Below are 144,179 nucleotides of genomic sequence, written 5' to 3'. Positions count from 1 at the left end.
TGTGTGTGTGTGTGTGTGTGTGTGTGTGTGTGTGTGTGTGTGTGTGTGTGTGTGTGTGTGTGTGTGTGTGGTGCCATTGCATGGCCCCCTTTATATCCATTCCATGTATAACCCACTATACTCTCCAATAGGAGGTCTATTCTCTTCTCATAGCTGCCTTTTATTAATGACTGATTAAATATTAATTCCCGGTGACTGGTAGACAGGATACTGTAACCAGCCAGGTCACCTGTGATACAAGTCAGTATTTGACGTCCATCCATGTCTGAGGACGTTGGGAAATGATGTGGAAACCGACCGCTAGGGGCAACAATGAGCGTTGTTACCTTCAAGTAGGTTTCAGTTTTGCTAGAGCGTTGTGGGAACATCTGCCTCTAATTCCAAAGGTTGCAAAGTTTGCAGATCCAGTGATATAAAGTTGTTTTTAAGATTTCTGCTTTCAGACAATCCCAAACCTTTACCCTTACCTTAACCATTCTGAGTCAATCCCTAACCTTAAAAAATTCAGAGTTAATGCCTAACCTTACAAAATTCAGAGTTAATGCCTAACCTTACAAAATTTAGAGTTAATGCCTAACCTTAAAAAATTCAGAGTTAATGCCTAACCTTAAAAAATTCAGAGTTAATGCCTAACCTTAAAAAATTTAGAGTTAATGCCTAACCTTAAAAAAATCAACAAGTTGACTTTTGAGAAACATGGATGAACGTCTAATTCTGACAGGAGACCGTGAGAGCTGGTTGACTGTAACACACACACACACACACACACACGCACGCACACACACACACACGCACACACACGCCTACCAGCTGCCTTGCCAGTTTGACTTCCAATGCCTCACTGGAAAGAATAATGGAAACAACAGAATTTGTGTGTGTGTATGTGTATGTGTATGTGTATGTGTGGGGGTGTGTGTGTGTGTGTGTGAGTGAGTGAGTGAGTGAGTGAGTGAGTGAGTGAGTGAGTGAGTGAGTGAGTGAGTGAGTGAGTGAGTGAGAGAGAAGTAGAAATGAGTAACAACGGGTATGTATTTACTCCATTTGTTATTTTCTCCTGATAAAACCTATATTTACAGTGTCTAAATGATAGATTAGTTTATAGGAAGAGCATAACACACCATAGCTATGCTGTACTGGCCTAGTTTACACTCAGTATGTTGGTTTCTGAGAAAACATTTGAAAAAGAATACGCTTCCACCAACATGTTTTAACACCTCCGGACAGAGGAAATGTGAAGCTCTTGATGAATCTGGTTGTTTAAGAATAAAAACAAGGACAGAGGGCAGAGAGAACCCTGACGATGACAAGTTGAGGAGCTGCCACTGCCACCCACACATTTATGTGGCAGGCAGTAGTGGAGCAGGTTGAGAGCTGCCATCCAGGACCTCTATACCACCAGGCGGTGTCAGAGGAAGGCCCTAAAAATGGTCAAGGACTCCAGCCACCTTGGTCATAGACTGTTCTCTCTGCTACCGCACGGCAAGCAGTACCAGAGCACCAATTCTAGGTCCGAGAGGCTTCTCAACAGCTTCTACCCCCAAGCCATACGACTCCTGAACATCTAATCAATTGGATACCCAGACTATTTGTGTTGCCACCCTCTTTTACGCTGCTGCTACTCTCTGTTTATTATCTATGCATAGTCACTTTAATAACTCTACCTGCATGTACATATTACCTCAATTACCTTGACTAATAGCCTCGCTATAGTTATTTTACTGCTGCTCTTCAATTATTTTTTTTCTTATTTTTTTTTCTTTTTAAGTATTTTTCTTAAACTGCATTGTTGGTTGAGGGATTGTAAATAAGCAATACCTGTGGTATTCGGCGCAAGTGACAACTAACATTTAATTTGATGGTATCTCAAAGAAAGAGAGGCATAGAGAGAGAGAGAGAGAAAGAGAGAGAGAGAGAGAGAGAGAGAGAGAGAGAGAGAGAGAGAGAGAGGGAGAGAGAGAGAGAGAGATGGACAATTAGAAGGACATAGCAAAGCCTACATTGCACATTCAGTCTGGATCAAACCGTTGCCTTGCCTAGAAAATGTCTTACTTTATAAAACGTCTCTAGATATAGAAACTCTGCACGTCTCAATCAATGGAGTCAGGAAACTACATTCTAATATTGTGAGTTGATGTTTGGATGCCAGGGGGGAAACCTGTACTGAGAGAGTGTGATATTGTGATGGTTCTCAGATCACTAGTCTCTTCACAATAAGAGAGCACTATTAGCATGGTAGCCTGGCTGTCTGATTGTCTCTGGAGTCAACAACGCTACACTGTTGCTTTACTGAAACAACAAGTTGGTTCAAATAGATACAGACCGGCATCACCCTTGAGGCTGGTAAGATGGAGTTTATGGAGCACCATGCTATGCAGCTGTCTGTTGATTGGGAAGCTACACTAAGCGCTGTTGAGGAGGAATAGTAGACTATTTGCTGACAAGCTATAGGAAGCTATCTGCTGACAAGCTATAGGAAGCTATTCTATAGCAGCTATAAAATCTATATGTTGTCATTGTAGAAACAAAACATTTGTTCAGCCTGTTTGACAAGAATGGCTAAGAATGGCTTGTGGCTAATGGGAGCAGCTAACTCAGCATTCCTATGTAGGACTCCACACACCATCATTGTAACTGTGAAGAACACTCTTTCTCAACTGTCTCGCCAATCGTGTCAGCAAACGCAGCCATACAGTATGCGTAGACACTTCAGGCAGACAATCAGGTCAAAAATAACATGGAACAAAGATAGAGTAGTAAGTCACTCTAGTAGTGTCCTACGTCCGCGATAATTCCCCCAATGCTGAAGCCCGACATGTTCAAAGCACTTGGTTGGAAGTTGAAGAAAGAGGTAACAAAAAGACATTTGATGTAGTGTAGCATACAAGGCAACTGCTTGAGGGTTGTGGTTTGTGACATGTACATGGTTTCCATTCTTCAAGCAACAGAACTGAGGCCCCGGTGTTAAAGGAAGGTAGAAAAGGTGACTTCAATGAATTGCAACACATTATCACGCCCCTCTCTCTTTCACTCTTTTTCTCTCTCTCTCTATGTCTTTCTCTCTCACTTTCTTTTTCTCTCTTTCTCTTTCTTTTTCTCCCTCTCTCTTTCTCTCACCCTTTCTCTTTCTCTCTCATTCCATCTCTCTCTCTCTCCTCCAAGCTTTGACTTGACCTACTTGACCTACCATTGTAAGCAATCAACGTATTGCCTTGTCTTGTAGAGAAGATCTTTTTTTAAATGAAAAACAAGTACTCCAGGATGCATTTCATCGTTACATGGGCTTAAAATATGATATTGCAGAGTAGACTCAAAGAGCATGGGTAAATATCAGTGGAGGTTGCTGAGGGGAGGGTGGCTCATCATAATGGCTGGAATGGAGCAAATGGAATGGCATCAAACACCTGGAAACCATGGAAACCACATGTTAAATTCACTTCAATCGGTGCAGATGAAGGAGAAGAGAATGGTTGTCACACCCTGACCTTAGTATTCTTTGTTTTCTTTGTTATTTTGGTTAGGGCAGGGTTTGACATGGGTGATGTATGTGTTTCTGTCTTGTCTAGGGGTTTTGTATGTTTATGGGGGTGTTTCTCTATTCTAGATGTTTTGTAAGTCTATGGTTGCCTAGATTGGTTATCAATTAGAGGCAGCTGTCTATCGTTGTCTCTGATTGGGAACCATATTTAGGCAGCCATATTCTTTGGGTATTTTGTTGGTGATTGTTCCTGTTCACGTTACGGGACTGTTTCGGGTTTGGGCCGTTTGTTGTTTTTGTTCGGTGTTTAAGTATCCCATTAAATATGGATTATCATCACGCTGCATCTTGGTCCTCCTCTCTTTCACCCGAAGACAATCGTTACAGGTTAAAAAATAATTTTTAAGCCTTGAGACAATTGAGACGGATTGCGTATGTGTGCCATTCAGAGGGTGAATGGGCAAGACAAAATATTTAAGTGCCTTTGAACAGGGTATGGTAGTAAGTGTCAGGCGCACCGGCCGGTTTGATTTGGTCAAGAACTGCAACGCTGCTGGGTTTTTCACGCTCAACAGTTTCCCGTTGTATATTTTAGAACCGTAGATTATTGGATTAGTAGAATCCAATCATGACATTTGACAACATCTGTCAAGTTTTGACTGGCAAATCTGTAAGAAAGAGTGGGTGGGATATCCTGCTGTCTATAGACAAGAAGCAGCTACACAACTGTCCTCTGCAGTACAGCAAAGGGTGCATCCCAAATGATATCCTATCCCTTATAGAGTGCACTACTTTTGACCAGAGAGCTATTATTCCCTATGGTGTCTTACTTTTGGCCAGAGCCTAGGGACTTAAAATAAAGTGAACTATATAGAAAACTATTTATGAAATGGGGTAGTGCTGTGGTCAAAAGTAGTGCACTCTATATAAAGAACAGGATGTCATTTCTGACTTAGCTCCCCTAAATGTGGAGAATGAAATAATTTTTACATAACAAATTGTTGCTATCGTTCATTTTTTTTACATCCATTATTAGACAGAAAATGCTAATAAATTGTTGATTATGAACATGGTCTTTTGCCTGCTAATTCCTGAAATGCAGTGAAGAAAACAATATGACATCAATAACGTCTAATGTAACAGTACAACTGGCCCCAGCTTGGTCCCCCCCAGTTGAAATGGTCTAGAACCACCACTGAAAGGAAGATGATAGGAAATGAATGACTGTTAGGAGAGTCTTCAATTATGTAACAGTAACGGGATTACGATGAAAGATCATTAGATTTACTTTTTTCTTCTTTCTTTCCTGTGTGTGTGTGTGTGTGTGTGTGTGTGTGTGGTGCCATTGCATGGCCCCCTTTATATCCATTCCATGTATAACCCACTATACTATTCAATTGGAAGTCTATTCTCTTCTCATAGCTGCCTTTTATTAATGACTGATTAAATATTAATTCCCGGTGACTGGTAGACAGGATACTGTAACCAGCCAGGTCACCTGTGATACAAGTCAGTATTTGACGTCCATCCATGTCTGAGGACGTTGGGAGATGATGTGGAAACCGACCGCTAGGGGCAACAATGAGCGTTGTTACCTTCAAGTAGGTTTCAGTTTTGCTAGAGCGTTGTGGGAACATCTGCCTCTGATTCCAAAGGTTGCAAAGTTTGCAAATCCAGTGATATAAAGTTGTTTTTAAGATTTCTGCTTTCACTATCCCAAACCTCAACAGCTTCTACCCCAAAGCCATAAGACTCCTGAACATCTAATCAATTGTCTACCCAGACTATTTGTGTTGCCCCCCTCTTTTACGCTGCTGCTACTCTCTGTTTATTATCTATGCACAAGTCACTTTAATATCTCTACCTGCATGTACATATTACCTCAATTACCTTGACTAATAGCCTCGCTATAGTTATTTTACTGCTGCTCGCTCTCTCTCTCGCTATCTCTCGCTCTCTCTCTGCTCCTATGACTTTGGCTGTTTGCCACTGTGTCCTGTTGGTGTGGTCTGACTTTACCCCTTTCACCACTGAGCTGTGACTAATGGAGAAACATCAGACATCTGGCACCCCCAATCTGCTGTTTTTAAATAGCAGTATGTTACATTTATAGTAGCAAATTGACTCATTTTCTTAAAGGAACAGTAGCATCTGTTTGACTCACAACCTCAGAACTTAAAACTCGGGACTTTGAACTCAGAACTAGGAACGTCTAGTGTAGCAGGACTCAGAGGAGTTCTCTTCTGTGACTTTCTGAAATATTGTTTCTGGAAAGAGAACAACTCACCACAGCACAGATAAAGTAAGATGAGCTAGTGGGCTGGAAGTGATATGTTGTGCCTGCCACTGTCTAGTGGTCTGCAGAGTGTGGATAGTGTGGAGACAGGTTGGTAAAGAAATACATTTCATGCTCAAAGGCTTTTGGTTTTTGTGCTTGGCTGGCAGAATTCATAACAAGTGTAATCTCCTCTTGCTTTCACAGCTGTCTGACACGTGTTGAGATATAGAGCTAGGTTAGAGCTACTGCGCTGAGCAATTTGTCTGAGTCTGGGCTCAAATGCTGAATGTACTAGGTTAAAGATCCTTGGTGTTACCTGACGTGTATAGTGCTCGGTGTGGAACCGGGAATTTGTCAGAGGGCTCACAAATTAATTTGACCACATCTTCATTTTTTTGAGTTGAGAATGGAACACATGAACTGAACAATCTTAAATCTGTATCCTCTTTTCTGGATTACTATTGAGATCGTGGAGAAGCCCTATAAATGAACTACAAGTCCAGTTTGGATCCTCAACGATAAACATCTAAACTATACACTATTTTATTTTACAAGTTCACGACCTTGACTTCAAAGAAACTTTCTAAATGTTGTTATCCATAAAAGGCAAGACCAGACAAAATAGTGTTTCTTTATCTAAAATGTTGCGTCTGGTCAACAAGTATTTCTTAGATCAGGAGTGAAAGTCTGAGTGAAAGTGGACTTCAAAAACATGAATTTAGCTGTGGGAAAGTGTTTTCAATTGGTGTTGCGGCAGAAGTTCGGCTCTCGATTGAAAAAGCCAGCGGCAGAGCACCCTGAGGTAGAGGACCGAGGCCAACAACCCCGGTCAGCGAGATCGTCATTTCAGCAGATCAAGCATGGCAACCAATCGAAACCCAGGTACAATTTCCACTCAAACACAAGGCCAACGCACAAAGGTCAGGACCAGACCGATCCGCAGCAGTGAAAATTGTCAGAACTTCAATTTGAACCACATTTTTATCACAGGGAGAAAAACACCAAGCAAAGAATTGGCGAGTGGCCATTTTCAATCTTCTATGGGTTGTGTGCAATCACCAACAACCCCTCCTGGCTCGATTAGACTGACGCTTGGAGTTAGACCTTGGATAGGCCACTCAGGTCAAGTCTGTCTGGGGCTGGCAGACAGAGACACTTTGGAACCCCCCAAGAGAGCACTTTGTAGTTGTAAGTACACTTGAAAGTTACATTTTTTTTTTAAAAGGACATCACTTTAAAACTGATGAAGCAGTGTCCAGGGACTCTTGGCCTATCTCTTGACGTTTTTTAAATCTTCTAAAATGCTTCCATCGCCTCGTTGGATAACGCTTAGGGTGGGATTAAAGTGGTTTCACCTAGTGTTTTACTTTTTTCTCTCTCTCTCTCTCCCCCCCTCTCTACCTCTCTCTCTCTCTCTCGGAGATCAACATCCTTGATGTTTTTCTTCCGTTGTTATTTTGAGATCGAACATTTACTGTTGCATCTCAACCTGCTTCCATTACAATCAACCTAGACCTGAGTCACCCGACACGTTCGATTTGAACTGGGATTAAAAAACAATATGGCCGTCGATAGACATGCTGAGGAACCATAGAGAAACTCCACTTTACTTTACACACAGGTAAGTGAACGCTATAGGTATAGTAGTGTGGGAATGGTGGCCTACAACTAGGGCAGGAAAGCTGCAGATTGACATCTTCTGTAATGGAAATACAGCTATGGAAATGGAGGACGGGGAGGTCATGAATAAGGAACATTACATGGACATCTTGTCCTTGTAAGGTAGGCAGAGAAAGAGAAAGAAAGAGAGACTCTGACACACATGGCGCCCACGTGTCTCAGCGGTGCTCTGCTGCCGTGTGTGACTACACACACAGATGTACACGCACACATAATCCGTTCCTTTCCCTCTCTCCTATGATTTATTACCTAGTCCTCTTCTTATCTGCATATCCCTGACACTCGTCCGGCCCCCCGTTGATGACCTGGCGTCTCCCTCATTAGTAGGGCATCCGTGTTTCCTCTGGACCCCGCCAGCCGCACGCCGTCCTCCCAGGCCCACCTGGGAACCAGTCACCTCCACCGCCGCCCCCATAAATCCACTGAACGGGCACACGGCAGCCTCGCAGCAGTGTTTGAGAGAGTGTGTGTGTGTGTGTGTGTGTGTGTGTGTGTGTGTGTGTGTGTGTGTGTGTGTGTGTGTGTGTGTGTGTGCGAGGCAAGCGGCGGCCTGGCAGCCAGTGACATCGCCATGCTAATTACCGAGACACGTGGCGCGGGGGTGACCCAGACGGACAGAGGAGAAGGAAGGAGGGAGGGAGAGGGGGAGAGAGACAGAGGAGGAGGCGGGAATGAGGGAGGGAGAGGGGGAGAGAGACAAAGGAAGAGGTGGGAATGAGAGAGGGAGAGGGGGAGAGAGACAAAGGAAGAGGAGGGCGACAGTTTATACTGTGTAGAGACAGTGTTTATCTGATATTTCTAGAAAAAAATTGTATTCTGTGTTGTGCTGGTAGAACTGAGGGAGACTAAATGGGATGGGATGTTATTTTAATGGGTGTCTAAGTATAAGATGGATTTGTATCACACCAAGCAAACTAATCACAATTAATGGCATCTGGCCATTTTTTAGTTCAGTGTAAAGTAAGATGGCTGTCAAGGGAGGCACTAGTTAGTCAGTTTCAGCCCTGTTGTTGATTCCGTCATACTGTTTTGGAAGACCGTTGACAGACAGGCAGGACTACCTGTTGGGCTGTGAGTTCCAGACGTGAGTTTGTGTGTGTGTATTTGTATTTGTATGTGGGGTGTTGGTGCGTGTGTGTGCACCTGTATGGGTCTGCTGCATGTGTGCGTAGTCCTTCTGATGAGCAGATTGTGAGTGGGCCAGTGTGAAGTCCTAACAGCCTCGACACAGCGAAGGAGAGAAAGAGACAGGGGGAGAGCCAGCCGAATACAACGGCCAAGAACACCCAAATGACGTAAGAGATATTATTAAGTACAACAGTGCGGGGAAATTAGTCCTACAATTATTTCTTGATTTGATGTTAAAGGGCCAATCTGGGACTCAAATCAGTTACTATATATATTTGATCTTTATTTAACTAGGCAAGTCAGTTAAGAACAAATTCTTATTTTCAATGAGGGTCTACCAGGGAACAGTGGGTTTACTCCTTTGTTCAGGGGCAGAACAACAGATTATTACCTTATCAGCTCAGGATTCGATCTTACAACCTTCCGGGTACAAGTCCAACACTCTAACCACTAGGCTACCTGCTATATATCATTACGTTCAAGTCCATAAACTGTAAGTACCAATCCCAGATTGCCCCTTTAATTGGAATACATTTTGTTGTGTAAACTATGTATCCGGTTGATGTAGATCGTGTTTTGTTTTTTCTTTCTCTCTCTTTTCTTCTTATTTCCGCACTTCCTCCTCTATCCCCTCTTCCATATCACTATGACAGAACTGAATTGCAAATGGACAGGGAGAGAAGCGAGCTCTCAGCAATCACAGGGACACCTTCCACTTTCATCCATCCCTGATCCTGCAGCAATCAGGTCATTGCTCATCCAGACTCATGCCTCATGCCTCTCTACTCTCAACACACAGCTTGTGTGGCAGTCAGGCAGTCAGTCCAGCACAGGCAGACCTGGCTTCAAATACTATTCAAAATCTTTCAAATACTTTCAGCACTTGCTTTAGCCTGCCTGGAAAACCAGGTGGGCGGGGTTTATACTTTTGTAACTTTTCGATTGGCTCCATTGCAAAGGACAAGCTCAATCATCCCATCTAACCCAGGTCTGTAGGTAGGCTACAAGCTACTCCCTCCCCTAGCAGTGATTACATCTAGCCAACATGGCAGAGTCAATACGACCTCCCTCCGTCTCCAGTCCCTTATGGAGTGACACCTCTGCCCTCTGCACGTCAAATGTGTAAAGTACAGTATGTATCTAACGTGTGTGTGTGACTGCACCCGTGTGTGTGCGTCCATGCGTGCGTGTGTATTCAGCTACCAGTCAGCCCTTCAATCCACCAATCAGTGAGAAGCTTGCGGCTCATTATTCTGTGTCCCCTGCCATTACTCAAGGCTCATTTGGGCGCAGTCAAATGAAGATGCCATGTCTGCTCAGCCCACACGCCACTCACAGTCCCCTGCTGATTCAGAATGAGAGAGGGAAGGAGTGAGGGAGATAGGAGGGAGGGAGAGGAGAGAGAGGGAAGGAGAGAAGGGATAGAGGGAGGGGTGCTGACACAGGCTGAATACCAGACAGAGAGAATGAGAGCACACAACTTGAGAGAGAGAGAGGTGGAGAGAGACAGAGAGCGACAGAGACCGAGAGAGCACAGACTGAGGATGTGAGGTTCATGAAGAGAGAAAGACAGATAGAGCAAATGAAGAAGTGCTGGCAGATCCAATGAAGAAGCTATCAGAAGGGAGAGCCTAGAGAATCCACAGATGGCCTTAGAACAGGGATCATCGACTCGATTCAGCAGCAGGCCAATTTGTTATTGAGTGGATAGTCAGGGGGGCGGAACATAATTACAAATAATTTGTTGACTGCAAATTGACCGCAAGAAGCCCAAACAGAACAGATATAATATTTACATGTGTATACAATCTCATATCTCTCTCTATTATGTCTGGGAATACTTTGGATCATATTTCCAAAATGTAAATCACTTGGAGCTGTTTTTACAGCCTTTTATGTCCAACAACATCTTTATATACTGTATATAGAGAGAGATTCTTCAAACCCTTTGCAAATTTGACCCGCGGGCCACCAGTTGGGGAACCCTGCCTTAGAATGACAGAGCCACTGAAGCTCTGTCTAGAATGACAGACAGCAAACCGAAAGAGCCCAAACCAAACCCCTTCCATCCCTTTCCCCATCTCTTTCTCCATTCATCCCTCCATCCCCCCTACTCTGCTCTGCCTATGCATGAGTAATCCCATTAACACACTCCCCCAGCCTCCGTCTGTGTAGAAGTACTGTAGAACCAGGCTTGAGTGGCAGCCAGCTGCCAGCAGCCCCCAGACCTGGAACCTCTCCCTGGGAGAAGTTAGAATTCAGCCCCCTTCCCCTGGTCCTCCCCTCCTCATCCCATCCTCCCTTCTCCTCCGCTATTCCTTCTTCCCATCACATCTCCACTCCCCTACTCTTCTTCCTTCCTCTCCTCTTCCCTTTTTCCTACTCCCTTCTCCTCCTGCCTTCCGTGATGCAAATGGCCTCCTGTTCCGCCCTGTGATGTGGGCATCAAACGGACGGCAGTGGGACTTTTCTTCTCATGGACACAGTCTGGAACACAGTCTGGAACACAGTCAGGGTGTTGGGCATCCGTCCATTCGCCATTCGTCCACCTGCTGTGCTTAATGAATCATCAGTCGCTGAACAGCAACAGTTGAAAATCTATTGAAATGTTCTTTCAGAATGGTCTTTAGTGACTAAGACCCACCTGTGTCTTTGACCAGGCTGGATACTGTGTTTGAGCATACTTAGTACAACATTGGCAACTTTATTCAGGTGGTTCGGTCCTCTTGGCGCAAAGGTTTAGGCGTTGGATTGACAAATAGTTGCACATTTGAGTCTCGCTAAGCCCCGAATTCACTGCACTAGGCTTACGCACTATAGGCTGACAAATGCAGGGTTGAAGGTTCGATTCCCAGTCACTCCCGCTCCGAATTAGCTACACTGTGTTAGGTTAGGACCATGGCTTGGGCCTGAGTACAGCCACAGCTGTAGAATTTGCCACAGCTGTAAGTCTAACCTGTAGGATTTGTAAGGATGAAATGACTCCGCTTTCCATTAGGCATGTTGCACCAAATTGTTTATCGACTCATATGACAGAGAAGACACCTCCTGATTAATGGCGTTATTATGTGTAAAGGAGCATGAGAGAGATGACAGCGGTCTCACCGACTGACTGCACTGTAAAACAGAGTTGCCAGTTTAATACTGTTATTTTGCCTTACAGCAGAGATGGTGTCATTTCTTCTACAGTACTATTTGCCTTACAGTAAAACATATTACATCATCCCTGCTGTATATTTACAGGCATGCTGTAATGTTTTTGTAAGGCAAAATTACAGTATTAAGTGGGGAATGCTGTAAATTTAAAGTGAAATTCTCCCTGAACTCAATGTAAGAAAAACAATACATTTGTACATAAAATACATTGTTATTGGTAACAACATAATTGACAATAGAAGTAACAACAGTTAACACATACTGCAGGTAACCAATTAAGATCATCTTTATTTAATTATTATATTGTGTGCCTGTGTGTGTGGAGAGAGAGAGAGTGTTAAAACTGGCATTGGGTACAATCCTAGATCTATGCTCTGGGGCAGCTCTATTTGAAGTAAGGGAGTTCAGAGCCCGGGGAAACACCCAACAGGACAGGTTAGGCAGGAGAGAGAAGTCAGCGTACCGTAAGTTTTTTTAATATATATATATATGTATATTTTTTTTAACCTTTATTTAACCAGGCAAGTCAGTTAGGAACAAATTCTTATTTTCAATGACGGCCTGGGAACAGTGGGTTAACTGCCTGTTCAGGGGCAGAACGACAGATTTGTACCTTGTCAGCTCGGGGGTTTTGAACTCGCAACCTTCCGGTTACTAGTCCAACGCTCTAACCACTAGGCTACCCTGCCGCCCCAACAATCCTCCTCGGTTCTGATTGAGCTCTCCTCACCCCTAGGACAATCATAGAAAAAGAAAGAATAGAATGAGAGACAGAGTAACAGCCTTGGTGCTCTCCATGTGTAAAAAGACAGGGGACAAGGGACATATCAAGCTGGTGTTGTGTATTTGTGTGTGTGTGTGTGTGTGTGTATATGTGTTGTAGGTCTTCATTCAAATTCAGTGAGCTCATGGAAGAATGGGGCAATGTAGGGGCTGAAAACAGCTGGCTTCCTCTGGTCCACCTTGTCATGCACTTTGTCCCATCTTCAGGGTCCATCGTCTTGGGTTGACTTGAACCAGGAATATGTACAGTTAAATATACAATATACAAATAAGACCGGTACAATATACAAATCAGCCCCTATTTGCTTACCACCCCAATAGGTCCACGACGATGCAATCGCCATCACACTGCCCTATCCCATCTGGACAAGAGGAATACCTATGTAAGAATACTGTTTGTTGACTATAGCTCAGCATTCAACACTATAGTACCCTCCAAGCTCATCATTAAGCTTAAGGTCCTGGGTCTCAACCCCGCCCTGTGCAATTGGGTCCTGGACTTCCTGACGGGCTGCCAAAGGTGGTGAAGGTAGGAAACAACATCTCCACATCGCTGATCCTCAACACTGGAGCCCCACAAGGGTGCGTTCTCAGCCCTCTCCTGTACTCCATGTTCACCCATGACTGCGTAGCCATGCACGCCTCTAACTCAATCATCAAGTTTGCAGACGACACAACAGTAGTGGGATTGATTACCAACAACGACGAGACAGCCTACAGGGAGGAGGTGAGGGCACTCGGAGTGTGGTGTCAGGAAAACAACCTCTCACTCAACATCCACAAACAAAGTAGATGATTGTGGACTTCAGGAAACAGCAGAGGGAGCACCCCCCTATCCACATCGACGGGACAGTAGTGGAGAAGGTGGAAAGTTTGAAGTTCCTCTGCGTACACATCACAAACAAACTGAAATGGTCCACACACACAGACAGTGTGGTGAAGAAGGCGTAATAGCACCTCTTCAACCTCAGGAGGCTGAAGAAATGTGTCTTGTCACCTAAAACCCTCACAAACTTTTACAGATGCACAATTGAGAGCATCCTGTCGGGCTGTATCACCGCCTGGTACGTAAACTGCACCACCCACAACTGCAAGGCTCTCCAGAGGGTTTTGCAGTCTACACAAAGCATCACCGGGGGCAATCTACCTGCCCTCCAGGACACCTACAGCACCCGATGTCACAGGAAGGCCAAAAAGATCATCAAGGACAACAACCACCCGAGCCATTGCCTGTTCACCCCGCTACCATCCAGAGGGCAAGGTCAGTACAGGTGCATCAAAGCTGGGACCAAGAGACTGAAAAACAGCTTCTATCTCAAGGCCATCAGACTGTTAAACAGCCATAACTAACACAGAGGCTGCTGCCTACATACAGACTTGAAATCATTGGCCACTTTAATAAATGGATCACTAGTCACTTTAACAATGCCACTTTAATAATGTTTACATGTCTTGCATTACTCATCTCATATGTATATTGCATCTTGCGTATGCCGCTCTGTCATTGCTCATCCATATATTTATATGTATATATTCTTATTCCATTATTTTACTTTGATTTGTGTGTATTAGGTAGTTATTGTGGAATTGTTAGATTACTGTTAGATGTTAGATATTGCTGCACTGTCAGAACTAGAAGCACAAGCATTTCGCTACACTCGCAATAACATCAGCTAACCATGTGTATGTGACCAATAACATCTGCTAACCATGAGTATGTGACCAATAACATCGGCTAACCATGTGTATGTGACCAATAACATTGGCTAACCATGTGTATGTGACCAATAACATCTGCTAACCATGTGTACGTGACCAATAACATCTGCTAACCATGTGTACGTGACCAATAACATCTGCTAACCATGTGTACGTGACCAATAACATCTGCTAACCATGTGTACGTGACCAATAACATCTGCTAACCATGTGTACGTGACCAATAACATCTGCTAACCATGTGTACGTGACCAATAACATCTGCTAACCATGTGTACGTGACCAATAACATCTGCTAACCATGTGTATGTGACCAATAACATCTGCTAACCATGTGTATGTGACCATAACATCTGCTAACCATGTTTATGTGACCAATAACATCTGCTAACCATGTGTATGTGACCAATAACATTTGATTTGACACATGTACTTCAAACCCAGTAGCTAACTAATAAAACATTACTATTGCCTAAATCGTGTATACACAACAGACTATTTGACCAGACTCACAACATTTTCCTTTCTTTCTATACCACCAATATTGCAACATTATGGGACAAGGTTGTTTAAATTAGTGGAGAGGCTATATGGACACTTCTGGGCTGCAAAACGATTACCTATGTTGCTCAGCTTAGAGAGGTCATGGCTTGAAGGGATCTAGCTTTTGCAAAATGGTCATCAAATGCAGATTGTTCTTTCATTTAAGCTAACCTTAACCCTTTTCCTAACCTTAACCTAATTAATCCTAACCTGCTACATTAATTATCCTGAACTACTGCGTAAGTTCTCCTAACCTGCTCTGAAAAGTCAAACTTGATGTTCATTTGACAAAAGCTAGATCCCTTCTAGCCATGTTTGCCTTGTGAACCAAATGTCACAGGGTTGCGACCGCTATAAGGACAATGTGTCCTGGTGTTGTTGCCATTCATGCTCTCCCCATTGGGTAGACTGTATCATGGTGACATCTAGAAGGTTCCCAATATGAGTTATTTCTTATGTAGACTGCTATCCTACTTGAAATATAATCCTGTGTGAGAAACAAATGGCCAAGTTACTAGCTACTGCCGGCGAGCACTTTAGGTCGGCAGCCACCTCATACAACACTGTACATTGTACACACTGTGCACTGTACATTCTCATCGGCTTTAGCCCACAAAGTGGTTAATTGTGTCAAATGTGGCCTGTCAATCTGAAATGTTGCGCCGGTAATATGGATCATATCTTGTTGAACTGTTAGCTAGAAACAAGCCATTTTCTCTGCAGTAATGGTGAAAATATAACCGTGGTGGTCATGAATCAGCTGTCAGTTCATTCTCTGTATGGCACTCAGAGGCTCCGGTCCAGGCAGCGAAGTCTATCAATTATTATCTGGGTGATTTCTTTCTAGGTCTTGAAGCAAAATATTTACAAGCAAGAGCAGAGCGAAATGGCTTGTGTCAACCACTAAGCTATAAAAAGAGCTGGAGACAGCTTCCAAGATGGCCGACCGTTGTTTTCAATGTAATCTACTCACGGTTGCACATGTCGATTCATGGGGGCTGACATCTTGCTAGGTCCGGTTTCAGAAGTCCATTAGTACATGTGTGCTGGAGCACAGCCTGAGCCCAGCACCTGCAGGAGCAGGGACGTGCATTCCAGCAAAAGCTAGAGCTGGGTTATGGATCTTGATTAGTAGGAGAAGGGAAATCTGCAGGCAAGAAGCACCAGCACACAACCACTAGAAACATGAAGCCAATGTTGTGTATGCCAGTCACTTATTCAGGACTACGAGGACAGTGGTCTAGATTGACAGTATGATATTTTCTGTTTAAAACAAGCCAATCACGACTTGTTGCAGCCATAGCTCGATAACATCAGGTGCACTCTGGGAACTGTAGTCCTCTTAATTCACAAATCACAAAGGTGTTTTTTTGATTGAAATGTTTTACTTGTTGAAGACGGATCAGACCAAATCAAAAAGACAACAGCTCATCAGACTTTGTTTGGGGCTACAGTACGTTCTGACTCGGGGCTCCTTCCCTGTGGCTCAAGTTTGCTTTTTGAAATCACAATATACATGGAAACCACAGCATGTAGAAAATGTATAGTAACAGTGCGTAATGTTGCTGTACCTGGTGTGTGTTCACCATCCCGACCTTCCCCCACTGAGTGGTCTCAGCCTTTTAAGTGCATTGAGTGTCAGTGCATCAGTAGATGCACACGGATGAAATGTTGCTTTTCATTTGCGCTCGGATGGCTTGATATGTTTACTCTACCTTCCAATAAAAGCTCTAAAAGACCAATTGGTTTTTCTGCTCTTTTGTGTGGGGGGGGGGGGGGGACAAGAGAAGCAGAGACAGTTTGGTATGGAAAGTCAATGGTGACTCAGTCTGCCTTGCAAAATGATCTGGATAATTAATGCAAACATAACAGTGTTATTCAAAGGCTGTCACATTCCTAGGATGTCCGGGCAGCAAAGTTAAACAAAGAGTAGTGTTACTTGTTGAGTCAGACGAGCATAATTCTATTTATAATTGTATTCTTACAAATGCATGGATTTATCAGAGCCACCGAAAAGTAGCAATTAGTGGAATTCTCACGAGAAGATAAATTCATTAACAGATATTAATCATGGGATACATACAAAGACATGAAATAATACGTTGTCTTCTCATTCACACAACTGGATCGCTTGCGATTGCCATAGCAACAGAGTTGATTGGAATTAGTTTCAGTACAGCTCATGAAGGCAAAAACAGTAAAAACAGTATCACAAAATAATAAACTAAACATCCATAAAAGCATTCACATTTCATCAATATTCTAGATCTCGAGGGCCACTGAGATCCATTCATTGTTTAGTGTAGATGTCAACTGCTAACCAGGAAAGTATTGTCTTCACTAAAGTGTTTATTAGAGGAAGCTACTAGACTAATCAAATCAAACTTGATTTGTCACATGCACCGAATACAACTGTGAAATGTTTACTTACAAGCCCTTAACCAACAATGCAGTTTTAAGAAAATAGAGTTAAGAAAATATTTACTTTTTATAAATGTTGTTTTATTTAGTAACACAATAAAATAACGAGGCTATATACAGGGGGTACCGGTACCTAGTCAATGTGCGGGGGTACGGGTAAGTCGAGGTAATATGTACATGTACATGTAGTTCAGGGTAAAGGGACTATACGTACATAGATAATAAACAGGTAAGTCGAGGTAATTGAGGTAATATGTACATGTAGGTAGGGGTAAAGGGACTATACGTACATAGATAATAAACAGGTAAGTCGAGGTAATTGAGGTAATATGTACATGTAGGTAGGGGTAAAGGGACTATACGTACATAGATGATAAACAGTGAGTAGCAGCAGTGTAAAAAAGAGGGTGAATGGAAATAGTCAGGGTAGCCATTTGATTGGCTGTTCAGCAGTCTTATGGCTTGGAGGTAAAGGATGTTAATAAGGAGCCTCTTGAACCTGGACTTGGCGCTCCAGTACCGCTTGCTGTGCGGTAGCAGAGAGAACAGTCTATAACCTGGGTGACTGGAGTCTTTGACAATTTTTGGGTCCTTCCGCTGACCGACGCAGCAACAGTGTCTGTCCTCAAGGTGAGGATGTGCGGGAGGTCGAAAAGGGGAGAAGTTCTGGCGGAAGCACGGTTCTCCGTTGTAACAGGAACCCCTAGAAGTCGGCCATCATGGCGTAAAGATCCGAGTGCTGCCGTCACGTGTGTGTGTGTGTAACACACATGCTGTACACACGTCAGGTCATGTTGTAAATGTATGTGTTAGTGGTTTAAGAGTGAGGGACGAGACCAGGGTGAGAGTAGAGGGTAATGGGTAAGTGTAGGGAAAGACTTCATACGTCACCTTCTTGTCCAGGGAATTGGAGTGGATCTGTCCTCCTAACAGACCAGACACCTCTTCTCAAACACTGGCTAATCATCACTCACCTCTGACACACACACCAAAACATGGAAATAGGGGAACACGTCCGACCGTCCGTCCGTCTGTCTGTCTACCTGTATGTAGTTGGGGCGGGACCAGCAAAAGCCTCATGTTGATGAAGAGCCCACCTGTATTCGGCTGGCCAGGATATGGCATCACAAAGGGAGAAAGTGATGGCTGGAGGAGTGGTTCCCTGAATGTAAGTTACATCTGATTGACTGTATAAGTGATGTCTTCTTACTTGTCCTCTTCCTCCTCCACCTGTGTCTCTCGCCTCCCTCCCCCTATCTCCTTCCTCCTCCCTTCTTTCTCTTCCAGCTCTCCATTCCCCTCAGACACAGAAAGTCTTCAAAAACACACTGCAGTGCTGCACCTCCATGGTCCCCACACACACACACTGAGCTATTGAGTGAGTGTGTGTGCTACTTTGATAGCATCTGTCTGTGTGTGCTGGGATGGATGTATCCATACATGGCTGTGAGAGAAAGTGTGACTGCATTGACATTTTAGTCATTTAGCAGACGCTCTTATCCAGAATGACTTACAGGAGCAATTAGGGTTAAGTACCTTGCTTAAGGGCACATCAACAGATTTTTCACCTAGTCGACTCAGAGATTTGAAACCAGCAATGTTTTGATTACTGGTCCAACGCTCTTAACCAAGAGGCTACCTGCCACCCTGCAGGTGTGTGTTTGTTATCATGGACATTTACCCATAGGAACATGTCTTGCTATCACTATATCAAAGCCATTGTTCTGTATTGTATCATCTACATTAAACAATGAATGGATCTCCGACTGCTTACCTCCTCTGCTTAGGTGACCTCTGAGCTGTAGCTGGCTGCCAGCCTGCTTATGGCTTGGGGGTAAAGGATGGCACCTGTCCCATTGACATCTGCTGCAGGCCCCACAGGGTCTTCAGGGGTGCCTGGCTCAGGCTGCGTGGATAGGGGCCTCACCTCACTACACCCACGACGGACGGACGGTTTGGGGCGGGGGGAATAAAAAATAAAAAATGAACTAATCAGCTTCTCATCCAGTGTGTGTGTGTTTGGGATGGAGGGTGTGTGTTTGGGTTTGGGACGGAGGGTGTGTGTGTGTGTGTGTGTGTGTTTGGGTTTGGGACGGAGGGTGTGTGTGCGTGTGTTGGAATGTGGAATCTCACCCAATTTATTTCCAACCTAACAGGCCTCAGTTAATGAGCTGGAGCTAAGTATCATCTCTCTCGTCTCTCCACGGTTTCACTGATGACTCTGTGTGTGTGTGTGTGTGTGTGTGTGTGTGTGTGTGTGTGTGTGTGTGTGTGTGTGTGTGTGTGTGTGTGTGTGTGTGTGTGTGTGTGTGTGTGTGTGTGTGTGTGTGTGTGTGTGTGTGTGTGGACCAATTACTTTCTTGTGCTAACACACACACTCTCTAATTCTCCATTCCTCACACATACTGTGGATACTTGGTAGTGTTTGGTAATTACGGAAAAGTTTGTGGCAGTTTGAGAGCTTCTTGAGGCTTTGGGTAGAAAACCATTACTAAGAGTCATTGGCCCTGCAGAGTATGCCAGTCAAATTAATGGGAAATAGGATGATGTTATCCCTAGTGGCTGATCTAAGGTCAGTTTGACATTTTCCTTCCTAATGATAAAGGTTAGGTTTTAGGGGAGGGTGCCAATTTAGTTAGTAAGTGTGTGTGTGGGTGCACTCTATCACATTTCCCCTCCTAAGGTTAGCTTTTAGGGAACAGTGACAATTTCTACCTGTGGTGGACATTTCGGCTCAATACAACCAATGGCTGAGACCAAATGGCACCATATGGTAAAATGGATGCACTACATAGGGAATAGGGTGCCGTTTGGGATGAACCCAATGACGTCCTCAAATCAAATGTCACACTTGTAGATATCGGCTTCTACATGTGCCCCGATGATGCCTCTGTCATTGTTCTCACTACTCAGGGGGCTCATCCAGCCCACCTCAACAAGGGGGCCAACGCCGTCGCCTGTATAGAAAATACTGAAAGCATGTGTCACATGACGTAACATTGAGAAGAGCTCACTGTGACCTTTAGAGAAACGCCAGTCAAACTTCTGAGCGAAATCCTGCACAGAGATGCACGCGCATACACTCAAAAACACACATGCACACTCACTCACTCACTCACTCACCTGAAACATATTGGACCTAACATTATGGGAGGCTTAGCACAGTCTTTGATGTCAAAAGTGCCATGGTCTGGTTTCTAATGAGAAGTTTGACAGAAGGCAAAACTATAAGAGCTAGGCCCTCAAACATCTCTCTACTTTGTTATATTGCCCCATAGACATCCAGAGGGAAGAGTGGGAGTCGACGGAGAGAGTAGACAGTGATAGAAGAACAATAAAGAAACTTTGACAGATAAGTTCCATAAGTTCCAGATAAGTTCCATTTCATTTCTCATTCTTTTAATACTGGTGGAAACCCACTAAGTCTGTCGTCTCAACTCGTTTCTAATTATCCTCTACAGGATCGGTGGGTCCCCCTCGGGACGGTTGAGCTCACGAAGGCTAATGCAATTAGTAACAAGGACATTTCCCAGGACACAGACATATCTCATATTTTCAGAAATCTTCACTGTCCAATTTACAGTAGATGTTCCAGTGAAAGAATACCATACTATTGTTTGAGGAGCGTGCACAGTTATGAACTTGAAAAGTTATTAATAAACCAGTTATGCACATTTGTGCAGTCTTGATACAAAATGTTGAACAGAAATGCAATGATTCATTGGATCAGTCTAAGACTTTGCACATACACTGCTGCCACCTAGTGGCAAACAAAAATCTAAATTGCGCCTAGACTGGAATAATACATTATGGCCTTTCTCTTGCATTTCAAAGATGATACAAAAAAAATACAAAAACATGTTTGTTTCTTTGTATTATCTTTTATGTGTTATATTCTCCTACATTCATTTCACATTTCCACAAACTTCAAAGTGTTTCCTTTCAAATGGTACCAAGGCTATGCATATCCTTGCTTCAGGTTCTGAGCTACAGGCAGTTAGATTTGGGTATGTCATTTTCGGCAAAAATTGAAAAAAAGAGGCATATACTTAAGAGGAATGATCACATATTATACCATCTCTCAAACTGTAAATTGAATTAGTATTATGCCTCACGGCTATGGTACGATCAACTATAAACCAAGCATTACACTGTACTGGGTGTCCATCCATCCAGACGGCCAGACGGCCAGACGGACGGACAGACAGGCAGAAATGGTAATGTTATGGTTTCAGGATAGACGACCACAGAGGACTGAAGAACTAGGGGTGTTCCTTACTCCCCATCCCTTGTCTCATTATTCACCACTAATTACATTGAAGTGTGAGTGTAGAGTCATGCAGAGACCACTGTACTGTAGTAAGGCTGTGCTCTCTCCTTAAACTAATGGACTGACTGTTCTTAACAGGGTTAACTCAATAAGTGCCTAAACACCCTGATCCTACTAAGAGACCCACTAAATGGTGTCAAGGGGAGCAAGGGAGTAGGGTTTCATTCGTAAATGCAACGAGGGGTTCATTTGCTGACACTGCATCGTGGTTCAACTAGGGTCATGGTACACTTATAGTACCGGGGGGTTAATGTACACTTTCAGGTCTGGTATTCGACTGAGTTAATTATATTGATTGATTCCTCTGCTCTCGGCAAAAATGAACCAGATTAATGTTCAGCAAAAGAGTAAACAACATTTACAGTAAGCCTGTATTTTACCCTGTACTGGAGGAGTTGAATATCTGTAATGTTAAAGCTATTTTACCCTGTACTGGAGGAATTGAATATCTGTAATGTTAAAGCTATTTTACCCTGTACTGGAGGAGTTGAATATCTGTAATGTTAAAGCTATTTTACCCTGTACTGGAGGAGTTGAATATCTGTAATGTTAAAGCTATTTTACCCTGTACTGGAGGAGTTGAATATCTGTAATGTTAAAGCTATTTTACCCTGTACTGGAGGAGTTGAATATCTGTAATGTTAAAGCTATTTTACCCTGTACTGGGGGAGTTGAATATCTGTAATGTTAAAGCTATTTTACCCTGTACTGGAGGAGTTGAATATCTGTAATGTTAAAGCTATTTTACCCTGTACTGGAGGAGTTGAATATCTGTAATGTTAAAGCTATTTTACCCTGTACTGGAGGAGTTGAATATCTGTAATGTTAAAGCTATTTTACCCTGTACTGGAGGAGTTGAATATCTGTAATGTTAAAGCTATTTTACCCTGTACTGGAGGAGTTGAATATCTGTAATGTTAAAGCTATTTTACCCTGTACTGGAGGAGTTGAATATCTGTAATGTTAAAGCTATTTTACCCTGTACTGGAGGAGTTGAATATCTGTAATGTTAAAGCTATTTGACCCTGTACTGGAGGAGTTGAATATCTGTAATGTTAAAGCTATTTTACCCTGTACTGGAGGAGTTGAATATCTGTAATGTTAAAGCTATTTGACCCTGTACTGGAGGAGTTGAATATCTGTAATGTTAAAGCTATTTTACCCTGTACTGGAGGAGTTGAATATCTGTAATGTTAAAGCTATTTGACCCTGTACTGGAGGAGTTGAATATCTGTAATGTTAAAGCTATTTTACCCTGTACTGGAGGAGTTGAATATCTGTAATGTTAAAGCTATTTTACCCTGTACTGGAGGAGTTGAATATCTGTAATGTTAAAGCTATTTGACCCTGTACTGGAGGAGTTGAATATCTGTAATGTTAAAGCTATTTGACCCTGTACTGGAGGAGTTGAATATTTGTAATGTTAAAGCTATTTTACCCTGTACTGGAGGAGTTGAATATCTGTAATGTTAAAGCTATTTGACCCTGTACTGGAGGAGTTGAATATCTGTAATGTTAAAGCTATTTTACCCTGTACTGGAAGAGTTGAATATCTGTAATGTTAAAGCTATTTTACCCTGTACTGGAGGAGTTGAATATCTGTAATGTTAAAGCTATTTGACCCTGTACTGGAGGAGTTGAATATCTGTAATGTTAAAGCTATTTTACCCTGTACTGGAGGAGTTGAATATCTGTAATGTTAAAGCTATTTGACCCTGTACTGGAGGAATGGAATATCTGTAATGTTAAAGCTATTTGACCCTGTACTGGAGGAGTTGAATATCTGTAACTTAATGTTAAAGCTTATACAAGCTATTACATTTGTGCACAACCTTTCAGGTGATTGCATCATTTCAGAGACCCAATTTCTAGCATTCAAACCAACTCAACAAAACAACTCACAACTCTGAAATGACCTACATTTTTTACATTCCAAAAATATGTTCTCCCTTTCTTTAAGAAGACAATGTACTCATATGTTCTTGCTTTAACAAAGAATATTTTCAAGGGATGGAATAAAATTATTCTAGGGTTCTGCACCACAATGGAAATGACAGGAACCTGCTCTTTGACTAGAATTTCACTCCTCTGTCTCATTCCTCCATCTCCCTCACTGCTCATCTGAGGTGTCTGTGTGGTGAGGGAGAGTCACAGTAAAAAGGACAAGAGTTCAGGACTGGAGGAGCTGCCACCAATCACTCCCCAAAGCACTGGGCGGCTGCTGCTTGTCATGTTCCCATGGCAACCGTCTCCCTCATCACCGTAGAAACCACCAGGCCCTCTGGTGCATAGAGGGGAGGATGGAGCAGTGAGGGGGGGGGGGTAGATAGATAGATAAGAGTGAAAGAAAGAAGAATATATATAGAGAGAAGGAGGGATGTAGAGGGAGAGAGGAGTGAAAGAAAGACAGAGGAAGAGCATCCACACCAACTTATTCTAAAAGGTTGAATATTCTCTCTCAGATTCATGCTAAAATCAATGCAGGCAGAACAAGTTTAAGCATAATATGCTATTTGACACTGTACACATCCAGTGTCAATAAGGAAACACTGTTGAATACCTTTCATGTCACAAACACTATCCAATGTGCATAATCAATAAGACGTCCACATCAACAAAAGACAAGGATCACATTGAGTGCCTTCATAGACAAGGATCACATTGAGTGCCTTCATAGACAAGGATCACATTGAGTGCCTTCATAGACAAGGATCACATTGAGTGCCTTCATAGACAAGGATCACATTGAGTGCCTTCATAGATCTTTAGATCATTTGTGTTAATAGGATTCATTATTTTAATCAAAAGAACGAACCTCATTGATTGAATTTTTTAAATATATTTCTTCATCATTCATTCTTCCTTACTTTCTATCCATCCATTGTGCTTCCTTTCTAACTCTTCCTTTCCTTCAATCCAAGCACTTTTTTCCAGGAGAGAGAAAGAGAGAGAGAGAAAGAGAGAGAGAGAGAAAGAGAGAAGGGAGAGAGAGAAATAAAGCCCTTTGAATTGAATTGAGAGAGAGAGCAATGGGAAGATGGAGAGAAAGAGAAGAAATGGTTAACAATTAAAAGCCAAATTGGCTCTAACATAATTCGAACATGTAGTGCCGCAGTCGCTCAGTTAGCCCTAGTAATTAAGTCCTTCAGCCTGTTACCGCTCGGCCATTGCGGTTCTGTAGAAATCAGACCCTCGCTGATCCAAAATGGCCAACGTCTCCTCAGGCAGTCCATCCGTCTGCTATGGGCTTAAATCACCTCCAATCTGTGTGAAAGTGGCGTAGCAGCCGCCACGTCGCTGGGCAGACTTTTAAATCATTCCGGATGACCGTATTAGTGCAACAGTGGTGGTATTTTACGCCCAGGGACCATTAAGATAGGATTTATCAACAGCATTTGAACGTTTATTCATCATTTTAACAAACTACCCACCGGGCACACACCGGTTGAATCACTGTTGTTTCATGTCATTTCAATGAAATTGTTTACTGTAAGTAAAGAACAATAACTAACTCGGTACAATTCAACCCCCCCACACACACTGTGAAGACACAACATCAAGGCATCAGTGCGATCACGTGAGTCTGCTCCCAGCTACCGGTTTGATTTCATCTTCGTGCGGCTTCTTCGATTTCAGGCTTCCAAGAAATATGAGGCTGGGCGGTTTGGGGGGTGGGGGTGGGGGGTAACGCAACGCCGTTTATTACTTCTGGAGGTTGTGGTGCGGGGAGAGAAATCAATAGGCAGCTTTCATGTACCTTCATCTATCATGGATGGTGTGAACTTAATACCCTGCCCTGAGGGAGGGGGGAGACAGGGGGTAGGTGGAGGGATGGATGGAGAGAGAGAGAGAGGGTAGGTGGAGGGATGGATGGAGAGAGAGAGAGAGGGTAGGTGGAGGGATGGATGGACAGAGGGAAAGAGAGAGATGGGTGATTTGGAACTGAAGGAAAACTGCTGGAGAAGTAGGAGCAGACGACAGAGGAAAAGAGAGGTAGGGAAGAGAGAGGTAGGGAAGAGAGAGAAGAAAAGTGGGGACTAAGAAAGATAGAGAGAGAGAGAGAGAGAGAGAGTGGTTTGGAGCTGAAGAAAAACTGCTAATGAAAGAGTAGAAATCGCAGGAGGACGAATGGAAGGAGAAAAATAGGGAGTAGGGTAAAGGAGGGAGGGAGGGAAGAAAAAATGGGAGTGAGAACCAATGAAAGGAGGGGAAGTCTTTTTATTTTTCTCTCAGGGAGTTCAGGTTGGGGTTTGTGTTCTGGTCCATGTTGACACCATAAGACTCCACAGGAGAACAAAAGCAGATCCAGCGGGTAAAGAAGCAGTATGGCCCTACTGACTTTAAGGGTTTAGGCCTAAACATATAAGGGAGGAATTATTTCTATTTTGAGAGGAAGCAACTAAATAATAAGAACAAGGTCAGATGGAGACTATTTATGTGCTCAATGTTGGGGCTTTGTTTAAAGGTTGGGAAAGAAACACCACACAGACGAGACAAGAATGACAGACACGAATGAAAGACTCCTCAGATGCACCTGGGTGGGCCAGCGAGGCACCTGATCAACACTGCCCCCCCCCCCCCCAGAGCCTCATTAAGAGGACAGGGGTTGTCCTCATAGGGCAGAGCAGGATGTCAGAGCACCTCCCTCCTGTCAGGGCCATGGTGGATCTGTCCACGAACTGCCAATCCAACCTGGCATCCCAACCTCCTGCTGTAGCTCCAAGCTGAACAAGCACTGGCGGCCTGGGGTTATTTCAGCTTTTATTTCTTTCATCACATTCTTAGTGGGTCAGAAGCTGACATACAATCAATTAGTATTTGGTAGCATTGCCTTTAAATTGTTTAACTTAGGTCAAACATTTCACGTAGCCTTCCACAAGCTTCCCACAATAAGTTGGGTGAATTTTGTCCTATTCCTGCTGACAGAGCTGGTGTAACTGAGTCAGGTTTGTTGGCCTCCTTGCTCGCACACGCTTTTTCAGTTCTGCCCACGCATTTTCTATAGGATTGAGGTCAGGGCTTTGTGATGGCCAGTCCAATACCTTGACTTCGTTGTTCTTAAACCATTTTGCCACAACTTTGGATGGTTGCTTTGGGTCATTGTCCATTTCCTATTTTGTGAAGTGCACTAGTCCCTCCTGCAGCAAAGCACCCCCGCAACATGATGCTGCCACCCCCATGTTTCACGGTTGGGATGGTGTTCTTCGGCGTGGGTAAAAAGTTATATTTTTGTTTCATTAGACAAGAGGACATTTCTCCAAAAAGTACGATCTTTGTCCCCATGTGCAGTTGCAAACCGTAGTCTGGCTTTTTTATGGCTGTTTTGGAGCAGTGGCTTCTTCCTTGCTGAGCTGCCTTTCAGGTTATGTCGATATAGGACTCGTTGAACCACACTTGTGGAGATCTACAATTTGTTTTAGGAGGTCTTGGCTGATTTCTTTTGATTTTCCCTTGACTTCAAGCAAAGAGGCACGGAGTTTGAAGGTAGGCCTTGAAATACATCCACAGGTACACCTCAAATTGACTGAAATTATGTCAATTAGCCTATCGGAAGCTTCTAAAAGCCATGACATAATTTTCTGGAATTGTCCAAGCTGTTTAAAGGCACAGTCATGTTAGTGTATGTAAACTTCTGACCCACTGGAATTGTGATACAGTGAATTATAAGTGAAATAATCTGTCTGTAAACAGCAAGTCATGTGGGTAGAAATACGCAGAGGAGACAGGTAATGGAGGACTGAAAGAAAGTAATGTGGAGCACCTCAAGATAAAACGTAATATTCAATATCGAGTATTAGCACTACACAATCTGGTGGGTGATAACCTTCAATCTGGATAATAACACAAAACAAATCTTAAGACGAGAGACATTTATCGACAAATATTACGAAAACAAGCAACACCCAAACATGACGGAGAGTAAGACAGGGGAACCGATTCCAAAATGAAAACGTGACTCTTCTACAGACGATTTAATATTTCCACCACCGGGAATGGTAAAGGTCGAAACCAATCTGTTAAAATCAATAAATGACAAACTGGGTATACTTGAATTAGTCAGTAAGGATATAAAAGAGTTGAAGGCCTCGAGATGAGGGATGAAAAAGCTGAGACATTGGAGAAGGAAACACACAAGCTAAAAGTGACAGTCAATAAGATTGAAACCAAAGTGAATGAAATTGAAAAAAGGAGAACACCGTTCTGAGAGAAGCCTTACTGGACATACAAACTAGATCCATGAGAGAGAATCTGGTACTTACAGGTATCCAGGAGATCCCATGCGAAGCTATCGACAAAATCCAACTTGAACGTGTACCACTTCGAACAGAGAGACCAAAGGTATGACTGCCCGATCGTTGCCAAATTTGCTTCATTTAAAGATAAAATAATGGCTAAAAGCCTGGGTAAAAGACTTGCTGGGACCAAAATAGGCATGAATGATCAGTGTCCGAAGGAAATTGCTGAACGGCGGAAAGTGCTGTATCCAATTTTCAAAGAAAATAGATTAAAGGGGAAACGAGTAGCTCTCGTCGTTGATAAACTATATATTGATAACCAGTTGTTCAGAGACACAAAGACTACTCCATGGCTTATTTAAAAATGACAAAGTTCTCATAGATGAAGAAAATAATGAAAATAATGAAACACAATTCTAGCCCGGTTATGGATTGTAACAATACAATAACTAAAAAAATATAGCTTTTGTATATCTTCACATATGACTAATTGACTAATTGGAACACACAAGCACTAATTCAACATGGTGAAGATAACTATGTGAACAGAAGGCAGAGTATGTGTGGATGGTGTGGTGTGTGTTTATTTTTGATTTGTTATGTTTGGAAAGTTGAGTGAGTGAGTAATGAAAGGGTTGCATATCCCAGAACCAATGTATTGCTGTGGGCCGGGGTATGAGCGGGCTGTCAATGTTGTTCCGATGATGGATATACTTTTATAATGAATTATACATCTTATTTATTTATTGTCCTATCATGGTGGAACAGTTTTAAAATAAATTATACATTTGATTTATTTATTGTCCTATCATGGGGAACTACATTTTTAAAATAAATTATATCTAATTATTTATTTATGATCCTAATTTAATGTACGGTCCACGACCCTATACCCTAGACACCCACCTGACTGACCCTGATACTAAGGAGTCCCTAACTGTTTTATGGGCCTGCTGTAAGCGGTCTATATGCAGCCAAAATGTGGTCAGAGACCAAGAGCAGCACTGCCCCCTCAAGATTCTGAGCCTGCTTGGCAGGGTTGGTCCTGCAAAGCCAAAGCCCCCTAAAGGGAGAGCATACTACACAAGGAAATTCTCAAAGCTGCTAATGAGAACCTTGACGACCTTGTACCTAGCCGGTGGGGATTCCAGTGGGGTGCCCCCACCCAGGCAGTGGCAGTGCTGGCAACACTAGCTGCAGTAACCCATGGAGAGGGGGTCACACTCGAACATTCCGAGAGGGGTTATATTATTGTGACCCTGGTGGCACAAATTCCAAAGTCTGACTGCTTGGGAATATGGTCAATACGGGTGACTGTATTGCGGGTGTTTCAGGGAAAAGGTGAACATTTGACCTCCATCATCTAGGATGTGACAATGGTTCATAAAATCTCTAAATTTCTGCCCATTGTTTTGCGCGGTCTTACAGGCCTTCTCATGCAGCTGCAACAGTAAGTGCATTTGTAAATCAGGACCTTTCTTGAGTTGGGCTCTGGGATGGTGCAACTGTTGAGAATGTGAGTTTATGGTTGTGTGGGGGGAAAGGGTTGACTGTGGGTGGGTGTATGTGTGTATCCCACAACTGTTGCGAAGGAGTAAAAGATGTTAGAGACGATAGAGGATGATCCACAGCTATATATAATACAAATCGAGGTGAGGGCGATGGAAATGCATTTGGCAGTTGATCTACTTCAATTCGGTAAATGGCACTGTGTGCTCTTTTCGAAGGATGGATCCCAGTCTGTCCAGGGCTATGGGATGCGGGGGGTCAGAGGTGGTCTGCTGGGCATTGGGATGACGGCCCAGCTCGGGGTGAGGAGGGCTTTTAGCGGGTGGAATGGTGGGGACCAATTGGAGGTTTACTTAGTAGCAATGCAAATATAATGGTACAGCTATATAGACACTCAATCATCATGTTACTTTTTAATGGTACATTTACAAACATGTATTTTGATAAATAGATTTGAAAGTTGTGTCTCATTATGGTAAGTGGTAAAATAAGTATAGCCAGTTACAATTGTAATGACCTAGCAGATAATAAGAAAAGACCATCAGTAATTACCTGGCTAAACGAGAAGGAATATAATATATATTGTTTACAGGAAACCCATTCAACAATTTTAGATGAAGTTTTGTGGAAAAAGAACTGGGGGGGGGAAATATACTTCTCCCAGGGGCAAAGAAATCCAAAAGGGGTGATGGTTTTATTTAACAGTAATTTTGATCCAAATGTGCAAATTGTCCAAACAGATTATCAATGTAGATGGATTATTTTGAATATGTTATTGGACAATAAACAGATATGGCTTATTAACCTATATGGTCAAAATAATGATGATCCAAGCTTCTTTGAAAATATATATATAAGAATTTATCAACTCTACAAGCAACACTAGACTCTATTATTATGGTGGGAGATTTTAATACGGTCTTAAATACCTCTTAAATACCTCTATGGACCGGAAAGGAAATCACACTACAAACTATCACCCTCAGGCACTTAAGGAAATCATGAAAGTCATGGATATATTGGAATTAGTGGATATATGGAGACTTAAATACCCTGACCTAGTGAGATATACATGGCGGAGGCTTAATCAAGCTAGTCGTCTTGACTACTTACTTATGCCGTTCTCTCCGGCACCAAAAGTTTAAAAAGTGTTGATAGGGGACAGAATGCGGTGGGATCATCACATAATTGGCATATATATTACTTTTACGGGAATTTCCACGTGGGCGAGGATATTGGACATTTAATCAAAGCCTACTAGCTGATAAATTGTTTAGATCTAGGACAGAAGAATTTATAACTGACTTTTTCAGACATAACATAGGTACAGCAGATCCCCTTATTGTATGGAACACTTAAGTGTGCCTTTAGAGGCCATGCAATTCAGTACTCATCTAAAAAACAAATGCAATTTAGATCAAAAGAGTCCATATTAACAAAGGAAATTGAAGGACTAACAGTGCAGTTAGATAGCAATAAAAATGATACCATAGAGGCACAGAATAAGTTAGAGGAAAAACAAAAAGAAATGGAGGAACGTATTCAAGAAAGATCCAGTGTAATAGATTATAAAACTAAAGCGAACTGGATTGAATATGGGGAAAAATGCACCAAATTATTTTTCAATCTTCAATATAGAAATGCTACCAAAAAAAAATTATTAAAACTTGTTAAAAATGATGGAGTCACGCATGATTCACCAAATGATATTTTGAAAGAGGAAGTAAAGTACTTTAAGAATATGTTTTCATTTCTGGCTCCTCCATCTCCACTAACTGAAACTAATTGTATGGATTTATTTTCCTAATTATATTGTAAAATTAACATCTGTAATCCAAATTTGAGATTTTTTGTCCCAACCGCTGTGTCTTTGTGAGACGCAGAGTAGGTGAACGAATGATCTCTGCATGTGTGGTTCCCACCATGAAGCATGGAGGAGGAGGTGTGATGGTGTGGGGGTGCTTTGCTGGTGACACTGTCAGTGATTTATTGAGAATTCAAGGCACACTTAACCAGCATTAAGCAGCAATAAGCCATCCCATCTGGTTTGCGCTTAGTGGGACTATCATTTTCGGGAGGACAATGACTCAACACATCTCCAGGCTGAGTAAAGGGTATTTTACCAAGAAGGAGTGTGATAGAGTGCTGCATCAGATGACCTGGCCTCCACAATCACCCGACCTCAACCCATTAGAATTGTTTTGGATTGTGAAGGAAAGTGAAGGAAAATCAACAAGTGCTCAGCATATGTGGGAACCCCTTCAAGACTGTTGGAAAAGCATTCCAGGTGAAGCTGGTTGAGAGAATGTGCAAAGCTGTCATCAAGGCAAAGTGTGGCTACTTTGAACAATCTCAAATATAAAATATATTTTGATGTATTGTATTAACACTATTTTGGTTACTACATGATTCCATATGTGGTATTTCATAGTTTTGATGTCTTCACTAGTTTTCTACAATGTAGAATAGTACAATAGTAAAACAATAAAGTAAAACCCTTCAATGAGTAGGTGTGTCCAAACTTCTAACTGGTACTGTACATCTAGCTACATGTTGAACTTCCATCCTCTCAGGCCGGAGGCACAATGTATGAATGTATGGTTTGGATCAGAATCGTCGTTATAACCACTGGCCAGTACGGAGAAGTAAAACCACAAGTCCAAATCCCTATCTCCATTCATGGCTAATTTAGGAAAGGGATAATTTTAGCTAGCTAGCCACCGGAGGACAACGAGATTCAACAATTACATTTTTTTTCTATCAAATGACATTTGGCTTGATGTGATTTGATTGGTGTGAAGCCAAATCCAAACTGGCTTCCCTTGACACTTTTTTTCTGTGCGCCAGGACATAGCCGCAGGAAGTAAGGGTGCTGCTGCACCCCCTGAAAAATCTGATTTAAAAAAACAAAAGTAATATACGTATATGTTATTTAAAACAAAATATTTGTCACAAAAGTAGTGCACTGGGCCTTTACTAGTCCTGTATTAGTAGACAGATATAGCCTTCTCTTGATATCTTTGAATTTATTTCAAAAGACTATCAGCCTAACAGATAGGAAAGTAAAGGTGCATTTGGATAAAGTTGAGTGAAGTGAACGTTTTTGAGTGGGCTGCAGACAGACACGCACGCACACACACACACATACACTACAATATGGTGGTTGTCAGCATCGACAGGCCTTGACATTGATCAATACCCAGGAGGCCTTGTGATAAATTATTTGAGGAGAACCAATAAGCTGTCAGCTTCTAGGAAGATCAGAGCTGATTGGACAGCTGTCATGAGGCTGTCAAGGACAGGGGAGAGAGCTGTGTGAAGACATTTAGCTCATCTGGAGGAATCCCACAATGCTTTGTATCTACTTTTACCTCCTTTTTACAGAGGAAAATGGCAAGGCACGTTTACAACATGTCTTATTTGAGCATTTGATGATTCACTCATATTCAGCATATTCAGACTACAGACTTCTCGTCTTAATTAGAATTTTCTCTCAAAGTCTTCCATTGACATAAATCATTTGTTGAAGCAAAAGTGTGCTTATCTGAACTCTGAATCGTCTCCGTAGCTGAATAGTATCCAAGATTAATTTTTTTAACTGAAAACATTTCTTTTACAAGGATAACATCTCAGTATATAAGCCAGTATGTTGTTTAGTGTGACCGACAACAACGTTTTCAGGTTGAAAAGAGTGAAAATTGCTTCAGCTGACCTCAACTCCACACTGCCAAATACCTGAGAGCTGCTAAAGTACAACTCAACACCATCAGTCTGGGAACTGGCTCTATCTTCTCCATGACGATGTCCCATTTCCTCTGAGAACCATTTCAAGTTGAATCTTCATATCATGAACACTCCATACGAATTGCACACCACCATCATGTGAAACACAACAAGTCAAAAGGTCAAAGGTTATCCAGAAGAGGTGGCGAGGAGAGGACAAGGTGGGAACAAGTGTATGAAATTAGACTATTTTTCCACTCGCGCTTCATCAGACAAATGACATTTACAGAGGAAGTATATATATGTGTGTAAAATGGTAAAAGGACATTTAGATGATTGTGCCAGACATGTTATAGATGCAAAATATTTTAAACATGTGAGGAAAACAACAGCTGATTCAAAGGTAGTATTGCATTATTTAATAAATCTATGCATTTATTTTAAAAGCCTGTCAACCTCACGGATAGGAGAGTAAATGCCCATTTGGATAAAGTTAAGGGAAGTGAAAGTTTGTCAAGTGTGCACACACACACACACAAACACACTACAATACGGTGGTTGTCCAGATCGACAGGCCTTGACATTGATCAATACCCAGAAGGCCTTTTGATAAATTATTTGAGGAGAACCAATAAGCTGTCAGCTTCTAGGAAGATCAGAGCTGATTGGACAGCTGTCGTGAGGCTGTCAGTGACGGAGGAAAATGGCAAGGCGTGTTTACAACATGTCTTATTTGAGCATTTGATGATCCACTCTTAAAAAAAACAGCAAAAATCCTTAATGCACTTTCAAATACTAATATAAGTATGTTCTAGCTGAATAGAGACAGAAACATACCCTTGATTCATTTTACGTAATACCATCTCAATGTAGGGTCCAGTACATACATTTTCAGGTTGAAAATAGTGAATATTGCCTCACCTGACCTCCACTCCACACTGCCAAATACTCAGTCAGCTATGATTGCATCTCTGCAGCCTGAGAGCTCCTAAAGTACAACCCAACACCATCAGTCTGGGAACTGGCTCTATCTTCTCCATGACGACGTCCCATTTCCTCTGAGAACCATTTCAAGTTGAATCTTCATATCATAAACACTCCCTGTGAATTGCAACGCCATCATGTGAAATTCAACAAGTCATGGAAAGCCAATCTAACATCTCCTCAAGTGTAATAAGCTGTGAAATAATAAGCTATTATTTAACCAAACAAATTGGATTATCATCAGACAACACCTTTCCAATAGAAAAAAACCCTAATATGGTAAACACAACAATAAATTAGGGAATACTTCATCTTGCATCCCCTCAGAAAAAACTAACTTAACAAAACAAGACCTCCCCAAAGGTGAATCACCTCACCACATACGATGTGTCATGTCACCTTTTGTTTATAAAAATCTGAAGGAGAATCTCAATTGGTTTGTCCTCTCCTCTCCTCTCCTCTCCTCTCCTCTCCTCTCCTCTCCTCTCCTCTCCTCTCCTCTCCTCTCCTCTCCTCTCCTCTCCTCTCCTCTCCTTGAAAAAGGTCAAAGATAACAGAGGAGAGGTGGTGAGGAGAAGAAAGGGGGAAACAATTGCGCTTGTATGAAGTGAGACTCCTCCACTTGTACATCATTGGGCAAATTACATTTACAGAGGAGGAATCCCAAAATATATGTGTAAAATTCTAAATGACATCAAGCTGGCTGAGCCAGACATGTGTGCTTTTCTCCTCCAAGAAAACAAAGGCTAATTCAAAAGAGGTGAGGCGGATTTCAAAATGCTTCCGCGTTAGGGAGTCGAGAGGACATTCTTGTCTTCCCTCGGCAGGAGGAGGCTATCGAGGAAGACACTCCTCCATTCACTTATTAACCAATTGGCACACTCCTCGACCACTTATCGGTTTGCGGGTCACGGCGGAGAGGAGGATGACTTTTCCTCCAACGAGAATCTCCCTGAGACAGCATGAATCTCGACAACCTCTTCCCATGTTCTGTACTATGTAACACATACACACACAATCCCCCCACCAGTTGCTGAGAGGGAATAAGAAACAGAAGATCAATCCCCCTGTGGAGCAGTGGCTGGCTGTCGGACCAATTTAACTGCATAATGATGGTAACGCAGGGAGGCCAGCAAGCTGGTACCAATTTAATGCTCATTGCTCTTGTATGCTAATCCCGTCGGTCAGTAGCCACTGTAACCTCTGGTGCTACTACGGCAACGGAGAGCTGACGGTCTGTCTGTCGTTAATGACCTCATGGACACAGGCAATGAGTTTATCAATTAAAACAAGCTTGATATTAAAAAAAGTTGGAAACTGCAATGAAAGAGAGGGAAGGAGGGGGAGAGAGAGCGAGCGAGAAAGAGAGAACGCAGGAGGGGAGAGAGAGCAGGGGTTGGGGGAAAAAAAGAAATGGAGGTGAGGGAGAGAGAAAAGGGGGAGGGGTTAAAGAGAGAGAGAAAGACGGGGATGTGAATAAAAGGGAGACTAATTTAGAAGCTGGAACCAGTGGAGGCTGCTGAGGGGAGGACGGCTCACAATAGTGACTGGAAACCATGTGTTTGATGTATTCAATAACATTCCACTTATTCTGCTCCAGCCGTTACCATGAGCTCGTCCTCCCCAATTAGGGTGCCACTGACCTCCTGTGGCGGGAATTGATTTGGGATGTTTCTGATGAGAGCCGTGGCTGGCTGTTCGCTGAGCTATTGAATTGTGTTTCTGTGGCATTCTATAGGCCTTCTCTATCTGTTCCAGTTAAACGGTCACTAGAACTACTCTCAACTAAATATACAGACACACCACATCCACGGACAGTATTCCTTTTCTAAAGTAGAGACATTTTGGAATCCATCGTGCAGGAATACAAGCTGAATAAGGTGTCCTTTTATTCAGCAGAAGATAAGACGTTATCAAACCGTGCAGGAGAATTCCATACCTCCTACCTACCCGGTGTTCCTGCTTTGAAGGGAAGCCCAAAGTCAAATGAATTATGGAACCAGCTAAAGTAATTGATTCTTGGTTCTGGGATGAAAAAAGTACAAATACACCCCACTCACCAACACACAACAACAGACACATCAACAGACACATCAATCGAGACCAAAACGGCATACTGTATTCTGTCCAGATACACATTTAGAAGAGTGTGTATGTTATGCACCAGTTTCGGTCAGTGCCGTTTATGATGGAGGAGGCCCGTTTTGTTTTCATGAACATGGCCTTATTTCTATTACAGCATATTGGATGACTGTTATTCATATTCTATTCACACAGCTCAATGTAACATCGGTAGGTTTAGGCTACAACATGATACTCTAATTTTCCCTACACCCATCATGAGGTTGCTGCAACCTAGCTTATGAATGAACGCTTACAACGTAGGTGCACACTGGTCGAGAGACAAAATTGACATTCAATGCCGCCTTGCGTGCATCTAGCTGATATAGGGTGTAATCATTACTCCAACAGTTGCAAACGAGAGATTCTATTGGACAAATTCAGGTATGTTTATCCCCATTTTGTTCCATTTGCTTCCGTTTAAGAAACATTTTTCAACAGAATTGGTGGAATGAATACACCACTGATCACATATAAACACAGTTCACTTTCATAGCAGCCACTTTGTATTCCCTGTCACACCTATGCGCTCTCCTCTCACCTATTCCCTTAAGTTGTGGACTTCAATGCACAACACATCAACTGTATGTGACTAGGCGAAAAACCTTTCCAAGCCAAACCACTACACATAGCCTGCATCGTTCTTACCATATTAGCTAAAGGAACATCATAGTCAGCATAGCTAATAGAACTAACTCATTAGTAAACCTGATACAGTCATGTAGCAACATTACAGTGTACAGTCAGTAAGCAGTTACACCGGCGGGCCCTGGTGGGAATACATTTGTAAAACCAAAAGCTTACCTTGACTTGGAAGAGTTCCAGTGTTGTGTTGGATAGTCATAGCCAGCTAGCTAACATAGCATCCCTCTGTTTGAGTCGGGTGTTTGAGTAGACTAAACTAGCTAGCTAAACTAGATAGCTAAATAAGTGAAACTGAAAAAATGACAATCTCTCACTCTCTTGCTTCTCCCAACTTTTGGAAGAAATTAATTTGTTAAGAAATGTACAAAATTTGTCTCCCTCTCTTTCTATGAGTCATCTACTCACCACATTTTATGCACTGCAGTGCTAGCCAGCTGTAGCTTATGCTTTCAGTACTAGATCATTCTCTGATCCTTTGATTGGGTGGACAACATGTCAGTTAATGCTGAAAGAGCTCTGATAGGCTGGAGGACATCCTTCGGAAGTTGTCATAATTACTGTGTAAGTCTATGGAAGGGGGTGAGAACCATGAGCCTCATAGGTTTTGTATTGAAATCAATGTACCCAGAGGAGGACGGAAGCTAGCTGTCCTCCGGCTACACAATGGTTCTACCCTGCAGAGTGCTGTTGAGGCTACTGTAGACCTTCATTGCAAAACAGTGTGTTTTAATCAATTATTTGGTGATGTGATTATATTTAGTATAGTTTTATCTAAAAAGGCTAACTTTTAAAATGATTTTATTCATTTATTTTATTTCACCTTTATTTAACCAGGTAGGCAAGTTGAGAACAAGTTCTCATTTACAATTGCGACCTGGCCAAGATAAAGCAAAGCAGTTCGACACATACAACGACACAGAGTTACACATGGAGTAAAACAAACATACAGTCAATAATACAGTATAAACAGGTCTATATACAATGTGAGCAAATGAGGTGAGATAAGGGAGGTAAAAGGCAAAAAAAGGCCATGGTGGCAAAGTAAATACAATATAGCAAGTAAAACACTGGAATGGTAGATTTGCAATGGAAGAATGTGCAAAGTAGAAATAAAAATAATGGGGTGCAAAGGAGCAAAATAAATAAATAAATTAAATACAGTAGGGAAAGAGGTAGTTGTTTGGGCTAAATTATAGGTGGGCTATGTACAGGTGCAGTAATCTGTGAGCTGCTCTGACAGTTGGTGCTTAAAGCTAGTGAGGGAGATAAGTGTTTCCAGTTTCAGTGCTTTTTGTAGTTCGTTCCAGTCATTGGCAGCAGAGAACTGGAAGGAGAGGTGGCCAAAGAAAGAATTGGTTTTGGGGGTGACTAGAGAGATATACCTGCTGGAGCGTGTGCTACAAGTGGGAGATGCTATGGTGACCAGCGAGCTGAGATAAGGGGGGACTTTACCTAGCAGGGTCTTGTAGATGACATGGAGCCAGTGGGTTTGGCGTGAGGGCCAGCCAACGAGAGCGTACAGGTCGCAATGGTGGGTAGTATATGGGGCTTTGGTGACAAAACGGATTGCACTGTGATAGACAGCATCCAATTTGTTGAGTAGGGTATTGGAGGCTATTTTGTAAATGACATCGCCAAAGTCGAGGATTGGTAGGATGGTCAGTTTTACAAGGGTATGTTTGGCAGCATGGGTGAAGGATGCTTTGTTGAGAAATAGGAAGCCAATTCTAGATTTAACTTTGGATTGGAGATATTTGATATGGGTCAGGAAGGAGAGTTTACAGTCTAACCAGACACCTAAGTATTGGTAGTTGTCCACGTATTCTAAATCAGAGCCATCCAGAGTAGTGATGTTGGACAGGCGGGCAGGTGTGGGTAGCGATCGGTTGAAGAGCATGCATTTAGTTTTACTTGTATTTAAGAGCAATTGGAGGCCACAGAAGGAGAGTTGTATGGCATTGAAGCTTGCCTGGAGGGTTGTTAACACAGTGTCCAAAGAAGGGCCAGAAGTATACAGAATGGTGTCGTCTGCGTAAAGGTGGATCAGAGACTCACCAGCAGCAAGAGCGACCTCATTGATGTATACAGAGAAGAGAGTCGGTCCAAGAATTGAACCCTGTGGCACCCCCATAGAGACTGCCAGAGGTCCGGACAGCAGACCCTCCGATTTGACACACTGAACTCTATCAGAGAAGTAGTTGGTGAACCAGGCGAGGCAATCATTTGAGAAACCAAGGCTTTTAAATGTGTATTTAGCATTTACATCTTTATGAAATTCACTGAGTATGGTCCTACCTTCCTCGTCTGAGGAGCCTCCACTGTTATGCACATATGTCTAGTCAGTATTCCACTCAGCCCCCTACCAGATGCTGCTGAGAGCCCACGGGCCTGGAAGGAGAGGAGCAGGCCAGAGATCACTTCATCCCCCTCGCTCTCTTCATCCCGTTCTCTTTCTTCATCCTGCTCTCTCCATCCCTCACTCTCTCCATCCCTCTCTCTCTCCATCCCTCTCTCTCTCCATCCCTCTCTCTCTCCATCCCTCTCACCATATCTTTCTCCATCTCTCCATCCTTCTCTCTGGTCTCCTGATGTATTATTCACCACCATGAGTCTGGGCCAAGTGATACACTGCTCACTGTGAGAGATGGCATGAAGAGGGAGGTAGGGAGAGAGAGGGGGAGGGGGGATGGAGGGAGAGGGAGAATGAGAGGGACGGATGGATGGGGAGCGAGAGAGGGACAGAGAGCCAGGTGAGAGAGCAAAGCTAGACAGAGGATGTACATTTTAATTAAATAGCTTTATAACTTGTAGCTACTGTATCACACACACACACACACACACACACACACACACACACACACACACACACACACACACACACACACACACAAACACACAAACACCACATGCAAACACACACACAAGCCAATTTTCAACTCAATCCTGGCATTTCCACTCCAACTCTTTTCTACTTTCAGTCATTTGCTTTCCACTGCCCTCCAGTGCACTCACACTCACCCAACCCATCCCCACTATGTCATCTTTATCTCCCCCAGGCTATCAGACAGTGGAGGTTAGTGAGGGCCACACACGGACCAACACTCTCACACACACACATGGATGCATGCACACAGCCATGCATTTTTCCACACACCTACACACACACAAAGACACAAACAGACCATATGAAACACACATCTTTCTTACCCTACCACTCGACTGAATATTCATTTCCCTGTCCTCGCTAATTAATTCAATCAATCAGAAAAGGTATACACATCTAATCATAATCACCACAATGTGTCGCTGCGTCTCACAATATCATCATTACCCATCATACACCCACACTCACTGGGCTGTGAAGGGCGAGTGTGTGTGTGTGTGTGTGTGTGTGTGTGCGCGCGTGTTAGTGTGTGTGTGTGTGTGTGTGTGTGTGTGAGAGAGATAGAGGAGAGAGAGAGCGAGAGAGAGCGAGAGAGAGCGAGAGAGAGCGAGAGAGAGAGCGAGAGAGAGGAGATGAGGCCTAAATGCTTGTCTTTCTAATTTGATTATCTCCAATCACAGTAACATATGACTAGTATTAGGGAATTGTATTATGAAACATGATAGCCTGTTTTGATTATCTGGCGGTAGGCTACTGTTTGAGTGACTTGTGTTCAATGGAATAATGTTATTGTGTTTGACTACATTCAATTCAGTGCAAATTACTGGGGACCCTGAGTGAGTCCTCCTAAATGCAAAATAATGCTAATTTACCTATTCTCCTATTTGTTTAAAATGATATTTCTACTGCTACAAGGGTAAATATAAAAAATAAAGCATATTCCAAATTAAACAAGTTCTCGCCATGCGCCTAGAGAAAGTCATTAACAAGCTCATACATCCTGACCAAACCGTGTTTATTAAGGGTCGTCAAGCACCCGAGAACATGCGCCGCCTGTTTCATGCGGTTGCTGAGGCGACCAATCTGGATACCCCGTGTGCTATGTTATCACTAGATGCAGAGAAAGCCTTTGACCGCTTAGAGTGGGAATATTTATGGCTTGTTCTTGAACGTTTTGGTTTCGGGGCTCGATTCATCCATAGGATCTGTACCATGTATGTGAATCCTTCTTCTATTATGTCAAACAACCAGGATTTTTAACAAGGTTGTCCCTCTAGAACCACTGGCACAAAGCATACATCAAAATCCAGCTTCGTCACATATCAAAATCAAACAAATTGAACAAAGCAATTTCTCTGTATGCAGATCACATACTGCTCTATGTCGCGGACGCTCAGATATCCCTGCACCCAATAATGTCGATTTTATCTGGTTACAAGATCAACTGGTCGAAATCAGCTCCACTACCTCTTAACTCAGCTATGTGAAGCGTGCAACTACCACCCGTGATCCCAGTGTAGAAACAAATCAGCTACTTGGGCATCACCATAACCCCCTCTATTCACACTACCTGCAGGAAGAACTACTTAGAAACCTTTCAAAAGATACAAAAAGACATAAAAAAAAGATGGTCTGCTATGGCCACTTCTTTGCATGCTAGAATTTCAACTATTAAAATAAATGTCCTCCCTCGTATCAATTTTCTGAGTTCCATGTTTCCACTGCCTCCTCCTATAGACTATTGGTCTAAACTTGACTCTGTCATGAAGAAGTTCATTTGGGGGAGAAAGTGACCACAGATGAAATATGCAGCACTACAGAGAACAAAAGCATCAGGTGGACTTGCAGTTCCAAATCTAAAATTGTATCTCCTATCATTCCAAATACATTTCCTGAAGACCTGGTTAGACCCAGAGGATTCTGTTTCTTCGCATGCTATAGAAGAGTCAATAGTTTCTCCAATTAGATTAAAATTAAAATTGTTTTCTGGATTGACTCCTAAAAAATTAGTATTATTGTTTGGACCCCTTATAGCATACTCAGTAAATGTTTGGAAAGCTAAGCTTATGAGATCTAATCTTCAATGGAATTCATACTCTCCAATATGGCGTAATAAAGAATTCATAGTGTGTAAGAAACCATTTATATCAGATTCTTGGTCTAAGAAGGGTATTTATAGTTTCAAAGACATATACAATGTGAATGGACTCCTCTGTTTCCAGGAAATCTGCCTGTGTTTTAATGTCCCAGGTTCATCATTTTGTCTTCACCTTCAACTCCACCTATCCAAGCGAGCCTATGGGGTTCCCTGGGGAGCAGAACTCGGAGTACACCCATTGGTCAAACTTCTAATGGACAGATTCCCCTCAAAAGGAGTAGTTTCTGATATCTATAGTCACATAATTCTAGCAGCACAAACTCTATCCACTATATGGGGAAAATATTTTACACTATTTTACAGACAAATAAATGGGGATACAGTATGGAAAAATGTATTTGGATCAACTAGAAAGCCCAATCACCAATTAATGAATTAAAACATTTCCAATAGAACCTATCTAACATCTCAAAAAAGACATCACATTGGTATTAGTCCATCAGCATTATGTGAGTTCTGCACCACAGGGGACCTTGGGACTTTTCCTCATGTGCTGTGGAAATACCCGGGGGTGGTTGAATTCTGGGGGAAAGTCAACAATGTCATTTCTGTACTTAAAAAATACTGCCATTAGATCCAATAGGGATGTTGCTTGGTGATGACTCTGACTTGCACTTGTCAGAACGCCAACAGAAAGTATGGTGGCTGGAACCACAGCTGCTAAGAAAATTACTGTACTGTACAAAGGTGGACTCCACCTCATCAGTTACCATTGCACCAATGGCTGCTCAAATTTAAAGAAATTGTACTTATGGAGCTCTCCACGGCCAGGATCCACAGGGCCAAGGAGTCCACTCTCCACGGCCAGGATCCACAGGGCCAAGGAGTCCACTCTCCACGGCCAGGATCCACAGGGCCAAGGAGTCCACTCTCCACGGCCAGGATCCACAGGGCCAAGGAGTCCACTCTCCACGGCCAGGATCCACAGGGCCAAGGAGTCCACTCTCCATGGCCAGGATCCACAGGGCCAAGGTGTCCACTCTCCACGGCCAGGATCCACAGGGCCAAGGAGTCCACTCTCCACGGCCAGGATCCACAGGGCCAAGGTGTCCACTCTCCAAGGCTAGGATCCACAGGGCCAAGGTGTCCACTCTCCAAGGCTAGGATCCACAGGGCCAAGGAGTCCACTCTCCACGGCCAGGATCCACAGGGCCAAGGTGTCCACTCTCCACGGCCAGGATCCACAGGGCCAAGGTGTCCACTCTCCAAGGCTAGGATCCACAGGGCCAAGGTGTCCACTCTCCAAGGCTAGGATCCACAGGGCCAAGGAGTCCACTCTCCACGGCCAGGATCCACAGGGCCAAGGTGTCCACTCTCCAAGGCTAGGATCCACAGGGCCAAGGTGTCCACTCTCCAAGGCTAGGATCCACAGGGCCAAGGAGTCCACTCTCCACGGCCAGGATCCACAGGGCCAAGGTGTCCACTCTCCAAGGCTAGGATCCACAGGGCCAAGGTGTCCACTCTCCAAGGCTAGGATCCACAGGGCCAAGGAGTCCACTCTCCACGGCCAGGATCCACAGGGCCAAGGTGTCCACTCTCCAAGGCTAGGATCCACAGGGCCAAGGTGTCCACTCTCCAAGGCTAGGATCCACAGGGCCAAGGAGTCCACTCTCCACGGCCAGGATCCACAGGGCCAAGGTGTCCACTCTCCAAGGCCAGGATCCACAGGTCCAAGGTGTCCACTCTCCAAGGCCAGGATCCACAGGTCCAAGGTGTCCACTCTCCAAGGCTAGGATCCACAGGGCCAAGGAGTCCACTCTCCAAGGCTAGGATCCACAGGGCCAAGGTGTCCACTCTCCAAGGCCAGGATCCACAGGTCCAAGGTGTCCACTCTCCAAGGCTAGGATCCACAGGGCCAAGGTGTCCACTCTCCAAGGCTAGGATCCACAGGGCCAAGGAGTCCACTCTCCACGGCCAGGATCCACAGGGCCAAGGTGTCCACTCTCCAAGGCCAGGATCCACAGGTCCAAGGTGTCCACTCTCCACGGCCAGGATCCACAGGGCCATGTATTGTTCAGTAGATTTACTATGTAATATTAATATATTATATTACCTTACCCTATATGGCTCTATATAATGGTGTGTCTATGTCTGAGTTTACACAGGTAGCACAATTCAGATATTTTGCCAAATTATTGCCAAAAGAGCTGATCTGATTGGTCAAAATACCAAATTAGTGGAAAAAATATCAGAATTAGGCTGCCTGTGTAAACAGCCTCTGAGTTTGGTATTCCAGGCTCATAGACACATCAAGCGTGGGGTCTCGCTGTTTGAGTCCTCTGGGCTCTGCCTGCAGGGCAATGTACTACTGTCCTGACTTTGCTCAAGGACACATCCAACTTGATGTACATAGCCACACACCTCTGTCTCTCTCTCTCTGCTGTTTGACAGGTCCCACCAACTATACAATGACAGCCAGTCAGTCAGCCAGCAAGTTAGCCAGGCCCTGCTGACCATACAGATGACATCCATCCAGCCAGTCATCAAGTGTTCTGGGGAGAGAGAAGCATGAGGCTTAGGCTGTGTGCACAGTGCACGCACACACACACACACACACACACACACACACACACACACACACACACACACACACACACACACACACACACACACACACACACACACACACACACACACACACACACACACACACACACACACACACACACACACACACACACACACACACAGAGAGAGAAAGAAAGAAAAGAAAGAAAGCGGAGACTGAAACCTTATCTGATCCGACCGGGCTGGGCCAGGGAGCGGGGTTTAGTTAGCAGAGCATGATGGGCAGGATGGAGGGTTGGAGGGATGGAGAGAGAGGGAACGCTCACCTGACATGACCGCAGGAACGGTGAGGCGAAGCTCGGATGCTGAGCCGGCGAGGCAGAGAGGTGTGGCCCCCACGGCTGGGTGTGACGGTCGGGGTCAGCCATGCCGGAGGAGAGATAATTGGGGGAGAGTGGGATGAGGAGGAGGAGAGTGGGGTGTGCAGATGGTTCTTTCACCTGACACAGTAGGCTAAGGAACAGCCTGACTCTCTCTCAAACAGAGAGGATGATGGGCCTGCATGGTTTTGTGTGGGCAGGAGGGGAAGAGTGTGGTGGCTCAAATGGATGAGTCGACACGGGGGGGAGACAGCGAGAGAGAGAGAGAGAGAGAGAAGAATCAGTATGAAATGGATGCTGTCTGGCTATATAGGCTCTAGCAGGGGGAATCTGACAGGGATAAGCTTCATTTTAATCCCAGCTAGGCCGCCCATCTGAATTTCCCCACATAAACTGTCAGAGAGCAAAGAAATGATATCCAGACATCACACTGAACAGTGTCCTTCCTCCATTCATCTCCTGTCGCTTAGCTCATATGTACATGCTACATTTACATTTTAGTCACTCAGCAGGCCCTCTTGTCCAGTTAGTGCATTCATCTTAAGACAGCTAGATAAGACTACATCTACAATTACCTTCTGAAACTGATGAAGTCAAACATGGAAAAGGAACTTGTTTTTCCTAAGGATGAGCGATGCACAACAGAAACCACACAGTGTACAGTAACACCAGGAAGCTGTCGGCCACAGCTGGCTGCATCCCAAATGGCACCTTATTCCCTATATAGTGCACTACTTTTGAATAGAGCCCTTATTACAAGTAGTGCACTATATACAGGCAATGTCTGCTACAAGTAATGACATAACCACAACAGTCATGGAAAGAAAGGCTTTGGGTTTCATCTGGGTGACAGGACACATTTCCTACTACCCTTGATCTGGACTGACACTTGGCTCTGTCTCATCAGCACATATACACACACGCACACACATACATATATAGACACACACACATATACACACACTCACACATGCACGTACGCAGGCACACACACACATACTCTCTCTCTCTGCCCTCCGCTGAGTCTAGCATGCCATCCAGTTAGCCTTGCGGTAGATACCAAATCAAATCAAATGTTATTTGTCACATACACATGGTTAAATAGAAATCTAATCAAATACACATGGTTAGCAGATGTTAATGCAAGTGTAGCGAAATGCTTGTGCTTCTAGTTCCGACAGTGCAGTAATATCTAACAAGTTAATGCCAGTGTAGCGAAAAGCTTGTGCTTCTAGTTCCGACAGTGCAGTAATATCTAACAACTAATCTAACAAATTCACAAGAACTACATTATACACACAAATATAAAGGGATGGAATAAGAATATGTACGTATAAATATATAGATGAGCAATGGCCGAGCGGCATAGGCTAGATGCAATAGATGGTATGAAATACAGTATATACATATGAGATGAGTAACGTAGGATATGTAAACATCATTAAAGTGGCATTATTTAAAGTGACTAGTGATCAATTCATTAAAGTGTCCAGTGACTTGGGCCTGTATGTTGGCAACAGCCTCTCTATGTTATGGCTGTTTAGCTGTCTGATGGCCTTGAGATAGAAGGTGTTTTTCAGTCTCTCGGTCCCTGCTTTGATGCACCTATACTGACCTCGCCTTCTGGATGATAGCGGGGTGACAGGCAGTGTCTCAGGTGGTTGATGTCCTTGATGATCTTTTTGGACTTCCTGTGACATCGGATGCTGTAGGTGTCCTGGAAAGCAGGTAGTTTGCCCCGGTAATGTGTTAGGCAGACCACACCACCCTCTGGAGAGCCTTGCAGTTGAGGGCGGTGCAGCTTCTGTACCAGGCGGTGATACAGCCCGACAGGATGCTCTCGATTGTGCATCTTTAAAAGTTTGTGAGGGATTTAGGTGAAAAGCCAAATTTCTTCAGCCTCCTGAGGTTGAAGAGGCGCTGTTGCACCTTCTTCACCACACTGTCTGTGTGGGTGGACCATTTCAGTTTGTCCATGGTGTACGCCGAGGAACTTCAAACTTTCCACTTTCTCCACTACTGTCCCATCGATATGGATAAAGGGGTGGTCCCTCTGCTGTTTCCTGAAGTCCACAATCATCTACTTTGTTTTGTTGATGTTGAGTGAGAGGTTGTTTTCCTGACACCACACTCCGAGTGCCCTCACCTCCTCCCTGTAGGCTGTCTCGTCGTTGTTGGTAATCAAGCCCACTACTGTTGTGTCGCCTGCAAACTTGATGACTGAGTTGGAGGCGTGCATGGCCACACAGTCATGGGTGAACAGGGAGTACAGGAAAGGGCTGAGCATGCACCCTTGTGGGGCCCCAGTGTTGAGGATCAGCGATGTGGAGATGTTGTTTCCTACCTTCACCACTTTTGGCAGCCCGTCAGGAAGTCCAGGACCCAATTGCACAGGGCGTGGTTGATACCCAGGGCCTTAAGCTTAATGATGAGCTTGGAGGGTACTATGGTGTTGAATGCTGAGCTATAGTCAATGAACAGCATTCTTACATAGGTATGCCTCTTGTTCAGATGGGATAGGGCAGTGTGCAATGTGATGGTGATTTCATCGTCTGTGGACCTGTTGGGGCGGAATGCAAACTGAAGTGGGTCTAGGTGGCAGGTAAGGTGGAGGTGATATGATCCTTGACTAGTCTCTCAAAGCACTTCATGATGACAGAAGTGAGTGCTACGGGGTGATAGTCATTTAGTTCAGTTATCAAATCAAATTTTATTTGTCACATACACATGGTTAGCAGATGTTAATGCGAGTGTAGTGAAATGCTTGTGCTTCTAGTTCTGACAATGCAGTAATAACCAATGAGTAATCTAACCTAACAATTCCACAACTACTACCTTATACACACAAGTGTAAAGGGATAAAGAACATGTACATAAAGATATATGAATGAGTGATGGTACAGAACGGCATAGACAAGATGCAGTAGATGGTATGGAGTACAGTATATACATATGAGATGAGTAATATAGGGTATATAAACATAAAGTGGCATAGTTTAAAGTGGCCCTCTCCTGTATTCCCTGTTCCACGACTGCGTGGCCATGCACGCCTCCAACTCAATCATCAAGTTTGCAGACCTGGTACGGCAACTGCTCCGCCCACAACCGTAAGGCTCTCCAGAGGGTAGTGAGGTCTGCACAACGCATCACCGGGGGCAAAAGGACTTGAGTTCCTGTATGTTGTTATGATCACACCACGTCTAGTTAATCATAAGGCATACCCCTCCGCCCCTCTTCTTACCAGAAAGATGCTTGTTTCTGTCGGCGCGATGAATAAAGAATCCAGCTGGCTGCACCGTTTCCGTTAGCCATGTTTCCGTGAAGCCAAAGAACGTTATAGTCTCTGATGTCTCTCTGGAATGCTACCCTTGCTCGGATTTCATCAACCTTGTTGTCAAGAGATTGGACATTGGCGAGTAGTATGCTAGGGAGTGGTGCGCGATGTGCCCGTCTCTGGAGCCTGACCAGAAGACCGCTTTGTTGCCCCTTTTACGGCGTCATGTTTAGGGTCGCCGGCTGGGATCCGATCCATTGTCCTGGGTGGAAGGCAAAACACAGGATCCGCTTTGGGAGAGTCATATTCCGGGTCGTAATGATGGTGAGTTGACGTTGCTCTTATATTCAGTAGTTCCTCCCGACTGTATGTAATGAAATCTAAGATTACATGGGGTACCAATGTTAGAAATAACACGTAAAAAAATGAAATACTGCATAGTTTCCTAGGAACGCTGTCACGACTTCCGCTGAGGTTGGCGGTCCTTTTATGTTCCTGTGTTGGATCATTCACCCGGTGTGTTGGGTTGACCGTCATTTGTACATCGGAGAATAAACTGTCTATTACTGTACCTGCTCTCTGTGCCTGATTCCACTCACCTCAGTACATCGTGACAGAATCCCGCACCAACCATGGAATCAGCAGGAGCAGCTGCGTCCCCTCTCCCATCGATGGAAGAGAGGGTTCTCCATCACACCAGCGTGATTCACAGGATTGGTTCCGCTATGGACCAAATGATGGAGAAGATGGATCGATGGGAGAGGAGTGGCCTTCCCACCTCATCTCCAGCAACCCCTTCTTCAGCACCTCCTGTTCCTGCGACCACATCTGGCTCCGGGACTCTTCGGCTGACGCTCCCACGGGAGTATGACGGAACGGCAGCTGGGTGCCAGGGTTTCCTCCTTCAACTAGAACTATACCTGGCTACCGTGTGTCCTGCTCCCTCCGGAGAGGAGAGCGTGAGCGCCCTCGTCTCCTGCTTGACTGGGCGAGCCCTCGAGTGGGCCAACGCAGTGTGGAATGGTCCGGGCTCGGCGAGGGATAATTACCCAGAGCTCACCCGCCGATTCCGAGCTGTTTTTGACCATCCACCAGAGGGTCGGGCAGTGGGTGAACGGCTGTTCCACCTGCGTCAGGAGACGAGGAGCGTACAGGATTTTGCTCTGGAGTTCAGGACATTGGCTGCAGGAGCAGGATGGAACGACAGGGCCTTGATCGACCATTTCAATTGCAGTCTCAGGGAGGACGTCCGCAGGGAGCTGGCATGTCGGGACACCACATACACACTGGAGGAACTCATTGACTTGGCTATACGTCTCGACAACCTGCTGGCTGCCCGCGGGCGTTTGAATCAGGCCCTGTTGTTTCCATTTCCCAGCCCACCTGCACTTATATGGATTTAGGAGGAGCGGCGTCGAGGGGGACCGGAGGAGGAGTGTCCTCCTGCACCAGTTGTGGTCGACGAGGGCACACGTCTGACCGGTGCTGGAGGAACTCTTCTGGGAGTCGGGAGGACAGGCGGAGCACTTTTCGATCATCCCAGGTGAATAAGCACCAGACTCACCCAGAGCTTCCTGTCGGTCATGTGTATGTGTTGACTTCTTTCCCTGGGTTTTTTCCCTCTCTCCAGCATAAGGCGCTAGTCGATTCAGGCGCAGCTGGGAATTTCATGGATCGTGGGCTTGCGTTAAGGCTAGGGATTCCCTTGGTGTCGTTAGACCGACCTTTCCCCGTGCACTCTTTAGATAGCCGAGCATTAGGGTCAGGAATAATTAGGGAGGCTACGGTGCTACTGGACATGGTAACGCAGGGGGATCATAAGGAGCAGATTAGTCTGTTCCTTATAGATTCACCTGCGTTTCCAGTGGTATTGGGGGTTCCCTGGTTAGCTAAACACAACACAGTGATTTCCTGGTGACAGGGGGCTCTTAGGGGGTGGTCAGAGGAGTGTTCAGGTAGGTGTATAGGAGTTACCGTTGGTGCGACTACGGTGGAGAGGCCAGACCAAGTTTCCACCGTGCGCATTCCCTCCGAATATGCCATTTTGGCTATCGCCTTCAGTAAAAAGAATGCGACCCAATTACCACCCCATCGTAGAGAGGACTGCGTGATTAACCTTCTGGAGAACGCTGCACTTCCTAGGAGTCACGTGTATCCATTGTCCCAGGAGGAGACGGTGGCGATGGATACATACGTTACCGAATCGCTGGGACAGGGGTACATTCGGCCCTCCGCATCACCCGTCTCCTCGAGCTTCTTTTTTGTGAAGAAGAAGGATGGAGGTCTGCGTCCGTGCATTGATTATAGAGGTCTAAATTCCATCACAGTGGGGTTTAGTTACCCACTACCTCTCATCACTACGGCGATGGAATCATTTCACGGGGCGTGCTTCTTCACAAAACTGGACCTGAGGAGCGCGTATAATCTGGTGTGTATCCGGAAAGGAGATGAGTGGAAAACCGCATTTAGTACTACATCTGGTCATTATGAGTACCGTGTCATGCCATATGGGTTGAAGAATGCTCCAGCCGTTGTGTTCCAATCCTTCCTAGATGAGATTCTCCGAGACCTGCTCGGGCAGGGAGTGGTAGTGTATATCGATGACATCTTGATCTATTCTGCTACACGCGCGGAGCATGTGTCTCTGGTGCGTAAGGTACTTGGTCGACTGCTGGAGCATGACCTGTATTGCAAGGCGGAGAAATGTGAGTTTTTCAAACAGTCCGTTTCCTTCCTGGGGTATCGTATTTCCACCTCCGGGGAGGTGATGGAGGATGACCGCGTTACAGCCGTGCGTAATTGGCCGACTCCGACCACGGTGAAAGAGGTGCAGCGGTTTTTAGGGTTTGCCAATTACTACAGGCGGTTTATCCAGGGTTTTGGTCAGGTGGCTGCTCCCATCACCTCACTGCTGAAGGGAGGACCGGTGCGCTTGCGTTGGTCAGCAGAGGCGGGCAGAGCTTTCCGTCGTTTGAAGGATCTGTTCACCAATGCGCCCGTGTTGGCGCATCCGGACCTCTCTTTAGCGTTCATAGTGGAGGTGGATGCGTCCGAGGCTGGGATTGGAGACGTGCTGTCCCAGCGCTCAGGCGTGCCACCCAAGCTCCGTCCGTGTGCCTTCTTTTCGAGCAAGCTCAGCCCAGCGGAGCAAAACTATGATGTGGGGGACCGGGAGTTGCTAGCTGTAGTCAAGGCTCTGAAGGTGTGGAGACATTGGCTTGAGGGGGCTAAACACCCTTTTCTCATCTGGACTGACCATCGTAATCTCGAGTATATCTGGGCAGCTAGGAGACTAAATCCACGTCAGGCTAGATGGGTCATGTTTTTTTACCAGGTTCCGGTTTACCCTCTCATACCGGCCAGGCTCCCAAAACACCAAAGCCGACGCTCTGTCCCGCCTCTATGATACCGAGGAGCGGTCCATTGAGCCTACTCCCATCATTTCACCGTCATGTCTCGTGGCACCGGTGGTATGGGAGGTGGACGCGGAGATAGAGGAGGCCTCACGGTCAGAGCCAGCCCCCCCAAACAGTTCAGTGGGGACTCAGTACGTGCCGAGGGGGATCCGGGACAAGCTGATCCGGTGGGCTCATACTCTCCCCTCCTCGGGTCATCCGGGCATCGAGAGAACAGTGCGGAGTCTGAGAGGGAAATACTGGTGGCCCACACTGGCTAAAGACGTGAGATTTTATGTCTCCTCCTGCTCAGAGCAAGGCTCCTCGGCACCTGCCTAGAGGGAAATTACAACCCCTCCCTGTTCCACAACGGCCGTGGACACACTTATCGGTGGATTTTCTTACCGACCTTCCCCCGTCCCATGGAAGTACTACGATCCTGGTCGTTGTGGATCGGTTTTCTAAGTCCTGTCGTCTCATCCCATTGCCCGGTCTCCCTACGGCCCTGCAGACTGCAGAGGCCTTGTTTACCCATGTCTACCGGCACTATGGGGTGCCTGAGGACATTGTTTCTGATCGGGGTCCCCAATTCACGTCCAGAGTATGGAGGGCGTTTATGGAGAGACTGGGGGTCTCGGTCAGTTTAACCTCAGGTTTTCACCCCGAAAGTAATGGGCAGGTGGAGCGCGTAAACCAGGATGTGGGCAGGTTTCTGCGGTCCTATTGCCGGGACCAGCCTGGTGAGTGGGCAAGGAATGTTCCCTGGGCTGAACTAGCTCAGAACTCCCTACGCCACTCCTCAACTAACTTATCCCCTTTTGAGTGTGTGTTAGGTTACCAGCCGGTCCTGGCCGCATGGCATCAGAGCCAGACCGAGGCTCCTGCGGTAGAAGAATGGGTACAGCGCACCAAGGACACCTGGAAAGCCACTCAGGACTCACTACGGTTAGCGGGAGAACGGCAGAAGAGGAGCGCTGACCAGCACCGCAGTGAGGCCCCCGTGATTGCACCGGGGGACAGGGTCTGGTTCTCGACCCAAAACCTGTCCCTCCGCCTGCACTGTCGGAAGCTGGGGCCGCAGTGTGTGGGGCCGTTCAAAGTCCCGAGGAGAATAAACGAGGTGTGTTATAGATTACAACTTCCTAGGTATTACCGTATTAACCCCTCGTTTCATGTGTCTCTCCTCAGGGGGGGGGTACTGTCACGAGTTCCGCCGAGGTTGGCTCTCCTGCCTGTTCGGGTGGTACTCGGCGGTCGTCGTCACCGTCCTACTAGCCACTAACGATCCCTTTTCGTTTGTCTGTTGGTTTTGTCTGAATGGTTTCACCTGTGTGTAGTTTAGTTAATTAGTGTCTGTATATGTAGTAGGTTGTCCCGCCCTTGTTTTGTGCGGGATTGTTTTGTCTTCATGTCATGTTTGTGGAGTACTTGTGGTTTTTATTCTCCGGTCCTTTTACAGTGCCTTGCGAAAGTATTCGGCCCCCTTGAACTTTGCGACCTTTTGCCACATTTCAGGCTTCAAACATAAAGATATAAAACTGTATTTTTTTGTGAAGAATCAACAACAAGTGGGACACAATCATGAAGTGGAACGACATTTATTGGATATTTCAAACTTTTTTAACAAATCAAAAACTGAAAAATTGGGCGTGGCACTGTATGTTCCTGTGTTGGATCATTCACCCGGTGTGTTGGGTTGACCGTCATTTGTACATCGGAGAATAAACTGTCTATTACTGTACCTGCTCTCTGCGCCTGATTCCACTCACCTCAGTACATCGTGACAAACGCGAAGCGAGGCGGCCATCTCTGTCGGCACCGGAAGTTATCTTTGCCATCTTTGGTACAGGAACAATAGTGGCCATCTTGAAGCATGTGTGGACAGCAGACTGGGTTAGGGAGTGATTGAATATGTCTGTAAACACACCAGCCAGCTGGTCTGTGCATGCTCTAAGGATGCGGCTAGGGATGTCATCTGGGCCAGCAGCCTTGCGAGAGTTAACACGTTTAAATGTCTTACTCACTTCGGCCACAGTTAAGGAGAGGGGGGCCCACAGTCCTTGGTAGCGGGCCACATCGGTGGCAATGTATTATCCTCAAAGCGGGCAAAGGAGGTGTTTAGCTTTTCTGGAAGCAAGACATCGGTGTCCGTGACGTCGCTGGTTTTCTTTTTGTAGACCGCAATTGCCTGTAGCCACATACGTTTCGTGCCTGGGCCATTGAATTGCAACTCCATTTCACATTTTCCAGTCCATGTGATCAAAACAATCTTGAAGTGTGGATTGTTCCGATTGTTCCGACCAGCGTTGAATGGCTCTAGTCACGGGTACATCCTGTTTGAGTTTCTGCCTACAGGACGGTACAAGCAAGATGGAGTCATGGTCGGATTTGCCGAAGGGAGGGCCAGGGAGGGCCTTGTATACATCGCGGAAGTTAGAGTAGCAGTGGTCCAGTGTTTTGCTTGAGCCGGTACAACAGTCAATGTGCTGGTAGAATTTAGGTAGTCTTGTTCTCAAATTAGCTTTGTTGAAATCCCCAGCTACAATACATGCAGTCTCAGGATATATGGTTTCCAGTTTACATAGAGTCCAGTGAAGTTCTTTCAGGGCCGTCGAGGTATCTGCTTGGGGGTATACACAGCTGTGTCTATAATCGAAGAGAATTCTCTTGGGAGATAATGCGGTCGGCATTTGATTGTAAGGAATTCTAGGACAGGTGAACAAAAGGACTTCAGTTCCTGTATGTTGTTATTGTTACACCATGAGCCGTTAATCATGAGGCATACACCCCGCCCTTCATGCATTTTGCATGAAGAAACCCGGTGGCTGTACCGACTCTGACAACCTATCTTGATTGAGCCGTGTTTCCGTGAAACAGAGAATGTTACAATCTCTGATGTCCCCCTGGAAGGCAACTCGTGCCCTAATTTTGTCCACCTTGTTGACAAGAGACTGGACATTGGCAACTAACATGCTCGGAAAAGGTGGGTGGTGTGCTCGCCTTCTAAGTCTAACCAGGAGGCCGCTCCATCTGCCTCTCCTGCGGCGACGACATTGTTTTGGGTCGGCCTCTGGGATTATATCCAATGTCCAGGGTGGAGGTCCGAACAAAGGATCCGCTTCGGGAAAGAAATATTCCTGGTCGTAATGTTGGTAAATTGATGTCGCTCTTATATCCAATAGTTCTTCCCAGCTGTGTGTAATAACACTTAAGATTTTCTGGGCTAACAATGTAAGAAATAATACATTAAAAAACAAATTACTGCATAGTTTCCTAAGGACTTGAAGCGAGGCGGCCATCTCTGTCGGCGCCATCTCGATATCAGAGGCAGCTGGTGATAACCATTACCCTTCCTTCCCAGATCAACCCCTCTACAAGTCATGTCTGTCTGTCATCATCCTTCTATGAATATTTAATATTCATTCCAAATGGCACCCTATTCCCTATATAGGCAACTACTTCTGACCAGAGCCCGTAGTGCTATTGTAGGGAACAGGGTGCCATTTGGGATGCTACTAATGTCTCCACTTCACTCCACTCAGTTCTCCATGGCTCTCTCGTCAAGTGTCTGGTTTGGTATTAATGTGTCACTGTGTTTTGTGTCCCCCTCCCATTCCTTGCGATGACTTGTGTCTGGGTGAACGTGTTGTGACTGACTGGGACTGAGTGAGTCAGTGAGAGAGAGAGGCAGCTGGTGACTGGGTTTTGGATGGCAGTAGGTGTGTGTGTGTGTGTGTGTGTGTGTGTGTGTGCGTGCGTGCGTGCGTGCGTGTAGGAGGGTGTGAGGCAGAGTGTGACGGAGCACCGAATGCTGGCTGGCAGTGGGTATAGCGGTCGTCTGAGGCAAACAGGGCTGGTTTCTGTGTGTGTGTGTGCGTGCGTGTGTGAGTAGGGGTTGTCTGAGGCATGCATGTCATGTAGCACTTTGGCAAAAATAACGATGTAATGGGAGAGACAGATGTTCAAAATGGCACAGTGCAATTTGAAAAGTGTCACCATCATGCAATTCTATAAATAGATGAAGAGCAAATGGTGATAAATGCTACTCTTCGTTAATACGCAGTGTCGTTATCCACCCAGACTATTTGATAGCTTAATCAGAGTAATAAAACCACACTGTGCAGAACAGAACTGGACTTACATGGCACGATGACATCATCGGATCCCATCTCTCCCACCAACATGCTTCCTCTCAGCACTATAAATGCATGAAAATGAAATAGGTAAACAGATACAACATGCAATTTTTCATCAAGGATATTTGATAGTTAATTAAAGTAACAAAAACCATAGCAGAATTGAAACAGTGTTTAGCTCGTGTCCTACTCTGGGCTGCTGCAGACTTACATGGCACGATGACATCACCAGATCCCACCGCTCCCACCAGCATGCTTCCTCTCAGCACAAACCCAGGGATGGTTTGTATCTCCTCTCCTGCTCTGACACAGACAGAGTCTGCAACCCAAAAAGCAGCCTATACCTATTTAGTGCACTACTTTTAACCAGAGCTCTATGGCCCTGGGTCAAAAGTAGTGTACTATAAAGGGAATATGATGTCAGTTGAGACACAGAGGGACAGAGAGGGAGTGGAGTTGCCCACGGTGACTAATAGGCTGTATTTCAGAGGGGAATTACAGTAGTCCAGAGAGGAGAGCAGTTTAATCCACCAAACCATTACAGCCCTGCAGACTGGAGTTACATCCCAAATGGAACCCTGTTCCCTACATATTGCACTATTTTGACCAGTGCCCTATGGGCAAGCCTATGGGTTCTGATCAAAGTAGTGTACTATATCGGGAATAAGATGCTATTTGTAATGTAGACTGGGACGTAGGGTAGGAATGAGAGAGCTCTCAGACACCAGCCATCATTTTCACAGGCTGAGGACCATCAGACAGACCTGGGTCCAAATAGTATTCAAAATATTTGATGTACGTTGACTTAGCATTTGCTCCAGCCTGCCTGGAATGACAGATGGGCAGGGTTTGGGTTTGCACTTCTGGGGCTATTCCATTGTTTCCATTGGGCCGGGCAAGCTTTGACAGCATTTGAAACATTTTGGATGCTATTTGAAGCCAGGTCTGGCTGAGAGCTATCAGCTCTACCCTCAGTGGGAAAGCTGTAAGCTTGAGGGAGAGGTCAGCAGTGCAGGGGCCAGGGATAAGGCTGATCATGGTGGGGATGGAACGAACACATGCTGTACCTGTTCTTTTCACTCTGTCATTTAGGTTAGTATTGTAGAGTAACTTCAATGTTGTTGATCCATCCTCAGTTTTCTCCTATCACAGCCATTTAACTGTAACTGGTTTAAAATCACCATTGGCCTCTTGGTGAAATCTCTGAGCGGTTTCCTTCCTCTCTGTCAACTGAGTTAGGAAGGACGCCTGTATCTTTGTAGTGACTGGGTGTATTGATTAAATCAAATTTGATTTGTCACATGCGCTGAATGCAACAGCCTTACCGTGCAATGCTTATTTATAATACAAGCACTTAACCAAGAGAGAAGACTAAGAAAATATTTGCTAAATAAACTAAAGTAAAAAAAAAATATATAATAACGAGGCTATATACAAGGGGTATCGGCACCGAGTCAACGTGAGTTGGTACGGGTTAGTCGAGGCAATTGAGGTAATATGTACATGTAGTTAAGGGTAAAGTGACTATGCATAGATGATAAACAGTGAGTAGCAGCAGTGTAAAGGGGGTGAATGCAAATAGTCAGGGTAGCCATTTGATTAGCTGTTCAGCAGTGAGGGGTAAAGGGTGTTAAGGAGCCTCTTGGACCTAGACTTGGCACTCCGGTACCACTTCCCGTGCAGTAGCAGAGAGAACAATACTATGACTTGGGTGACTGGAGTCTATGACCTTCCTCTGACACTTTCTCGTACAGGTCCTGGATGGCAGGAAGCCCCCGTGAAATACTGACCTTCTGAAGCGCCTTACGGTCGGTTGGATGCCGAGCAGTTGCCATACCAAGCACTGATGTAACCAGTCAGGATGCTCTCGACGGTGAAGCTGTAGAACTTGAGTTTTGAGGATCTGAGGACCCGTGCCAAATCTTTTCAGTCTCATGTTAGAGAATAGGTGTCGTAGTGCCCTTTGCCAGACTGTCTTGGTGTGTTTGAACCATAAACCTTTGTTGGTGATGTGGACACAACTACAGCCCTGTCGATGTGAATGGGGTCGTGCTCGGCCCTCCTTTTCCTGTAGTCCACAATCAGCTCCTTTGTCTTGCTCACATTGAGGGAGAGGTTGTTGTCCTGACACCACACTGCCAGGTTTCTGACCTCCTCCCTATAGACTGTCTCATTGTTGTTGGTGATCAGGCCTATCCCCGTTGTCTCGTCGGCAAACTTAATGATGGTGTTGGAGTGGTGCTTATCTACGCAGTCGTTGGTGAACAGGGAGTACAGGAGGGGACTAAACAAGCACCACTGAGGGGCCCCTATGTTGAGGATCAGCGTGGCAGATGTGTTGTTGCATTACCACCTGGGGGCGGCCCGCAGGAAGTCCAGGATCCAGCTGCAGAGGGAGGGGTTTAGTCCCAGGGTCCTTAGCTTAGCGATGAGCTTTGTGGGCACTATGGAGTTGAACACTGAGCTGTAGTCAATGAACAGCATTCTCACGTAGATGTTCCATTTGTCCAGTTGGGAAAGGACGTGTGGAGTGTAATAGAGATTGTCATCTGTGGATCTGTTGGGGCGGTATGCGAATTGGAGTGGATCTAGGGTTTCTTGGATGGTGGTGCTGATGTGAGCCATGAGCACCCTTTCAAAGCACTTCACAGCTACAAACATGAGTGCTACGGGTCGGTAGTTATTAAGGCAGGTTACCTTGGAGTACTTGGGCACAGGGACTATGGTGGTCTGCTTAAAACATGTAGGTATTAGACTCATTCAGGGAGAGGTTAAACATGTCAGTGAAGATACTTTCCAGTTGGTCAGCGCATGCTCCGAGTACACGTCCTGGCAATCCGTCTGACCCTGTGGCCTTGTGAATGTTGACCTGTTTAAAGGTCTTACATTGGCTACGGAGAGCGTGATCACACAGTCGTCCAGAACAGCTGGTGCTCTCATGCATGCTTCAGTGTTGCTTGCCTCAAAGTTATTTATCTCATCTGGTAGGCTCGTGTCACTGGGCCGCTAAACTATCCAAAGTGTAATTAATAACTTCACCATGCTCAAACGGATATTCAATGTGTGCTTAATTTTTTACCCATCTACCAATAGGTGCCATTCTGTGTGAGGCTTTGGAAAGGCTCACTGGTCTTTTTTTCGTTGAATCTGTGCTTGAAATTCACTACTCAGTTGAGGGACTTCAGAGATATTTGTATGTGTGGGGTACAGAGATGGGGTAGTCATTCAAAAATCGTGTTAAACTTGAGTTATTATTGCACAGTGAGTCCATGCAACTTATGTGACTTAAGCACATTTTTACTCCAGAAGTTATTTAGGCTTGCCTAAAAACACAATTCCACTTTGACATTATGGGTTGATTGTGTGTAAACCTGTGACCCAAATTTGACATTTAATCAATTTTAAGTGCAGGATGTAACAACAAAATGCCGAAATTCAAGGGGGATACTTTCTTGCATTTTCTGAAGGCACTGTACATGACATAGGCTTACATAAATACAACATGCATATGGCATGAAATCATAAGGTGTATGTGTAATTACACAGTACCCAAAGTCACCTGGAACTTTTGTCCTTGCGTCTGCCCACTTGAAAACACAACTCAACAATGGACATGATTCTCATAGCGTAGAAAAGAAGCCTTGACTGTATCGATCAATCGTTTCCTAACCCAACACTGCCCCCCGGAGACGAGTTGTACAATGCATTAGCAACATCTTTCCATGAGAGACAGGTGAAAGCTATGATCTCTTATTGATGTCACTTGTTAAATCAACTTCAATCAGTGTAGTAAAAGTGGAGGAAACAGGTTAAAGATTTTTAAGCCTTGGGACAATTGAGACATGGACTGCATGTGTGCCATTCAGAGGGTGAATGGGTAAGACAAAAGATTTAAGTACCTTTGAACAGGGTATGGTAGTAGGTACCAAGCTACCGGTTTGAGTCAAGAACAGCAACGCAGCTGGGTTCACACTCAACAGTTTCTCATGTCTATCAAGAATGGTTCCAGCACCCAAAGGATATCCAGCCAACTTGACACAACTGTGGGAAGCATGGGCCAGCATCCCTGTAGAACCCTTAACACCTTGTAGAGTCCATGCTACGACAACATTGGGGCTATTCTGAGGGTAAAAAGGGAACAACTTAATATTAGGATGTTCCTAATGTTTTGTACACTCAGGGTATACACCAATTTGGTAGGTGCAGTGAAATGTGTCGCAAATTAAGTACCTTGCTTAAGGGCACATCGACAGATTTTTCATCTTGTCAGCTAGGGTATTCGACCCAGCAACCTTTTGGTTAGTGGCCCAATGCTCTAACCTTTAGCAGTCGCTTCTATCCAAAGCAACATACATTTGTTGCATGGCTCCAGGGGGAATCAAACCCAGGACAGTTGCACACAGCTCTACCAACTGAGCCAAATAGGAGCACATTTTCCCATGTCATATTTTATTTATCATTAATTTCACACAGATCAGTCTCTTCAACCCGACTCTCCCCGGCAACCATAACCTAATTGGAATATGTTTCAACTCAGTAAATAGCCATTGGCCTGTTCATCTTTTTCTTTAAAATTGGCCATAACTAACTAAGAACAGGAGAATAGCGTACAACAAGAGATTGGTTCAGGTGGTTCCATTTCACATTCAGCATTAATATTACCACATGAGTAGAAACTTGGATGAACCAATGACATTTTCTTCAGTAATTATTCATGATCACATATTTTATTTTAGCTTAAGGCAACGTGAGGTCAAGACAAACATTGTACTGCAAATCCTAACTTACAAGTGAATTTTCACTTAGTCATGCATCGATGTCAATGGGAAAACCTGTAAAGATTTGACTTTTAAAGTGAAAGTTAGGATTCGTCCTGGAATTCGCTGAGGAAATATCTCCTCGTAATAGATACTTGTCTGATACATTTACACTGGTTGCCGTTGCCTTCAGATAGCTTGCATACCATGAAATCTGACTCTTTATTTTCTCAAAAACACAAACACACCATAAAATAAATTTGCTACCAAACTGCTCATCATTCACATCAGACAAATAAAATGTCAATAAATTAATAATTATCACTAAAAAAAAGTTATACCCCTACAGCTCCCTACCCGAAATCTTAATTTCTTAACTTGTTACTGTAATGATTAACCCTAACCCTTTCAAACCCACCCTCAACCCAACCACTCTCCCTGAGCAAACTGACAGACCAACACATAAAATCCACCATGCTTCAAACTACCACAGCCTGTCGAACCCATTATAGAAACATGACATAACAATTCATGACCATTATGACAAACCATTCCATACTAGGGCCAGGAGTTTATGATCGGACTAGGAACTAGGAACCATTTATAGGCCAACATCTGGTCAGGTCATGTGGTCAGGAAAAAAAACTCCTGGCCCTCCTTATGACACATGCAGTGACTTGAACAGTTGGCTGATTTGGACGTGATTAAAATGAATGCCATTGCACGTCATAGTAAATTACTTGTCATGAACAGTTTGTCACTTTTATAACGAGTTATAAAGCTTTCATGATGCATCGTTACCACAAAGCGTGACCCTGAACCCCAAAATCCCCATGAAACCCACATTGACATAACCACCTCCCTTAAGACCTCCATAGTTGTTGTTTTTTATCTCAATTGACAATTCATTCATTACAAATGTAAAAAAAAAAAGCAACAATGGCTCATATACATATGGACAAAATGGATTCTTCTTAATATTTCTGATGAGTGTTCTATAAAACGAAGGAGTCCCACGGAACAGAACTACACAGCCAGTCTTCCATAGAACCCATGCAGAGCCTGGTTGGCTATGGGTATAGTACGGTAAAGTATGCTATTGTACAGTATGGCTGCGAATTAAATGGCCCTATCTCCTACATAGTGCACTACTCTCATAGGGTTCTGGTCAAAAGTAGTGCACTATACATGGAACAAGGTGGCATTTCAGACACAGCATGTCTGTGGTTCCTGTTGGGGTAGTTTACATGCTAGATGTTAGGTCTGTGGATCATGTGCGTCGGGTCTTCTGTCTCTTGGCCTGGCGTTTGGCCTCGTCCAGGGCAGCGTTGTCCCCACCGGCCTGGCTCAGGCTACGCACCCCCTGCAGACGGCTCACCAGCTGCAGCAGCAGGGGGATCACCTGGGGAGAGACAGGGCGTTAAAAAAGGGTGAGATGACACTTTATAATTGTCTTCCGTGTACTGAAATGCCATGAAGATTCTAGAAACCAATAGAATGTTGTTTCTTTCAATACAAAGTGTATGCATGCATGCATACATACATGCATACACACTTATGCAATAGGAGGTCTGCTTGAACATTTACCAGACCACTCAATTACAGTACATTGGATACATGATACATGGCTATTCAATAGGAGCGGAGGCAGTGTACCTTCTCATGGTTGTAGGCTGCCAGCAGGAGCAGTAGAGTGAGGGGTAGAGCTATGTAGGAGCCCTGGGCTACGTCCTGGTCAGGAACTTTACGCTGTGATGAAGAACATCACATTGGGTTCTCATTCATTATTCAGAAGAAACACAATGCAGGCTTTTATTTATCACTGTAATGGGAATATTCTAAATGTATTACATTAGTTGTAGGATGAACTAGGATGACGTTGCCTGTAGACGCTGATCTGTTTTGTGCTTTCCCACAACATGGATAAGGTTAGAATGTGGACAGGATAAGCTGATCTTAGATCTGTGGCTGCGGAGAACTTCTAGCTGGAGGATTCAGCCCTGGCGGAGTAGGTACTGTGTACTTACATTGGGGTTGAAGGTCAAAGTGATGTGCTTATGGTAGCCTGTAGAGGTGAAGGAGACTTGGGGCAGAGAGAAGTCGTACTGGGAGCGAGACAGTGTGGAGTGCAGCATCAACACATAGGTCTGTATTGGGGGAGAGGACACACAACAAAAAGTATATTTATGGTGATGACATAAATATTAATTCCACTGACCCAGAACCGCTGGATAAACCTATACTACTTTCTATTATCAGGCGAATAGCAACCATTAAAAGGCCCAGTGCTGTCAAAACCCTGTTTTCCATCATATTGTACAAAAGCTGATGAAACTAAAACTGTATAAGTGTGACAGATGTGAGCAGCAAAATTTTCTGATAGTTGCTGGTTGAAAGAACAATTTACACAAGACATTCTAATCAGCAGGTTTTGCTTGGGTGAAGTTAATGGACCAATAAAGAGAGATTCAAACCTCTGCCAATAACATAAGTTCAGGTTATACACACACACACACATTACATACATTACAGACATACATATGGCTTCACATTTGATTAAAAAATATATAAATAAAATATAAAAACCAGAGGGAAAAAAAGACATATTGTAATCAAAAACAACATTGTAAACAAAAACAAATCAAAAAGCACCGATATCAATGATAAAAAAAGGAAATGAGAAAACATTTTTTTCAATTTAATGCTTGTGTCATTTACAAGCAATCTGCTCTGCTTTGATTGAAACTTTTCCTCACCTACACTGGCATTTCTCAACCACTGATCAAGTGGAGTTTAGAAGGGGGGGGGCGAACTAAAAATCAGTTACTGTTGGTTAATACACTTGGAGAGACCATCATTCTATCACTATTTTGCATTGCTTTTGTATGACCTGTTAGGTTTCATTTCTACGGGGGAGGGGGGAGCGGCTGCACCATGACGGTTTGTAAGTTTTTCAAATAAACTTCTCGGCCAATCAGGTTCAGTAAGAGAGTAAGAGAGCCCCAGCCGTTCCCCATCCTCACTGGTCAAGCATACCCAACCTGTAGTCTGTGGTGTAAAATCAATGTTATGAATATGATAATGACCCACGTTTGTAGACCTGGACCTCCTGATTAGGCTATTTCAGCCACACCCACTGCTGACAGGTGTATAAAATAGAACACAGAGCCATGCAATCTCCATAGACAAACATAGGCCAGAGATTAGCCTTACTGAAGAACCCATCACAGAATGCCACATTTCCAAACAAGTCAGTTCGTCAACTGTCTGCCCTGCTAGAGCTGCCCTGGACATCTGTGAGTGCTGTTATTGTGAAGTGGAAATGTCTAGGAGCAACAACGGCTCAGACATGAAGTGGTAGGCTACACAAGCTTACAGAACAGGACTGCCAAGTCAGCACAATAACTGTTCGTCGGGAGAGTCATGAAATGGGTTTCCATGACTGAGCAGCCGCACACAATCCTAAGATCTCCATGCGCAATGCCGAGCGTCGGCTGGAGTGATGTAAAGCTCCTCACAATTGGACTCTGGAGCAGTGGAAACACGTTCTCTGGAGTGATGAATCACGCTTCACCATCTGGCAGTACGACGGATGAATCTGGGTTTGGCGGATGCCAAGAGAACACTACCTGCCCCAATGCATAGTGCCAACTAACGTTTGGTGGAGGAGGAATAATGGTCTGGGGATGTTTTTCCTGGTTCTGGATAGGCCCCTTAGTTCTTTCTATTGAAGGAAAATATTAACGCTACAGCATACAATGACGTTCTAGACTATTCTGTGCTTTCAAATTTGTGGCAACAGTTTGGGGAAGGTCCTTTCCTGTTTCAGCATGACAATGCCCCCGTGCACAAAGCAAGGCCCATACAGAAAACTTGGCTGGCCTGCATAGAGCCCTGGCCTCAACCTTTGGGATGAATTGGAACGTCGACTGGGAGCCAGGCCTATTCGCCCACCTCACTAATGCTTGTGGCTGGATGGAAGCAAGTTCCTGCAGCAATGTTCCAACATCTAGTGGAAGGCCTTCCCAGAAGAGTGGAGGCTGTTGTAGCAGCAAAGGGAGGACCAACACCATATTAATGCTCATGCTTTTGGAATGAGATGTTTGACAAGGTGTCCACATACCTTTGGTGATATAGCGTATATTTGGGAGAAAACAGAGGGTACACATCTGCAGAAAGGTGAAAAGGAAGGAGCAGGAGTTCTGGAAACTCCCTGAATTTGCTTGGGGCTGACACAGATGATATTTAAATTGTTACAGCTAGCCTTTGTTTTCCATTTTCCCTCCATCTACATCTTCCTGGTAAGTCAGTTCCATCTCCATGGTCACAAATAGCAAGTCCCAGACTGGACTCACTTGACAGCTCACATACAGAGACAGCAGTAGACCATGGAGATGTACCGGGCCACTTTTACCAATGAAGATAATGGGGCCGACATCTATGACGATGTCTACGAACAGCCCTACTATGAAACTCCAGACATGCCTCCGAACTGAGGATGCAGTGACCCAATGGAACCCACCACAGCCTGAACACTCAGAAGACCTGTTTGGTAATGGAGCCGAAGCCTGTGAGGAGGTATATAGACAGCGTAATTATGAAACTCCAGACACGTGTCTTGACTTGAGAACAGAGACTGAGGATGCTACCCCAGGGAGCACACCACAACCTGAACTCTCAGGTTCTGAGAGCTCATGGAGGAGACCCTTTGTTGTTGCTACAGCATGTCTGGGGCTGCTGGGTCTTCTCCTACTGGCTGGGATCATCTATCTATCACATTTATACAGCCGACCTACAGAGGGAGAGAGACATTTATACATTTATAAAAGCCTGCCACTGTTACCACGTCACGACCGAACAGACATCCTGGAATGAGAGCTGACATGACTGTCTGGCGAGAAAAGCAGACCTGGTGATCGTAAACAGCCAAGAGGAACAGGTAGTTCTCACTACATTTAACAAATGCATCTGGATTGGTCTGACGGAGAGACGGAAGGGACCTAGAAATGGGTTGACGGCACAGCACTGACAACAGTCGCACACACACACACACGCCTAATGATCATGCTGTTTAATCAGCTTCTTGATATGCCACACCTGTCAGGTGGACGGATTATCTTGGCAAAGGAGAAATGTTCACCAACAGGGATATAAATACATTTGTGCAAAATAAGCTATTTGTGCGTATGGGAACATTTTGGGGTCTCTATTATTTCAGGTCATGAAACACGGGACCAACACATTACATGTTGCGTTTATATTTAGTTCAGTATAGTTAAGCCATAATATGCTTGTGATGGGTTGGTAAAGACACAGTAGTTATGTTTGACTTCTATACTACAGATGGCAATGTAAGTAATGACGTTTTCTGGATCCAAATGGGGCTTAGGTGGTGGGGTCGGTGGTGGGTGTGACCAATGGTGCGGTCACCAACCAACATTTTAGAGGCCCTCGTGTTGTTGGCAGTGAAATGTAGCCATTTTAAAAATGGAGTGAATCAAACGTCACAACAAAATCAATGGGGGCCCCATGCGTCGTCAAAAATACTCTTCAAGGCATCATTTTTTGAATTTTAGATTCTCCCCGACTGTCTAGCTTTTATTTTGGTGATTGTTAGTTCTCAAAGATTGTTATAAAAATATCGGGTTTAAGTCATTAAAGTTTACACCGAAAACGTTTTTCCATACTGAAAAGTACTTATAATTTTTTTGACATAGGTGGCCCGAAAACACACTTAGGCAGCCACCCACCCAAGTCTTTTCTATACACAAAAAAAGTTTTTATTTCTCTATCGATACATTGATCTACACTGTAGATGAATGTATCACATGATGAAACCTGAGCTGGTATTACTCTAAGAAAAAAAAATATATATAGTGAATTTTCATAGAGTGAAGACATTTACAATTGACTGTTATATCTTGAAAAAACAACAACTTAATTAAGAAAATGTATTTCTATATGTTGTTAAACTGACAATCACTAAATAAACAGATTCATTTTATTCTTGATTTCTTTGTTGGCTTCTGCTTTAATTTATAAAATATTGTTATTATTTAGATTTATTTTCGTTTCTGGGAAGTGTATTACGTCTTTGTTAAATATAATTTAAATAAGTTGTGATTTGATTTAAGTAATATCCATTTCTGTGTTGGGTACAGCAGTGCTTCAGGTCTCAGGAAGGCAGTAATGACGATTCCTTGGCTATCAGCTACACACATTTCTAGCCCGCCTTATACCACCTTACGTACTGAATGATAGCACATTTCTGTAGCAGGTCCATACCTCTCCATCCCTGTCCAGAGGCGGGAAGTGAAAGAAGAGGGACTGTCCCAAAGACACACTGTTGATGGGGTTGTCAAGGTTGTCACTCTTATACAGCTTCACCTGCACGGGACAGGAGGAGAAATACAATTATATGGAGCCATAGAATTAAATAGAGGACTCTAGATGGATATAACTCGTTTTAGCATTAGTCCTCCATGTATGGAGCACATAAAGGTGTTGCTCAAAGTGGCATCACACAATCACAACATTACATCAAACAGCTATATTTTGGCTTCATCTACAAATTAGTTCCTTATGGCACATTGAAAATATTTTGGGGATTGAGATAGGTAGTTATGAGGTGATGTTATGGGTATTGTAGTGAGGGGATCTTACAGAGAGGATGGGCAGGTGTTCTGGTGAGGTTTTACAGGTATTGTAGTGAGGGGATCTTACAGAGAGGGTGGGCAGGTGTTCTGGTGAGGTTTTACAGGTATTGTAGTGAGGGGAACTTACAGAGAGGGTGGGCAGGTGTTCTGGTGAGGTTTTATGGGTATTGTAGTGAGGGGATCTTACAGAGAGGGTGGGCAGGTGTTCTGGTGAGGTTTTATGGGTATTGTAGTGAGGGGATCTTACAGAGAGGGTGGGCAGGTGTTCTGGTGAGGTTTTACAGGTATTGTAGTGAGGGGATCTTACAGAGAGGGTGGGCAGGTGTTCTGGTGAGGTTTTACAGGTATTGTAGTGAGGGGATCTTACAGAGAGGGTGGGCAGGTGTTCTGGTGAGGTTTTACAGGTATTGTAGTGAGGGGATCTTACAGAGAGGATGGGCAGGTGTTCTGGTGAGGTTTTACAGGTATTGTAGTGAGGGGATCTTACAGAGAGGGTGGGCAGGTGTTCTGGTGAGGTTTTACAGGTATTGTAGGGAGGGGATCTTACAGAGAGGGTGGGCAGGTGTTCTGGTGAGGTTATGGGTATTGTAGTGAGGGGATCTTACAGAGAGGATGGGCAGGTGTTCTGGTGAGGTTTTATGGGTATTGTAGTGAGGGGATCTTACAGAGAGGGTGGGCAGGTGTTCTGGTGAGGTTATGGGTATTGTAGTGAGGGGATCTTACAGAGAGGGTGGGCAGGTGTTCTGGTGAGGTTTTATGGGTATTGTAGTGAGGGGATCTTACAGAGAGGGTGGGCAGGTGTTCTGGTGAGGTTTTACAGGTATTGTAGTGAGGGGATCTTACAGAGAGGGTGGGCAGGTGTTCTGGTGAGGTTTTACAGGTATTGTAGGGAGGGGATCTTACAGAGAGGGTGGGCAGGTGTTCTGGTGAGGTTATGGGTATTGTAGTGAGGGGATCTTACAGAGAAGATGGGCAGGTGTTCTGGTGAGGTTTTATGGGTATTGTAGTGAGGGGATCTTACAGAGAGGGTGGGCAGGTGTTCTGGTGAGGTTATGGGTATTGTAGTGAGGGGATCTTACAGAGAGGGTGGGCAGGTGTTCTGGTGAGGTTATGGGTATTGTAGTGAGGGGATCTTACAGAGAGGGTGGGCAGGTGTTCTGGTGAGGTTTTATGGGTATTGTAGGGAGGGGATCTTACAGAGAGGGTGGGCAGGTGTTCTGGTGAGGTTTTACGGGTATTGTAGTGAGGGGATCTTACAGAGAGGGTGGGCAGGTGTTCTGATGAGGTTTTACAGGTATTGTAGTGAGGGGATCTTACAGAGAGGGTGGGCAGGTGTTCTGGTGAGGTTTTACAGGTATTGTAGTGAGGGGATCTTACAGAGAGGGTGGGCAGGTGTTCTGGTGAGGTTTTACAGGTATTGTAGTGAGGGGATCTTACAGAGAGGGTGGGCAGGTGTTCTGGTGAGGTTTTACAGGTATTGTAGTGAGGGGATCTTACAGAGAGGGTGGGCAGGTGTTCTGGTGAGGTTTTACGGGTATTGTAGTGAGGGGATCTTACAGAGAGGGTGGGCAGGTGTTCTGGTGAGGTTTTATGGGTATTGTAGTGAGGGGATCTTACAGAGAGGATGGGCAGGTGTTCTGGTGAGGTTTTATGGGTATTGTAGTGAGGGGATCTTACAGAGAGGGTGGGCAGGTGTTCTGGTGAGGTTTTATGGGTATTGTAGTGAGGGGATCTTACAGAGAGGATGGGCAGGTGTTCTGGTGAGGTTTTATGGGTATTGTAGTGAGGGGATCTTACAGAGAGGGTGGGCAGGTGTTCTGGTGAGGTTTTATGGGTATTGTAGTGAGGGGATCTTACAGAGAGGATGGGCAGGTGTTCTGGTGAGGTTTTATGGGTATTGTAGTGAGGGGATCTTACAGAGAGGGTGGGCAGGTGTTCTGGTGAGGTTTTATGGGTATTGTAGTGAGGGGATCTTACAGAGAGGATGGGCAGGTGTTCTGGTGAGGTTTTACAGGTATTGTAGTGAGGGGATCTTACAGAGAGGGTGGGCAGGTGTTCTGGTGAGGTTTTACAGGTATTGTAGTGAGGGGATCTTACAGAGAGGGTGGGCAGGTGTTCTGGTGAGGTTTTACAGGTATTGTAGTGAGGGGATCTTACAGAGAGGGTGGGCAGGTGTTCTGGTGAGGTTTTACAGGTATTGTAGTGAGGGGATCTTACAGAGAGGGTGGGCAGGTGTTCTGGTGAGGTTTTATGGGTATTGTAGTGAGGGGATCTTACAGAGAGGGTGGGCAGGTGTTCTGGTGAGGTTTTACGGGTATTGTAGTGAGGGGATCTTACAGAGAGGATGGGCAGGTGTTCTGGTGAGGTTTTACAGGTATTGTAGTGAGGGGATCTTACAGAGAGGGTGGGCAGGTGTTCTGGTGAGGTTTTACAGGTATTGTAGTGAGGGGATCTTACAGAGAGGGTGGGCAGGTGTTCTGGTGAGGTTTTACAGGTATTGTAGTGAGGGGATCTTACAGAGAGGGTGGGCAGGTGTTCTGGTGAGGTTTTACGGGTATTGTAGTGAGGGGATCTTACAGAGAGGGTGGGCAGGTGTTCTGGTGAGGTTTTATGGGTATTGTAGTGAGGGGATCTTACAGAGAGGATGGGCAGGTGTTCTGGTGAGGTTTTACAGGTATTGTAGTGAGGGGATCTTACAGAGAGGGTGGGCAGGTGTTCTGGTGAGGTTTTACAGGTATTGTAGTGAGGGGATCTTACAGAGAGGGTGGGCAGGTGTTCTGGTGAGGTTTTACAGGTATTGTAGTGAGGGGATCTTACAGAGAGGGTGGGCAGGTGTTCTGGTGAGGTTTTACAGGTATTGTAGTGAGGGGATCTTACAGAGAGGGTGGGCAGGTGTTCTGGTGAGGTTTTATGGGTATTGTAGTGAGGGGATCTTACAGAGAGGGTGGGCAGGTGTTCTGGTGAGGTTTTACGGGTATTGTAGTGAGGGGATCTTACAGAGAGGATGGGCAGGTGTTCTGGTGAGGTTTTACAGGTATTGTAGTGAGGGGATCTTACAGAGAGGGTGGGCAGGTGTTCTGGTGAGGTTTTACAGGTATTGTAGTGAGGGGATCTTACAGAGAGGGTGGGCAGGTGTTCTGGTGAGGTTTTACAGGTATTGTAGTGAGGGGATCTTACAGAGAGGGTGGGCAGGTGTTCTGGTGAGGTTTTATGGGTATTGTAGTGAGGGGATCTTACAGAGAGGGTGGGCAGGTGTTCTGGTGAGGTTTTATGGGTATTGTAGTGAGGGGATCTTACAGAGAGGATGGGCAGGTGTTCTGGTGAGGTTTTACGGGTATTGTAGTGAGGGGATCTTACAGAGAGGGTGGGCAGGTGTTCTGGTGAGGTTTTACAGGTATTGTAGTGAGGGGATCTTACAGAGAGGGTGGGCAGGTGTTCTGGTGAGGTTTTACAGGTATTGTAGTGAGGGGATCTTACAGAGAGGGTGGGCAGGTGTTCTGGTGAGGTTTTACAGGTATTGTAGTGAGGGGATCTTACAGAGAGGGTGGGCAGGTGTTCTGGTGAGGTTTTATGGGTATTGTAGTGAGGGGATCTTACAGAGAGGGTGGGCAGGTGTTCTGGTGAGGTTTTACAGGTATTGTAGTGAGGGGATCTTACAGAGAGGGTGGGCAGGTGTTCTGGTGAGGTTTTATGGGTATTGTAGTGAGGGGATCTTACAGAGAGGGTGGGCAGGTGTTCTGGTGAGGTTTTACAGGTATTGTAGTGAAGGGATCTTACAGAGAGGATGGGCAGGTGTTCTGGTGAGGTTTTACAGGTATTGTAGTGAGGGGATCTTACAGAGAGGGTGGGCAGGTGTTCTGGTGAGGTTTTACAGGTATTGTAGTGAGGGGATCTTACAGAGAGGGTGGGCAGGTGTTCTGGTGAGGTTTTACAGGTATTGTAGTGAGGGGATCTTACAGAGAGGGTGGGCAGGTGTTCTGATGAGGTGATGATGTTCCCACTCAGGTCAAACTGGTTGATCTGCCTGAAGGCGATGATGTTGACTCCCACGATGTCGGTGCTCCCAACCTCTATGGAGCGGTGCTGAGGCAGGGCTCTCTCGATGTGGTCGTTGCCCTGTGCTCTCAGCTGGATCAGGTATCTACAGCCAGGCTGAGAGAGAAGCTCAACGTTAGCAGCACAAAAATAATAGCAGAGCTATTAGCAATTGCCACAACAGTGTTTGGGGATATCAAACGCAATGACGCCATCCCCACAAAGTAACTCTTACAAATGTATTGTATCTGTTATGTCTATGTAGGCTTCATAACTACTTTACATGCTTGTATACAGGCTTTATAACTGTTTTGTGGCTCTTATGAAGCCTGAAAAAGGCCGACTCACCAGCAGGCCCCTGAGCCTGAAGCGTCCCTCCTCGTCAGTGACTGTGTCCTCGCTGTAGATACTACACTCTGCCTGTCCCACTGCCTCCACTGACACATCCCTCTCAGCATCTCCACTCAGGGACTGAACTGCCCCGTAGCAGCTAGAAAGGAGGCAGTAAATCAGGAAACTGGTCAGACAGGCAGCCATTTTGGGGATCGATAGGACACAGACAAATAATTACACACACACACTGACATTTTGGGGAAGGGACTGTAACGCTCCTTGTCAAGTAAGTCAGCAAGAACATGCCTGAATAAGATTTGTTACAATAAAAATAAGTGGCTAATGATGGTTTGGAGGAGGGGGGGGAGTGAACATCATTCTGCCTTGTTTAGTACATTTTTGCACTTAGTTCAAAGCTCATTGGGTTTCATTCACTTTCTATGAAAAGTGCTACATAGATAAAGATTGATTTGATTGGCCTGTTTCTAGTACCTGTATGCGGTTTTGAATCCGGTGATGTCGATGCTGAGGTTCTGTCCCTCCTCGACGGTGATCATCTGAGAGGCTGGCTCAAACCTGAACTCCTTCATCATGGGCTTGAAGTAGTACTGCCCTGGGCTCTGAGGGGAGGGATGGAGGGATAGAAAGGAAGAACAGAAGAGATGCAATCAATCAATGCCACCTGCAGTGTTGCTGCACCAATCCAATCAGCACCAGTTCACATCACACAGAATATAGACTTCCACCTAGTAGCCCGGTGTGTTTAATAGTCAAACATTCAGGAGGAGGATAATACAGAGATGAAGTAGATGTTGAGTTCAGTCAACATCAAGGTCCTTACCAAGTTGTTGAAGGTGAGGACACCAGTGTCCTGGGTGAGCAGGTTGGATCTGAAGGATCCTCCACTGAGAGACAGCAGGACTCCAGACAGAGAGTGACCATCCTCTGACTTGATCTACGACACACAGAGAAAGATTGTCATATCTCCTATGAACACACTGCATAAGACTACACAAACCCTGCCGCAGCAAAAACTATATTTAAGTTGCAGTTCGACACCAGGGCAAAATTCCAAAAGAACACTGTTGAATGACAATACATTCGCAGAACAGACTCATCAACTATTTATTAAACAACCCTCACCCTACCGAAGGAGGGATAATGTTACTAATTAAACAAAAAACTGTGTTTTGCCAACAAGACAAAAGCTAATAAATGGCCCGTTCTTTCCACTGAGCTAGCTAGTAGTATGTGTGTTCTGTACCTTGAAGGTGACTCCAGCCAGGGCGAAAGCCTTGAAGTCTCCCTGGGTTCCCTCTACAGTGCTGAGGATGAAGCCCTCCTTACTGGCACTGACGTCATAGTGACGGTCACTGTGCAGGGGACCAACACTGGGGAGGGAGAAACAACCAATAGAAAGTAATTTAGATTGACTTGTGTTACTGTACGTTTCCGACAAATGTCACAATCAAGGAGCATTTATCAAACACCATGAGAAAACCTGCCTCCAGCTAATCTAAAGCAACAAATATGTAACATGGTGGACATTTCAAGTGGCTAGATTAAGACGCAAAGTGGTCCAATGTATTGTTAAAAAAAACAACAACAAGAGCATGATTTGAACAAGCAACCCCAGCCTTACGGCTAACTCAGCAGTGACTGAGGTTATGGTATAGTCATGTATACCTGTAAGCCCCGTTCTCATTGGTGGCGACCGTGACGAGGGGGGCCTTGGCTCCTCTCTCGGTGATGGAGATCTCCACCCCCTGCAGCTCTGGCGTCACTTGGCCCTCCAGGAACAGACCAGCGCGCCCCGCGATGTCCACCACACGCCCTGGACAAGACTCTGTGAGAAGGGGACAGAATAAGAGAAGGCATATAGATCACCGCTGGACACAGACACAGCTTCATGGCCGGTGATGGTCAGATCTCTGTGGATGGGTTCTGGTAGGGGCAGAGAATAGAGAGTTACCATATATAAAAAATAGAGAGATAAAAACAGGTTATACACCTGTGGTGGAAAATGACTCAGTGAGTTATGCTACCCCGTGTGATACAACTTAAGAATGCTATAAGTGTTTGTTTTTCTTTCTAACCTGATACAAATGTGTCTTCGTGTGACTTAGTCACAAGACTGGGCGTATAGCTAAGATCCGTTTGGGTGAGACCCCAGCATGTGAGACATCCCATGTTTTTACTATCTGTGAGCTGTGATAAATGCAGTTAGATGGTTGAAGCCCTCGAGCTATCAACCTCAAGCCATCTTAAAATCTGCACAGACAAACCAATCGCCTTGTACACACCATGTTCCGCCCCTGTTTACACACATCTGCTAAACTGCCATGTAGACAAGAGGTTGTACTTTCTATAACAGCAGAGAGCCAACTCTGTTCGTTGGGCTTTTAACTCTGCACTGTTGTGTGGATTGTTGACTGATCCATTTTTTTGCAAATCTTATTAAATATAATTGTTGTTTGAATAATCTACAGTCTCTCTTCCCTTTTGGTTAGACTTTCCACTACACATCACACAGAGAGATATGCAGACAGACACCACAGACCAAACACACAAAGACAATAACATAACACAAAAGAAGAGGATAACAAGGAAGTGAACTCCGACCTCCAGTGATAGTAGCCTCAATCTCCGGCGGATAGAAGAGCAGCTCCTTGGAGGAGGGAGTCACAGTGATCCTCTCCCCAGCCCTGGCCCAGTAAGAAAATTCGTAGTGAAAGGGGCGGGTGAGCTCATCAGCTCTCTCTTGGATGGGGGGCTGGTTGTCACTGCCATCCTCAGCCTCTTGGGCGCGTCTCTCCCTCTCCTGGCGCCGCAGCTCGATCTCCTGCAGCTGCTGCTCCTGTCTCTGCTCCTCCAGGCTTCTCAGAGGGCCTAGGACCAGAGCTGGCTCAGACTCTATGGAGGATCTGATGGAGGACACATAAACAGTGTTTAGGTTAATACAGCAGGACCAGACTATGGACCTACAGGAGGAACACAGTGATAATCATTTTTGTTGTTGTTGTCATATTTAGACAAACAATCAAGTAATTAATGTTTAAACCCTAATTCTGGAAATGCATGTAAATCTCCAACCTTTTTATGAATCATGTAAATAGATGGTTGAATCAAATTATGCACACAGATTCACCCCTTTGAGTTAAATGTATATTCTGTATACAGTACTGCTCAGAAAATCTTACACACAATCTCAGATATTCATCTTACAAACAAGGACAATGCCATCAGTCCACATTTTGCCTGGTTGTTTGGACATGGTAGAGTGATGGCAGGTCTATAGAGGTGACGGACACTAACTTGATGTTGACCGTGACATCTAGGATCTTATCAGTGGTGATTAGGCCAGTCATGTGATGTCTCACTGCAGTCAGGGTCAGGATAGTGGGGGCTGACCTGAAGGAGACATTTAGACAAGTAGAGTCATTCACTTTGGTGTGGCTATGTAAAAGGAAAACATAGAAATGGATCCAATAGAACACCCTTACGTGTCGTAGGTATAATAGTCCTGTTCGAATTGGTGGCAAGATCGAGGAGTCACTTTGTACACACCTGGCAAAGGCAAGATTATAGATGATTAATAAGCATAAATATTTGACTCATGTATCTACCGGTAACCTACATTAACCTAGGTTAGTCTCATAAAGACACTTTTTATTTTCCAAAGAGAGGTCTTTCAGTAAGGATATTGAAGAGAATCGAAGACAAGTGAAAAGAAGAGGAGTTTCTCCCACCAGGCTTGGAGAGACAGAAGCGGTTGACCCCCTTGGAGAGGTTATAGACGCCAACGTTCTCAGGCTTGCTGCCGTCCTGAAAGAACTCCTGCCAGGATACACAGACACTCATTTAGACTTTCACCACAGCAACCACGATTATGTAATATGAGCTATTTAAGGACCATTATGCTCAGCAATTCACTCATACTCTTCTTATCAGAGCAGCTGTCCAACAGTATGTGGACAGCTGCTCGTCGAACATCTCATTCCAAAATCATGGGCATTAATATGGAGTTGGTCCACCAATTGCTCCTACAAAAAGCCTTCCAACTCTTCAGGGAAGGCTTTCCACTAGATGTTGGAACATTGCTGCTGGACTTGCTTCCATTCTGCCATAAGAACAATAGTGAGGTCGGGCACTGATGTTGAAGCGTGATTCATCGCTCCAGGGAACGCGTTTTCACTGCTCCAAAAGGCCAATTGCGGCGAGCTTTACACCACTCCAGCCGACTCTCGTCATTGCACATGGAGATCTTAGGCTTGTGTGTGGCAGCTCGGCCATGGAAAACCAATTCATGAAGCTCCCAACAAAAAGTGTATTGTTCTGACGTTGCTTCCAGAGGCAGTTTGGAACTCGGTAGTGAGTGTTGCAACCGAGGACAGATTTAAAGGGCTACATGCATCAGGACTCTGCGGTCTTGTTCTGTGAGCTTGTGTGGCCTACCACTTCGTGTCAGAGCCGTTGTTGCTCCTAGACCTTCCCACTTCACAGTAACAGGACTTACATGCGGACTAGACCGCGTGCACACATGTTGATTTTGTCCATCCACACCAGACACGGTAAGGATATGCAGGTTGAAATATCAAAACAAACTCTGAACCAACTAGATTCATTTGGGGACAGGTCGAAACACATGAAACATTCATGGCAATTTAGCTAGCTAGCTTGCTGTTGCGAGCTAATTTCTCATTGGGATATACACATTGGGTTGTAATTGTACTTGAAACACACAAGGTCCTCTAATCCGACAATTAATCCACAGATAAAAGGGTAAACCGATCTCCTCAGGCTTCTTCTTCAGACTTTATATGGCAGCTGGCAACCAACTTTAAGGTGCATTACCACCACAAACTGGACTGGAGTGTGGACCTCAGTTAAACTTTCAATCGCCCATGTGGGTATTTGCTCCTAAAAACCAATGAGGAGATGGGAGAGGCGGGACTTGCAGCAAGTCAAGCTTCACAAAAAAAAACAAGTTCTATTTTAGCACCTGGCTACGCAGATGCTCGCAAGCATTGTGGGTGCAATGATTGAATAACGTGTATAATATATATATATATAGCAACGCACACAACGTGGGCGGTGTGGTCAGCATGTTACAGTTGACCGGGACAGCTCTAGCAGGACAGATTTGGACAAACTGACTTGTTGGAAAGGTGGCATCGTATGACGGGTGCCACGTTAAAGTCACTGAGCTCTTCAATAAGGCCAATGTTTGTCTATGGAGACTGCATGGCTGTGTGCTCGATATTATACACCGGTCAGCAACGGGTATGGCTGAAATAGCCAAATCCACTGATTTATAGAGGTATCCACATATACATACTTTCGGCCGTGTAGTGTAACAAGCACAAACAGAAACACAACTACACATATGAACAAACCTAAAGACACAGCCCTCCCCTGTGTTACTACTGACCAGTGTGATGGCGTGGGACAGGGAGCAGCGGAGGATGTAGCCTATCTGTCTGAGCTCTACTCCCAGCACGTCAGAGTCCAGCACCTCCACCTCCACTGACTTGAGCTTCCAGCACCACTCCTCATGGATACTCACTGGGAGGGAGGAGAGCGTCAGAAAGTCAGACATTGCTACAATATTGACATAAGGACAAGACATACATAACCTAGCCTGAGAGACTGGAGTACAGCCTGGCTTTAGTGTATGGATTTCTTCTCTGACAACATTGACGATCCTATAACATACTTGTTCAGTAGACACTTAACGGAAGAAAACTGAACGAAACGAGGAGCTACTAAAAAGATCTTGTCCAAAAATATATTTTTGTTTTTCATAGCAACATTTTTTTAAATACCTTTTGCCCCAATGAACATGACCCAGGAGGTCCGTACCTTTGTATTTGCCAGGCAGGACGTTGTCGAAGGAGATTTCCAAGGTGTCACCGCTCCCTGAGAGGAGCACGCTCCTTCTCTCCCCCTGACGACTCACCGGCTGCAGGGTCACCGACAGGTCATCGCAGTTCGCTGGGGGTCAAGAGGTCAAAGGTTATTCACAGTGGTAAAGCCGTGAAAATGAGACCGTCGCTGATTGGCTCTCTAATGAGGATACTAGGACTAATAGAGTATTCAGATTGACTGTTTTCAGCGTTTGTCCTGACAATGACCCAGTTAGGCATCAAAACACACACAGTCTGTCTAATAGAAAAGCACTTTTAACCATGACTGTTTTCATTCAACAGAAAATGCCCCCTACTGTTCCCTGTTGAATAAGAGTTACTTCCCCCTAAGGGGTTATTGTTAACCTTGAATTATTCCTACTTGACATCTAAACAGGAAACGTTCAGAGTGAGTCATAGACTAATGGGAGAGAGCTCCAGGGCAGGCTTACCCAGACAGTAGACCCTGCCCGAGACGGAGGCCATGAACTGGGTGAAGAGGAGGTCGGAGAGGGGCCTGTCCACCAGGGAGACCTCCAGAGCAGCAGGCTGCAGGGCCAGGCCAGCCTTTACCTCCGCCTCAGGAAGAGACACCTGCAGAGAAGGATGGAAGGCAGGGTGAAAAGTTAGCCTAAGTACAGCCAAGGTAAATGGGAAAAATCCTGTTTGGTCCTATTTTGAGGGTAACATCCCTAAGAGCTGATCTCACGTAAATAGGACTGGAAGTAGGATGAAGTTGCCCATAGATCACTTTAGTATACTTTCTTCACCCTTATAGGGATATGATTCAGAGCAGCTACGCTGATCCTAGATAAGGGCATAAGGGCAACTTCGCTCAATACAACCAAAGCCACCAATTCATCTCATAGTCAGAACAAGCTGTATTTCTGTAACGTACGGTAACACTGTAGTCTCCAGGTTTGGCATGGAAGCAGAAGGCCCCCTGCTGGTCTGAGTCGGTGGTGCGGGTGGCAGTGTTGTCCTGTCCCCGGGGAGTGAGGGTCACCTTGTAACGCCCCTGCTGCTTGAGGCCCTCTGGCAGACGGGTGATAGCGATCTGACCACACACGCTGAACCTGGAGAGAGGGATGAGAATGACATTTATAATTTATAATGCTTCAACAGAACAACTACGTAGCTGTTATGTCAGATGTTATGATTATAGACGGAGGCATCAATAGGACACATTGAAAGTCAAAACTCACCCAGCAGTGATGATGTCAGGGAGTTGAGGCGTGTTGGGAGCTATCTTCACCGTGATTGGCTCAAAAAACATGAGGTCCTTGTGCGTGCGGAGGGTGTAGGTACCGGTGGTCATATTCTCCAGGCGGTAGGAGCCGTCCTCTTTGGTCAGAACTGTTAGAGGGGAAGAAAGAGAGGGAGGAAAAGGGAGAGAGAAAGAAAGGGTTCGGCAGAAGGACGATGCCAACGCAAATGGACATAGCATGTCTCCACTTTAACCAAACAATGTTATCTGATATTTCTCCTCAGAATTTGAACACAGATAATAGAAGAGAAATGGGGTGGTGGATGTCACTATGGTTACCTTTGATTTGGTTGTTGAGGGTTACCGTGGCATCAGGTACCCCGTCCCCCTCCAGGCTGTTGAGAACCCTGCCGGTCACAGAGAAACCCATGACACGGAAGATGGGCTACAGAGAGAGAGAAACACAAAACATAACACACGACACCCCCAGGGTCATGTACAGTATTTTAACCACTGTTAATCACATGACACAAAGGCCAATGCTGTATGATTTTAACCCATAAGTAGCAGCCAAGCAGGAAGCTGGAGCACTGTAAACTTACCTCCAGCTTCAAGCTGTTGTGCTCCACCCTGAAGTCCATTCTGGAAGGCGCCACGTCAAATGTGATCCTCTCTCCCCTGTAGAAGGGAATCTGAAACACAGACAAATTAGTCCAACATAGTCAAAGTGAAGGACAAGAAACCAGACAAAGTACATAATTTTTATATAGAGCCCTCCAGATATTTGTACAGAGCCTTCCAGATCCCAAGCATATTTTACACATTAAAGACAACATAAAAACACCAACTGTGCTATTTCAGAAACACACATTAACTGGGAGGGATATGTGCTGAATACGTAGCCTTCAAAAGGCCTTTTCACTGAGCATTTTCTTAGCCCAGGGCTAATTTGCCATGTGCAGTGTGAACCACACAAGTGTGTTGTGGCGGCCATCTTACCACAGTGTAATCTCCGCTGGCCAGTGAGGGGAACGAGAAGATGCCGTCCTCTCGGGACAGGGCGCTACACAGGTAGACCAGGGAGTCATCTCCAGACTCGGCTCCATCCACTGGGGCTGTGTCACAGCCACTCATGTCCTGGGAAACACAAGAAATACACATATTAGAGGGAATTGTATTTATTTAACTAGGCAAGTCAGTTAAGAACAAATTCTTATTTACAATGACGGCCTACACCGGCCAAAACCGGAAGACGCTGGGCCAGTTGTGTCCCTATGGGACTCCCATTCACGGCTGGTTGTGATACAGCCTGGATGTAAGATAAGTATTACATATATCTGAAACTTGAAATTCACGTTTTGGGTAAAAACTGTATGTATCCGTCTGGGTTACAATATCATCATTTAAATATTCATGTATAAAATGTCCAGCTTCATAGACAGCCAACATTAAGGATAAAATATCACTGTAGTGCATCACAATATGTAATAGAAACACAGCGGACTGGAAACCACCGCTCTTTCAATTTGCCATTCGATTCAATACAAATATATTTGACCTCCTTCACTGTGGCAGAGTAGAGGAGGAAGGTGACTTTTTTCATGGGCTCCCCATCACTCCGGACCTCCCCAGAGACATCGTACCCTCCCACCACCAGATGTTCTGCAGCCGCTGCATTGGCACTGGACACACGCACTGACGTAGCGCTCTGTGGAAAGACAACGCAAAATGATTGTGAAGCTTTTGGAAGTTTTTGCTGTAATTCTTTTTGCAAAGTTCACACTACCTGTGTAGAACCTATGTTCTTACTCTGCTTGCTTATATTACTTGTGCAATAGGATTGTTGAGTTCCAATTGCATCCACCTAAAACTGTGCCAATAACACCTACAGCTGCACTTTGAGATGGCTTGAGATCATGAGCCCTGCAGAAAGAAACTCACCTGCTCCAAGGTCCAGGACGGGTGAGAAGCAATGATGTCATAACTTCCAGGAAGTACTTTGGAGAAGGTGTACCTGTGAAATGACCCAAAACATTCTGTGTTAGAAGCCTAGTGCTTGTACCCCCCCCCCCACCCACCCCCCCGTATATTGTCCTGATACAAAACAACAGCGGATGTGTACAAAAACATTAGCATTGATATGAATGGCTTGAGTTGCCACTACTGAAAGAAAAGTCAGTGTGTTTGTTTGTGTTGTAAGGGGTAGTTATATTGCCTTGTAGTTTAAAGCAACGCTGTTAAGAGTTTGAGGAGCGGTCCCTTACTTTCCTCCAGGCTGAGTGAGCACATTCTGCAGCTTTTCTCCTGGTCCCTCCCTGGTCAGGCTGATCTCCACCCCAGCTGGGCCCAGGAGTTGGCCTTTACTTAGCACCTGGGACATACACAACACATTAACATCACAACAAAGTAAACAATTATTTCAGAAATGCACATACTGTAGATCCGGTAAGTACTAAAACTAAACAACCATTTAAAAAGTGTCAGATATCTGTGCCATTCTGTTTAGTCAGTAAATAGTGATATATTGAGTCTAGCGGCTAAGTGCGTTGGGCCAGTAACAGAAAGGTTGCTGGTTCAAATCCCCGGGCTGACTTGATAAAAAAACAAAATGTTGATGTGCTCTTGAGCAAGACACTTCACTAATTGCTCCAGTAAGTTGCTCTGGATAAGAGCATCTGCTAAATGACTAACCATTCCAGAGAGCACCATCCCCACAGGGGTTAGGCCAAGGCTTATTGAAGAAGAGTTCCTCTCACCGTTCCAGAGACAGAGAAGCCAGTGAAGACAAAGTTGATGTCCTGCTCCTTGGTGCAGATATCATTGACCCCGTCCACATAGAGGTCCACACTGGTGGGCTCTGCAAAAACACAGAGTGTTATGTTACAGCACTGCTGGCTATACACAAGAGCTACAAATACACATGAAATTCTCCTTACCAAAGCTCCACCCAAGAGGAGGCTCAATCTTCAACACAAAGTCTCCCTGTGAATAACAGAGTCAAATATTAGCAGAACTGCCACTATGAACCTAACAGTCCCATCACAAGTCAAACTGTTGAATAAACTTAATTTGAACATACTTTGCCTGTTGTCCACTGATTTTGTCCCTATAAAAGTAGGTAATCTGAGACAACATATCCACAGAGTAGTGTTATCAACCTGACTTTCAGTACGCTGAGCTGAATGTCGGTCTGTATTTTCAATGCTGACTCAATTCACATGCGACGCTGCACAATATGTCAACAATGCCAAGTTTAACCGAAGCTGACTGAACTTTGTCCCACGCAATCAACTGGCAAATTTCACAAGCACTTTCAGCTGATTGCGAGGTAACTGTGCTTTGGTCGACAACATTAAGCTACATTCGGCTATTGTTTGATATTGTGCATCACGTGAAACGCGTCAGGAGGTGGGAAATATAAGCAACAGAACCGCTGCCGCAAAAAGTGGGGTAAACAGCCCTTTCCTGTGGCTACCCCATCTCCACCTGATACCACCAAAAGGACCAATAGCACAGACAACTGGTAAAGTATGATTAAATAGAATTGTATTCAACATTCTGTCTTGTAGAGACTATTGCGTCTTTTTTACAGTGACTTCTTTCAGACTGATATCCAAGAAGTAACCAGGGAAACAGTCTGAGGTTTAGACAAACCAATGCCATACTACTACTACTACTATTGCATTTTCATATGTATCAATATCACAGGAGGCTGGTGGGAGAAGCTATAGGACGGGCCCATTGTAATGTCTCGAATGGAATAAATGAAACGGTATCAAACGTATGGATACCACGTTTGTTTCATTTATTATGACATTACAATGAGGCCGCCTGCCTACTCGGATCAATACATTCATTACCTTGTCATAGAGGGGAATCATAAAGTATCCATTGATGGGAGCACAGTCCGTCTGATATTTCAAAGACCCTTGTTTGGTATACACTTTAATCTGTGAGAGACAAGACAGACGATGTGTATTTAGCAATGCACAAACACAACCAAAAAGGCAAAAGCATGATTTCATGCAATACATGCTGGACAGTACTATAGGCTTTTGCAATCAAGTAGCTTGTTAGCTAACGTGAATGACTTGCACCGGCAGTCATTAGGGTGAGGGTGGTCCAGTCTGAGATTATTTGACTAAATAGTAATCCTATTATTGTAAATGGTGTGTGTATGGTGCAATACCTCGTCAGTACAGTGGGGTTTAGGTGGACTGGCAACTAGCTAGGTCAACTTTAGCATGCTAGCTAACGTTAACTAGACAGTGCGTAAACTACCATTCGCTCAGAGTTTTAAAATGTAGAAAGGGCTTAAAATCAGTTAAACACATTTAGATACTTTTAAATAGCTTCAAGTTATTGCGTTTCTGATGTGTTTGGTAAGGATAGCTAGTGAGTAAAATACTATGTTAACTAGTTAGCTAGCAAGTTCTGAATTTCGACATGGTTGTGTACGAGAAACCAGCAACATAGATCAGAGATGGCTCGTGAGATTAGTGTGGCTACTCAGAGTTAGCTAGATCATCTTACTAGCCACCTTGGGGGTAATGTTATTTCATTCAAACTCAACTGTCTTTTCACCACTCAAGACCCCCAGCAATAGTGTCTCCGCCTACTAAGGTAGTAGGCCGTCTCTGCACTCACCTCGATCAGCGAGTAGTTGATTTCAACGTCGGATTTCACGAACCCTCCGCAGGCCACCACAATGTCATCAGCTGATACTGTAATAAACTGGCAGCAGATGATTCCAAATAATATCCAGAACACTGCCATGTCTACCAGGTTCCGTTATTCCGAGTTTTCGCCAGAAGATTTTTCTAGACAACCGAATTGACAGTGCACGCTGCCTCCGGTTCCGTACGCTGCACTGTTGAAGGAGCAGCAGCTACCTATTCTGGAGGCGTCGACACCTGCTGGTGCGGAGGTGACATAGATTAAGTATCTACTTTTGAACATTTACATTTAAGTCATTTAGCAGACGCTCTTATCCAGAGCGACTTACAAATTGGTGAATTCACCTGACATCAAAAGGTGTCTATTCAAATATGAACAGAATCTTGTCGTCTTTTGAGTTTCCCTACTGAACAAATTAAACAAGTTATATTCACACAAAGTATGACAAGAAATAACATTTGTTTTAAATACTTGCATTATTTATTTTCCTTTTCCAGCCAAAAATCAATACGCAATAAGGCCCGAGGGGGTGTGGTATATGGCCAATATACCACGGCTAAGGGCTGTTCTTAAGCACTACGCAAAGCGGAGTTGGCCATATACCACAAACCCCTGAGGTGCCTTATTGCTATTATAAACTGTTTACCAAAGTAATTAGAGCAGTAAAAACACATGGTTTGTCAAACCCGTGGTATACAGTCTGATATACCACGGCTGTCAGCCAATCAGCATTCAGGGCTTGAACCACCCAGTTTATAACAATGAATAACACACAGATTTTGGAATTATAAAACTTTAGCCAAAATTACATCTTACTAGTTGATTCAAATGTAACAGTTCACTCATAAACAATGGTTTGCAATGGATAAAACAACACTTCCCCTTTATGGAACACAGGTAGTGGAGACAGAGTACAGTAAAAAAAAGTATTAGTCCAGTTTGGTATGTAGCGGAAGTTGGGACAGTAGATCTCAAATACATTTTGAAATATTAAATCACATGTAGCTTGTCATGGTTATTAAAAGTTAATACTTAGAGGGAGTTAATGTAAATAGTAAACAAGATATTAAAGAATATAAGTTTACACAAATCAATACAGTATACCTTTAAAAGATAAACAAGAAAGGCCACATTTAAAGTGCAAGAAGAATGTTTAGTGTTTATAGGCGTTCAAGTGGAACAATATGGGATCAGCTTTGATTTTTTTTTAAATTACTTTACTCAGAAGGGCAATTCAAAGTTTTATAGTGGTTCTTGTCATAAATAGAGTCCTTCTTGGAAGGAAAAAGGTAATAGTCAGCAGAATTATCATCATGACATCACATATAGTAATGTTTATGGTAGGCTACATATAGTAAACAACAAACAGGACAATATATTCTCCACAAAAGGCAGTAAATAGCTATTTTGCCAGCCTTGAGTTCAAACTATTGGTCCAATATTGTAAAACTGTGCTTGTTAAACGTTTGAACATTCACAGATCTCAACATGCGTTGGATCAAAACCAAAGATCCTTGATAGGCAAAGCTAATCCCCCAGTTGCATAGTGTTCCTCAAATCTAGTGTCTTCCAGTGGTAGGGCTGGTTTCCTGGACACAGATCGAGCCTGGTCCTGGACTAAAAAGCTATTTTAATGGAGATTCTCCATTGAGCATGCATTTTAGTCCAGGTCGAGACTTAATATATTTCTGGGAAGCCAGCCCCTATAGTGTCTGCAAGTAATAGTGTTTAGACAGCCAATAGACAGTAATATCAAGAGCCCTGAGTTTTTTGGTCAGGTAAAACTCAAGGGCCTAATCCTAGCAATTCAGACATGAGTAGCAGAGTCTGGGGGTGGCTGGACCAGGAAGACACCAGAGTTGGAGCGGTAGCTGGGACTGACTCTGTCTGAGGAGTGGGACTGGGAACCAGCACCTGTGGATCTAATAGCACAGGTCCTCTGGGCCTGACACAGCTTCTGGATCAGGAAACGCTTATCTCGCCCATCCTGGCCGAACAGGGAGAATAGGAGGGTTAACCCTATAACTAATAATAACCTATAATTAACCCTATAACAATGTTATGCCAGATAACTAGGAGCTAGATTTTTTTCTGGTCAGGAAAATAATCCTGTCCCTACAGCTAAGTCCTATGAAGCTACTGTACAGTATAGAGTTGTGCAGCCATGTAGACTGGTTACTATAGCTACTCACCATGACTAGCTGTTCCCTCAGTTGGTTGATCACTCGCTTGTGTGCTCCAGCTAGAGCAATGACATAAAACATGGCCAGGCTGAGGGAGGAAAGAGACAACGGTTAACAAAGCAGAATTTTGATAGCCCTTTGTGACGTGTTGATGAAAAGAGGGTTTATAAAATATATTTTATTGATTGATTGCCTGGAAGCACAGTCTGTCGGCCTGGATATCAAATGATAATGAACCGTAGACAGGAGTGATATCATTGGCCGGAACCCGTACCATGTGATGACAAAGAGGGAGACGGCGAAGGCCTCAGAGGAGATGGCCAGGAGGAACGTGCGTGCTCCTGCAGGCAGCTGGGACACCGTCCGGGGGAGCACCTCCCAGGATGTGGTGTAGTTAACGAAGGGACCACAGGCCTGGGAACAGCTGATCCTGATAAGGGAGAAACGGGAGGGTAAGTTTATGTCCCCAACAACTGATCTAGGAGCAGATTGATACTATTTTCACACTATGGTGCCAAGCCAAACTGTACTGTGCTGACTCAAATATTTCCTATCCAGCCCAGTTTCAGCAGTACAGCTAAGCTAGGCTCAGTTAGGCTCAGCAGTGTGAAAAGGGTATGAGATTGGTGCACGGTGAGTTTCAGTGCAACTAGCCATATTGATGGTTATCTATGGAAATAAAAATGCATGCATGGTAGGCTAACTGCTGCCATGTACTCACTGTGCGATGCCAATGGTGACAGGTACACAGGCCAGTGCCAGGCCAATTAGCAGCACAGCCAGGAAGAAGAAGTTGGAGCTGGAGGCTCGGAACGGACGGGTGGCCGGGCGGCAGTTATTCACCAGGGTCACCTGCAGGGTAGACAATACATACATTCATCAACATATGTGTGGGTGAGAATTCCCTTTCAGTCATTTCAGTCAACATAACGCACACAGGTATGGGATATTCCTTTTCTCTATCAATTGGGTGAAGGAATTAGGATAAGGAAATATCCTGACCTACACTATTACCTATGAGGTACAGTATCGCTCAACTCAATCAGTTACCTAGAGTATGTAACCCGAGGTTTAGACCCAGCTAAAACCATGTGCTACAACCAAAAACATAAACAGTCATTCATATCAAATATAATTATATTTGTCACATACACATGGTTAGCAGATGTTAATGGGAGTGTAGCGAAATGCTTGTGCTTCTAGTTCCGACCATGCAGTAATATCTAACAAGTAATCTGACCTAACAATTTCCTTATACACACAACTACCTTATACACACAAGTGTAAAGGAATGAATAAGAAATGGAACATACAAATATATGAATGAGTGATGGCCGAACAGCATAGGCAAGATGCAGTAGATGGTATAGAGTACAGTATATACATATGAGATGAGTAATGTAGGGTATGTAAACATTACATTAAGTGGCATTGTTTAAAGTGGCTAGAGTTGAGTCAGTATGTTGGCAGCAGCCACTCAATGTTAGTGGTGGCTGTTTAACAGTCTGATGGCCTTGAGATAGAAGCTGTTTTTCAGTCTCTCGGTCCACCCTTTGATGCACCTGTACTGACCTCGCCTTCTGGATGATAGTGTGGTGAACAGGCAGTGGCTCGGGTGGTTGTTGTCCTTGATGATTTTTTTGGCCTTCCTGTGACATCGGATGGTGTAGGTGTCCTGGAGGGCAGGTAGTTTGCCCCCGGGGATGCGTTGTGCAGACTTCACTACCCTCTGGAGAGCCTTACGGTTGTGGGCGGAGCAGTTGCCATACCAGGCGGTGATACAGCCCGACAGCATGCTCTCGATTGTGCATCTGTAAAAGTTTGAGAGGGTTTTTGGTGACCAGCCGAATTTCTTCAGCCTCCTGATGTTGAAGAGGCGCTGCTGCACCTTCTTTACCACACTGTCTGTGTGGGTGGAGCATTTCAGTTTGTCCATGGTGTGTACGCCGAGGAACTTATACACTTCCACCCTCTCCACTGTCCGTCGATGTGGATAGGGGGCTGATCCCTCTGCTGTTTCCTGAAGTCCATGATCATCTCCTTTGTTTTGTTGACATTGAGTGTGAGGTTATTTTCCTGACACCACACTCCGAGGGCCCTCACCTCCTCCCTGTAGGCGGTCTCGTCGTTGTTGGTAATCAAGCCTACTACTGTTGTGTTGTCTGCAAACTTGATGATTGAGTTGGAGGCGTGCATGGCCACGCAGTCATGGGTGAACAGTGATTAAATGAGAGGGCTGAGAACTCACCCTTGTGGGGCCCCAGTGTTGAGGATCAGCGTGGTGGATCTTGTTACCTACCCTCACCACCTGGGGGAGGCCCGTCAGGAAGTCCAGGACCCAGTTGCACAGGGCGGGGTCGAGACCCAGGGTCTCGAGCTTGATGACGAGTTTGGAGGGTACTATTGTGTTAAATGCTGAGCTGTAGTCGATGAACAGCATTCTCACACAGGTATACCTCTTGTCCAGATGGGTTAGGGCAGTGTGCAGTGTGATTGCGATCGCGTCGTCTGTGGACGTATTGGGGCGGTAAGCAAATTGGAGTGGGTCTAGGGTGTCAGGTAGGGTGGAGGTGATATGGTCCGTGACTAGTCTCTCAAAGCACTTCAGGATGATGGAAGTGAGTGCTACGGGGCGGTAGTCATTTAGCTCAGTTACCTTAGCTTCCTTGGGAACAGGAACAATGGTGGCCCTCTTGAAGCATGTGGGAACAGCAGACTGGGATAAGGATTGATTGAATATGTCCGTAAATACACCAGCCAGCTGGTCTGCGCATGCTCGGAGGACACGGCTGGGGATGCCGTCTGGGCCTGCAGCCTTGCGAGGGTTAACCTGTTTAAATGTATTACTCACGTTGGCTGCAGTGAAGGAGAGCCCGCAGGTTTTGGTAGCGGGCCGTGTCAGTGGTACTGTATTGTCCTCAAAGCGAGCAAAGAAGTTGTTTAGTTTGTCTGGGAGCAAGACATCGTGGTCAACGAAGGGGCTGGTTTTCGTTTGTAATCCGTGATTGACTGTAGACCCTGCCACATACCTCTCGTGTCTGAGCCGTTGAATGCGACTCTACTTTGTCTCTATACTGATGCTTAGCTTGTTTGATTGCCTTGTGGAGGGAATAGCTACACTGTTTGTATTCGGTCATGTTTCCGCTCACCTTGCCCTGATTAAAAGCAGTGGTTCGCTCACTGAATCATATCGTATTCATCAATGTTGTTGTTTGATGCTATGTGGAACATATCCCAGTCCACGTGATCGAAGCAATCTTGAAGCGTGGAATCCGATTGGTCGGATCAGGGTTGAACAGACATGAGCACGGCTGCTTCCTGTTTTAGTTTCTGTACCTTCTTGATGCTTTTACTGTACTGTATTACATAGAACTACAATTATGGCCACCGGCCCACCTATCACAGTACATTGATACGGTCTAATATTTGTATGGTATGTTACCTTTTTGATGTAGAAGATGATGAAGTACTTGATGGTGCAGATGGCGGGCAGCAGGGGGCAGTAGAACGTCCCGATCCAGCAGATGGTCTGGCCATACACAATCTCCAGGACGTTCTGGGGGATGGCAAACTCCTGCTGGCCCCACCACTTGGCCAGGCCGCAGTCACAGTAGTCCACTATGAGTCTAGGGGGAGGGGGGAGAGGGAGAGAACCGTCAGAAGAGGAGAGGAGAGAAGAGGAGAGAAGAGAAAAGATGACTTACTTCCTAGGGAACTCCACAAAGACAGTGACGGCACCGATGATGATGAAATCAAAGATCATGAGTTTATACATCTCCTGGCCCACGCGAGACTCCCAACACTATAGGCAGAGGTAGAATTATATGAGATCATAGTAACGTCCAATATCAATATGTACAGTACCAGTCAAAAGTTTGGACACACCTACTCATTCCAGGGATGTTCTTTATTTTTACTAAATTGTAGAATAATAGTGAAGACATCAAAACTATGAAATAACACATATGGAATCATGTAGTAACCAAAATAGTGTTACACAAGACAAAATATATTTTAGATTTGAGTTTCTTCAAAGTAGCCACCCTTTGCCTTGATGACAGCGTTGCACACTTGGCATTCTCTCAAGCAGCTGGATGAATATATTTTTGCATTCCAGGTGACTACCTCCAGCTTCATGAGGTAGTCACCTGGAATGCATTTCAATTAACAGGTGTGCCATCTTAAAAGTTAATTTGTGGAATTTCTTTCCTTCTTAATGCATTTAAGCCAATCAGTTGTGTTGTGACAAGGTAGGGGTGATATACAGAAGATAGCCCTATTTGATAAAAGACCAAGTCCATATTATGGCAAGAACAGCTCAAATAAGCAAAGAGAAATGACAGTATATCATTACTTTAAGACATGAAGGCTAGTCAATACAGAACATTTCAAGAACTTTGAGAGTTTCTTCAAGTGCAGTCGCAAAAACCATCAAGCGCTATGATGAAACTGACTCGCATGAGGACTGCCACAGGAAAAGAAGACCCAGAGTTACCTCTGCTGCAGAGGATAAGTTCACGCAGCCCAAATAAATGTTTCACAGAGTTCAAGTAACAGACACCTCCAGGCTGTGTAAGGGCTATTTGACCAAGAAGGAGAGTGATGGAGTGCTGCATCAGATGACCTGGCCTCCACAATCACCGACCTCAACCCAATTGAGATGATTTGGGATGAGTTGGACCGCAGAGTGAAGGAAAGCAGCCAACAAGTGCTCAGCATATGTGGGAACTCCTTCAAGACTGTTGGAAAAGCATTCCAGGTGAAGCTGATAGAGATAATGCCAAGAGTGTGCAAAGCTGTCATCAAGGCAAAGGGTGGCTACTTGGAATAATCTAAAATCTAATTTTTGGGGGATTTGTTTAACACTTTTTTGGTTACTACATAATTCCATATGTGTTATTTCATAGTTTTTATGTCTTCACTATTATTCTACAATGTAGAAAATAGTACAAATAAAGAAACCTGACTGGTATTGTATATCTACGGTAACCTTTGACCTCCACTCACCGGGTAGAGGATGTGGTTGTACCCGCAGACACAGTTGCCTTCCTGGCAAGAGGTGATCTGACCCCAGAGGGAGACGAGAAGCACACATATACTGGTCAGGCGCATGAACACACACCTGTGGAAAGATTATGACATTACAAAGAAATTAAGTTGTTGTTAAAATGCAAAAATCTATTCAACAATACCAGGGTGGTACATCAGTATGCAAACTAGAATAGGTGTGAAACATCAAGAGCATCATTCATTGATTTTCACAGAAGAAAGTGCTTAGTTGCCAGGGTTGGGGTAAATTTCATATAAATTCAGGAAGTAAACTGAAAAATGTAATGACTGAATAGAAATAAAACAACCCCAGCCCTGTTGTTTACCTCATGAGAGTGAAGCGGATCTCAAAGGCGGGGGAGTAGTCTTCAAACTGGATGATGAGGGAGAAGATGAGGGGGGTGATGAAGTTGGCCAGGGTGATGACGATGGAAGGCAGATACTCATAGATCAGGTCCAGGATGAAGTTCACCTGTTATGACAACGTGTGTTTGAAGTAGAAACAGAAAAGGCACATGCCATTAGGTATACAGTACTGAGGAAGAGAGCATTCATTTCAATAGAACAGCCATTGTGCTTATCCCTCAACCTTTGAAATTGTTGAATGTGTCAGTGTCGTTCTGTGTTGATGTTGTTTGTAAAATCGATAAATGTAAAAAAAATAAAAACACACAACCATTGTGCTCCCGAGTGGCCAGTGGTCTAAGGCACTGCATCTCAGTGCTACAAGGCATCACTACAGACCCTAGCTCGATCCAGGCTGTATCACAACCGGCCGTGATTGGGAGTCCCATAGGATGGCGCACAATTGGCCCAGCGTGGTCTGGGTTAGGCCGTCATTGTAAATAAGAATTTGCTCTTAACTGACTTGCGCAGTGAAATAAAAAAATAAAACATTTAAAAATTGTGCTAAACCAGGGGTGTCAAGCTCATTTTTCCCTGTGGGCCGCATTCAGTCTCGTCAATGCTCCCTGACTGTCTAGTTTTCATTTCGATGACTTTTAGGATGCTGGAAAGAGTGAAGACACAATAAATGTAGGTCCATTATCAATTCTACAGTTTAGATTTGGTTTTAGTCATTTCAATGGCGATTAATATCATTTTTTTTCCCCCGGGGGGAAACTATTATAATAAAATTATATATTTCAGTTTTTACTCAGACCACCCGTGTGCCGCATGTTTGACACACCTGTGCTAAACTTAGACATATGTATCAGATCTAAAATAAACATATGCCTATTGACCAGCTACCTACAGAGTCCATAAGGAGAGGCTGAGGACATCAGGGACAGCAGGATGTGCTGAGGAGACTCCAGACCCGTCTCTGACCAACTATCCTCCCTGGCTGTGACCAAGATGCTCCTCCTCCATTCACGCCTCAACTCCCTTCATGTTGATCATTGATTTACTATTGTTTTCTTGTACGTGCTGCTGCAATTCAGCTTTAAGCTTCCATAGTACACATCAAATTAAACTGAACTAATGTGGCTGTTTAAAGGTTAATCACAATGTGCTTTAAAAAGAATCCTCCACTAAATGGGGCTCCCGGGTGGTATAGCAGTCTTAAGGCACTGCATCTCAGTGCTAGAGGTGTCACTACAGACCCTGGTTCGAATTCAGGCTGTATCACATCTGGCCGTGACTGGGAGTCCCATAGGGCGGCGCACAATTGGCCCAGCGTCGTCCAGGTTTGGCCGGGGTTGGCCGTCATTGTAAATAAGAATATGTTCTTAACTGACTTGCCTAGTTACCTTGGTCATCTGTGCTTTCTGGGAGAAGTTGGTGGCTATGTAGATGGAGTAGAAGCAGGCAGCTAGTACAGCGATCACAAACAGATTCAGGATCAGTCGGATCACGTAGATCCTACACTTCTCCTTCCGTGTCCTGTCTGCTATCTTCTGCTTGATGCGCTCCTCTTCCAGATCAGTCTGTTGACATAGAAAGGACATAGGAATAAATATAGGATCTCCATTATATGCAGTTATAAGCACTTATACTGTATATATTAATAAACAAATAAACACAGCTCCTTCTGAAAGGAGTTTTTGAAAAGCGAGTGATAAACAGAAGTGAACCAATACAGTTCTGTTACATTATATGGCTCTAACTGGAATGTATGAACTAAGGACTTCAATTCACTTTGTCAATAGTGTTGAATCACATTTCTCCCTGTTGTTTTGAGTCAACCTATACAATTGACTGACTACTGACACCTCACCTTCAGTTCATAAAGAAGACTGCTCCTCTTGAGCCTGGCTGCGCTGTCGTTGACGATACAGAAGTCCCAGCCGGCAAAGATCTTGTTGCAGAAGCTCTGGAAGCGATCCTCGTCCTGCACCAGTTTACGCTTGAAGCCAGTCGCAGACCTTTGGGGAACGACGAGAAATGCAGATTTGGAAATTGCTAAAAAACTGAAGTATTTCTATAACAGTATATGACTTGCAGGACCATGAAAATCAATTGGACAACATGTGCATGTTTGAGAAGATATGCCTTTTGAGGAGCGGTTTATCCAAAAGACTAGTATAATTGACAAGTCTGAATACAGTAAGATAGGGCACGTTTTACCTTTTGACTATCCATATGAGACTGAGGAAGAGGTAGGCTATGGTGACCAGCAGGTAGGCCAGAGGCAGGTTGTAGGTGAACTTAGGGAAGTGAATGGTCTCTACCTTGTAGTAACCATAGAAGAGGTAGGTCTGCTCCAGAAAGCCCTTTAAGATGTGAAACAAACAAGGGAGTCCTTCTCAGTCCCAAAACATAATCTACAGTGCTATGCAGGCGTACAATGAGTGACTGAATTAAATGAATAAGAGGGCATGGTATATCAGGAGGGTAGTCCGTACCGCCCCTGAGAGGAGGTCTGTGATGTGCTGGTGGAAAACCACCAGGCCACGGCGAGAGGTGCTGGGGTAGTTACTGCACTCGAAGCCTGTGGTTCACAACAGAAGCAACAATATAATATTGGTAAGTCATCTTTCTAGAAGTCCATTAACAATAAATTAAATATATATATATATATATATATATATCATAGATGAGATTAACAATACAACCTTCATAATCTAATGTACAGATGACTGATGCTCTTGATGTCGCAGAACAGTTACAGAACAGCGACATGCCCCATATCTCTCCCTTCTAACTGAACCTTCATGACAACATGGTTGAATGTGGTGTTAATCTCTTACTGATCTACAGTTTACATAAATACTATAGAATTAATGTACAGCAGTGGAGGCTGCTGAGGGGAGGAAGGCTCATAATAATAGCTGGAACTGAGCGAATGGAATGGCACCAAACACATGGAAACCATGTATTTGATACCATTACACACATTCTGCTCAAGCCATTGCCACGAGCCCGTCCTCCCCAATTAAAGTGCCACCAACCTCCTGTGATGTACATGTAACTGCCAAAATAAAGGAAACACTTCAGCAAATGAGGGATGCAAAGTCTATTGAAAGCAGGTGTGTGACGTAGAAGTCCGTCACTGGCCGCGGGTAGCATTTGGTTCTTTAACGCACACACATATTCATCACTGCTCCCTGCGCCATTATAAGATAAGTTAACAATGTGGGTCGACACACAAATTAACTTCTGTCTTGGTGCATGCATTTCACACTTGTCAATGTTCATATTTGAGAGATACAATAATTATTATACTTATCAATGTTGTGGATGAGCGCATTGTTTGTTTGTTCTGTTCCTCTCTCTCCATCTCTGTAGCTTCCGGGTATGCTGGAAAAGGACCCGAGCTAAGGGAATTGGGTTGGCTTTATAGTGCCTGTCCCAAATGGCTCATTAATGCATATGGGCATATTGAAAGATATTGTCAGTAGTGATGTAATGTTGTAAATGTTATGTTGTGATATTGTTTAAAACCGTGTTGCAATGTATATCCTTTAGTATGTTTAGTTCATGGAAAATGTAGGTTTGTATTGTTAATTGATTAATTAATTAGGGTTAATTGTTCTGAGGGGAGGGGCTAGCCCTACAAAAGGAGCCTCTCTTTCAGTCATGAAGAGGCAGTTTGGATTGAGCTGTGGATGGGGCATCATTGTTTTTAAGCTGTCCCAAAATTGTTTTTAAGCTGTCCCAAAATTGTTTTTAAGCTGTCCCATAATTGTTTTTAAGCTGTCCCATAATTGTTTTTAAGCTGTCCCATAATTGTTTTTAAGCTGTCCCATAATTGTTTTTAAGCTGTCCCATAATTGTTTTTAAGCTGTCCCATAATTGTTTCTAAGCTGTCCCATAAGGTAGACGTTGATGGCAGTACTGTTGTTTTTTGTTCCGGAATCACTTGTAAATAAACACCTTTGCACAGAAGAACTTTTGCAGTTCCGCCATCTTTTTATTTTGATAGAGGTTAGGTTATCCAGTTTAGCCTTCTGGCCTACTCTACGTGACAAGGTGCTTCCACACAGGTGTGGTTCCTGAGTTAATTCAGTAATTAGCATCCCATCATGCTTAGAGTCTTGTATAAAAATGCGTATTATTTTTCTCTACTTTGAAAGATGGGTCTCAAAGGAGCATAGGCGGTTTAAAGGGTCTGTGTGTTTCCTTTGTCTTGACAGTTACGTGTATAATATGGTCTACTTTACTCTATAACACGTAAAGGCATGTGTTACCATCTACGTGGTTGAAGGTGGTGTTCCCTGAGGCATGGGGGGCGGTGATGATGGGCAGCATGACGAAGCCGAACATGAGCAGGAACATGATGAAGTTGAGCAGCACCAGGAAACGCAGGAAAGAGAAGTAGGACAGGATCCCCGTGCCAAACATTCCTGTGATGGGACACAAAGAAGGGAAAGGATGAGTGATTTAGATACCATCCCAGATCTTAAAGAGATCAATATCAACGCACTCATATCTTCCAATGCTTCCAACAGAAGACACACAAGTGAGCAAAATAACTTTTAATTGCCCAATTTTCATCAGCAATATTACATCATCTCTGTGGACACTCTACCTTTGTCCCTCACAATTCCAATTTAGAGTTTTGATCGTGTAACTAAGCAATTGACATAAATCATGTCAATAGAAGTCAATTGGAGTAACAGGTTGTTTTGTCACTAGCATCCACTCTCTTACCCTCAATGACATGGATGTCTCCCCTCCAGAGCTCCAGGTTGCTGAGCATCTCAAACCCATCCTCCTTCAGCCTCCTCAGGGTCCGTCTGGTGCTCTGTCTCCACTGGCTCCAACTGCTCAGATCCTTGGCCTGCTCCAAACGCTGGTCCCTGTCAGATGATCAATCAGTCAATATATTAAGCAATCAGTCAGTCAATGTTTACATACTAATCATTTTTCAAGAATACTAACATCACACCAGAATCCACCAAGAGAGCTTCAACAAAGAGACTCAATATAGTGTCCACCATGAACATAACGATTGGGGCTAGAGATGGTTATGCTCATGAAATTGTAGCCTATTTGTAGTGAATAGTGTGCTCTTATTGGCCTAAGGCTTGAGAATTGCCATATATCTAGGAGAGATTCAGAGAGCATTCCTTCACTAATCCTGTAATGTCTCAAATTGATACGAGGAAATTAAACACTGCCTGCAGAGCAATAACTATGCACTGCTGACCCCTACAGTGAGTGAAGGCAATGGAGGCAGATAACCAATTACTTCCAACACAGTAAGACAGTGAAAAACATAAAAATATCTGTTGTCCTGTAACTTATACAGTTACATAGTATACAAATGGTATTACACAGTGCAACCCATTTCCTATTATCATTACAATACAACATTTTACACCAGTATAACACTGCATGAAGACATATTAGAGATCTGACTTGTCTCTGCGTTTCTCCGCCATAGGTTTGGGCAGTTCCCTGACTGGTCTCTGTAGGGTCTGAGTCCTGTGTTTCTCCTCATGCTGTCTGGCCAATGTGGCCTGTCCCCATTTCCCACTGCTGGAGGAGCCAAGCCTGGTCCGTGAACTTCCACGGCGCTTGTTACTGCCCGAGGAGGAGGGCTTTCTGCGGTACAGCAGAGACTGGTAGCTGGGGAGCTGGTCCAGTAGTGGGTTACGTGGTGCTCCCAGACGGTCATTGTGGAACACTGTTAGAGAGAAATACAGTAAAAAAAAAAGTGTTTTGGGGAAGAGGCTGGGGGTTATAAAGTGAGAGTAAAATGTGGGGTTTAAAGAGCAGTACTTGAATGCAATACACTGTATAGATATCATACTGTTGAACTCACTAAACTATTTGGCTGTGAATGCACAGGAAGTGGTGTAGCCGTACAGTCATTGCAACAGACAGGTACATTTGAAAAAACTACAACAACCACACCTCAATAATTACATACATCAAAACATATCTTCAGCAACCAAGTTACTGTTCCTATTTAATGTCATAAAACTCAAAGAGTAAGGGAAGTTTTCTTTCAATAACAACGACAATTGGCTCAGTTTCAGCTAAAAGTTAGATAGCTACCGTTAGCTAGCTAACGTTGGCTGGATAGCTTTTTAGCATTGGGAAAGTTTACCTGCCTTGTCTAGCTAGATAATTGGCTACATTTACTAACTTACTTGCTGAGAAGGTCTATATAAAATTGAGTTTGCTTAGTTACCCGAGTCTCTCTCCATTTCCAGTTGTCCTCGTGCACTTTTAATATCAACGAAAGTTTAATGAACAACTTTGTTAGCTAACTAGCGTAGCTAGCTGACGTTGGCTGTCAGTCAGCAGAAGGAAAACAAAGCCGCATTCCCTTTCCTGAATCCCAAAGCGACGCAACTCTGGAGCTAGATGTATAAATACTAGATTGGCATAGCATGCTTTCCCACAATTATACACAACAATCGTGCTTATTTAATTTTGGATATGACTGGAGTTTAATCTAAATTAAATGCTGACAAACGACCCGACCAACAATTTGACGTTTATTTGTATAGCTAGTTAGCTAGTTTTTATATTTATATAACAACATTTGTCGCGCTCTACTGTCCTCAAATTCCACCACCATAAACCTTTTAAATGATGGAGCATCAATAATTATTTACGCTTAAAATGGGGTCATATAATTTGAATATGAAATAATAAAAATGTCCAACTAACAATTTAATTGTTTATTATGCTGTTATTCACAGAATTCAACATTTTGTTTGACATTGTGTTTTAAATGGAGAGTCGAAGACGAAAGTTAATCATTATGACTCTTCATTGCAATTCCCTATCCAATTGCACATGCAGTCATTCGTAATAACACAGTTGAGTCCTTGGCCGTCCCATATCTTATTATGGCAATTAATTTTCACGTCCCATGGGAATCATTTGGAAATACTTGTCATTATGCCAACTATAGCAGCCTATTAGATTTGCATACGGCATTTAGAACCACCGGACTTTTACCTTTATTTCAAGTGCACAGTTCCGGGTAGTCTGACAGACACACAGTGATAAAGTTCAACAAAGGTAGATCTCTCAGAACTGCACTCTAGCTACCACAGTTGACACTTCAAACCTGGATTATAAGGAAAAGGGGAGGCATCCTCGGCCTGCAACATCTGTTCAAGCAGCCAGCAGATTTCCCTGAGTAAGCAGCACATTAACCAGGTAATTACACTCTGGATTTACTCTTTTAAACAATTGTTTGATACAATAGTTTTAAATTGTTACTGTATCTAACAGCAATGTATACTATTATTATTTGGAACATGGTTATATTTCTCTTAATTTGACCACAAAGATTCACTGTCACATATAACTTCTGTGTTTTTCCCACAATAAACTACCATGTCAACACATTTGTTAGTCGGATCTCTTTCCAGACTTTGTTGCTCGGGAGTTTGTTACTTCTACTTTGCCTAGTTTACTGCCATGGGGGAGCACTGAGGCACAGACCATGGCAAAACAGAAACCATATCCCTGTGTTAATAAATAATGATATACACAGGGATAGGACAGGGGAGTTAAATAACTTACTGAAGACAGCCATTCAATCCAAAACATGTGACGTGTATTAGATAGCACAGCTTTATTTGTGAAAAGAAGATGGGAATAGCATCGAGGCATGGTCTCAGAAGTCTTGTATTTGCCCCTTCTTTATACCCAAGGGGGTCTTGTTGCTAGTGGCACGTTTATGTCTCATTTCCAGTTCTCATTATATAATGGCAAGCTGATTCTCACTAATTGTTTTACTGAGAATACAGTAGGAGGACCTTTCAGACCTCCAGGGGACTAAAGAAGAGAGGGACAGAAATCACCGCCGGGTTAACCACTATAGAAGAAGATCAAGCCAAGGATCCCTATGTCGCACTACAACAACACTGGAGTATATAACAACCCTGCCTATCATGACAGTGACACCCTGGAGATAGATAGGAGGTATGTGTGTCAACTTGTACAATTGTGTTGTTTGGATGTTTGTTATAATTCTGCTTTAACTGGGTAGAGAACCTGAATGGGTAGAGGGCCTGCATGAAATGTTGACGGACAGCTCTTAAAAATGTTTTGGGGGAGAGTGCACAAATAACTCAAATATAAGAAGTGAAGTAAAACATAATGGTCCAGTATTAGAAAATAATTCGGAGAGGATCTTTTGTTCTGTATATTTAAATGTAAACCATCACTGTGCTTGGTCACATCATCTCTAATCTCTCAATTGGTGTCAGATTTTTTTATAGTGCCACTGCCATCACATATTGTAGCAGGAAGCTATCCCTGAAATGAATACTGTCAAAGTGGGCCAATTCTCCTTCTTTGTGTGTTGTGTTACAGTACAAGGAGTTTGTTGTCATTTTAAGTTAATGTCGTGCTAAGTACTAGAGACGGTCATGAACCTTCAGCGGTGTGACCAAAGTAATGGTATTTCTTACAAGAGACTCACTTTATAGCGCCTCAGAAAAAAAAACATTATTGTCTATGACAGATGTCATATGTCTATAATAATATTGTAGCATGATTCTTAGAACACCATCAGCAACCTTATGAGTGTAATGATTAAGGCGTTGGACTGACTGACAACAACACACCAGTAATGTTATCTCCTCCGTCCTTCTCTCCAAAGTCCTTCCAGGAAATCCCAATCCCATCATAGTAACCCACATGGTAACCCCTACCCCAGGGATGATGGAGCCGGGGGGCAGAGGGGCAGGTCCGACCTCCAGCAGCTCCCAGGAGGGGTCCAGTCCAGCTACAACGATGCCCAGGAGAGAGTGCCCTGGGGCGGGTGGCAGGAGGGGAGCTGGAGGGGCAGAGACAGCATTCCCATGGGTCTCCTTCCTCCCCGGTCGGAGAGCCCACGATGGGAGCAGCATGACCTCAGTAAGTTGATGTTTGATTTAATTGATTAATTAGACAATAGAAACAAGTAATGTACAGCCACACACCGATGTAATGGCAGTACACATGTTTTCTGATGGGAGATTGTATTGTAAACAGATATGAATAAGAAATAAGGGAAATATGATCCCTTGTGCTGTAGTAAGGGTAGTCTCTCCTCCCAAGATTTGGTTCTGGGTTCTGAGGGGATAGTATGGCCGTGATTTTGTTGGAATGGCAGCCTGGTCGCATAGACTAGACGTAACATAGTAAATATATATCCGTGACACTCAAATTAGTATGATATGTTACGTTTGGTATGTTTACATAAGTCCAGTATGAAGGAAGTTTGAGGTAGTTTTGTGAGCCAATGCTTAGTAGCAATAGCGCTTACGCTAGTTAGCAATTGGGCTAGTGCTCGTTAGCAACTTTCTTCAAACTGCATGTAAAGACATAAAAATGGTATCTATGAGTTCATCCTACTCTGGGGACCTAAATGAAGGGCCTCATTGCCAAACCCTTTAACCCGTAAACCTAACTCTAACCTCAACCCCTAACCCCTAGCCACCTAGCTAATTTTAGCATTAGCCACTTAGCCACCTAGCTAACATTAGCCACAACAAATTGGAATTCGTAACATATCATATGCTTTGCCAATTCGTAACATATTGTACGAATCGCAATTTGTAACATATTGTTTGAATTGCAATTTGTAACATATCATACGAATTGTCATTCGTAACATATCATATGAAATGGATGGACATCCACAAATGAATACATACAGTACCATATGAAACGTAACATATTGTACTAATAGGAGTGTCTGGATTTACTTTACTATGTTAAGTCTACCCCTGAGTCCAGGTTGGGAATGGAGTAGTATTTCAATGTGGCTGGTCTTCAGGTTCTGTGTTGCTAAGTGACTTCTATTACCTCCTGCCTTTTGTTTGGTTAATTCTTTGTGTTTTCAATGTTGTTATAGGTACCATATCCACCTACTTTTCGAACACTTTTAAAATACGGAAGCCAAACGCTCAAACTATTGCAACAACATCAGTGGAGGCTGCTGAGGGGAGGATGGCTCATGATAATGGCTGGAATGGAGCGATTGGAATGGCATTAAACCATGTGTTGATGTATTTTATACCATTCCACTAATTCCTCTCCAGCCAGTACCATGAGCCCGTCCTCCCCAATTAAGGTACCACCACATCCTGACAAAATACAACATATTACTTGCCTTATGTGCCTGGACCTTGTAGACTAAACTGCAGAGAAAAAACACAACTGATTCAAATGGTTGCCCAATCAGGCAGGCTAGATGCAGTTATTTCCAAATGATTACCGGGATGTATTCAAAACGCCAGGCTTTTGAGCGGTTTTTCAAATGGCATGGGCTATTCGTTGCAGTTTACAGGCTAGACTACAGTTTTGTACTCACTTGAAAACAATAATAACATTCCCCATTACACTGTGTTGTGGTAGCATAGGTAGGATACATTTATTGTCCCAGTCCCCTTTCCAGTTGCAAACCCGGGGACTGGGAGGGAGCGCACCTAGTGCAAAGCTACCTATGATTTCGTTATCTGATCAACTTTTAAAAATGTTGCTCTGTACATTGACTGGATATATTCACTACAGTATTAAGCCTAACATTGAGCTTATAAATAATGGTCTAATATGCATACACTTCTACTTAGGCTATAGGCTACATCTCGAGCCTGTCTGTCTTTGTTCTGTTGTGCAATTACGCACCTGGCTTCTCCACTGACACAGCTATTCCTCTTAAATCTTGAGGAGTCCCAGGAAAAGACAAGAGTACAAAAGCTATTTGGACCCTTATTTGGACCTTTCTTCTTTAGCCTACTAACCGCCTATTGGAGGATAGATGCACGCGTGCACTCCCTTGCTGAATGTAAAATAGGCTACAGAATTAAGAGCGGGGAGTTGGAAAGGAGAAGGCCATATTTTCCTATAGTAGGCCAATCTTAACACCCGGCTACATCCTGACAAAATACACCATATGAGTGGCCTGCTAATGTACCTTTCTTGTGCTTCTAAACTGTCGCGAATAGACCTGAACTGATCCAAATGGTTGCATAATCAGGCCTATAGGCTGTAGGCCTATGCTGTTATTTCGGAATGAAACAAAACAGGACGTTTGAGCGGTTATTCAAATGAGCCTACATCACTGCAGTTTACAATAATTGTGTACTCACTTCATAACAAGAATACATTCCTCGTTGCACTGTGTTGTTGTAGCCCAGGTACAATAATGTATTGTCTAAAAACGTAGTCCTATGCCTAATCAATAATGGAACTTTGCGTGCCCGTGAACCACAGTGCGCAGCCTGGAGGAACGTACTGCAGATTTGCCATTTCATAAACTTGTAACGGACTTTGACAGGTAAATATTTAGACTATAGCTGCAATATTTAGCTAATGCATGGCCTAATATCTAGCTAATATTTAGCTTTTTAGCTACACATCACTAGCCTCTCTTTTCCAGCTGTGCCCGTGGGTAACAGGCTATAACAAGCCTCTGCAATAGGCGATTCCTCTTTGGTGAATTCCCAGGAAAGCTATAGGCTACAAAAGCTATAGGATATTTATTTGTATTCTTTTTTAAATTACAAAGCCTAATAGCCTATTCAGGGAAAGAAGCAGGCTTTCTTTTACTAATTGCTGAATGTAAAACAGGCCTACAGCATAGAAAATCAATTTCGGGGAAAATTGAGGAGAGAAAGTGCGTTGATGTTATTGATCACGTTTGAACTGTTATGATTATAACATTGTTGCACTGATGCATTGCAAATAGTTGTACAGGACATAGCCTAGATGAGCACAGTGAAAAATAAGACACAAAGGAATTGACAACCATTAGAAAAATGGAAATCACTTGCAAACCACTTGAGCAACGAGGCAATGAGAAGCTGTAAAATTTGTGCAGGCTCGGCGTTTGTTGTTCAATTGCTACATTTAAATACGAGTTAGATGTACATTGAAGTGTTATTTGCAGTTGTCACTATGACAATGAACACACCCTGAAAGCACTGGTCTGAACCAGTATCTGTGCGTTAGAGACCTCGTGAATGGTCTAGTGTTACCACCTTATTAATAGGCAGTGTGCAGAAAAATGTTTTGATCAGTTGATTGACAGGTGCAGGCCTGCAGAACAATAAACAATAAACTTTCCTCTAGTGTGGATGCTCACCAACGTTTTATAGTTATGTAGACTATAGTTATCGTTATAGTTATTAGCTTTGTGGAGGCCCTAATCTCATACACAACACAATTCACGTAATTATCACAACATAACTACTAGTAGGTCTAGCTAACGTTTGAGAACTTGAATTAAATTCATATACAGTTACACTTGCACTTGTTTACTTGACTTTTATACTCTATAAAGTGACTCCTTCAAATAACTTTTCAAGCTTTTTCAAGCAGAAATTTGCATCCTGTAGCACAAACTCAAAAAGTTCTGGGACACTGTAAAGTCCATGGAGAATAAGAGCACCTCTTCCCAGCTGCCCACTGCACTGAGGCTAGGAAACACTGTCACCACCGATAAATCCACTATAACTGAGAATTTCAATAAGCACTTTTCTACCGCTGGCCATGCTTTCCACCTGGCTACCCCTACCCTGATCAACAGCCCTCCACCCCCCACAGCAACTCGCCTAAGCTTCTCCATTTCTCCTTCACCCAAATCCAGATAGCTGATGTTCTGAATGAGCTGCAAAATCTGGACCCCTACAAATCAGCCGGGCTAGACAATCTGGACCCTCTCTTTCTAAAATTATCTGCCTAAATTGTTGCAACCCCTATTACTAGCCTGTTCAACCTCTCTTTCGTATCATCTGAGATTCCCATAGATTGGAAAGCTGCCAAAGTCATCCTCCTTTTCAAAGGGGGAGACACTCTAGACCCAAACTGCTACAGACCTATATCTATCCTACCCTGCCTTTTCTGCTATGCATTCTGGTTTCAGAGCTGGTCATGGGTGCACCTCAGCCACGCTCAAGGTCCTAAACAACATCATAACTGCCATCAATAAGAGAGCTGTATTCATCGTCCTGGCTAAGGCTTTCGACTCTGTCAATCACAACATTCTTATTGGCAGACTCAACAGCCTTGGTTTCGCCTGGTTCACCAACTACTTCTCTGATAGAGTTCAGTGTGTCAAATCGGAGGGCCTGTTGCCAGGGCCTCTGGCAGTCTCTATGGGGGTGCCACAGGGTTAAATTCTGGGGCCGACTCTCTTCTCTGTATACATCAATGATGTCGCTCTTGCTGCGGGTAATTCTTTGATCCACCTCTACGCAGATGACACCATTCTGTATACCTCTGGCCCTTCTTTGGACACTGTGTTAACTAACCTCCAGACAAGCTTCAATGCCATACAACTCTCCTTCCGTGGCCTTCAACAACTGCTCTTAAATACAAGTAAAATTAAATGCATGCTCTTCAACCGATCGCTGCCCACACCTGCCCGCCCGTCCAGCATCACTACTCTGGACGGTTCTGACTTAGAATATGTGGACAACTACAAATACCTAGGTGTCTGGTTAGACTGTAAACTCTCCTTCCAGACTCACATTAAGCATCTCCAATCCAAAATTAAATCTAGAATCAGCTTCCTATTTTGCAACAAAGCATCCTTCTCTCATGCTGCCAAACATACCCTCGTAAAACTGACCATCCTGCCGATCCTCGACTTTGGCGATGTCATTTACAAAATAGCCTCCAACACTCTACTCAACAAATTGGATGCTGTCTATCACAGTGCCATCCGTTTTGTCACCAAAGCCCCATATACTACCCACCACTGCGACCTGTACTCTCTTGTTGGCTGGCCCTCGCTTCATATTCGTTGCCAAACCCACTGGCTCCAGGTCATCTACAAGTCTCAACGAGGTAAAGCCCCGCCTTATCTCAGCTCACTGGTCACCATAGTAGCACCCACCTGTAGCACGCGCTCCAGCAGGTATATCTCACTGGTCACCCCCCAAAGCCAATTCTTCCTTTGGCCGCCTCTCCTTCCAGTTCTCTGCTGCCAATGACTGGAACGAACTGCAAAAATCACTAAAGCTGGAGACTCTTATCTCCCTCACCAGCTTTATGCACCAGCTGTCAGAGCAGCTCACAGATCACTGCACCTGTACATAGCCCATCTGTAAACAGCCAGCCAACTACCTCATCCCCATACTGTATTTATTTATTTATCTTGCTCCTTTGCACCCCAGTATCTCTACTTGCACATTCATCTTCTGCACATCCTACCATTCCAGTGTTTAATTGCTATATTGTAATTACTTCGCCACCATGGCCTATTTGTTGCCTTTACCTCCCTTATCCTTCCTCATTTGCACATGCTGTATATAGACTTTTTATACTGTATTATTGATTTTATGTTTGTTTATTCCATGTGTAACTCTGTGTTGTTGTATGTGTCGAACTGCTTTGCTTTATCTTGGCCAGGTCGCAGTTGCAAATGAGAACTTGTTCTCAACTAGCCTACCTGGTTAAATAAAGGTGAAATTTTTTTTTTTTTTTTAAATGACCTACCGCAGAAGTAAAGCAGAAATCGAATCCATCACTTCCGTTGTTTGGCTGTGCCCATAGCAACGTTCGAAAATTAGGTGGATGCGATTAATGAATCTAGTGTTCTGTTCTCCATGATGTTCAGATCACAGCGGGTACCAGATCGACCAGGCAACGCCTCCTGACACAACGCCTCCTGTACGACTTCCATCTGCAACTTCAGGTGCTGTTCAAACCACTTTAAAGAGCACATACAGTAGATTTCTCTCTATTTACTTCCTTACTTTACTTCTTTAGCTTTCAGTTGGTCCCTTTGATCATAAGAACCTTTGAGGTTAGTTGTTGCACTATCCTTGCTTCAGGCAGTTAAATTGGGTATGTCACTTTAGGCGAAATTAAAAAAGATATATATAAAAAAATTAAAGGGTCAGCTCCTTAAGAGGTTATTAAAGAGACACCCAACTCAAAGATAGAATGAAAATCAAGATTGTCATGTCATGACAGATTTCGTGTAGCTAACTTTTGCAATATTGCTATGAGGATTTATGACAATCCAATGTCTAATAAAACATTACCCAAAGGTTGACAGGCAGCACAAGGAAGTTGGCAGAAAAATACCATCCCGGGTAACTATGGTGCTAACAGTTTACAGGGCTGTATTGATTAGGGCAAAACGTAGCAAAACGTTTTACAACGAAACGTTACAATATGAGTTTCTTTTTGGACAAGTCCAGGGAGTCCCTCCCTGTTTCAGTCTGTTTTCTTCCATTTATTGCCTAATGATCAAAATCAAGGTAATATCACCTCATCACGAGGACTGACGATTAGGTGTTTGCTGAAATCTAACCAAGAATTGTACAAATGTAGCATCTTAATTTTAGCCAGTTTGCTACAGCAGGAAAATGATCCTGCAGCAACAGGAAATGTGAATTATAATGTGGATTATAATTCATGGACATTTTTGTAGGGGTTGATACATTTGTCTGAAATTTCAAAGTGGAAATTACAAACTTCAGAAGCCTTTTTAAAACCTCAAATGCACTACAAGTTTTACAGGAAAGTTCTCCTGAAAAACGGTGATCAAATTAAGATCCAACATCTGTAGAGTGTTTGCCTCTTTGGCATTTTATACTTTCTCAATGATTTAGCCTTAACAAAGACACACAATATGTCAGAGGTGTAGCAGCATTACTCGGTTAGCATGAAGGTTATAATGGATAACTCTAATGGGACAGATAAGGCTGGGGGAAACAATTTCACTCTGAAGAAGTTCGTTTCTATTAGAGTGTGTTATCTACAGTGTGTTTTTTCATTGTCAGCTAGTCATGCTACTGTGTTTGTCAAAAGGATGCGAAGTATAGTACACTCTTAGAAAAAAAGGTACTATCTAGAACCTAAAAGGGTTATTTGGCTGTCCCCATAGGAGAACCCTTTGCATAGGAGAACCCTTTGAAGAACCCTTATTGGTTCCACGAAGAACCCTTTTGGTTCCAGGTTCTACATGGAACCAAATGGGTTCTACCTGCAACCAAAAATAGTTCTACCTGGAACCAAAAAGGGTTCTGCTATGGGGTCAACCTATTGGAAATGTCAGGGACAGCTGTCTATCGTTGTCTCTGATTGGGAATCATACTTAGGCAGCCCTTTTCCCCTCCTTTCAGTGTGGGTAGTTAACTCTGCTGGTGGCACTATAGCCCTGTAAGCTTCACGGTTGTTTCTGTCTTTTGTTGGCGACGTTTTAAATATAAAGGAAAATGTACGCTCACCACGCCGCACTTTGGTCCACTTCTTATGACGGCCGTGACAGGAAACCTTTTTTTTAACCACCTCTATTTGATTTGTTTTAATCAAAGTTGATCATCAGCAGCTAACACTTATTTACACAGTGTAAATATTGACTCACGACACACCCTTGCAATGTAATGGGGGGGGCTCCCCTTTCAAGCCACCCAAAACCACTTCCTTGTGCAATCAAGGACCATGTCAGTGCGTGAACCAATAAACCATGATGTATTGTAAGTTGTATGTGCATGCCGTTCTTTGTATGCTCACTTGTTTGTACTGTAATTATGGGAATGAATTGTGTTTGCCAAGTCAATGGGTGGACATGATCTGAAATGAATGTGCAGAGTCCTTTCTATTAGCGTAACATATTATATATCCTCCGTATTGTTAGTGCTGATAGTAAGCCTATATGATGGATGGCTTTCTATTCGTTCAACATTCTTTATTAAGCTCATAATTCCTCAGTAATAGCTAGGCTGTCAGCTGTGTTTAATTAGATGTCCTCCTGTCTCCCAGGTCATGTTTCGATGAGGTTCAGGGGGTCAAGGAAGATGAGTCTATTCCCTGTAGGAGAGGCTGCTCTGGGCAATCTGGGCCTTTCTGAGGACGACATCAGGAATGAGATGGAAAATGGTGAGGGATGAAGAAGGGAGAGCCTACGGCACATCCATAGAAATGGAGTTACTAGAATTGTATTCCTATGGGCACAACCACTGTTGAGAATGCCTGTCCATTCTCCCGGTAGAAATATGATGTTTCTCTTTTCAATCGGTTCAGGACAATGTTAACCATTGAAGTCATATTCTGGATACACTGATTGAAGTAAAAGAAGTCCCTATATTATATCTTTATAGCTCAATCATAACCCTCCATCACTTCTTATACTTAAATCACAATGATTTAACTCATATATGATATATTATATATGATTATATTCATATTTTTACATTACAACTCCAATCTAAAGGCATACTATGATTAATAACCTCACAGATCTGTCTTATCTTGTCTTTGTCCAACAGAGGAACAGAACTTGGTCAAAGAGCTGGTTGCCATGTCAACGAGGGACAGAATCAAGGCCATCCGAGACCTCCCTATGAGCTTTGATGACAAGAAACACATCAGGTATAGTTGTCATGTCACCGTCATAGATCAAAAGGTGCCTGTTTTTGTACAGTTTTACTATGGAAAGTTTAACTTATGACCAGGGGTAGTAAAATAAGTACAATGTACAAGGGTAGGTAGGTCATCGAGTGTGCAGTTATGTAAACTTGCGATGTGAGATCATTGGGGGGAACAGTCGCACACACAGACACACACACAGACACACACACACACACACACACACACACACACACACACACACATACACACCTTCTTGCGGTATGCGGGTAAAGAAGAAGTGTTTACCATAAGCGCATCGCATCGGCCAGGTCCAAAGTTTACAGCCACACAGCCAGCCAAGAGCACTGTGCAACTTTTGACAGGTCATATATTTTATGAAGAGATAATGCTGTGATGCGCGTATCATCATACGCTACATAACTGTATCAGACTGTAATCTTTACGTTTGTTTGATCTCTTATCTCCTAGGGTCCAAGTGTTGGCGTTGAAATCATTCAAAAAGTCCCGGCAACTGAACTGCTTTTCAGACTGCTCGACGACTGTCTCACTGGTGAGCAGTTTGACTCTCTGACATCTTTGTGTCTCTCTGTGTGTCCTCCTGTCCTGCTGTCCAACTTTTTACTTCCTGTGTGTCCTTGTACTGCACAAGCAGTGCCCTATTAGACGGTGGCAAAGTGCAACGCTTCCTGTGGTTGGCTATCACTAAATCCTTATGACTTTTATGAGCAATACAATTTGCCAGGGTGACATTCAGTCTCTGCTTTCAGCGACACTTGAACATTGGCAAAAGCAGAAACAGACTGCCACCATGCAGGCGACAATACAATAAGTTTATACTTACATCGAACTGTTCCATCATCCACATCCTCTATTGACAATTACACCTATTCTGTGACAGCTGTGCTATGAAATCTATGACAGTGCATTTGTGACATACAAGACCCCCATCACTGTTCTCAGACCAGTCTTCCCCCTCAGGCGTTCCGCAGGTGCGGTGCTAACATGACTTTAGCCAAGCAGACCCTGGAACTGTGGCGGGGTACCATGAAGGAGGTCGGGGGTAAATTTGGCACAGGGGTCCTCTCCTACTTCAAGTTCCTAAAATGGCTGCTGATGTTCAACATCTTCTCCTTCCTGGTCAACTTTGGTTTCATCACCATCCCCCAGCTCATCTATCACCCCACGCCAGACATCCCCGCTGGGGTCAGCTTCAAAGGGCTGGAGATACTGACCGGCGCGGTTTGTTGTTGTTAACTATTCACAATACTTCTGGTAGAGGCTTTTGAGTGAATCATTCCATAGCAGCATACGCTACGAATCTGATCAACATATTTGTTATACGACACCCCGTATTGTAAAGTCAGCATACAGTGAACAGTTACTGTGTGGTAAATTGTTTTTATTTTGATGTATCTATTTTCCCCACAGGGTTATTTCAGCCACACAGTGATGTATTATGGCGGCTACAGTAATAAAACACAAGGGACAGGGGGCCGGTCTGAGTACAACATGCAGCTGGCCTACTTCTTCACCATAGCAGCCTACATGGTGTTGTGTGGAGCCGCCCTCATCTACAGGTCAGTATGGGATGGGACTGCACAGCATAGTCCACAGTGATCATGTAACAGTAACATTGTATTGACCACTATTAACTCTGCTTTGGACTGTCATTTATGTCATGCATGGTTTGGTTTCCATGTGCTTCTTCATTGGTTTCAAGTGCCAGTAAATCATTTATCAAAGCCAGTTGATCTCACATGTATGATGTCAATCAAATCCACAATGCCATGACATTCACATCTTACCTTCATATATTTATTTAACCTTTCCTTCATGTTGTAATAGTGCAGTAAAGGGACCCTTGTTCTCTCTCTTTCTCTCTGTCTCTCTCATTTCGATTCAAGGGGCTTTATTGGCATGGGAAACATATGTTAACATTGCCAAAGCAAGTGAAGTAGATAATATACAAAAGTGAAATAAACAAAACAAATTAACAGTAAACATTACACTCACTGAAGTTCCAAAAGAATAAAAAGAAAATCCAGAAAATCACATTGTAGGATTTTTAATGAATTTATTTGCAAATTATGGTGGAAAATAAATATGGGTTATATTTACAAGTCTACGAGTCTGCTGTTAATGATAATGCAGAGGAGGTTCCCAAGGTTGCTGTTGACACATGCCACACATGCCAGAGACTGGGACGGAGATTTGTCTTCCAACAAGACAATGATCCAAAACATAAAGCAAAATCTACAATGGAATGGTTCAAAAATAAACATATCCAGGTGTTAGAATGGCCAAGTCAAAGTCCAGACCTGAATCCAATCGAGAATCTGTGGAAAGGACTGAAAACTGCTGTTCACAAATGCTCTCCATCCAACCTCACTAAGCTCGAGCTGTTTTGCAAGGAGGAATGGGAAAAAATTTCAGTCTCTCGATGTGCAAAACTGATAGAGACATACCCCAAGCGACTTACAGCTGTAATCGCAGCAAAAGGTGGCGCTACAAAGTATTAACTTAAGGGGGCTGAATAATTTTGCACGCCCAATTTTTCAGTTTTTGATTTGTTAAAAAAGTTTGAAATATCCAATAAATGTCGTTCCACTTCATGATTGTGTCCCACTTGTTGTTGATTCTTCACAAAAAAAATACAGTTTTATATCTTTATGTTTGAAGCCTGAAATGTGGCAAAACGTCGCAAAGTTCAAGGGGACGAATACTTTCGCAAGGCACTGTACCTGCTGGAGCGCATGCTATGGGTGGGTGCTGCTATGGTGACCAGTGAGCTGAGATTAGGCGGGACTTTACCTAGCAGAGACTTGTAGATAACCTGGAGCCAGTGGGGTTTGGCGATGAGTATGAAGCGAGGGCCAACCAACGAGAGCATACAGGTCACAGTGGTGGGTGGTATAAGGGGCTTTGGTGACAAAACGGATGGCACTGTGATAGACTGCATCCAATTTGTTGAGTATAGTGTTGGAGGCTATTTTGTAAATTACATCGCTGAAGTCGAGGATTGGTAGGATGGTCAGTTTTACGAGGGTATGTTTGGCAGCATGAGAGAAGGATGCTTTGTTGCAAAATAGGAAGCTGATTCTAGATTTAATTTTGGATTGGAGATGCTTAATGTGAGTCTGGAAGGAGAGTTTACAGTCTAACCAGACACCTAGGTATTTGTAGTTGTCCACATATTCTAAGTCAGAACTGTCCAGAGTAGTGATGCTGGACGGGCGGGCAGGTGTGGGCAGCAATCGGTTGAAGAGCATGCATTTAATTTGACTTGTATTTAAGAGCAGTTGGAGGCCACGGAAGGAGAGTTGTATGGCATTGAAGCTCGTCTGGAGGTTAGTTAACACAGTGTCCAAAGAAGGGCCAGAGGTATACAGAATGGTGTCATCTGCGTAGAGGTGGATCAAAGAATCACCCGCAGCAAGAGCGACATCATTGATGTATACAGAGAAGAGAGTCGGCCCCAGAATGTAACCCTGTGGCACCCCCATAGAGACTGCCAGAGGCCCTGGCAACAGGCCCTCCGATTTGACACACTGCACTCTATCAGAGAAGTAGTTGGTGAACCAGGCGAAACCAAGGCTGTTGAGTCTGCCAATAAGAATGTTGTGATTGACAGAGTCGAAAGCCTTAGCCAGGTCGATGAATACAGCTCTCTTATTGATGGCAGTTATGATGTTGTTTAGGACCTTGAGCGTGGCTGAGGTGCACCCATGACCAGCTCTGAAACAGAATGCATAGCGGAAAAGGTACGGTGGGATTCGAAATGGTCGGTAACCTGTTTGTTAACTTGGCTTTCGAAGACCTTAGAAAGGCAGGGTAGGATAGATATAGGTCTGTAGCAGTTTGGGTCTAGAGTGTCTCCCCCTTTGAAGAGGGGGATGACCGCGGCAGCTTTCCAATCTATGGGAATCTCAGACGATACAAAAGAGAGGTTGAACAGGCTAGTAATAGGGGTTGCAACAATTTCGCTAGATCATTTTAGAAAGAGAGGGTCCAGATTGTCTAGCCCGGCTGATTTGTAGGGGTCCAGATTTTTCAAGCTCTTTCAGAGCATCAGCTATCTGGATTTGGGTGAAGGAGAAGTGGGGGAGGTTTGGGCGAGTTGCTGTGGGGAGCGCAGGGCTGTTGACCGGGGTAGGGGTAGCCAGGTGGAAAGCATGGTCAGCCGTAGAAAAATGCTTATTGAAATTTATTTATCGGTAGTGACACTGTTTCCTAGCCTCAGTGTAGTGGGCAGCTGGGAGGAGGTGCTCTTATTCTCCATGGACTTTACAGTGTCTCAGAACCTTTTGAGTTTGTACCACAGGATGCAAATTTCTGTTTGAAAAAGCTAGCCTTAGCTTTCCTAACTGCCTGTGTATATTGTTTCCTAACTTCCCTAAAAAGTCGCATATCACGGGGGCTATTCAATGCTAATACAGAACGCCACAGGATGTTTTTGTGCTGATCAAGGGCAGACAGGTCTGGAGTGAACCAAGGGCTATATCTATTCCTAGTTCTTAGGTTTTCCTAAGCCAGGATTCAGACACGGCTAAGACATCTGGGTTGGCAGAATATGCTAAAGCAGTGAATAAAGCAAACTTAGGGAGTTAGATTCAAGGCATAATGTACAGACAAAGGTATGGTAGGAAGAGAGTACATTGGAGGTAAACCTAGGCATTGAGTGATGAAGACAGAGATATAGTCTCTAGAGTTGTTTAAACCAGGTGATTTCATCGCATATATGGGAGGTGGAACAACATGGTTGGTTAAGGCATTGAGCAGGGCTATAGGCTCTACAGTGAAATAAGACAGTAATCACTAACCAGGACAGTAATGGACAAGGCATATTGATATTAGGGAGAGGCATGCATAGCCAAGTGATCATATGGGTCCAGTGAGTGGTGAGGCTGGCTGGGGACACAGCGATTCAGACAGTTAGCAGGCCGGTGCTATCAAGCTAGCAGTTAGCAGGCCGGGGCTAGCAAGCTAGCATAAGGGCCTTAGAGGGATGTCGCAATGGGGGAAAAGTCTGTTTTTTCCTCCTCGTGCAGTGACGTCGATAGACCAGTCGTGGAATTAGTAGGGTTCCAAGTAGCAGAGGGGTCCAAGTCCATTTGGCAAAATGGGTATAGTGGTTCAAGAAATTGGCCGTTGGATCAGCTAACAGTCTAATATGCTATAGATAGCTAGCAGGCCGCGGTTAGCAGAAGTGTCCTTCAGGGGATGCCGCGCCTGAGGGGCCTGTTGGGATCCTCGGTCAGATTATGTCGGTATTCCAGTTGTGAAGGATCGGCGGGGTTCCGTGCCCCGTACCGGCAGTAGAAGGTGTCTGGATATTGTAGCCGAGGAGTGGGCTTCAGGAGTAGCCCAGGAGCCCTAGCCGGGAGATGGGTCGAGCATGGGCTAGCCCCAGGCTAGTTGGTGCTTGCTACGGGACAGAAACGTTAGCCAGGAGTAGTCAACCCGGGTTGCGGTTAGATAGCTGCCATGTTCCAGATGAAAGGGTTCAGAGTTTGCGGTAGGAATCCGGGGATATGGAGAGAAAAATAGGTCCGGTATGCTCGGGTTTGAAACGCGTTGTACAAACTGGCTAGAGCTTTCCGAGCTAAAGGTTAGCTGACTGGTAACTGGTAGCTAGTTAGCTAGCTAGCTTCAGTTGAGGTATTCCAGTTTGGAGGTAAATAGAAATACTTTAAAAAAAAAAACAGATCCACACATTGGGTGAGGCGGGTTGCAGCAGATTATTTTGAAGTTGAGGTTTAGGAAAATATTAAAAAGAATGCGAAGAAAAAGATATAAAAAGATATATACATGGGACGAGACAAGACAGAGACGTCTGACTGCTACGCCATCTTGGATTCAAAATTAACAGTAAACATTACACTCACAAGTTCCAAAAGAATAAAGACATTTCAAATGTCATATTATGTCTATATACAGTGTTGTAGCGAAGTTAAAGTACAAAAGGGAAAATAAATAAACTTAAAAATACAAATTTGTGTAGCAGACCCTCATGCCACATTGAGTCAGAGGCTTTTTTCAATCAACAAAGCATGAGACTTTGCCTTTGTTTTGGTTTGTTTGTCAATTAGGGTGTGCAGAGTGAATACGTGGTCTGTCGGTAAAAAATTTGGTACAAAGCCAATTTGACATTTGCTCAGTACATTGTTTTCACTGAGGAAATGTATGAGTCTGCTGTTAATCATAATGCAGAGGATTTTCCCAAGGTTGCTGTTGACTCATATCCCATGGTAGTTATTGGGGTCAAATGTGTCTCCACTTTTGTGGATTGTTGACCTCTCCCCTCTCTCTGCAGCATGGCCAGCTCGTTCAGGAAGAAGTATGTCCTTGCAGACTCAGGCTTGGGTGGAGCCTGGCAGCTCCTGTGTAGCTGGGACTTCAGTGTGACTAACGAGAAAGCCGTACGACAGCGCAAGAACAATCTGCGCATCCAACTCAAGGTCACTTTCACTGTAATCTCGGAAACCAGAACCAAATCTTGTGTGAGCTGGCCGGTTATCAGGCTTTTACAAGTGACTAATGTCACTGTTTTTGATAAACTATTACTGTAGCTTTGTTGACCTCATGGCCATATCATTAGACTAGACTAGATAAATGTCCAGTACGTGTGACTCAGTACTTATCTGCTCTTCCATACATAGAATGCTCCGCACTCTGACTTGTTAGGGGGCCCAAATAGGATCTCTCTCAGATAACCAACTGTGAAATAACTTTGAAATAATGTTTCCGTTCCCCTCCAGGAGTCCTTATCAGAAAAGGTCCAGGTGGCCCTGCTACCTCTGACAGAGAGGCTGAAGCACTATGGGGTCTTCCTGGGTACCTGGCTCCTCTCCACGGGCATGGCCTTGGGCTGTGGCGCCAGTGTCTACTTCCTGTGTCAATATGACACATGGGTATGGTACATTTTATTAACTTTCATATAACCAGGAAGTCCCATTGAGGTCAGAAGAACTCTTTGCCGAGGGAGACCTTACATAAACGTGGTGACACGATGACACGTGGCTTCCTGATAAAGCTTGTGTTAATGTATGATCCGGGGATCAGCTGACCCTGATCCATCTAAGTATGATGAAGACCAGGTGGTGATTACTTTGAATCAGGTGTGTTAGTGCTGGGCTAAAACAAATGCCTGCACACTGTGTAGCTCCGGGACCAGTGTCGATGACTATTGTATCAGACATACCCTTGTGTACAGTAATTCAAAGTGTGTCATAGTGTCTGTGTGTACCTGAGCATATCTGAATCATATAGCATCAATACAATACTATTTTCCTGGCAGTACAGGGTGTGGTCTTTATAATGGTGTTAGTGGGACATCATTGCTACACTTCCACCAAATTATTATTCTATCGTTTTTTCAATTTAACCTTCATTTAACCTTCGTTTAACTAGGCAAGTCAGTCAACAACAAATTCTTATTTACAATGATGGCCTACACCGGCCAAACCCGGATGAAGCTGGGCCAATTGTGCGCCGCCCTATGGGACTCCCAATCACAGCCGGTTGTGATACAACCTGGGTTTGAACCAAGGTGCCTGTAGTGACGTCTCTAACACTGAGATGCAGTGCCTTAGACCGCAGCGCCACTCGGGAGCACCTAAGACTTACCCTACACCATTGTGTCACCACTGATTTATTGTTAATGTAAGCTCAAGTGTTATTGTGTTTCCGCTAAAGACTTGGGGAGAGCAGAATCAACAACATCTGCATCATCAAGACTGTTGCTTTGTGACAAGGTGTTAAAGTCCACAGTTAGCCTTTGTTATGTAAATGCCAGCTGAAAAGTACCCAGGGCCTTGGCTCCAAGTCAGAGCAGGTCAGTCGTAGCCATGGCCCAGTGAGACATGGGTGCCGGCCTGCGTAGATGGAAACAGAAAAATCTGAGCCTTTTGTATAAAACACCGGGGTAAATCTCAAATGGAAACGGGACACTTTATCTTGCTAAAGCTGTGATTGATTATGTCCTGACTTCGGTGTCTTATCTTTTCTCCAGGCTGGTTGCTTCTGGGCACTGATCTGGGAACAGCTCACTCTCTCCAAATCCTCTTTTTAACATGGGGGAAACACAAAACTGTCCTTAGATCAGGACAAACTGACCTACTATGGTATCTTTCTAGCGGACGAGGCAGTCGGCGGACAAAGCTTCCGGCACTCTCCTGGAGGAGGCCGCTACTCTCCTCCTCCCCTTTGTGGTGTCCCTGATCAATCTGGTCGTCCCTCTCTTCTACTCTCTGTTCAAAAAGATAGAGCACTACTCCAACCCTCGCATGCAGGTCTATGCCATCATAGTCAGGTTAGAGATGGATACAAAACATATTTAAAAATACATACGCTACCGGTCAAAAGTTTAGATACACCTACTCATTCAAGGGTTTTTCTTTATTATATATTTTCTATATTTTGATTTGTTTTTTTGGTTACTACATGATTCCATATGTGTTCTTTCATAGTTTTGATGTCTTCACTGTTATTCTACAATGTAGAAAATAGTAAAAATAAAGAAAAACCCTGGAATGAGTAGGTGTGTCCAAACTTTTGACTGGTACTGTATATTGAAATCGATTGATCAAAAGTATTTGCTCAATGATCAATTTAAAGCAATGGATGAATTAAATATTACAGTAATGCGTAAATTCTAAATATGCTTAATGAAATATCAGAAAAAAACAGAAAGGTCATATAGACTGATGTTTTGAATGCCCTTTTCCTTTTTAGAAATGTCATTCTCAAGATGTCCATTCTGGGTATTCTCTGCTCCTACTGGATGAAGGATGTGGCCAATACATTTTCAGTAAGTCCTTTTAAACCAAATCACATGCATGCTTTCAAAAATGTTTTTGATTGTCACTGATACGTACTGTATGTTCATTCACCACTGTGATTCCAATCGGTTGTCTTAGTGCTGGGAGTCCATCGTAGGACAAGCCTTGTACAGACTGGTTATTATGGACTTCCTCTTCATAATGTTAGGATCCTTCTTTGGAGAGTTCTTGAGCAAGTGAGTGGCATTTTCAAAACACATTTTCCCATAACGTGTTCACTTAAAGCTAAAAATGCTACAGTATGCAGTAGAATTCTATACTGTAACTCATCTTTCTGTTTGGAGGGAAAGTTTCAGTGAAAAATGCTCTTCTGTAACTCCTTTGTTCTTTTCTCCGCCAGTGTCATTGGGACTAAATGCATACAGAGCCTGGGAGTTCCAGAGTTTGACGTTGCCAGGAATGTCCTTGACCTGATCTATGCACAGACCCTGGCATGGTATTTCATTACACTGAACTGTACTGTACTGTACTGTACTGTACTGTACTGTACTCTACTGTACTGTACTGTGCTCTACTGTACTCTACTGTACTGTGCTGTACTGTACTCTACTGTACTGTGCTCTACTGTACTGTACTGTGCTCTACTGTACTGTACTCTACTGGACTGTACTGTACTCTACTGTACTGTGCTCTACTGTACTGTGCTCTACTGTACTGTACTCCACTGTACTGTACTCTACTTTACTGTACTCTACTGGACTGTACTGTGCTCTACTGGACTCTACTGTGCTCTACTGTGCTCTACTGTACTGTACTCTACTGGACTGTACTGTACTCTACTGTACTGTGCTCTACTGTACTGTACTCTACTTTACTGGACCCCACTGTACTGTGCTCTACTGTGCTCTACTGTACTCTACTGTATTGGACCCCACTGTACTGTGCACTACTGTACTCTACTGTACTGTGCTCTACTGTACTGGACTGTACTCTACGGGACTGTACTCTACTGTACTGTGCTCTACTGTACTGTGCTCTACTGTACTGTACTCCACTGTACTGTACTCTACTTTACTGTACTCTACTGGACTGTACTGTGCTCTACTGTACTCTACTGTACTTTACTGTACTGGACCCCACTGTACTGTACTCTACTGTGCTCTACTGTACTTTACTGTACTGGACCCCACTGTACTGTACTCTACTGTGCTCTACTGTACTGGGGACCACTGTACTGTACTCTACTGTGCTCTACTGTACTCTACTGTACTGGACCCCACTTTATTGTACTCTACTGTACTGTACTGGGCCCCACTGTACTGTACTCTACTGTGCTCTACTGTACTCTACTGTACTGGACCCCACTGTACTGTACTCTACTGTGCTCTACTGTACGCTACTGTACTGTGCTCTACTGTACTGTACTGTACTCTACTGGACTGTACTGTACTCTACTGTACTCTACTGTACTGTGCTCTAATGTACTGGACCCCACTGTACTGTACTCTACTTTACTGTACTCTACTGGACTGTACTGTGCTCTACTGGACTCTACTGTACTCTACTGTACTGTGCTCTACTGTACTCTACTGTACTGTACCATACTGTACTGTGCTCTAATGTACTCTACTGTACTGTGCTCTAATGTACTCTACTCTACTGTACAGTGCTCTAATGTACTCTACTCTACTCTACTGTATAGTGCTCAAATGTACTCTACTCTACTGTACTCAACTCTACTGTATTGTGCTCTAATGTACTCTATTCTACTGTACTCTACTCTACTGTACAGTGCTCTAATGTACTCTACCCTACTGTACTCTACTCTACTATACTGTGCTCTAATGTACTCTACTCTACTCTACTGTACTCTACTCTACTGTACTGTGCTCTAATGACCTCTACTGTACAGTACTCTACTGTAGTGGACTCTACTGTACTCTACTCTAATGTACTGCACTGTAATCTAAAAAACTCTACTGTACTGAACTGTGCTGTCCTTGACTCTAATCTTTGTTCATCTATAGCTCCATCTATTTTCATAGTAAAACATAATGAGATATGGTCAATTCTTATAACCATGTTTTTCTGTCTGCAGGATCGGAATCTACTTCTCTCCCCTCCTCCCAGTGATACAGATAATCAAGTTCTTCATCCTCTTCTACCTAAAAAAGGTAACCTGTTCAGTACGGTTCTTCTACCTAAAGAAGGTAACCTTTTCAGTACGGTTCTTCTACCTAAAGAAGGTAACCTGTTCAGTATGGTTCTTCTACCTAAAGAAGGTAACCTGTTCAGTATGGTTCTTCTACCTAAAGAAGGTAACCTGTTCAGTATGGTTCTTCTACCTAAAGAAGGTAACATGTTCAGTACGGTTCTTCTACCTAAAGAAGGTAACCTGTTCAGTATGGTTCTTCTACCTAAAGAAGGTAACCTGTTCAGTATGGTTCTTCTACCTAAAGAAGGTAACATGTTCAGTATGGTTCTTCTACCTAAAGAAGGTAACCTGTTCAGTATGGTTCTTCTACCTAAAGAAGGTAACCTGTTCAGTATGGTTCTTCTACCTAAAGAAGGTAACATGTTCAGTACGGTTCTTCTACCTAAAGAAGGTAACCTGTTCAGTATGGTTCTTCTACCTAAAGAAGGTAACCTGTTCAGTATGGTTCTTCTACCTAAAGAAGGTAACCTTTTCAGTACGGTTCTTCTACCTAAAGAAGGTAACCTGTTCAGTATGGTTCTTCTACCTAAAGAAGGTAACCTGTTCATTATGGTTCTTCTACCTAAAGAAGGTAACCTGTTCAGTATGGTTCTTCTACCTAAAGAAGGTAACCTGTTCAGTATGGTTCTTCTACCTAAAGAAGGTAACCTGTTCAGTATGGTTCTTCTAACTAAAGAAGGTAACCTGTTCAGTATGGTTCTTCTACCTAAAGAAGGTAACATGTTCAGTATGGTTCTTCTAACTAAAGAAGGTAACCTGTTCAGTATGGTTCTTCTAACTAAAGAAGGTAACCTGTTCAGTATGGTTCTTCTAACTAAAGAAGGTAACCTGTTCAGTATGGTTCTTCTAACTAAAGAAGGTAACCTGTTCAGTATGGTTCTTCTAACTAAAGAAGGTAACCTGTTCAGTATGGTTCTTCTAACTAAAGAAGGTAACCTGTTCAGTATGGTTCTTCTAACTAAAGAAGGTAACATGTTCAGTACGGTTCTTCTACCTAAAGAAGGTAACATGTTCAGTACGGTTCTTCTACCTAAAGAAGGTAACATGTTCAGTATGGTTCTTCTAACTAAAGAAGGTAACATGTTCAGTACGGTTCTTCTACCTAAAGAAGGTAACCTGTTCAGTATGGTTCTTCTAACTAAAGAAGGTAACATGTTCAGTATAGTTCTTCTACCTAAAGAAGGTAACCTGTTCAGTATGGTTCTTCTAACTAAAGAAGGTAACCTGTTCAGTATAGTTCTTCTACCTAAAGAAGGTAACCTGTTCAGTACGGTTCTTCTTCCTAAAGAAGGTAACATGTTCAGTATGGTTCTTCTAACTAAAGAAGGTAACCTGTTCAGTATGGTTCTTCTAACTAAAGAAGGTAACCTGTTCAGTATGGTTCTTCTACCTAAAGAAGGTAACCTGTTCAGTATGGTTCTTCTACCTAAAGAAGGTAACCTGTTCAGTATGGTTCTTCTAACTAAAGAAGGTAACCTGTTCAGTATGGTTCTTCTAACTAAAGAAGGTAACATGTTCAGTATGGTTCTTCTACCTAAAGAAGGTAACCTGTTCAGTATGGTTCTTCTAACTAAAGAAGGTAACCTGTTCAGTATGGTTCTTCTAACTAAAGAAGGTAACCTGTTCAGTATGGTTCTTCTAACTAAAGAAGGTAACATGTTCAGTACGGTTCTTCTAACTAAAGAAGGTAACCTGTTCATTGCGATAGATAATATAGGCCCCTTAGCAGACACTTCTTATCCAAAGAAGTGAGTACATATTCAGTACAGTGAAAAAAGTATTTTATAGTACAGAGAGTGAGTACATTTTTAGTATGACAATGTGACCCCTGCAGGAATTGTTATTGCTAGCGCAGCACTCCAACCAACTGAGCCACACAGGACCATGGCTGACTCAGGTGACAGTAAGCTGAACCTTGGTGTTGATTTTCTGCCCTAGATACCATGCCATAGCAGAATGGGCCAGGCTCGTGTTACTCTCTTCTGAAGAGGATGCTGAATGTTTCATGACACGCTTGAATGCCATAGAATTAGCTCTATTTATAGATGGTAGCGATGGTCACCAGGATTTTCCAATACAATGATGAAACATATATGAGTGTCCTGAAAATAAAGACAGAGATGTTTTCCCTGTGGTACATACAGTGGAAGTATGTACCAGTGGAAGGTGTCTGCAATAAAGGATTTAGTTGATCAAATACAATAATATGATACCTGTTAAAGGTCCCCAAAGCACACACATCCCTGGGTCGCTCCTCTTTTCAGTTTGCTGCAGCCCGCGACTGGAACCAGCTGCAACAAACACTCCAACTGGACCGTTTTATCTCCATCTCTTCATTCAAAGACTCTATCATGGACACTCTTACTGACAGTTGTGGCTGCTTTGCGTGATGTAATGTTGTCTCTACCTTCTTGCCATTTGTGCTGTTGTGCTGTGCCCAATAATGTTTGTACCATGTTTTGTACTGCTACCATGTTGTGTTGACATGTGTTGCTGCCTTGCTTTGTTGTCTTAGGTCTCTCTTTATGTAGTGGCGTGTTGTCTCTCTTGTTGTGATGTGTGTTTTGTCCTATATTTATATATATTTTACATGTTTTATCCCAGCCCCTTGTCCCCGCAGGAGGCCTTTTGCCTTTTGGTAGGCCGTCATTGTAAATAGCAATTAGTTCTTAACTGACTTGCCTAGTTAAAGAAAGGTGAAATAAAATACAAATAAATACCTCCCTGACAAATCAATAATGACTTTATTCCTGGATAATGTGCAGGTTAAATGTTACTCTCAGTTCTCCCTTATTGTCAAAGGTCATTTTGTTCACCTGTTCATCAAATCGTGCCTGTTGCCAAGACACCGTGACCAGACTCCTCCTCTCTCTATCTCCCTCTCCAGCTCTGTAATGCTCTGTCTATACTCTGTGTCCTCCAGGTCAGCCTGACCCAGAACTGCCAGCCCCCCAGGCGAGCCGGCAGGGCGGCTCAGATGCAAACCATCTTCATCGCTATCCTCTTCTTCCCTTCCTTCGTGGGGGCTCTGTCCATGGTGGCCTACACCGTGTGGACGTAGGTGTATAAGCGGTCAGGGCTAATCTAGGGACTTATGTTATGTTAAGGCTGTCATAGATTGAAGATATAGGGAGTGATTCAGATTCCATCTAGTTCTGGATAAATATGGCTTGTTCAGAAGAACTGGAGTTTGTCATTAATTGATAACCAAGAGCTAAACTTGATTCAGATTTGGTTTAATTTTAGGGGCTGAGATAGTCCGTGGAATCATGCTGTTTGTTTAGCAGCTATTCAAAAGCATGACGCTATACTTAAACCTTCTAGTAAGAAAGTTGGAAATGTGCTGAAAGTTGGATGATTGAAAGTTTGTTGACTTTGGCTCCTTTTCTCTGACCTAAGCATTTCAAACTGCCATGTCTCCCCTGATCCCTCCCACAGTCTGCCCCCCTCAGACAAGTGTGGGCCCTTCAGGGGCCTCAACACCACCTTTAGTGCAATACAGATCTGGATGGACGATTTGAACAGGGTAGATGCGTTTCAGTGGACCGTCTGGATCTACCAGCACGTTATCAGGAGTGAGATATTCTACTTCCTGGTCTCTCTCATCATCCTGTGAGTTCCTCTTTGTTCATGTTGAGGTGGTTATGTTGGGTTAAAGTTGTGTTTATGAAGGTAACAAGTAGTTTTAAAGCACAGTCTTACGGTAAAGTGACAGTTGTCTTGAAAACGTGATATAAGGCATATAAGGAGTTAACTTAACTTGATCATGATTCCTAGAAATGATTGATCGTTTGAGCTGTTTGTCAAAAGATTGACTTGTACATTTTGCAAGTCACTCTTATCCATAGACTTACAGGAGCACTTAGGGTGAAGTGCCTTGCTCAAGGGCACATCGGCCGATTTTTCACCTAGTCAGCTTAGTGATTCAAACCCGCGACCTTTCGGTTACTGGCCCAATGCTCTTAACCGCTAGGCTACCTGCCTTGAAGCAGTGTACCGAAGTCCTATCAAGCAATACATTCAGCTTTTATAGCGTTGTCTACCGGATCAAGCCTTCAAATACAATCTAGTGGCACTTTATGACATTAAGTGCCTACTTTGCCCTTTCACATACTGTAATACAAACTCACTGACTGACCTCCTTTCCACAGTGTCTTCATTTACATCTTCAGGCAGATCACTCAGGGACGCCAGCTGCTTATCACTCTACTGAGACAGCAGATTGTTAATGTGAGTTCTGGTGAGCTGTCTGGTTCGACGTGTCTCGTCCATTAGAGCTGTTGTGTCCGAAGTGGTTGTGTCTACGTTATGATGTTGTTGAAGTGCCGGAGTAATATATTTAGCTGATTTCATTTGAATGTGCAGTGTTGTTCATTTGTTGCTTTCATTAATTGTATTGACTGTGTAGAACGTTTTTGCTCTCTCTTTCACTCTCTCTCTGGTTGTCTCGCTCTCTCTCTCTCTCTCTCTCTCTCCCTCTCTCTCTCTGGTTGTCTCGCTCTCTCGCTCTCTCTCTCACTCGCTCTCTCTCTCGCTCTCTCTCTCTCTCGCTCTCTCTTTCTCTCTCTCACTCTCTCTCTCACTCCCTTTATTAGGAAGGGAAGGACAAGGCGTTCTTGTTGGAGAAGCTACAGACCCTTCAGAAATCCAAGCAGAACAAACAGAAAAATAAAAAACAGGTGAGAGGATCAAAGAGAAATGACCTTGAGACTATCTAACTTAACCTTGAGACTATCTAACTTAACCTTGAGACTATCTAACTTAACCTTGAGACTATCTAACTTAACCTTGAGACTATCTAACTTAACCTTGAGACTATCGTATTTAACCTAGAGACTATCAAATCAAATCAAATCAAATTTATTTATATAGCCCTTCGTACATCAGCTGATATCTCAAAGTGCTGTACAGAAACCCAGCCTAAAACCCCAAACAGCAAGCAATGCAGGTGTAGAAGCACGGTGGCTAGGAAAAACTCCCTAGAAAAGCCAAAACCTAGGAAGAAACCTAGAGAGGAACCAGGCTATGTGGGGTGGCCAGTCCTCTTCTGGCTGTGCCGGGTAGAGATTATAACAGAACATGGCCAAGATGTTCAAATGTTCATAAATGACCAGCATGGTCGAATAATAATAAGGCAGAACAGTTGAAACTGGAGCAGCAGCACGGCCAGGTGGACTGGGGACAGCAAGGAGTCATCATGTCAAGTAGTCCTGGGGCATGGTCCTAGGGCTCAAGTCAGTTGAAACTGGAGCAGCAGCACGGCCAGGTGGACTGGGGACAGCAAGGAGTCATCATGTCAGGTAGTCCTGGGGCATGGTCCTAGGGCTCAGGTCCTCCGAGAGAGAGAAGGAGAGAATTAGAGAACGCACACTTAGATTCACACAGGACACCGAATTGGACAGGAGAAGTACTCCAGATATAACAAACTGACCCCAGCCCCCCGACACATAAACTACTGCAGCATAAATACTGGAGGCTGAGACTATCGAACTTACCCTTGAGACTATCTAACTTACCCTTGAGACTATCTAACTTACCCTTGAGACTATCTAACTTAACCTTGAGACTATCTAACTTACCCTTGAGACTATCTAACTTACCCTTGAGATTATCTAACTTACCCTTGAGACTATCTAACTTACCCTTGAGACTATCTAACTTAACCTTGAGACTATCTAACTTACAATAAATACCTAAACTCCAATGTTATTTCAAATGTCATACTTGAACTATGACCCTTTCTCTCAATCAGGTCAGGAAAAGACAGGAAAATGAATCCTCCTCTGGCATGCTCCAGGCTCTGATTGCCCGACAGCGGTTGGAGCAAGAGAATGGTGACAGCAGCAGCTCTTTCGGTGTGCCTATGCCTTCCGGCCACTCAGTCTCTACGACATCGAGTGCTATGATGCAGGCCATGCTAGCCAGGCAATACGCAGAGGACCAGGATGTAGCCAGTTATCGCGGGGTGCCATTTCCTGCAGACCAAACACCTGCGTCCTCCAGTGCACTGATACAGGCCATGCAAGCCAGGCAAAGGGCGGAGTCACAGAATGAGGACGAGTTTTACCGGGCACCAGTTCAGTCACAGAACCCAGTAAACGCGTTACCCAGTGCGATGATACAGGTGATGCAAGCCAGGCAGAGGGCGGAGTCAGAGCAGGAAGAAGACCAGTTTTACCGGGCGCCAGTTCATTCAGAACACCCAGTGTCATCAACGTCCAGTGCGATGATGCAGGTCATGCAGGCCAGGCAGAGAGCAGAGGAGGAGGAGAGCGAGTTTTACCGGACGCCTGCTTCTTCACAGCACCCAGATGCGTCAGGCACTGGTAGTGCTCTGATACAGGCCATGCTAGCTCGGCAACAGGTAGAGGAGGAGTACAGTGACAGATACTGAGCATGACCGAGAACTGAACCACTTGGGGGGGAAGGGGGGGGGGGGGGGGGTGGCGGACACAATTGAAATGTGACCAGCTGTAGAAGGCAGAGAAATATCAGAAGATTCTGACTGGCATCAAGAGAGGGCAGGACCACCTCTATGTAGACTGTTTCGATTGGACCATAAAGGTGTAGCCAATGGGGTGTGAAAAGATACATCTGATATATGTATTCCCTTTTGATAAAAGAACACATTGTTTTTGTACAAAAAAATATTTTAATATTAATAATATTTAATATATTTGTGTACTGTATGTATACATGATATGTGCTTAGCCTGTAAAATACTGTCAATGAATGTTGTATAAATGTAGGAATATTCTGATCCGTACTAAATTGTAAATATGATAAAATTGTATAGTACTGTTTGTTGTTTTTTCCATGAACAGCACTGTCCTCTAGTGGTAGGGATTGAACCTGGTCTGGATGTTCATCAATGAATAGGTAGTTGAGTAGATCAAATATCAAATATATACTTTGAGAATACATCCAAGTCACTTATTGTTCTTAGAGCAAAGCAAAAAAACGGATATAGAACATAAATGAAAGAAACTACAGCAAATATTTTCTGTACAAAATGAAACACTCTGAGTTTGCTATGGAAGACAACATTTGTTTATTGAGTAATTCATTGCAGAATCCTTAATCCCTATAAGCATGAAGTACTTTAAATAGAATACACAGTCATTGGTCATGATGATACTCAAGTAACATTGGTGTCCAGTGGTCAGTTTTATCCGATACTGAGTAATGTGCAGTTAACACACCACTGAGGCAACAAACAATACGCAACTTCAAAAGGAAAATAATACACATCTTACAACGATTTCACAGATTCAAACCATTCTACTTTATCACATTTATTTACATTCATATAGTTATGCGTTATAGGCACTGTATACGCTGCAAACACTTATTTTGCAGTGCACATTCTTAAAATACAAGTTAAATGCAGTTTGTCACCCCCTTCCTAATTCCATATTTAGTAAGGCTAATAGCATGCGAAAACATCAACAGTCCTATGATGTCTCAGGAAAATCAGAGGGCATTCTAATACATATCTTGTTCAAAGGGGCATCCCTTTTTGAACATAAAACTGAATGATATGTACCCATGAATTCTTGAAGAATATAACATTAATTCCTCATCAGCTTAGTTCAACTGTCTGACCCCATTAGAACCCAAAATAGAAGCTTGTTTTACTCCAATGTTTGTAAACAAAGTAAATGTAAAGAAACACCACATAGCCTCAAAACATGGATAATTAAAATTATAATGTCGATATCATGGATATTCAGTCCTTGCATCCATAGTTCTGTCTCTGAATTTGAGAGTGGTTACATTTCTCCAGCTCCATTCCTCAGCTTTTAACTGAAACAGGGTGAAACGCTATTGTTATTGGTTTCTGCTTTTCTTGTGTGTCAGATCATCGACTTGTATGATCAGTGTGTACAAGGCTATCTTTCTTTCCATGACTATCAATGCCCAAACTGGGAACAAGGGAGTGAATATCCTGGCTCAATTAAGGCAGCGATGAATTCAATCAGAACGGATTCAGTTTCTACAGAATCCCCAGAAGACCCAACACAGGTGACGGACCACAATTGGATAGCACTGACTTCATACATTTACTTTTGACACATCCCGGTGGGCGAAACGAGTTGAAATGACGATGAAATAACATCAGCACAAACAGAAAATGGTTAAAAATGACACAATTGCGACATCATGTGAACCAGTTGTAACCAGTTTTTCCCCGCTGGGATCCCTCCCTTCAGCACTGGTCTTCCCCCAGAGTCTCTGATACGTCACTCGAGTCTAAGGACGCGTCCGGTACGTGCGTCCTAATACCACTGCTATACGGCGTCTGTGTGTACACCTCCACGGTTTGGGATATGGAGCGCAGGGAGTGATCGCGGTAGTATCCCAACGCCTCCCGCGCCTGCTCCTTTCGGATGCTCTGCACGAAGGTCTTGCGTTTGTGTCGGAACTCGATGACAGTCTTGGTGTAGGAGTTGAGGGTGGTGACTGATGCACCCATGCAGCAGGTGAAGGATGCCCAGGCCATGCTGGAAAACAGGAAATGGAAAAGATGGAAGAGAGAGAAGTGAGGAAATAGGCACAACAGATAGAGGAGAGGAAAATGATGGGGACAGCGAGAGGAAAATGATGGGGACAGCGAGAGGAAAAGGCAAGGAGGAGTCAATTGAAGGTGCAGTCTGCATATTTAGGCCTGTCGCTGTTCATGGTCAGTTCATAGGGCTGCTCTTTGAATGAAAAACAAATGACAAATGGCTTTAAAACAAACAAATGGCTTAAACAAATGGCTTTAAAAGCTAAGAAACGTAAAATACCGAAGTTATCAATCACTTGACAACAGATCAAGTAATTCAGACAAATACTACACTAAGAAATAGGATGTTTTTATGAAACACTGCAAAACACTACGAAAAACATATAATCACTTTGAGTTTTGGGGATTTCTGGCATACTTTTTGTAGATATTATTATTCCCATGTAAAAATGGAAGCTTTGCAGGATTATTGTCAATCCGTCAATCCCAACAGGGTAGAAATGTCAATCTGGGTAGATCCCAATGTAATAGGCCACTACTGTACATTAGTCTATACACTGTAGCTCCCATATTCACTCACTGCACATGTTATAATCCAGAGCTATGTCACAAGGGTTAAGATGTTCAGCCTGGAAGATTAACATTCTGAACATACAGTGTACATATGTCTTTGTGGGCTACACTTCACCCTTGATCCCCTTATGCAATTTCCCAATCGCATCGACCATATATATATATTGGGGCTTTGGGACACCAAAGCCTAATCCGCCCGGTAACATGAGAGCTTTGGGGTTTTCATTAGAGAAGTGTGACGCTACAAAGGGAGACGTGGGATTGTGTGTGTGTGTGGGTGTGTGTGTGTTCCCTACCAGAAGGACCAGCCGTAGTCCCAGTTATAGGGCCTCCAGTCTGCAGGGCCCAGGGTGACTGTCACCTGGAACACCTGTGTGTACATCATGTGGGCCACCATACCCAGGAGCCCTGCAAACACACAGATACCGGTATACAGTTAGATGTTTAGTGTACATGTAGGCACACACACACACACACACACACACACACACACTAGGACCTTGTGACCGCTAGGATGACTTTTCAAAATCCCTCTCTGATAGCTGATGCTTCAGGTTATTTCCTAGTCAAGACCTACAAAACCAGCTTCTCTCCTTGCTAGCGTCGCTTTTCATCATGTTCACCACCGTGTTAGACTTGTTCAATGTCTACTAGTGGCAACAGCATAGTACTGTATACAAGTATTTCTTTACTTTGCTCCACCAATTAGGCATAAAAAGGGCTGGGAGTTTTCCCCAGACCAGACTCAACAGCGTTTTTTCCCTGCCCATATGACGTAACCTATGCAATTCAATAAAAATCTAAATGTGTCATGAACAGAAAGAAATCTGGGCTCTATGGTCGCCATGGAGTTTTTCCTGGGCAGGTCATGAAGCCTGGGAGAACTCCCGGCTCTTACACATGAAACAATAGCCTGGATCCCCGTCTTGTAGAGGTGGTTTTCAAGCTCTGTACCTGAGAGGACGGTGAAGATTGCAGCGAAGGCGTTCAGTTTCAGTCCATCTATCATGTTGCTGGTGCTGGAGTGAACCAGTTGTAGACACATCAGGCTGAAACCCACTATCAACAGGACTATGTAGAGCATCTCAGAGACCACCGACAGCCATAGGACACCTGCAACAGACAAAGCAAAAGCATTAACAGTTGTTAAGGGTATTGGAAATCAGTGAGATGATGTCGAATTTGAATCACTGATCATATTTTCATAAGGACGTGTGATGGTTGTGGAGAAAAGGGTTGATTTCTTTGATCGTGTATGCTTCACCCGTGTTCGTTCATAAATCATAGGACTGCATTTGGCAGGTGCCTATTTGAAGGCCTGTCATGGATACTAAACTTTTTATTCCCATAAAAGTCAATCATGTTGTTTGATGATTGTGTTCTAACTTAACCTATACTCAGGTACACATTTGTATTTTTTGCGTTTTTGGTCTCTGCCTATCGAACATCTCTTACATAATTTCTGACATCCATATTGACAACAGACCTGTTGATAACATATCTCAGGACCGACAGGCCACTCCAAACCAATTCATGTCATTTTTTCTCTGACGCAAAAAGTTTCAGGAATCTTCTCAGACCTTCCAGAGCGTCTCACACTGTCTCGTTACGGGAGGTTGGAGTCAGACATCTCTTCCTACCTCACCAGTCTGCTATTAATCCTTCTTGACACTTCATTGCAGGAAGTGAACATTGGCTGGTGCCAGTATTTCCCCCGAGACGCTGTCAATGGGATAGGACGGAGGGTCAGGGGCGGTGGCGGGGATGGGGTTGAGGGAGGAATGTCCCAAAACTGAGACAGTGTCTTCTTTCGTAATGGAATTTTGGAACACGGTTTGGTGGTACTTAACTTTGGAGACAGTATTAACCCCGTACAGCGTTCTTATTACTGTGTAAGTATTCTTGTGAGTAGAGTGTAGTAAGTGTTGTACTTATTGATACGGTAGTAAATAACGTAGGCTATATGAACTACAGTACAATCCATGTCGTTTTTCTGTTTTGTTTCAATTGAGTTGTTTAGCAGACACTTTCTAAGTGAGACACATTATGACTCGCGGAAGTATGAGAGCTTCTATCTCGTTTTGATTGGTTGTCATTCTGCATTCATTTGCGCATGGATCATTTCACAGCTGTTATCATAACCTTCTCCTTTGACAGAGTGGGGTGTGACCATAGCAACCCCACATCATGTGTCCCTGACAACACAGGGGATGATGCCAAGGTTGTTTGAGAACATAAGCCCCAGTACGTCTGGAGTAGGGAGTTTATAATACCTCCAGTACATCAAGGCTGATATAGTCAACAAATCAATCAACTATTGTGATCTCAAAGTTCAGGTTGAATGAATATGGAAAAGGTATACCAGAGATACAGAACAAGTTGTAAGAACTAGACCAAAGCCTATAGATAGACAATCCGATATAAAAGCATTCACTGTAGTTATAAGTCTCACAGGATAACTTTCTCCAGAATTTTCATTAACAACAATCAGTAGAAGCATGTGGGTGGATTTTTAATTTCGAAGCTCAATTAAACCTTTTCTGCCTTCCTTCCTTTATAATATATTAACAAAGAAAGTTACACCAATCCTATTGCTCCATGCATTACATCAATCTGCAACATTGGTAGCAGCTAAATACTTCATATTGTTTTTAAAAATCTGCACTGTATCATATCCAAAATCAGACATAATTCAAGTTCATCAAATTTAACTTTGATGATGTGATAGGTTCATATTTAATTTACACGAAGGGAAAACATATTGAGTCATAATGTAATTTCCTCAATTGGAGCAACAAAGACAAGCAAAGTAACTAAATACCAGAAGGCAGTTCAAACTTGATGCAGCCACTGTACCCTGCAAACATCCCCTCTATGGTGGTGTCATGACAGCCACTGTACCCTGCAAACATCCCCTCTATGGTGGTGTCATGACAGCCACTGTACCCTGCAAACATCCCCTCTATGGTGGTGTCATGGCAGCCACTGTACCCTGCAAACATCTCCTCTATGGTGGTGTCATGGCAGCCACTGTACCCTGCAAACATCTCCTCTATGGTGGTGTCATGACAGCCACTGTACCCTGCAAACATCCCCTCTATGGTGGTGTCATAACAGCCACTGTACCCTGCAAACATCTCCTGTATGGTGGTGTCATGACAGCCACTGTACCCTGCAAACATCTCCTGTATGGTGGTGTCATGACAGCCACTGTACCCTGCAAACATCCCCTCTATGGTGGTGTCATGACAGCCACTGTACCCTGCAAACATCTCCTCTATGGTGGTGTCATGACAGCCACTGTACCCTGCAAACATCCCCTCTATGGTGGTGTCATGACAGCCACTGCACCCTGCAAACATCCCCTGTATGGTGGTGTCATGACAGTTATAACCTTTGAACAGCTCAAGATGACATTTGAGTGCAAGATGGCAGTTGAGACAGGATGCAGGCCCCTTCATACTGCAAGAGTATAGCTCAACATCCTTTTATACTTTATGCAACACTGTAGACCAGGGGTCTTCAATCTTTTTTTGTCCAGGGACCCCCTCACAGGCAAACCGGCGACCCAGGGACCCCCATCATACGTTAGCAAAACGTGTGCTGTCTTGTCTTATCATTAGGGGAATGATAATAGCAAGGAGAATTACAAACAAACAAAAAAATATGAATAGATTTGGTAGATAGTCAAAATAATGAAAAACTAAGAGCTGTTTAGCTGGTTAAACAAAGGCTAGCCATGTGTTGGCAAAGGTGAATGTCCAAGTCAAGAAAGCTTACCATCAGCACTTGCTGCACTGGTAGCCTTTTCAAAAGCCTATGTACAGTGCCTTGCGAAAGTATTCGGCCCCCTTGAACTTTGCGACCTTTTGACACATTTCAGGCTTCAAACATAAAGATATAAAACTGTATTTTTTTGTGAAGAATCAACAACAAGTGGGACACAATCATGAAGTGGAACGACATTTATTGGATTTTTCAAACTTTTTTAACAAATCAAAACTGAAAAATTGGGCGTGCAAAATTATTCAGCCCCTCTACTTTCAGTGCAGCAAACTCTCTCCAGAAGTTCAATGAGGATCTCTGAATGATCCAATGTTGATCTACATGACTAATGATGATAAATACAATCCACCTGTGTGTAATCAAGTCTCCGTATAAATGCACCTGCACTGTGATAGTCTCAGAGGTCCGTTAAAAGCGCAGAGAGCATCATGAAGAACAAGGAACACACCAGGCAGGTCCGAGATACTGTTGTGAAGAAGTTTAAAGCCGGATTTGGAAAAAAAAATATTTCCCAAGCTTTAAACATCCCAAGGAGCACTGTGCAAGCAATAATAGAATGGAAGGAGTATCAGACCACTGCAAATCTACCAAGACCTGGCCGTCCCTCTAAACTTTCAGCTCATACAAGGAGAAGACTGATCAGAGATGCAGCCAAGAGGCCCATGATCACTCTGGATGAACTGCAGAGATTTACAGCTGAGGTGGGAGACTCTGTCCATAGGACAACAATCAGTCGTATATTGCACAAATCTGGCCTTTATGGAAGAGTGGCAAGAAGAAAGCCATTTCTTAAAGATATCCATAAAAAGTGTTGTTTAAAGTTTGCCACAAGCCACCTGGGAGACACACCAAACATGTGGAAGAAGGTGCTCTGGTCAGATGAAACCAAAATTGTACTTTTTGGCAACAATGCAAAACGTTATGTTTGGCGTAAAAGCAACACAGCTCATCACCGTGAACACACCATCCCCACTGTCAAACATGGTGGTGGCAGCATCATGGTTTGGGCCTGCTTTTCTTCAGCAGGGACGGGGAAGATGGTTAAAATTGATGGGAAGATGGATGGTGCCAAATACAGGACCATTCTGGAAGAAAACCTGATGGAGTCTGCAAAAGACCTGAGACTGGAACGGAGATTTGTCTTCCAACAAGACAATGATCCAAAACATAAAGCAAAATCTACAATGGAATGGTTCAAAAATAAACATATCCAGGTGTTAGAATGGCCAAGTCAAAGTCCAGACCTGAATCCAATCGAGAATCTGTGGAAAGAACTGAAAACTGCTGTTCACAAATGCTCTCCATCCAACCTCACTGAGCTCGAGCTGTTTTGCAAGGAGGAATGGGAAAAATTTCAGTCTCTCGATGTGCAAAACTGATAGAGACATACCCCAAGCGACTTACAGCTGTAATCGCAGCAAAAGGTGGCACTACAAAGTATTAACTTAAGGGGGCTGAATAATTTTGCACGCCCAATTTTTCAGTTTTGATTTGTTAAAAAAGTTTGAAATATCCAATAAATGTCGTTCCACTTCATGATTGTGTCCCACTTGTTGTTGATTCTTCACAAAAAAATACAGTTTTATATCTTTATGTTTGAAGCCTGAAATGTGGCAAAAGGTCGCAAAGTTCAAGGGGGCCGAATACTTTCGCAAGGCACTGTAGATACTCCGGTGACTGGAATTAGCTCCAAGGAGTGTAATTTGCTCAAATACTAGGAGTTGACAAATAAAGTAGATATTCTCTTATTTTCTACAATAGGCATTTTCTACAATTTTCAATGTAATTGAAAATGTGTTTATTATATTGTTGCTAGCTGTAGTCATAAAAATATTCTCGTCCCCAGGGGTGGATTGGCCATCTGGCATTTTTGCCAAATGCCAGATGGGCTGGTCCATTTTTTGCCTAGTGGGTCAAGTGGGTCTGTTTTTTTTTCTTTTCACAAAATGATTATTATCTGGCTAATAATGGGGGCCTGAAAATGGGCCGGTGTGTTAGAAATGCCAGGGCCAAGTTCTGGTCCCAGTCTGCCCCTGCTCTCCCTCTACAAGTAATCTTCCTCTATTGCAGATGTGTTTACCTCCTGACGTATGCAGTGATCACTCACCTCTCTCCGAAGCCGGAGCCAGATCGATAAAGCTCCTGCATTTCTCACCTGGAACGAATGGAGAAAATGGAGTTTCACATCAAGCTGTAATACCTTGCATGGGTTCTTCAGGGCCACAATTCACTCAGAGTATCCTGTCTATACGACTTGATTTTCCTCATTTGGGGAAGTTCAAAAGTTCAAGAAGAGAAACATTGCGTGCTTGGCATAGAAAAAGGGAAAAGCCCATAAGTGAAGTAAGTCAAATAGAAGTAAAGTTGGCTGGATTCTAGCCACAAGTCATTCAGAGTATCTATCAGCCTACTTGATAGTAACGTATAATCTATTTTAGGTGAGGTTCAACAGTTCAAGAAGAGACACACTGCGAGCTTGGCATACAATAGAGATTAAATAGCAGCTTCAAGGCACACACAAGTCATTCAGATGATTTAGTCTACTTGATTGTACCCACTGGAAAAGAACTGGCTGTATCAGCGTTGTTCCCACATAATTTCAACAACAAAATATAAATGCGACAAAGTCATTTCAACAACAAAACATCTGATTGGATTTGCAGAAAGTCATCAATGTCAGGGAATTTCAACTTTGACCCTAAATCCAATGTCATGGTGAAATGTTTTGTTAATCTCACGGGGAATTCACAACTGACAACTCAACCAAATGTCAATCAAAACAAGACTTTGAAATGACATCAGTGCCCTGTGGGCTGTTCAAAAGAAGAAATGCCATTGTGTGCTTAGCATGAGCAAAGCCAAGAGCCGAAACTGCAAATCAAGAGGTCAGAAACAAGCAAAAGATCATGAGAGAGTCACAATGAAATTAACTCCTGAGGTGCTGACCTGTTGCCCCGTCCACAACCACTGTGATTATTATTATTTGACCCTCCTGGTCATTTATGAACATCTTGGCCATGTTGTGTTATAATCTCCACCCGGCACAGCCAGAAGAGGACTGGCTACCCCTCATAGCCTGGTTCCTCTAGGTTTCTTCCTAGGTTCCTGCCTTTCTAGGTAGTTTTTCCTCGCCACCGTGCTTCTACACCTGCATTGCTTGCTGTGTGGGGTTTAAGGCTGGGTTTCTGTACAGCACTATGTGACATCGGCTGATGTAAAAAGGGCTTTATAAATACATTTGATTGATTGCCTATCCTAGTCTAATGCATCGGTAGAAGCTATTCTAGGGGACATGTGGGTGGTTAAAAGTTCAACCATTGCGTCCTTTGCATGAGAAAGGGCACAGCGTGGTCAAGTACAAGCAGCCGGAGGTCACAGAGGTCAACGACTTGACCATCCCCACAGAGCTTCCAGTTCAATCCTTCCCAAATGACATCCTTCTGGCACTTCTTCTTCCTGGACATTACTGGGACCTTCAGGGACCCCATAAGACCTTATGTCCCTTGATCAAGACGTGATAACATGATGCACTTTTTCCTCCCTCCTTTCCTCCTTTCCTCCCCTCTTCCAGGCGTGATTTATTCTTTCCGTCCGCTGTCGCTTGTAGCTGCCCGCTGCAGCTGCTGGATTTGTCGTAAATCTAAAGCTTAATCAGGTATCAGGAAGATGGTGACAGCTGTTTAGAGGAAAAACTCATCAAGGGCCGTTATGTAATCCTTATTAGTCAACTCAACTGTGTGTGTGTGTGTGTGTGTGTGTGTGTGTGCACGCCTATGTGTTTGTACAGTCCCAGACCCAGGCCTGACGAGACAACACGTTCCCAGTATTTATTCTCGAATAAAATGTGACGCTTTATTTCTGTTCTTAATGTCTCTTTAATATTCCATCACCAGACCAGGTCTACTGTCTCCAACCAGAGGCTCTGATCCTGATGTCACCACTGTTGGAGAACCTGGAAGTCAAGACCGATGTTTAGAGATTGGAAAGCTGCCATTTCCCCTCTTTTAAAGGTGGGAATGTTGCAAAATGCTCTTGATCGAGTCAGACTCAGTGTAACTAATCTAGCTATATAATCTCCAGAGACACCTTTGACTTAATGGTGTTGTCATTAACATGGTAACCACGCTTACGCGGGCACGTCATCAGATCCAGCTGTTGCACTTCCACCTTGTGCATTTGTTTAGACTCAAGAGTAAAGCTGTGTGACGATTTTACTTCTTGTTACAGATATTTACAGTACCCTATAGACCTGTATGGAAAGAGACTTACTGTAGACTATTAGTATCCTATAGACCTGTAGGGAGAGAGGGTGCTACTGTTGACTATTAGTACCCTATAGACCTGTATGGAAAGAGACTGTTACTGTAGACTATTAGTATCCTATAGACCTGTAGGGAGAGAGGGTGCTACTGTTGACTATTAGTACCCTATAGACATGTAGGGAGAGAGACTGCTACTGTAGACTATTAGTACCCTATAGACCTGTATGGAAAGAGACTGTTACTGTAGACTATTAGTACCCTATAGACATGTAGGGAGAGAGAGTGCTACTGTTGACTATTAGTACCCTATAGACATGTATGGAAAGAGACTTACTGTAGACTATTAGTACCCTATAGACATGTAGGGAGAGAGAGTGCTACTGTAGACTATTAGTACCCTATAGACATGTAGGGAGAGAGACTGCTAGGGTAGACTATTAGTACCCTATAGACCTGTAGGGAGAGAGAGTGCTACTGTAGACTATTAGTACCCTATAGACCTGTAGGGAGAGAGACTGCTAGGGTAGACTATTAGTACCCTATAGACCTGTATGGAAAGAGACTGTTACTGTAGACTATTAGTACCCTATAGACCTGTAGGGAGAGAGACTGTTACTGTAGACTATTAGTACCCTATAGACATGTAGGGAGAGAGAGTGCTACTGTAGACTATTAGTACCCTATAGACATGTAGGGAGAGAGAGTGCTACTATAGACTATTAGTACCCTATACACCTATTGGGAGAGAGAGTGCTACTATAGACTATTAGTACCCTATAGACATGTAGGGAGAGAGACTGCTACTGTAGACTATTAGTACCCTATAGACATGTAGGGAGAGAGACTGCTACTGTAGACTATTAGTACCCTATAGACCTGTAGGGAGAGAGACTGCTACTATAGACTATTAGTACCCTATAGACCTGTAGGTAGAGAGACTGCTACTGTAGACTATTAGTACCCTATAGACCTGTAGTGAGAGAGACTGCTACTGTAGACTATTAGTACCCTATAAACATGTAGGGAGAGACTGCTACTGTAGACTATTAGTACCCTATAGACATGTAGGGAGAGAGACTGCTACTGTAGACTATTAGTACCCTATAGATATGTAGGGAGAGAGACTGCTACTGTAGACTATTAGTACCCTATAGACCTGTAGGGAGAGAGACTGCTACTATAGACTATTAGTACCCTATAGACATGTAGGGAGAGAGACTGCTACTATAGACTATTAGTACCCTATAGACCTGTAGGTAGAGAGACTGCTACTGTAGACTATTAGTACCCTATAGACCTGTAGGGAGAGAGACTGCTAGGGTAGACTATTAGTACCCTATAGACCTGTAGGGAGAGAGACTGCTAGGGTAGACTATTAGTACCCTATAGACCTGTATGGAAAGAGACTGTTACTGTAGACTATTAGTACCCTATAGACCTGTAGGGAGAGAGACTGTTACTGTAGACTATTAGTACCCTATAGACATGTAGGGAGAGAGAGTGCTACTGTAGACTATTAGTACCCTATAGACATGTAGGGAGAGAGAGTGCTACTGTAGACTATTAGTACCCTATAGACATGTAGGGAGAGAGACTGCTACTGTAGACTATTAGTACCCTATAGACATGTAGGGAGAGAGACTGCTACTGTAGACTATTAGTACCCTATAGACCTGTAGGGAGAGAGACTGCTACTATAGACTATTAGTACCCTATAGACCTGTAGGTAGAGAGACTGCTACTGTAGACTATTAGTACCCTATAGACCTGTAGTGAGAGAGACTGCTACTGTAGACTATTAGTACCCTATAAACATGTAGGGAGAGACTGCTACTGTAGACTATTAGTACCCTATAGACATGTAGGGAGAGAGAGTGCTACTGTAGACTATTAGTACCCTATAGACATGTAGGGAGAGAGACTGCTACTGTAGACTATTAGTACCCTATAGACATGTAGGGAGAGAGACTGCTACTGTAGACTATTAGTACCCTATAGACCTGTAGGGAGAGAGACTGCTACTATAGACTATTAGTACCCTATAGACATGTAGGGAGAGAGACTGTTACTGTAGACTATTAGTACCCTATAGACCTGTAGGGAGAGAGACTGCTACTATAGACTATTAGTACCCTATAGACCTGTAGGTAGAGAGACTGCTACTGTAGACTATTAGTACCCTATAGACCTGTAGGGAGAGAGACTGCTAGGGTAGACTATTAGTACCCTATAGACCTGTAGGGAGAGAGACTGCTAGGGTAGACTATTAGTACCCTATAGACCTGTATGGAAAGAGACTGTTACTGTAGACTATTAGTACCCTATAGACATGTAGGGAGAGAGAGTGCTACTATAGACTATTAGTACCCTATAGACCTGTAGGGAGAGAGAGTGCTACTATAGACTATTAGTACCCTATAGACATGTAGGGAGAGAGTGCTACTGTAGACTATTAGTACCCTATAGACATGTAGGGAGAGAGACTGCTACTGTAGACTATTAGTACCCTATAGACATGTAGGGAGAGAGAGTGCTACTGTAGACTATTAGTACCCTATAGACATGTAGGGAGAGAGACTGCTACTGTAGACTATTAGTACCCTATAGACCTGTAGAGAGAGAGACTGCTACTGTAGACTATTAGTACCCTATAGACCTGTAGGGAGAGAGACTGCTACTATAGACTATTAGTACCCTATAGACATGTAGGGAGAGAGAATGTTACTGTAGACTATTAGTACCCTATAGACCTGTAAGAAGAGAGACTGCTAGGGTAGATTACTATTACCCTATAGACCTGTAAGAATAGAGACTGCTAGGGTAGATTACTAGTACCCTATAGACCTGTAAGAAGAGAGACTGCTAGGGTAGATTACTAGTACCCTATAGACCTGTAAGAATAGAGACTGCTAGGGTAGATTATTAGTACCCTATAGACCTGTATGGACAGAGACTGCTACTGTAGACTATTAGTACCCTATAGACCTGTAAGAATAGAGACTGCTAGGGTAGATTACTAGTACCCTATAGACCTGTAAGAAGAGAAATGCTAGGGTAAAGTACGAGCAGAGCCAGTAGGGACCCGTTCTAAAAGCACTAAGCTCATGTCCCCTAAACTTCTTACCAAGGGTTCACTGTACCATAACTCGAAACTCCCATCCTATGTTCCTATGATTCTTATGCCGGGATAAACTGCTCTTTAGGTTATCCAATACTTCATGCCAGAGAGGACAACTTGTTATTCAAGATGCCATTTTTGACAAATGGCATCTGCCTACATAAACTGGGGGTGATTACCCTAAAAAACTCATAACTTTGTAAATATCCTTAGCTTGCAGTTTTAGATAATATGTATGTATATGTCCCATCTGGAGACTGATGCTTAGTTACTATGGTAACAAAAGATGATGACACATGAGAATGGCTCTCATAGTGACACAACCAAGGAATATTAGCAAGGACTGCAGAGTTTAATAGCTGCAATTATACATAACTCTCTCTCTCTCTGTGTGTGTGTGTGTGTGTGTAACAATCCTTTATAGACCCTTGTCTATTTCTGAATGCATAGGGTGTTCTTTTTGTATGGCATGAATGCCTACTTAGAAACCAGTATTGATTGAATAGTTTGAACATAAACATAAATAACATAACATAAATAAATACTGGGAACGTGTTGTCTCGTCAGGCCTGGGTCTGGGACTGTACAAACACATAGGCGTGCACACACACACGCGCACGCACACACACACACACACACACCTGCAAACCTCCTTCCTGCAAATATCCATATAATTTTAGCCTTTGCACTCCAGAGACCTCACTATAATTAATTGACAACAAGACGGGACGACGTCATGAACAACAAAACCTAATCACCTCACCTTCATCATGGATATTCTCCGCACAGGAGAACCAGATCCCGGTGTGGAACTGTCTGAATAGGAACCGGTCGTCCCCCGTTTCCCAACTGTACACCACTACTTTTGGGTCCGTCTCGTTCACTCCGTAATCGATGCAGTTGTGCGTGCGAAGTTTAGTGCACTTCGGCTTGGGGACGCGCTGCGTGCCGACGCACCAGTATGTTGTGATGAAAGCAGTTATTGAGAACAATAGTGCTAAAAGATTCATACTAACGGACAGCAGTGCCCTGCACTTGCGAGTGGTCTTCATTGTCCATAGATATCTGCACTTATTAGATAACTCACCCACTCACCATCCATCCAATATGAATCAAAACAGGTAATGAAAAACTGGTCAAACTCCACTGAAAAGAAGTTTCAACTGATGTGCAACATGTCGGCAATAAAATACATAATTTGGCACTCCCACCAGTTGAATTGAAATTACTCTGACTACCCGATTTAAGGGATGACAAAATCCGAGTTTGAATTCAACTTCAATCCACCAATATCATCGGTTCGAGTCGTTAGCCATTAGATCATTTTCACACGAAGCGCCCTGAAATGACCCTCCTCCGTTCGCTGAAGGATTGTCACGTCAAAAGATTTGAAGAGCTTGTTCACACAAATCTGTGGGATTTCTCTCTCTCTCTCTCTCTCTCTCTCTCTCTCTCTCTCTCTGAGAATGAGATTACAGTTCATTGATATTTTGTGTGAACAATAATCAAACCATAGCATCAGACTGGGAATAGGATCAATAGTATTTCTTATATTTCAGAACAGTACTTGGACTGTTTGACCAAGCCTGTCTGGGGTGGAGTGCCAGATGGGTAGGATTAACACTTTTGGGACTATTCCATTAGCAATGACAAAACGATCAAGTCTAAACAACATACAAGACAAGCCTATCATAAAGACTATCTAGATAGCCATTGTTCTGTGTTGCCATGAAGACGTCAACGAGTTACGTGGTGCCCTAAAGTCCATAATGTTCTGCAAGGAGGGCTCTGTTCTAATTGAAGGGCCACGTCGACAGCAATTGGGTAATCACTCAAACGTCTCACTCGATCTCCCTCTCCCCTCTGACAGTGTAAAAGCCAACACACCATCACAGCTTATTGTGAAATAGACACAAATTACTTATTGGACACGAAAAAGTCCACTGTTTGTATTATATGATTTTCTTTCGTCATAATGCATCCTCCTTCCTTTTCGTCATGTGCCTGTCACAAATGTCCAATAAGCAATCTGTTTTCCCAATAATCTGGGATACTGGGTTTGGTAGAGGCAGTGGCACAGCGGCTCTTCTCATTACTACGCTTGAGAGACAGCACGCTCACATGAGACTCTGATTGGATAAGCTACAACAGAAAGCCAGGATACTTCACCCAAAATGTGTGTGTGTGTGTGTGTGTGTGTGTGTGTGTGTGTGTGTGTATGACATTGGTGGGACACAACAGCTCTTCTGATACATGTGTGATCATGAAGCATCACCACTGACGACAGAGGGAGATTTCTCGATTGCAGTACTCATGGGGCATTATTTCAACATTTCAAAGGGCTTAGCTTGGTATTATAGACTCTTTACAGTAGTTGTAACAGACAGTAGTTGTGACAGACAGATAGAAGGAAATAGAAGGAAACATGGATTGGGGTTAGGGTGGAGTACACAGGAGGCTGTTGAGGGGAGGACAGCTCATAATGGCTGAAAGAGCAAATGAAATGGCATCAAACACCTGGAAACCACTTGTTCAATATATTTGATACTATTCCACTCCAGCTATTACCATGAGCCCGTCCTCCCCAATTAAGGTACCACCAACCTCCTGTGGTGGAGTAAATGTTTAGACAGTCAGTGACAGGTTTCGTACATAGCCTATATTTAGTAGGCACTGTAGGTCCTAGCCACGCCCACTGGTTCAAAGAACTCGTCATTCTTTCCATACAGAACTGATTTGGTTAGTATTCCATCCCATCAGTGACCCTACTCCCCTTGTATACACACACACACAGTTGACTGATAAAACAGGAAATCAAAATGTCCTAGACACGCAAATATCAATCATCAACACATGCAAAGCTTAAATATACTGCAAAATGGATACATTGATGCAGGGGAGATCAGGCAGTGAAATATGATGAGTCGGTTGAATAATGCTCAATCCATGTCAACAGCTGTCAACCCTGAGACCTCACGTTAAATACCCATGCAATTTATAGCCCAACAAATGGACACACACACACACACGAGCTTAAATGGTCGCCGTTATGTTACGCAGGAGTGTCGATGACAAGCGGATTACGGCATAGAAATCATTACATTTTTGGATCCACCCGCCCTGCCTTTATTTTTAAAGCACATGTGTTTCCAAAGAGGTAAGAGCAGCAACATGGTAAGCACGGATATGAGATGTATCCCAAAAGGCACCCTGTTCCCTTCATAGCCCTATGGGCCCTGGTCAAAAGCAGTGCACGATATGGGGAATAGATTGCCCTTTGGTTCACAGCCATAAACATGGGGCTTCACTTGTGTTTGGAGGCTGGTGACTTCCGTTTGAAGCTGATAGATGGAGGGGAATTAGTCTCTCAACAGATAGAGACTAAGGATTAGTATAATCTGCACTTTCCAGACCCTCGAAATCAAACTGTCTGACTGGGTGTGCAGGGCGCTTTAGAATCAGCTTCGAGAACAGTGTTTGTTTGTCACAGGCTGATTGTTGAGTTCAAATCAAATTGTAGTTGTCACATGGGCCAAATATAAACAGCTGTAGACCTTACAGTGAAATGCTTAGTTACAAGCCCCTAACCAACAATGCTTTAAGATGTTAAGAAAAAAAATGAAAATAAAAGTAACAAATTAACCAGCAGCAGTAAAATAACAAGCAAGGCTATATACAGATGGTACCGGTACAAAGTCAATGTGCGGAGGCACCGGTTAGTTGGGGTAATATGTACATGTAGATAGAGTTAACTATGGATAGGTTATAAACAGAGAGTAGCAGCAGCGTAAAAGAGGGGTCTGGGTAGCCCTTCAGGAGCCTTTTGGCTTGGGTGTAGAAGCTGTTTAAGAAGCCTCTTGGACCTCGACTCCACGCTCCGGTACCGCTTGCTGTGTGGTAGCAGAGAGAACAGTCTATGACTGGGGTGGCTGGAGTCTTTGACAATATTTAGGGCCTTCCTCTGACACCGCCTGATACAGAGGTCCTGGATGGCAGGATTCTTGGCCACAGTGAGGAACTGGGCCGTACGCACTACACTCTGTAGTGCCTTGCGGTCGGAGACCGAGCAGTTGCCATACCAGGCAGTGATGCAACCAGTCATGCTCTCGATGGTGCAGCTGTAGAATCTTCTGAGGACCCATGCCAAATCTTTTTAGTTTCCTGAGGGGGAACAGGCTTTGTCGTTCCCTCTTCACAACTGTCTTAGTGTGTTTGGACCATGTTAGTTTGTTGTGGACAACAAAGAATTTGAAGCTCTCAACCTGTTCCACTACAGCCCAGTCGATGAGAATGGGGCCGTCCTTTTCCTGTAGTCCACAATTATCTCCTTTGATCATGTTGAGGGAGAGGTTGTTGTCCTGGCACCACACGGCCAGGTTTCTGACCTCCTCCCTATAGACTCTCATCGTTGTTGGTGATCAGTTGTGCTTTGATGCGATTGTGTATGTGCTGTGGGACATTGGGTGTGAGAGTGGAAATTACAATTGTTTTTGTGGATGTTTTTGTGCTAGTTATTTTTCCAATATTGAATGCAGATCCATATTGCTCACTGCCCAGTGAAGCCCAAAGTCCCTTTGAAGTAAATTACCAGGCTCCTGAGTGGCGTGGCAGTCTAAAGCACTGCATCTTATCACATCTGGCCGTTTTTGGATTCCCATAGGGCGGTGCACAATTGACCCAGCGTCGTCCAGGTTTGGCAGGGGTAGGCCGTTGTTGTAAACAAGAATTTGTTCTTAACTTGCCTAGTAAAATAGGTTAAAAATAAATACAAAATGAGGATGAGATGAACTAGCCAGACCATTAAGACCGGATACCAGGAAACACAGTCGATACAGGAATCAGCTACACTATGAACCAGACAGCTGCCCTTTGACCCCTAGCTTATCTGTGTGAATGAGGATGTTCTCTATGTACCATAGAAGGGCCAGAATGCT

General features: G+C 43.8%; 3 protein-coding genes across 4 annotated transcripts; 1 reads left to right on the top strand and 2 right to left on the bottom strand.

The window, feature by feature from the left end:
- Positions 1–60,174: 60,174 nt before the first annotated feature.
- LOC135524498 (BOS complex subunit NOMO1-like) lies at positions 60,175–96,992 on the bottom strand. Its single transcript, XM_064952086.1, is given in 46 exon segments — positions 60,175–61,625; positions 61,880–61,972; positions 62,251–62,370; positions 66,509–66,610; positions 70,837–71,031; positions 71,263–71,404; positions 71,740–71,867; positions 72,089–72,202; positions 72,512–72,638; positions 72,934–73,093; positions 73,870–74,171; positions 74,563–74,658; positions 74,751–74,814; positions 74,997–75,084; positions 76,679–76,812; positions 77,110–77,241; positions 77,606–77,747; positions 78,052–78,229; positions 78,359–78,509; positions 78,700–78,805; positions 78,963–79,052; positions 79,360–79,497; positions 79,919–80,068; positions 80,302–80,374; positions 80,625–80,731; positions 81,117–81,217; positions 81,297–81,342; positions 82,221–82,310; positions 83,008–83,230; positions 83,340–83,344; positions 84,851–85,024; positions 85,230–85,308; positions 85,495–85,650; positions 85,942–86,072; positions 88,663–88,846; positions 88,925–89,022; positions 90,228–90,342; positions 90,596–90,741; positions 92,021–92,197; positions 92,488–92,635; positions 92,838–92,983; positions 93,116–93,201; positions 94,901–95,056; positions 95,364–95,512; positions 96,075–96,342; positions 96,853–96,992. Coding segments are annotated over 46 exon segments (5,958 nt in total). The 5' UTR covers positions 96,869–96,992; the 3' UTR covers positions 60,175–61,493.
- Positions 96,993–97,659: 667 nt separating this feature from the next.
- On the top strand, positions 97,660–125,800 carry LOC135524479 (transmembrane channel-like protein 5). 2 transcript variants are annotated; one of them, XM_064952060.1, is made up of 21 exons: positions 97,660–97,835; positions 98,425–98,606; positions 99,289–99,545; positions 105,238–105,315; positions 107,394–107,510; positions 107,900–108,002; positions 108,471–108,552; positions 108,981–109,241; positions 109,431–109,579; positions 114,316–114,460; positions 114,761–114,913; positions 116,138–116,313; positions 116,736–116,811; positions 116,921–117,018; positions 117,183–117,278; positions 118,881–118,956; positions 121,921–122,054; positions 122,436–122,609; positions 123,149–123,227; positions 123,593–123,676; positions 124,750–125,800. In XM_064952060.1, exons 2-21 carry the CDS (start codon positions 98,530–98,532, stop codon positions 125,389–125,391), a joined length of 3,057 nt encoding a protein of 1,018 aa, XP_064808132.1. In that variant the 5' UTR covers positions 97,660–97,835; positions 98,425–98,529; the 3' UTR covers positions 125,392–125,800. The 2 variants fall into 2 exon arrangements, with proteins under 2 accessions (XP_064808132.1, XP_064808122.1); XM_064952050.1 differs by having other exon boundaries at positions 97,661–97,835; positions 98,432–98,606.
- Positions 125,801–126,030: 230 nt separating this feature from the next.
- LOC135524493 (germ cell-specific gene 1-like protein) lies at positions 126,031–140,392 on the bottom strand. Its single transcript, XM_064952073.1, has 5 exons — positions 140,009–140,392; positions 133,973–134,020; positions 129,034–129,192; positions 128,376–128,487; positions 126,031–127,501 (listed from the first exon to the last, which is right to left on the bottom strand). The coding sequence occupies exons 1-5, from the start codon at positions 140,295–140,297 to the stop codon at positions 127,207–127,209; spliced, it is 903 nt and encodes a 300-aa protein (XP_064808145.1). The 5' UTR covers positions 140,298–140,392; the 3' UTR covers positions 126,031–127,206.
- Between the last annotated feature and the right edge of the window lie 3,787 nt (positions 140,393–144,179).

The sequence above is a fragment of the Oncorhynchus masou genome, chromosome 4 (genome assembly GCF_036934945.1).
Source record: "Oncorhynchus masou masou isolate Uvic2021 chromosome 4, UVic_Omas_1.1, whole genome shotgun sequence".
NCBI classification, from domain to species: Eukaryota; Metazoa; Chordata; class Actinopteri; order Salmoniformes; family Salmonidae; genus Oncorhynchus; species Oncorhynchus masou.
Note: the sequence above shows the minus strand (reverse complement) of the source record. Positions and strands in the feature narration are given on the sequence as shown.

Bases quoted from the DNA above. Each gene is read 5' to 3' on its own strand.
- LOC135524479 (XM_064952060.1), top strand. From the start codon at position 98,530: ATGTCGCACTACAACAACACTGGAGTATATAACAACCCTGCCTATCAT. The intron at 98,607-99,288 runs GTATGTGTGTCA...TTCTCTCCAAAG, and splicing joins ACCCTGGAGATAGATAGGAG to TCCTTCCAGGAAATCCCAAT. The intron at 122,610-123,148 runs GTGAGTTCCTCT...TCCTTTCCACAG, and splicing joins CTGGTCTCTCTCATCATCCT to TGTCTTCATTTACATCTTCA.
- LOC135524493 (XM_064952073.1), bottom strand. From the start codon at position 140,297: ATGAAGACCACTCGCAAGTGCAGGGCACTGCTGTCCGTTAGTATGAAT. The intron at 128,488-129,033 runs GTACAGAGCTTG...GTGTGTTTGCAG, and splicing joins AATCTTCACCGTCCTCTCAG to GGCTCCTGGGTATGGTGGCC. The intron at 127,502-128,375 runs GTAGGGAACACA...CCTGTTTTCCAG, and splicing joins GACTACGGCTGGTCCTTCTG to CATGGCCTGGGCATCCTTCA.